Below are 142,047 nucleotides of genomic sequence, written 5' to 3' on the forward strand. Positions count from 1 at the left end.
GCCAGACTGCGGCAGGGGATTGAGCCTTAGTGGAGCTCTACCACTGAGCTACATCCTCAGTCCCTTTTATTTTTTATTTGAGGCAGGGTCTTGCTAAATTGCCCAGGCTGGCCTTGAACTTGTGATCCTCCTGCTCAGCTTCCCAAATTACTGGGTTTACAAGCAGGCACCACTACCCCACTGGATCTCCTGCTTAGGAAGAAAACCTGAAGTGGGAGCACCTTCTGGCACCAGATTTTTTTAAAAGCCTTTATTCCCAAATAGTCCTTATGCCCAAGTGGCACATTCCAAACTTCTTAATATAAAGTCTATTCTGTGTAAAAACACCACTAATTAACACCTTTTGTAGCCGGTTCTCAGCTCAGGGCCCAACACACAACTCTGCATGTCAGGTAGTCTACGCCCAGCCTCTGTGATCTTGAGGCCTTTGTTTCATGACCTTTATGTTTTACAAATACACAGGACAGTTTCATTTATTTATTTATTTAGGTATGGAGGATTGAACTCCGGGGCACTCGACCACTGAGTCACTCCCCAGCCCTATTTTGTATTTTATTTAGAAACAGGGTCTCACTGCTTAATGCCGTCGTCTTTGCTGAGGCTGGTTTTAAACTCGGGGTCCTCCTGCCTCAGCCTCCCGAGCCTCTGGGATTAAAGACCGGCTTTTTGCAGATGCCTCTGGGTCTGAGCAGCGCCCCACCTTTAAGTGGGTTTGTGACGCCCCCACCGGCGCCCGGATTTGAAGTGTGCAGCGCTGGCACAGGGCCTGGGAGAGGCTGAGTTCTCCAGGGCTGCGCGCGGGCAGGGCGCGGGGCTGAGCTGCTCTGCGGGCTCAGGGCTGGGAGGACGCGCTGGCCCGCAGATCCCGATCCGCGTGACACCTCCCCAGGTGGCTGGACTTCGCCTCAAGGGATTAGGCTTTGAGCAACAGGAACCGTGACTCAGCGAAAAACGACCTCGGGACCGTGACTCAGCAGAAAGCCGCCGCGGACGTGACTCACGGGAGGAGCAGCGCCGCTCGCCAAGGATTACTCAGCCCGGCCGCCGGGGGCGCGCTGCAGCCAGAGCGGCGAGACTCCGCCCTCCATCCGGGCCCCGCCCTCCGCCCTCCACCCGGGCCCCGCCCTCCGCCCTCCGCCCTCCACCCCGGCTCCGCCCTCCACCCCGGCTCCGCCCTCCACCCCGGCTCCGCCCTCCACCCCGGCTCCGCCCTCCACCCCAGCCCCGCCCTCCGCCCCGGCTCCGCCCTCCATCCCAGCCCCGGGCTCCGCCCTCCACCCCGGCTCCGCCCTCCCTCCGCCCGGAGCTCTGGCGACGCGTGGCAGGTAGAGGCTGGCTGGGCTGCAGCGCACCGTGGATGTCACCTGGCACCTTAACAAAGGGCCGCAACCAAGTCGCCCATCGCCGCGACTGTGCTGTGAATCGGACCGTCGCCTCCAGCTCAGTTCAGCACACCTGGCTGTCCCTCTGGTGCATCAGTGTCCCCATCATAAATTGAGCAATAAGGACGATTTCCCGTCCACTTAACCTTCCAGGGATCCATCCATTATCCTTGACTTTTAAATAAAATTGAGAAAATAATACTTAAAAAAAAAAAAAAAAAACCCGGGAGGGGACTATGTCTGTAGGTCAGTGGCAGAGCTCTTACCTCGTTTGTGTGAGGCACTGAGTTCCATCCTTACCACCACATTAAAATAAATAACAAAATAAAGACAGGCTGTCCATCTGCAAGTACAAAAAAAAAAAAAAAAAATTTGGTGGGGGGGGGTACCCGGGATTGAACCCAGGGGTGCTTAACCACTGTGCCACATCCTCAGCCTTTTCTATATTTTATTTAGAGAGAAGGTCTCCCTGAGTTGGTTAGGGCCTTGCTAAGTTGCTGAGGCTGGCTTTGAACTCTGACCCTCCAGCCTCAGCCTCCCCTCCCCCCAGGCCCCAGACAACTTAACATTTTAGGGTGTTTCTTTTTTACTTTCTTACTTTTTTTTTTTTGGTACTGGGGATTAAACCCAGGGGTACTTTATCCCTAACCCCACCCCCCTTTTTTTGGTACCAGGAATTGAAGCCAGGGGCGCTTAACCACTGAGCCACATCCTCAGCCCTTTTTTGTATTTTATTAGACACAGGGTTTGCTTAGTTGCTTAAGGACTCACTGAATTGCTGAGGCTGGCTTTGGACTTGAAATCCACATGCCACTCAATCTCAGCCACTGAGATTACAGGTGAGCACCACTGTGCCTGGCCCCTGGGTCTTTTTATTTTTTTATTTTGAGACAGGATTTTGCTCAGTGGCTGAATGTAGCCTCAAAGTTAGAATTCACCTGCCAGAACCTCCTGAGTTACTGGGATTACAGGTATGTACCACCACCACGGCCAATTTTAGAGTGTTTCTTAGAATTAGAAACTTTAACCATCTTTTTCTATGGAGATTATATATCATTACAATTGCAATGTGTATTTTGTATACTTTTTTCTTTTGCTTTGCTTGAGTGTTTTCCCAAATTATTAAAAGCTCCTTGTAGATATCATTTCAAAAATGTTGTACAGAAAACCATTGAGTGAACATCCTCATTCATTCAAGGGGTAGTATCCTGGGGGCTGGAAGTGTGGCTGGGGCTTCCCTGTAAACCCAGGGACTCTGGAGACTGAGGCTGGAGGATCACAAGTTCAAAGCCAGCCTCTGCAATTCAGCAAGACTCTGTCTCAAAAAGTAAAAAGGGCTGTGGGTGTAGCGCAGTGCTCTAGAGTTCCTGGGTTTAATCCCCAGTACTGCAAAAAAAAAAAAAAAAAAAAAAAAAAATGCGGGGTAGGGGGATGTTATTGTCCTGAGTGCCTGCCTCTCCTGTTAAACCTTCCAGTTGTTTTTCCCCCTGTTCAGCTGAGAGCCAGGACAGGATGGGGCGTGAGCAGGGGAGACAGCAAGAAATGGACAAGGAGGGGGCCAAGGCCCTGCCCAGGCCTGCGAACTCTGGGCTGCACAGCTTGGAACACGTGAGTGGCCCCTGGGCTGCCTGGCTGGCCCTCTCCCTCCCAGCCTCTGGTCTGTGCAGAAAAGAGTAACTGGATTTGGCTGAGAAAGGCCTCTCTGCCCCTGTGGAGTGGCAGGTGGCACAGCCTCAGTGTCCCAGGCAGAATCTGTCCCTCAAGCTCACATGTGGAAGCCCTGACAGCTCACACTTCAGGCTGTGGAGACTGTACTGAGGCCCTTATGAGGAAGAGAAACCAGGCCTTCAGCATGACCCAGTGCAACCTGGCTGGTACCCTGATGGGAGGAGAGGAGGACAGACAGGCGCAGAGGGTGGCCGTGAGAAGATGGCCAGGTGCCAGCCAGGAGAAGGGCTTGGAGGGAACCAGCCCTGCTGCCTCCTGGGCCTCTGGCTTCCAGCCTCAGCACCATGAGGAGAGGTGCTGTCCAAGCCGCCTGGTGTGACGGCTTTGTCACAGAGCCCTGGCCAGCTCCTCCAGTGTCCTAGACTCCATGGCTGGAGAGCCGAGCCTCAGACACGGGCTCACCCAGACTCGTCTCTGCTAGCTCTTCCTCCCTTTTTAACGTGATGACTTTCAGATGACCAAAAATCCAGGAAGAACAGCACCATTCACCCACCATGCTCACAGCGTGCTGGCCTTCCGCTCTTATTTACTTTTTCCCCTGGAACCATTTGGGGACATACTGTGGACTTCAGGACTCTTCCCCACTAAGGCAAGGCCACAGTGCACATGGCCACTTTCACCTGGGGGCATCACGGCAGTGCTAAGGGATGGACCCCCGGGCCTGGTGTACACCAGCTGAGTGCTCCCCACGGAGCCACAACCCAGCCACTCTCTGTTCTGTGGCATCTGGAACAGGCCTGACTCCCAGCTGGCTCCCAGGAGGCCTGCCCCCCCCCCCAGTGGGGAGGTCCTTGTTATCTGAGGCTGGGTCCTTCTGCAGTCTTCTCTACATGGAAGAATTGTTTTGCTGGGTGTTGTGGCCCATGATGGTAAAGCTGGAGGATCTCAAGTTCAAGGTCAGCCTGGGCAATTCAGCAAGACCCTATCTTAAAAAAAAAAAAAAAAAAAGAAAGAAAGAAAGAAAAAAACAATAAAGAGGGCCAGGGGCATAGTTCAGGGGTAGAGCACTTGGCGAGCATGCACAAGGTCCTGGGTTCAACACCTAGTACTGAAAAAAAAAATTATTTTGAAGAGAGGGGCTAGTCGTCTGAAAATGTCCTGTGTTCTCAGCCAGGAGGCCTTTCTCAGCACAGTGGCACACGTTTGTAATCCTAGGGGCTTGGGAGGCTGAGGCAGGAGGATCATGAGTTCCAAGCCAGCCTCAGCAATGGTGAGGCGCTAAGCAACTCAGTGAGACCCTGTCTCTAAATAAAATAAACATAGGGCTGGGGAGGTGGCTCAGGGGTCAAATGTCCCTGAGTTAAATCCCTGGTATCCCCCCATCAAAAAAGAAGAAGAAGAAAGGGGAGGAGGAGGAGGAGGAGGAGGAGGAGGAGGAGGAGGAGGAAATGTCCTGTGCTCTGTGTCTGTCCTTTTCCTCCAGGTTAGATTCTGGCTAAACACTCCAGGCGAGAATGCCACATGGTGATGTTAAATCCCCTGGTAAAGGAGCCCAGGAAACCCACGAGCTGGAGGCTGAGTTTCGATACATCCCAACGCGGCCGGATGCCAGCTGCCCACTTGCCTGGGCTCACGGCTGATTATGAGAGACAGACGGTGCCCTCGTGTGAAGTGGGAGATTCTCCCTGGACAAAGGCCAGTGGGCTCTATTCATGTAGATAATGCCGCCGCCCCTTCCTTATGAAGCCTGGTGCTTAAAAACATCTCCAGGCCTGGCTTTGAATCCATGAGTCATGAACCTTTAATGTCATTTAGTGTCTCTGGGCTTCAGTTTTCTTATCCATAAAATTGGGCTAATAATAACATTCCCCTCCTAGGCTTGGGTGACAGATAAACGAAAGAATTCATGTTAAATGATTAGTATCTGCCTAGCTCTTTGTGATGGTTTAGTAAAAAGGAATTGTGGGTTTTGCTTATGATGATTGGCCAACAAAAGTGCCCTGACCTGCCACCTGCCTTCTTTCCCTGTCCGCGGAGCACCTGAGCAGGGGTCAGAGGTGGAAGAGCCCGATGGCCTGTAGCGAGAGCTGGAGCGGAGTCCCACTCCAGAGGAAGGCCTGGCCTCGGGAGGAGTCCAGGCCTCAGGAACACGGGACAGCACAGGTCCAGAGGCTCAGTGCATCCTGGGAACTTGTGAATGGCCCCTGCACGGGGTGGCGAGAGCCTGGCTGCTGTTCAGGTGGCCCAGCAAGGCCGGGTGAGTCCATCCCAGGGGCATCCGGGCCACTGACTCCTTGCTGTACAGGAAACTGGGGCCTCAGAGAGGAAAAGGGACCTGCTAGTGGGGTAGGGAGCGCGGCAGAGGCGGGGCCAGACCCTCCCCTCCTGCCTGTCCTGCCAGTTTCCAGGAAGTGGAGGAAGAGGATACTGAGGAGGGTCACTGTGGCTGGAGGGCTGGGCTGAGCCCCGCATGCTACTCTCTGAATCAGAGCTAGTTGAACTGGCTCTCTGGTGACTGTGTCTGTGGACACTCTGTGGACTCTCAAGTGCTGGGAAGCATTTGGTTCCCGGCCCTGCCCCAGCAGGCAGCTCTTGGAAAGTGTCTCTACCAGGGTCTGAGGGGCCTCCTTAAGAAATTCCAGCTGAGCCCAGCTTTCTACGGAGGGGGCATCAGTCTGGGAAGCTGGTCTGGGGCATAGGGTGGGTTGCATCTGGTCTTTGGCATCAGACAGCTGGGTGAGGGGTTCTGTGTGGCCTCCGTTTCTTCATCAGGAAAATAGGACCAACAGTCTCTCAATCAGCCGGAGTCAAATGAGAACATGGGTGTAATTGCAAGTTCAAAGCCAGCCTCAGTAATTTAGCGAGGCCCTAAGCAACTCAGTGAGACCCTCTCTCTAAATAAAATATAAAAAGGGCTGGGGGTGTGGCTCAGTGGTAAAGTGCCCCTGGGTTCAGTTCTCTGTACACACACAAAAAAACCCAACAACAATAAAAATGACCCAGTGATTTCAACGTACACTGAGAACACGGGTGTAGGAGCTTGGCAGTGTGTGGCACAGGGTAGGTGCTCAGTCGGGGACCCTGCTCCTCTTCCCAAGGAATTATTCATATTGAATAATCAGTAATTGAATGATCAACAATGGCCATAATGATCAAGCACCGTGGAGCACAACTGTAATCCAGTGGCTCTGGAGGCTGAGGCAGGAGGATCGAAAGTTCAAGGCCAGCTTCAACAACTTATCGAGGCCCTGGCTCAGATAAAATAAAAATAGCTGGGAATGTGGCTCAGTGGTAGAGCTCCCTGGATTCAATCCCTGGTATAATAACAACAACAACAACAATAATAGCATCAGATGTTGCCCGAACAGTTTGGTGTTGAGCACTGGGACTTGGGAGGCAGCCGGTGCAGGTCATTCCGGCTCGGCCACTCCCCAGCTGTGTGACTGTGGGAAGGTGAATGGAGAATCTGCCTCGGGCCTTATTTTTGTGGGACAGGGATGGCATCAGAGCCTGCGCCCCAGGCCACCCAGAGAACTGAACTGGGCAAGGCCAAGCGGTGGGAGTCCCTGTGGGTGCGCACCTGCTCAGCTCTCTTCAGGTGCTCTGGGGTCCCCCAGCCGTGGTCCACCTCTCCCCCGCAGGCCACCTGCCGAGAGCAGGCTCACCATGAGGCTCGTCCTGACCCTGCCCTGACCATCTCGGCTCCTTCCCCAAGTCCCTCACCCTGGGGTGGTGCCTCCCCTCTCTCCCTGCCTGCCCCTCCCCAGACGCCTTTCCACCTGCCCAGCTCAGTCAGTGGGCCGTGCCCTGGGACCTTGCCTCTTCCGGCACAAGGAGTAGCCCATTTACCATCAAGAGGCAGCTGGGGTAGAGACGGGTTGGGAGGAACCCTGGGAAGGTGTGGATTGTGTTCTGGACCCTGGTGACCGGGGAGCCCCTCCTCTGGCTGCCTAGCTGCCCAGCCCCTTCTCCACACAGGTGAGCGTGCTGTGCCGCCCGCCAGCAGCGCCCCCCAGAGGTTGTTTGAGGAATTTGAGTGAGTGCTGAGTGGCCCCCTGGAGATTTTAAATCTTTCTGGTTCCAGATGAGTTTCTTAATAGCTGTGCAACCCTGAGAAAGTCACTTGCCCTCTCTGGGTCTCATCAAAGTCATCCATGACACAGGGATGTTGGATTGGATCAGGATCCCGAACTCAGAGGCATCCAGGGGCTGACAGGCAGCCTGAGTGACAGGATGGAGCTGGGGGGTGGGACTGAGGCCCGTTGGAGCCCAAATGCCTCAAAGCGGGAGACAGACCTCAGCTCCCCCAACTCTTCCAATTATTGCCACAAAGAATACCCCTCCTTCATCATCATCATCATCATTATTGTTATTATTATTTTTTAAATTTTTTTAAAAGAGAGAGTGAGAGAGAGAGAGAGAGTAGAGAGAGAAGAGAGAGAATTTTAATATTTATTTTTTTTTAGTTTTTGGCGGACACAACATCTTTGTTTGTATGTGGTGCTGAGGATCGAACCCGGGCCGCATGCATGCCAGGTGAGCGCACTACCGCTTGAGCCACATCCCCAGCCCCATCATCATTATTATTATTATTTTGGTGCCGGTGATTGAGCCCAGGGGTGGTTTACCACTGAGCCACATCCCCAGCCCTATTTTGTATTTTATTTAGAGACAGGGTCTCACTGAGTTCCTTAGCGCTTTGCTTTGGTTGAGGCTGGCTTTGAACTTGCGATCCTCCTGCCTCAGTCTCTGGAGCTGCTGGGATTACAGGCGTGTGCCTCTGTGCCCAGTTTAGTATTATTTTTAGACCTTGACAGTAAACTGGATTAAAAGTAAAACCCTCTGTAAGACCTGACTTGGCCCCAGGGCCACCAGTCAGACCTCTGGCTTGGCTGGGTCTCTCTCCCTCCTGCTGCCTGGCTGGCTCTGATTGCGGCGTGTGCCCGTGACTCCTGTGTGGTGGTTTTTTGGGTATCTCAGGTATGACTGGGTGGGGTTTAACCCTAATTCCTGCCTCCTCTCCGCTGGCACCTGCTGCCCTGTGTCACCTGACATTCCCGAGGTTGCCGGGTGCACCTGACAGTCTGTCTGTGCAGAGCTGAGGAGCCACTGTCATCTGGGCCTTTGTCATCCACCCCAGCCAGGGCTTCAGGGTGGGTCATGGCTCCAAGTCCAGCACCTGGGCTGGGTTTCCTGGAGGCAGGAGACCTGAAGGTTCAGCCAATCAATCAATCAGTCAATCAATCAGGCAGGGCTGCTTTTCTCTGATAGTCCCTGTGTCTGGGAGAACAAGGGCTGTGACTTACTCCCCGCTGTATCCTCAGAGCTGGGCCCACTGGGGTCACGGTGGGGGAGGGGACAGTGACCATAGTCCTACCGGGGACAGAGGTGGGATTTGAAGCTGGAAGCACGGAGCCACATTACTGAGCCAGAGAGGGGGCATTGAAGGAAAGCCCCCAGGGTGGGAGGGCTGGGGTGGGCGTGCCAGAGTCGGCCTGATGGCATTTCATTTATGTATGTATATAAATGACCACTGAGTCACAGCCCCAGTCCTCTTTATTGATTGATTTTTATTTAGAGTCAGGTTCTCACTAAGTTGCTTAGGGCCTGGCTAAGTTGCTGAGGCTGGCCTTGAGCTTGTGACCCTCCTGCCTCAGCCTCCCCAGGATTACAGGCGGGCACCACTGTGCCGGGCCCCAGTCCTTTTTATTTTTTCAGACAGGGTCTTGTTAACCTGTGAAATGTTCTCATGATCTCCAACCGAACCTCTGAACCCATCAAACACTGGGACCACCTGAGTTTATGGCTGAACTTGCGGGTCGGTGCTGGGCTGCCCAGGTCAGGTGGCCCGGGGAGGTGTGAGCGCCCTTCTCTGGGATGTGCAGGGAGGACCTGAAGGCGCCCTCCTGGCCTGGATCTCCCTCAGCTCCCCGCTGCAGACGAGGCCCGGCCTGACGAGCAGCTCGTGAGGGGGCGTTGTGCCTGTGGGTTGTGTTTTGGAGTGTCCAGAGGACGGGACTTGATCTGCAGTTGACCTGCCTTGCAAACAAGCTAGTTCAAAAGCCCCGCTGCACCTCACCGGCCTCCAGCTCACACTGGGCAGGTTCAGCGCCCAGGCGTGGCGAGTTGGCTCTTGCCCGGGCTGGCGCTATAGCTTTCTAGAAACGGCAGCCCCTTCTCTCCTCCTCCGCCAACGTGGGCGCGTTGGAGAGACTGGCCCCTGGTGATGCGGCCAACGTGTTGACTGTCCCTCTTCCCTGGATGGCAGACCCCCAACTGGCTCTGGATCCAGATGGAAATGTAGATCCAGGAAAGGCGGGCCCAGTGCCAGGAATGAGTCACTTTTGGTCTAAGATATAGACATTCTATGATTATTCCATTCCTCTTTGCCTGTGTCATCGGGAGGTGAATCCCGTGGTGGATAAATGACCCATCAGGAGATAAAGAGTGGCTGTCTGAGGAGATGACACTGTAGCAGAGCCCTGAAGGATGAGTGAGTTAACTTGGAGGTGTCCTACAGGACATGTACAAAGGCCCTGTGGTCTGGTGCTGAGACTTTTGAGGTGTGAAAGAGCCCATGTGCCTGGGTGTGAGGGGGCTAGATCCCAGGGGCCTTAGAGGCCAGGCCAGGAGTGGGTCTATTCTATTCTAGCGTTTGCGGAAAGTGGTCCCGGGTGGGCAGTGTCCACACTTCAATCCCCTAACTCCAGGGCGTCCTGAAGATCTGGGGCCCAACGTTTCTACCATGTCCCTGCCCCAGTGCCCATGCTTCTTCCTGGGTGTTTCTGCTCAGTCCTGGGCTGACTCAGATGTGAAACTTCACCCTTCTCCTTTCCACAGAGCCCTGCTCTTGACAAATAAGCGTGACCAGGACACTTGCTAAAGATCTTGGTGTTACAGGGAGGGCTGGGATCAGGTGACATCCGGGAAGCGCCTGTCTCTCCTCTGGTCTTCCCCTGTCCTCTGCCTGGTGCCCGTCTTGCCGCGCCCCCTCCCTGGCCTTACTCGACCGTCCGTCTGTGGCAATCGCAGACCTGGGCTGAAGCGCAGCTGTTTCCTCTGTGGCCTGGGACCTGCCCTGCACCCTCTTGTGCCCCTGGTGAGCCCTAGGAAATTCTGCTGACGTCCTTGTCACCCTCAAGCATGAAGAACTCCAGCTTCTATCTGTTTTGTTCAGGGCTGGGGTGGAAGCCGGTCGCTGTACCACGGAGCCACATCCCCAGCCCCCTATTTTATGTTGACACAGGTTCTCACGAAGTGGCCCAGGCTGGCTTGAACTTGGGATCCTCCTGCCTTGGCCTCTGAGTAGCTGGGATCACAGGCGTTGCTCCCACACGGGGCATTTTGAGACCTGGGTAGTCTCAAATTTAATCTCACATCCAGTGTAATACCTACCTCCTGCCCCGTCCCCAGCACTTCAAGGCTGCCGGGAGACTCGGGGACAGAAAGGCTGCCGGCAGGCACAGGGGTTGGACCCACAAATGGCAGGGTGGTAGACGGGCCATGGGTGGAAGGACGGGAGGAAGGGACACGTAAGCCCAGCGAAGCGGATCCCACCCCAGGAGCCTCCTCTCTGGATTCTTTGAGAAGCTGCAACGTGCCAGCTCCTCGGGCAGGGGGTGGGCTCCTGGTTGGAGAGTGGCTGGGGAGAGGGGAAAGCGGGACTTCTCACTTGGCACTGGGTGTCTAAAGGCCCAAATCACCAAGTTCCAGGGATGGCGGAAGAAGCAGGGCTGAAACAGGAAGCCACCTGAGCGCCCAGGGGCCCCTGGAAACTGGTTTGTCGAGTGGAGAGCAAAGCCAAGTTCACGTGGGGCCAGTGCTGGGCCAAGGGTCACTGACGGGGTGTCCCAGGAGCATGACGGCCGAGGTGGGCAGCAGCGCAGCAGAGCCCCTGGCTGGCACCGGGAGCCGCTCCCCTGAGCGCCTGTGCTTTTCGGTTGGGGTTTCTGCTCCAAGCCAGGGGGCCATAGGCTGTGCCATTGGAAAATGAGGGGACAGTTTTGGGGACAGGGCTGTGGAGTGACTGGAGCACATGGGCTGGAAAAATGTCTGGGCAACACCCACAGTCTGCTCCCGGACTCACGGGAAGGGAGATAGGAACTACTCCACCCCTTGCCAAGTGCCTGGTACAAAAGCATCTGCATCTAGTAAATCCCAGGTCCCGGGGAAACCCTGGTGGTGGAGCTCCTCAGGGACAGGTTGGTGACCCTGTGGGTTAGTTGGTGTCCGAGCTGAGCCTTCTTCAGGAGCAGAAGGGAGGGTGCTGAGGAGATGCCCAGCTGCCCTGTGTCTGCATCTGGCCAGGTTGCTCCAGGCAAGTCCCAGATTCTCATTCTTGTCCTGTGTGGCCTTGGGTAAGTCTCTGCACTTCTCGGGGCCTGAGAAGGGACCTGCTTTGGCACGTCCATCTCTATGGCTGGTACAGCGGCCCCTGCCCCAGCCCCTGCCCGGGCACTGCCTCTGCCCTGCAGCTGCTGCAGACCGAATGGCACCATGAGGCCCAGCGCATGGGGTAGCCTACGCGCACATCTGTGTGCCTGAACACACACACACACACACACACACACGCACACACACACACCACACTGTGCAGGCAGCACACGCGGTGCCTTTTCTAGCCTCACCCTAGAGTAAAACGCTCGTCGCCCTGACCGCCCCTCCACCCGGTAGCAGCTTCCCTCTCTTTGCAGGAAAATGTCTCAGAAGCTCCCCTCAGCAGCGTGACAGCCTGGTGGCCTTTCTGACTTACCTTCCGAGGGCTGCAGGGAGGGTGGGTGCCGAGGGAGCTGGCACCTCCTGCTTCCCCTTTCTGGGGGTGGGTGGGGGGAGGGTCCCCAGCCTGGGTTTCGCTTCCTCTGCGGCCCTCTGGCTCCTGCCTCTCAGGCTTGTCCCATTGAGCCCCTTGACAGGTGTCCCCCTCCCCTGCAGTCCTGGGGAGGGGGACAGACCCAGGGCCCCACATCCCCATCTCCGTAGATGTCGGGTTCTTCTCTGGAGGGGGATGGTGGAATTTGGAGACAGGATGGAGTAGCAAAGGCCGAGGGGACCTTAGGATCCTGGTCACATTCCTCACTTAGCAGCTGGGGAGACTGAGACCCAGAGAGAGGAAAGGGCTTGGCCCAGATCAAGCAGTAGGTGGGTGGCCATGTGGGCTGGGCATTCCTCCACACAGGACCTGCCTGACTGAGGCTCTGGCTGGAGTCTCACCCTCCGTCCCTGCTCTGCCCTCTCTTGGTTGAGGCCAGGCTGGACACGGAGCCTCCTGGGACTGGGTGGGGAGGGCCGAGGGCCCCCTGTCTGGTACATTCCAGTGACCTCTGAACGTCTAAGGGCCCCTTTGGCTTGACTCTAACCCACTGGGGAGTTGGGGTGCAGGCCAGCCTGGGCTCCCCGCCTCTGCTGGCCAAGCCCAGGCTAGTTCAAGCAGGGGTCTCTCAGCCACCACAAGGCCCCATTGGGGGGGACACTGGTGCTACATGTGCTCTCATCTGCAGAGCTGGTACCTGGGAGGACGGGCCCCAGGCCTGGAGGACATCGGTACATCTGACTGCTGTTGCCTGAGTGTGTGCCCACAGGTTCATATGCTGAAGCCCTAGTCCCCAGAGTCCCCAGAACTCAGCCCGGGAGGTGTATGTGGAGACAGAACTTTGAACAGGTGCTTTAGGTAAAATGAGGTCACTGGCTGGGTCCTGATCCAGTATGACTGATGTCCTTTTAAGAAGAGGAAGCGGCAGCTGGGGACATAGTTCAGTTGGCAGAGAGCTTGCCTGAAATGTCCAAGGCCCTGGGTCCAACCCAGCACCCTGCCCCTTCCTCTGTTAACTGGCTGCTCAGTCCCCAGTCTGTTACTGCCCCCGCCCAGCCCCTGCGGATGTCCTCCCGCCATCCTCCAGTGGCCCGTGGCCCTGCTTGGACAGCCACTCCTCACCAGGCCCAGGCCCTGGTCCACTCTGGGCCGCTGCAGCCCCCACCCCACCCCCTCGGAGCAGTCCCTGCCTGGCCGCCCAGGGAGGGGGAGGAAGAGAGAGAAAGGGGAGGCTTCGTGTCAGCAGATGGTCAGGGTAAGCGCCTTGAAGTGACGTCCGAGTCCCACCGTCCCCACAAACCACACGGGTTTGTCTGATTCTAGGATTTGCACCTCCAGAGACCCGCTCACCCAGAAATCCCTGGTCAGTGTGTGCGGGGAGCGCCCACGGGGCTGAGCCTGCAGAAGTGGGTTCTCTCTGATTCTGCAGCCAGGGGCCCAAGAGTCAGGCGTGCAGGGTGCTTCCTGAGGCCTCTCAGCATCTTGCAGGTGGCCTTTGTCTCCCTGTGTCCTCGGTGGCCGCCCCCTGTGTGTCCTGTCCCCAATCTCTTCCTTTTTTTTTTTTTTGGTGTGTGTGTGTGTGGCAGAGGGCGGAGGGCCAGGAGTTTGTGTGGGGCAGTGCTGCAGCTGGCAGCCACCCTGCCCCTCCCAGTGTCATTATAGAGTGGTGGTCCCGGCCCTGAGTCCTGGTAGGATGGATACATGCAGCACTGCTGCCATCTTGTGGTCACCATGGGATACTGACCCCGGACCAGGGCCAGGGCCTGCAGCGCCCAGTTAGAGCATCTGGCCACCTTAAAGAGGCAGGGCTTCCTGGAGCCCCCACTGCACGATGGCATGGCCCCCACCCCCCGTCTGCTCCTGTGGCTGGGATGAAGGCAGCTGGAGCAGCCTAAACGAAGAGGAGGGGAAGGCACATTCTCTGGTTCTCGCCTGCTGGGGAGAAGGCAGAGAGGTGGCCCTGAAGGGAGAGACCACACAGGAGAGCTGGGAAGATGAGCCAGTGTCCCTGAAATTACCCAGGACCAGGGGGCAGTGCTCTGAACCGGGTGTCCGGAGCAGGGGCCATGCTGGAATGGACAACGGGTGCTCGCTTCGGCAGCACATATACTAAAATTGGAATGGACAACGGGATGACTCTATGTGGCCGGCGCTGTGCTACCTGTTTGCTCAGTCAACCCCCAGACCCCCGTGATGGAGCAACTGTTATTGGCCCATTTTATGCATGAGGAAACTGAGGCAGAGAGGTAAGTCATTCACCTGACCACACACAGCTCAGAAGAGGCTGCATTAGGACTTGCTGATGGGTGGCAGCTGGAGAGGTCGGGACGTGGACACTGACATGGCAGGAGGTAGAGGGGTCACTGTCCAGGTCCAGGGTCCAGGGTGGGGCAAGGGTGCAGGTTCTGCAAGAGCTTCTGGGCGGCTCAGGTGAGCACTTCCTTACAAGCCCAGGCTGCCCTCAGGGGCCTGGCTTGGCTCTGCTCCAGCCCCTCCCTGATGCCATCTTGTCCCTGGCCCACGGTGGCCTTCCAGTTGTGACCAGGACCAAGGGGACAGTCACACTCCCCTCTGCCACCCAAGGCCCCACCAGGCAGCTGCTCCTTTCTCATGGGGCCACGATCACGCTGTTGTAGGACGGGGACTCAGCCTGGCCGTCCTGATGGCCTCCTGCCAGGGCCTCCCTCACCACCGCCCAGCCCCGCAGCCTCCTCTCTGGAGGAGGAAAGCTCCCTGCAGCCAGTCTCAGCCAGCGGGAGCCCAAGGACCCTGCGGGGCCCTTTCTGTCTGCACCCCAGCTCTCTGGCTCCACTCCGCCAGCCTCCCAGCTCCCGGCTTGGTGCTGGCATCCAGTGACCCTGTCCTTCATCTCACAGCGGGAACAGCTGTCGGTGTCCTCATCGCCTCTGTCCTGCAGAAGCACCACGTCCTCAGGCCTCCCTCCTCCCCAGGACCACACCTGGGCACAGCGGGGTTCAGGGCCCCTGGAGCCACCCATGGAAGGTTCCTTGGGCTTCCTGGTGGCCACAGAGAAGAGGCAGCTTTGGTTTTGATCCTCATGAAATCACGATTCCCCTAAAGACTCCGTTGTGGGGAGACTGAGGGAGCAGGCCGTAGGGAGCGGCAGGGCAGGTGGGCTGCAGGGTGAGGGGACCAGGGTCCCTCTCTCCCATCAGTCAGTGCCTCCCGGAGCCTCAGCCTCCCCACTGCAAGTGGTGTTCGAAGCACGGTCCCCACTGGGATGTCGTGAGGGGTGGCTAGGACAGGCCAGGTGCGACGGGGCCCTGGCTCATCTGCAAGCCCTGAAGCTTGGCCTGGACCATGAGTTGCCCTGGGGGCAGCACTGCAAGCCTGTCCCCTGCGTGGGGGACAGGGTGGGCCTGGGGTCCGTGGGGCCTGCCTTGAACCGCTTTCTTTGCCTCCGCTGTGCCTGCAGGGCTGGGCCGCATCTGATCTGCCACGTGCCCAGCTCCAGGCCACGCCTCAGAGCACAGGTGCCACCCAGACAGAGAGCACTGGAGCAGGAGCTGCCCGCAGCCTGGCCACACTTGGGAGCCCCGCCCCGCAGACCTAGGTGGGCCGACCCTGCTGCTCTCCTCAGGCAGGTCAATCTCTGGGGTTCTGGTGCCAGCTCTTCTGACCACCACCAACAGGGCTAGACCAGAGGGTGCCTAGAGCCCACAGCAGGCCCTCCTGGGGGCCTGGTGTGGAGTCCAGACCCCAAAAGGTGGTGCCCCAAGACCCAGGCGCTCTGCTGCTCAGAGTGACGCAGCCAGCAGGGTGGTTTTCTCTTTATTGGAGGGTACAAAAGGCACCTCGCCCTGTACGAGGGATCTTCCAACAGGGCATGGGGCTGCCGGGAGACGGAGAGGAGGGGAAGGCAGTGAGGGAGTGGGGTCCTAGGCCCCAAGGCCTCATCTTGCAGCTGTGGGCTGGCGAGGCCTTGCCCCTAGGGTGGGTGACCTACCCAGACAGCAGCTCAGTACAGCCTCCGCCCTCGCCCTGCACAGCAAGCCAAGGCCACCGAGCCCCCTGAGGCACCAGGAATGGGTAAGGCCTCAGCGGGCAGTGTGGGCCCTGAAGCTCCTCTGGGGACAGGAAAGGAGGGCCACACCGGGGCACCAAGCAACCAGGCAGCTGCCTGGAGCCCCCCAGTTCCCAGCAGCTGTGGTGGCTGGTGTGGGGAAGGGGCCGAGCAGCCGGGGTCCAGTGGAGAGCCAACCCCGTCCCCAGTGCATCCCGCCGTCCCCCTCCCCGGAGCAGCACGGCCTAGCTCCATCCTCACGGAAAGAGGGGTACCCAGCCACAGCACTGACGGGGGAGGGAGAGCCCAGGGCGGGGAGCAGCAGGCCCTGGCTCATAAGGCAAACAGCATGTCCTCGTCCTTCTCCTGGGTCTTCTTCCGAGGGGCTGTGCCAGGAGGGGGTCCTGGTGGGCCCTCGGCTGAGGGGCTGAGATTGGGCAGCCGCTCGGCAGCTTTGGCCCGTTCTTCCAGGAACTTGTCAAACTCTAGTGGGAGAGAGAGAGGGGTGGGCTGGGAGGCAGGTCCCTGGGGACAGGGGTGGGCGGGAGGTGGACTACCTTCACTGGTGACGCCCGTGTGCTCCTCGGCGTTACTGCCCTGAAGGAGGAGGAGACAGAGGTCAGAGGGCCACCGGGCTCATCCACCCAGCATGGCCCTGTGGAACTGGACTGGGTGACACACCCGGCTCTGACCCTGGCCAGCCCAGGCCCGGGTCCCCACCCCACTGAGCTGCAGGTCTTGGGTGTCCCCGACTTCCTTGAGCTTTGGTTTCTCCTTCCTTCAAGCAGGGAGGCTGGGACTCACTTGGCGAGCTACACAGACTGTCCGGCCCTGGTGTGCTGCCCAGGGATCCCCCGTGGGGCTAGTTCCTTCCCTCCTAGGGCCCAGCTGGGTGGATAATCTGGCCCCATGGAGGGAAGGCTGACACCCAGATGTGGGGCCACTGTGCTGGAGGTGAGGGCTGGGGAGGGGCTGGGGCATCTGCCCCCAGACAGGAGGCCCCGAGTCCTCGTCCCTGGCTGATTTGGGCACGGGCCTGGTCTCTCCGCTGGCAGAAGCAGCCTCTGGCCCCAAGTTCCAGATTCTTGTCTGGTCCTTGGTGCTCAGAGAGGTGGGTGATGGATACTGGGGTAGAAGCCCTGGACGCTTGCCCCGGTGCCTCCATTAGAGACGAGTGGCGAATTGCCCTGGCTGGGCCCCTGAGCCTGGCAGTCTTCTGTCTATGCCAGGGGGCAAGCTGGTCTCCCTGACAGTGGCTGAAGTCTCCATGGGTGCTGCAGGGACGGTGGCCGGCACCGCTGATCGTGTCTCCCCTAGGGGGGCTGATACCCCCTGGGGCCTCACACCAGGATCAAGAACCTGGAAGGGTGCCGTGCCAGGGGGAGGCAGATGGTGGCCAGGAACGGGGACCAGATTTTCACCCTGGTCCCTCTGGGGGACAACTCTACCCTCATCTTTTTTGTGTGTGGTGCTGGGACTGAACCCAGGGCCTTGTGCATGTGAGGCAAGCGCTCTATTAGCTGAGCTGTGTCCCCAGCCCTCTACCGTCTGGCGGCCGCTCCTTCTTTCCTTTTTAGTGCCGCACTGGGCGTACTTAATGGGGGTCTGTTGTTGCACATTCGTTTGGGGCCGCTCAGTCTTCAGGAGAAAAAATGGGATTCCCTGCCAGGACTTACCACGTCGGCAGACAGCCACTGCTCTATGTCCTCCATGAGGCAGGCCTGGGTGACAGGGATCTGGAAGGAAAGGCGGGGGTGAGGCTGGGAGGGGCAGTGCTCTGGGTGACCAGGCAGAAGCCCCAGGGTCCACCAGCTGGGTGGCAGTGGCCGTCCCCATGCCTGCCTGAGCTGCTGCTTCCTTAGACGGGCACTTCCTGCTGAGGCAGACCCTGGGATTCCCTCCTTTGAGAGTGCAGGACCCACCACCTGCCCTGTGCCCGGCTGGGGAGGGGTGCCCGACCAGGAGACCAAGCAAGGGATGGGGACGGGGTACTGGAAGCTGGATTAGGCCAGGTCAGGGGGAGCCGCTCCCCTGAGTTCTGACACGCCAAGGGCACAGTGGGGCTCCAGGTTGGGGGAGCACCCTGCAAAGGCCCAGGACGGGGACTACCCTGCCCACAGATTCTCAGAAGCGAGGCCCAGGGAGGGACCAGAGGTCTCACTCTAGCCATCAAGGTGGGGGCAGGGACAGGGTCGGTGGCTAGGCACCACCAGGTCCTGTCCCCTGGCACCTGCACAGACTCAGCAGATGACAGAGGGGAGCAGAAGGGCCCAAGAGAAGTGAGATGCTGGGTGGACCAAGCAGTGGCCTCGGAGGGTGGCATTAGAATTAGACGGGGACATTTCAGTTTGGACCTCAAGGATATGCTCTCTGCCACAAGGGCAGTGGTCTCCTCTCCACCCATTCTGCAGCTGCGGGTCCCGGGCACAGACTTGGAGGCTGGCTGGTCCTCAGAGCAGCGTGACTCCTGGTGGCCTGCGGAGCACCCTTGCGCTCGGGTGCCCTCACCTGCAGGAGCACCGCCCTGGGGCTGTGATGGGGGTGGGGGAAGCGGGGGTGGGGGTGAGGCCCACGGAGCGCTCACATGGCGCCTGTGCGGAGTGGGGGTTCAGGGGCCGTGAGTTGCTGCTTGACCGCTTTCAGAGAGAGGGAGAGTGCGTCTCTCCAACCAAGCCAGCGTAGTCTCCAGCCCTGTCCCCCAGCCCAAGAGCCCACTGGGAGGAGCAGAGCCCAGAGAGAAGGCAGGACCGGCTGCCAGCAGCAGTAGGGGCTCCACTGCCCGAGCTGCCCCGCACTGCCCGAGCTGCCCCGCACTGCCCCTCTCTGCCTGGGGAACCCCGACAGCCAGAGTGGAGGGAGCAGGACGGTGCTGAGTGGCGGCCAGCCCAGCCAGGAGTGGCCTAAGCCATGGCCCCTTGGTGTGTAAAAGTGCTGAGGGGTGGCAGATGCCACCGCACAGACCGGAGGCCCTGGAGTCCCTGCTGGGTCCCGCCATGCTCTCTGCATGGCTCTGGGTGACTTGCGAATGGCTCAGAAGCTGAGACACAGGAGGGAGGGCCCAGTCCCCAGAAGTCGCTGGGCTCCTGCCTTTCCTGCTGGCCTGGGGACAGGCTGGATGACTTCCACAGCCTAACAGGTGTCCCCGTTCCCTTCTTAATCCTTTTAAAATCAAAGTCAGATAAATGTCCCTCCTGATCTCAGCACCTTCCAGTGACTTCTACCTCACCTAGGCACAGAGCAGTCCTCCCAGCCACCCCGGGCCCTGCCACCTCACATTTCCTCTCCCACCGCTCGGCCCCACCTGGCCTTGGAAGCGGTCATGACCCCGTGTCGCCCCTGGCCCTGGCTTCTCCAGCTTCCTGCTGTTCCCAGCAGCTCCCGGGAGCCCCGCCCTGGCCAACTGGAAGGGGCTCACACTGCCGGACGCACAGGCAGAGGTACAAGGGTTGTGCCTGGAGCTGTGTCCTCAACTGTCCACTGGGAATAACTGCGTTAGCCACATAGGACCACTGGAGAGCCAGAGGGGGAAAGGCTGTGGACTCTGGGCCCAGAGCCCAGCAAATAGCAGGCCCGCCTTTGGGAAGGTACCCGGTGGGACTGGCCCTCTGCTTACCCCTCCAGTGCTCTGCTGCCGGGCGTCCAGGGCTCCAGCCAGGCCATCTGTTGCTTGTGGGGCTTCATACTTGACCCTGAAACACAGAGGCATTTGTGGCCATCAGGTGCTGCCCCGGCCACACCAGGCCTGGGCAGGAGATGAGCTGGACTTGGAGTCCCTGTGTGGACTTGGGTGGGGCCCGGGCAGGGGCAGCTCAGACCACAGGGCAGGTGTGGGCTGAGGGCTCCTCCTCCCAGGCCTGCCTGGGGATGGAAGAAAAGACCCCATTTTCTGCCTCTGGGGACCGGCTTGGGCACTTGAGCTGTGTGACAGGCGCCAGCAAAGCTGGAGAATGTAGGGGGGTCTTTGGCTAAAGACCCAGAACAAGATCCCCAGTGGCTACAGCCAGGTTTGGCCAAGCTGAGAAACGCTCCAGGATCCACGCTCACGGAGAACGGTCTGGGGGCCTCTTTGGAGCACTTCCTGTCTCATAATTTCATCAATTGGTTCTGAAAGGTGGCACCTGAAGGGCACCCGCGGGTCTGCTGCTGAAAACTGGGGTGCGGGCTGCCGGGGGAGCTGCGCCCTGCCTGGCTCACCAGCGCTGGGACCCTCCCTGATGACCCGCCAGGGCCCTGCCACATGTCGGGGGAGGCCAACCTGCCAGGCAGGGTGGAAGGGGCAGGGCTGGGAGGGACAGGGCTGCCGCTCGGCTGCTGGCCGGTGAGGAGAGGGCGGGAGGTGTGTGCTGTGACGGAGGAGCAGCCCCAGAGGGACCAAGGGCATCACCCAGAGTGGCAGGGGAGCTGGGCCAACAGGGCGGCCAGGCGTCCCTCCCTGCTATGGCGGGGCCGTCCAGGGCAGGCACTGGGACCTGCCCTGGTGTGGAGAGGGTGGCTGTTCCCACTCTGGACAGCGGTGAGGCAGCGAGCCACGGGCCCAGCCCAGGAGAAAGCCTGGCGCAGTTAGGGCGCAGGCTGCCCCGGTGAGGGGCACTGCTGCTCTGCTGAGGTGGGGCCTCGGGAGCTGGAGCCCCAACACGTGGAACGGCTGCAGTGCCAACGCGCCTTCCTAGGAGTGCGGTAGGTCTCACTGAAAGGGGCTGCTGCTTCCTTTTTGTTTTTGGTGCTGGGGATGGAACCTGGGGGTGCTCTATCACACAGCTGCATCCTCAGCTCTTTTCTTTAAATTTTTAAAAAAATTTGAGAAGGGTCTGGCTAAAATGTCCAGGCTGGCCTCAAACCTGTGATTTTCCTGCCTCAGATTCCCAAGTCACTGGGATTATAGATGTGGCTTGAAAGAGGCTTATTTTTTTAAAAAATTAAAACCATTTTTATTTTTTATTTTTGGAACTGGGGATTGAGCTCAGGGGCGCTTAACCACTGAGCCACATCCCCAGGCAGTTTTTTAAAATATTCAATTTAGAGACAGGGTCTTGCTAAGTTGCTGAGGCTGGCTTTGAACTTATGATCCTCTTGCTTCAGCCTCCTGAGTTGCTAGGAGTCCAGGTGTGTGCCCCTGCACCTGGCTGAAGGGGGCTTCTTGGGGAGACCCCCACGTCCCAGAAGCACTGCTACACACCCTCCCCCAGAAGGCGCAGCGGCTGGTGGAGTGCAACTGTGGGCTGGCTCATCCTGTCCCTGGTAAGTGACGATTTGCAGGGCCGTCCAGAGCCAACCTTGAGGCCAGCGTGGCCTAGGGGTGTGCTCATTCCCTTAGCATCCTTGGCTAAATCTGGCAAGAGCTGTCGGGAACACAATGCCAAGGATCACACACCCTGACCCAGAGGCGGCTGCTAGTGGGGGGCGGGCAGCAGCCCGATGCCGCCTCTAAGATATGCCAGGTGCATGTGGGAAGGGCTGGGTGAGGCTCGCTGGCCTGGGAGACTTAGAGAACCCTGCTTCCCTTCACTCCAAAGAACTGCATGTTCTCTCCTGATTCCTTCTCGCCCTGCCCCTCTCTCCCCCACAAGGAGTAGCCTGAAGCCCGAGGCTCGGCTGGGCCAGGGATGGCCCTGCAGCAGCAAAGGGCAGCACAGCCTGTGGAGCGGCCCTCGACCTCCTGGCCAGAGGCTGGCTGCCCCAGGCCAGCGCAGGAGGGAGGAGGGCCTCTCTTCAGATGGTTCCAGTGAGGCTGCTGGGCAGGGGACAGACGGGGCCACTTGGAAATACACTCATCTAAGAGCTCCAGGCCTGGGTTCTTCCTCCCCATGCCTGAGCCCCTCGCCTTGTCTGTCCTTGGGTGCCCTCTGCAGAGCTGCCTGCCCTGCTCTGTGCCCATAACGCCGCCCCTCCTGCAAGTGCTCCCACAGCACAAGCAGCAGCCGCACACAGGCCACTCTCCCGGGGAGACTGCACCCTGCAGAGCAAGCTCCAGGTGCCATCTTCCCTGTCCCCAGGGCCTGTGCCCTGGAGGAACAGCCCAGTGAGAGCACCCTCCAGAAAGGCTGGCACCGGAACACTCAGACACACTCTCCAGTGTGCCAGGGCGGCTGTCCCTGGGGCCTGTGTGCACGCGCCACCCCACAGTGGCAAGTCCCCCATGACCCATTAGCTTCCATCTGCACAGGAGCCTCAGTAGCATCCCTAGCTCCATGGCAACCGCGAGCTGTAGGCCTGGGGCACCTGGGCTTGAGTGTGCACTCTACCAAAGTGAAGCCAGCCTGCGGGGCATGGTGACGACGAGCACCTCCGGTGACAGCTACAGCTACTCGGAGGCTGAGGCAAGAGGATTGAAAGTTCAAGGCCAGCCTTGACAACTTAGCAAGATGTCTCAAAAATTTTCTTAAAAAGGGTCCAGGGATATTACTCTATAGCTCAATGATAGAGAGCTCGCCTTGCATGTGCGAGGCCTGGGTTCACCCAGTACCAAAAACAAAACAACACAAAAGACGTAGCTGCTGGTGGCCCAGGGCTGGCTCTGGTTGGGGGCAGGGCAGAACACCCTGGATCCAGGTTGTGGAATCCTAACTGGGAGGAAGGGCCCCTCCTGCTGGCCGTGGCCATCAGACTGGACCTGGATTTGCTGCTGTGGGCAGGGGATCAACACAGAGTACCCAAAGCCAAGTGGCAGCAGCTCAGAGGATCTTCATCTAGAACTTTCCTTGGCTGTAGGAACCTGGCTGCCCACAGCTCAATCCGGGTGGTCATAAGCAAAGGGATGAAGAGGCCATGTGGGAAGCACGTGGGGAGCCAGTTTGGGAGAAGTCAAGGCCAGGGGTGGGCCCTCAGACACACCTGCCTCAGCTGCTGAAAGCAGGTCCCCAAAATGGACAGCGTGCAGGAAGGGCAGCCCACCTCTGTCCCAAGGCAGGCCGGCCTGAGTGGGCCACAGGACTGCCCTGAGAGCAGGTGGCTGGGCTTGAGAGCCCCGAGGATTCGTTAGGGAACTTCCTTGGCCTCTGGGGGACGGGGCCTGGGGACAGTTTTGGAACCAGACAGCCCTGGGCTCCCAACCGAGTGACACCAGACATCAGTTGCCTGCCTGACCCAGTCTCTCGGTGCCTCGGTTGCCCTCTGACCAGATTACGTCAGACTGAGGCAGAGGCGGTCCCTGTCTGTAAGCTTCCCTTCTGGGCCAGCTCTGCCTGCCGTCTGTCCCTTGACCACAGGGCTCTGAGGCCATGCCTGACTGATGGACGCATGCCTCTCCTCCCCGTGTGCCCACCACCGCGCCAGGTTCAGGGGTCCTGAAAGTCCCTCTCCTGACAGAGGCCCTGCCTGCAGGGGACCAGGGCAGGGCCGGGCCACTCACTCTTTCCGTTGGTCAGCCAGCGAGCTGCCCCGAGTCAGTGCAAACATGTCAAACTCGTCCTCCAGGCGGCCCGGGGCATCCAGAGACTGCAGGCCAGTCCTCACGCTGCTGGTGCCCAGGTCTACAGGGACAGAAAGGCCACAGGAGGCATCCACCTGTTACCCCTGTGCTTCCCTGCCAGGCCCGGGGTGTGGTGCTGGGGGAGCGGCAGGGCAGGGGTGTGGGCGGCAGGTGGAGGGGCGGGTGGGGCGGGAGCAGGCCACGGCCGGCCGCTGTCTGCTCCTTTCCGAGGTGCAGCAGGTGCAGCACTCCCTGGGAGCTGCAGTGAGGGTCAGGAAACAGGGGAGGGGCCGCCCCCTACATCTGCTGAGGAGGTGGGGGCAGGGCAGACTGGCTTTTCCAACAAGTGTTTCTGGGTGCTTCGGGTGGGGTCTGAATGACTTCCTGGACTTGGCATGAAGCAGACAGTCAAGAGCATTCAAACCAACCCCATGGCTGGGCTCAGTGGCAGAGCGCTTGCCTAGCATGTGTGAGGCACTGGGTTTGATTCTCAGTATCGCATATAAGTAAATGAATAAAATTAAACAAACAATCCCTGTGACAGTGATGACGATGCCACCATTTACCAAGAGTGGTGGGGCTGGGGTATAGCTCAGCGGCAGAGCAAGTGCCTAGCACGTGACAGTCCTGGGTTCCATCTGCAGTTCCACACACAAACCCAGAGTGCCCTCCAGGACTGGCACTGGCCTGAGCCTGTGTCAGCTGTGAGCTTGTCCCATCCTCCTGACCCAGGAGGAGGGCCCAGCTCCCTCCTACTCGTCACCAAGAAGCAAGGCGAGGCACAGCGAGTCCAAGTCATTCGCCTAAACGCACCCAGATGACTTAGGCCCTGGGGGGGCATCAGTGCAGAGGGACACTCACGCAGCAGTGGGGTCTCTGACAAGCAGGGCCCAGGGCCTGGGGGACCCCTGGGGCAGCCTCAGTGTTTTTTCCTGAGTGCCAGCCTTGCCATAAGAGCTGGCTTGGGACCTGGTTTGGAGGGACACCGTCTGATGCTGGTGACAACGGAAGTGCCCAGGACAACCAGGCTGCTATGGCACCGTGAGGTGCCCTCGCTGAGCCCCCCGCGGTACTTACTCATTCCTGCCAGCTGGGATGAGAGGTTGCCGGTGGCCACAGGGTCAGGGCCCATGTCGATCAGGTCAGCGGCCGGCTCAGCCTCACTTGGGGCCTGGGGGAGGAGAGGCCCAGTGTCCTCGCGGCCTGCAGCCCCGCTCCCTTCTCCTGAAGCGCTGGCCCGCACTCTCGGCCCCCAGGCTCTGACTGGGAGTCAGGGGGCTTCTCCCCTCCACTCGGGCCCCTGCTCAGGGAAGGCCCTGGGCACCAGCTGGTAGCAGAGCTCCATTTGCCATGAAGGGGCAGGGCCGTAAGTTAGGAGACCTCCCTGGGAGCCCGGAGGCAGCTCCATCCTGCCTGGGGTGCTGGGGGAGGCCTCCTCCTCCCATGAACGCGCTCGCTCGCTCGCTCGCTCACTCAAGTCGCAGCAAACACGACTTTTACCTTGGCATTTTGTCCTGTTCGGAACCGTTCAAACCTACAAGACACAGAAGACCCCAGTCAAGGGGACGGACAGACAGACACAGCTCCAGAGGAGCTCTGCAAACCGTGGGTCTCAGAATCGACTCAGTGGGTCCACGTCAGGGAGCGCCTGCAGTCTGTGCGTGCTGTCAGCCGGGCCCCTCCTCCATTTGCTAAAGTGTCCCAATTTAAATGGCAGCCATAAGGCCACCTCAGTCACGACCAGCAGCCAACAAGCATGGCTAGAACAGAGGAGGGGACGGGGGCACTGCCCTGGGACACCGTCTCCTCCTCTCACATGCCTGTGTGCGCTGGGCTTGCTGCGGTGGTGTGGGAAAGGTGCGGAGTCTGAGCCTGCCTTATGGAGCCACCGAGGGGCTGAGGAGCTGGAGTGGAGGGAGTGGCTTGGGGACACGGGGAGTGGCTTGGGGACACGGGAAGTGGCATCACTTCTGAACACCTGTCCCCTCGCCTGGTGTCTAGGGTTGGGGGTGCGGAGAGGACACTGACTAGAAGCAGCTGAGAACAGAAAGCACTGCACAGGAGAGGCCTGGGGACTGGTGTCGGGGGCCACCGCACAGTCCACCGCCTGAAATGCGGGAGAGGCCCTGCATTCCCGGGGGCCTTGGAGCCAGAGAGGCGGGCAGGTGGGGCCGTGGGGCCATTTCAAGTTAGATGGGGCCGGAGGAGGCTGGGTGGCCAGCATCAGGCACCAGGCGCAGGTGTGTGGAGGTCTCCAGGCACCGGCCCATGGACTCAGTCACCACCAGCTGCCACAGATGTGACAAGTGGAGGGCCACCACCTCTCGGGCCCTGCGGCCCTGTCCTCTTCCACAGCAGCAACTGAACGCTCTTTTGGAGAGCTGTGCTCCCCATCTCATGTGATCCTGATGGCCTGTCACTGAGAGGCTTTTCCCTCCCCATCTGGTGGGACAATGAAGCTAAGCCAGTCTTCGGAAGCTTGATGAGTGTTGGGGGCTGTCACATTTACTGACGGTGGCACCCGGGACATGGTCCAGGAATCTGTGTCCCCACCTTGACCTCAGACCCCAGAGCTGCCCAGGGACTATCCTGCCTGTTTACCGGCAGCTTCACTGTCTTGCTCTTCTTTGGATTCTGAAAACTACTTATTTAATAAAGCCTAGAAAATTCTTTTCCGAGCTTCTCCAGGAAGGCCCTGAGTAGCCTACAGCCTAATTAAGCCGAGTCATTGTCCATGGGCCCAGGGGCTGGAGGTGCGCAGCGGGCAGGGACAGGCCAGAGCACCACAGCTGCAGGGCCCATGCTCTTGCCCCGCCTGCCCAGCCCCGGGAGTGGATCCTTGCAGGCTGCAGGCCGCTCCAGGAAGGGGCTGAGGGTGTGGAAGGGCGGCTTTCAGGCCCTGGGGAGGGGGCACTACCGTTCATGGCGCAGGAACACGTTGTTGAGATTGTCGTTCACGATGAGCAGCTCCTCGGTCAGCTGCTCGTTGGCGATGCGCGGGATGAGCTCCAGGACCCTCTGCTGCATGGCCCGGCACGTCCGATGAAGCTCCTGCAGGGGCGGAAGTGAGACACATGGTCACTCGGCCCAGCAGGGCCATCCCTCGTGGACAGCGCACCAGCCCTGGCCTGGCCTGGCAGGAGGGAGTGGTTTCCAGGGGATGGCACTTGGTTCTACAAACATGAATGCACACTTCACTTCCTGGTTTCTATACCAAAATTAATCAAATTAATTGGTCTTGAGATGGGGCCTTGCTATTTTAGCCCGGCTGCCCTGAACGCCTGGGTCCAAGTGATCCTTCTGCCTCAGCCTCCCCAGGAGCTGGGACTATTGGCACTTGCCACCTTGCCTGGCTTTACCTTAAAATTCAAAGCTCAGGCGATCCCAACACGCTAACTGCTGCCGGTTTAACCTGGTGTGTGCAGGGTCCAGAAGGAAGTTTCTCCCACCATCTTTGCTTAAAACAAAACTCAAGACTGTTGGGGACACAAGAGTGATGGCTGAACACAGAATCACCACTTCTTTGGGTGTAGAAAAAATACAATTTGACTCTAGCCATTATCCACATATGCTGATCATGAATCTTTGCCCCACTATCTTCACTAATTTTTTTTTTTTTAAAAGAGAGAGTGAGAGAGAGAGAGGGGGACAGAGAGAGAGAGAGAATATTAACATTTATTTATTTTTTCTTAGTTCTCGGCGGACACAACATCTTCGTTTGTATGTGGTGCTGAGGATCGAACCCGGGCTGCACGCATGCCAGGCGAGCGCGCTACCGCTGAGCCACATCCCCAGCCCCATTCACTAATTTTTTAACTTGGGATGATTTCAGATTTCCAGCATTGCAGAGAGCGCGAGAGCTCCTGTGCCCAGCACCCAGTTGGACACCCGTAAGAACAAGGTGGTGACACTGGGTGGGGGCTGCCAACTCGGCCGAGTGCTGGGGCCAGTGTTCCAGGGCCCGCCCACACTGCACTCGGTGGCGCGTCACTACTTTCCTTTCGAGTGTCTGGTTTAAACTTACTTGGGGAAAAATAAAGAAATGAAAGCCCCCAGCTTTGTAGGTTTGACTTGCAAGACTGTCTGTTCTCTGCCTAGGTACCTGCCGCCAGGTGAGCAGGGGCCTCGGTCGTGAAGTGGGGGGTGCAGAGAGACGTGGGGTGTGGCTGAAGCGCACTTTCTCTTGGGGCAGCAGGACCAGGGCTGCTTGCGTGTTGGTTTCGGCTCCTGTGCACCCCGACACCCACCCTCCCCAGCCAGGCCTCCAGGGACTCCTCCTCAGCACTAGCACAGGCAAGGGACATCTAAGGTGGCTGTCAACATCCGGGGCCTCTGCTCTTCCCTCCGTGACCAAGCACTCCGTGGCCTGGTTTCCATTGTACGTTCTGAGTGAACACAGGGCTACCTATTTAATACAGCCTAGAAAATTCTAGAAAATTCTTTTCTGGGCTTTTCCAGGAAGGCCCTGTAGCCTACAGCAGGCCTAATTAAGCCGAGTCATTGTCCACAGGCCCAGGGGCTGGGAGGCGGCACCGTGGTGGAGCCGGCCTCCCATGAGTGGAGCCCTGGGTTCTACCCTCAGCACCATACTAAAAATAAAATAAAATAAAATAAAATAAAATAAAATAAAATAAAATAAAGGTATTGTGCCCATCTACAACTAAAAATAAATGTCCTCACAGATCCTGGGACACAGGAGCCAGGCCCCAACGTGTGTGTGGGAGCCGTTACTGTGTCTGCCTGGCCAGCTTCTCCCTCCTAAGTCCCCTAGACCACTCATAGCTACCTTGGCTGGGGACACATGAGCTAGCTGCATGCAGGCCCCTCACCCAGCCCTCAAGTCCAGGCGTCCAGCCAACTCCAATGCTCTCCCACTCCCACAGGGAAGGACTCCTAGGCAAGTCACCTCCTTAGGCACAGGGACAGGAGAGTGACGCAGGTCAGACAAGCACTGAGCGCTCTGTCCCCTCACAGATTCTGCTGACTCCTGGGCCTTGGAGGTCCCCAGCCTTCTTGGTGCTCCTATGAACTGACTTCCACAGGGAGGGGGCCTCTCCCCAGACCCAGCCCTCTGTCCAGTGGCACACTGGCTCATGTCATGCAGCAGTGACCCTCAATGCTCCCACCCGCCTGGGCCCCCGAGACCCATCTCATCTCAAAGTCCACATGACCCCGCTAAGACGCCCATCCTGAGCAGTGGCTGAAACCTTCCAGCTCACCCCAGGGCCACCAGGGGGCTGACTGTGGACACGGGGCTGGCGGTTCCATGCAATTCCTCACTTAAGGCTCACATCCAGCCTGTACCAGAAAGGCTACTGTGGCACCTGACAGCGAGGAAACCGAGACAAGAGGGGTTCTTTGGTCCAACAGAAGGGACAGAACTGAGGTCTGAGCTCCCATCTAAGCAGTCCAGAGCCCCTGCTGTCACATTTCCTCTGTGACCTGGAGGTTCCCAGCAAGCTAGGAAGGTCTGGGAAGGAATGTGGGTGGGCAAAGGGGCAAGGGGCACCTGGGCAGGGCCCTGGCTCACCTGCAGCAGCTCCAGGTCTGCAGGCTCCGCCTGGGTGGGCACCAGCTCCGTCAGCATCTCCGACATCACCCTCACGTTCCCACTCACCATCTCCAGCTCGCTGCGCAGCTTCCCGATCTGAAACCCATGGCGGGGAGTGAGGGAGCAGGGTCTGCAGCCCCTGGCGCCCGGGCGTGACACCGAGGAGCGGCCTGCCTGGCTGGCCCCCTCCCCAGGCAGCCTCGCTCCTGGCTCCCGAGACACAGCCCAGCCTCAGGACCTGTGGTGGGCTTGTCCCCCAGCCCCAGGGCCCCGCACAGGGGCATTACCAACCATTGCCATCTCCAAACCCAGGAGCCAGGTCTGGAAGGCAGAAGCGGAAAGGCGCAGGCTGCAGGGAGAGAGGCGCTGTGTGGCAGCAGTGCGCCAGCCTCTCCTGGGCCCAAGGTGGAGCTAACAAGGCCCTGGGGATGGGGGCTCCTCAGGGAGGGGAAGGCTGTAGGCCCTCTCTCTCCAGGGAGAGCTGGGGCTTTGTCTCTCTCTCTCCTAGGAGGATGGGGACTTTGTCCCCCACTCCCTCCTGGGGGACTGGGATTTCTTTCTTGACCTTGGTCTGCTTTAGTGTCCTATGTGCCACTACCTTGAGCTTAAAACTCAGCTTTAGCAGTTGTCTCAATGACCAAAGGGAGCCAAGGGCTTGGGCTTGGGGGACAGCGTGACAGTAGCCTGAGGTGCACAGCGAGGTGTCTTCCGTGGCGGGACCTGGGCATTCTGTGCCCACAGAGGTTTGTGCGCTGATCACCCCCATGAGACCTGCCTGCAGAAGCCCTTCCTCACACATCGGCTCCTGGCTCCGGCAGCCACAGGACTACACTGTGAGAAATGCTGATGGACTCTGAATAGTGTGACCACGTCACAGTTGTCTTCAGGATATGAATGCCACCGGGGAAATTCACGACTGTGATGGCCCGCCATTCATGGGCTGCTTCACAGGAGCTAGCACACGGGTGGCTGGCTTAACCTTGGCCACAGGTAGATGGCCTCCCACGTCCCAGCTCTCACAGACCAGGGACGGTCGGAGCCCCCGCTCTGTTCACCACACCTGAAACCTTGGAACCAGCGCTGTGGTGCGAGAGCGGGGAACGCCACACATCCAAACCACAGGGTCCTGACCGAAGGAGCCTGGGGGTCGCCCACCACACTCCTGACACCATCACAGGTTCCAGGGGACAAAAGCAGACTGTGAAGCTAACCGAGAACCTCTCAGCGCTGCTTTGCGAGGACCCTCTGGTACTTGGAGGTCACCAGTCTTGACCTATGAGCTGCTAGACTGCAGGCCCGCTGCTCGAGGTCATAGCCAGGCGGATGATTTTTGTTTAGAGGTGGTTTTACATTTTTTATATGCCTTGAATTATTTTGTCCAGTTGGCAAAACTTTTCTGGAGGTGTCTATGACGCTGGGGGGATTTCACACTGGCCAGGAGATAACAAGGCGCAGGTTTCATCAGCTACTCTGGAAAGAGCCCTGCGCAGGCTCCAGCCACCCAGAGCCCACCTGAAACGAGCAGCTCACACCAGCCCTGGCCTCGGCCAGCAGGGCTCCTGCTAATGGCTGAGAGGTCCCCAAAGCTGGCCAAGAACCTGGTAAAACTGCCCTGGACTCTCCTGCTCCACCTCAGAGCTTCTGCAGGAGGCTCGTGGAAGCAGGAGGGCGCCGCCGCGCACGGGCCACGTTGAGTTTCTGTGTTGCCCTTTCGGTCACAGCCTCCGTCAGGATGAGACCTTAACGGAGCACAGCACCACACAGATAAAAGGGGAGCCCGAGGCTGGGGGGCTAGGTACTTCTCTGGTGCTGCCTGGACAGGCAAAATGGTTTGGAAAATGTCAGGTCTCAGACAGACCTGAGCTGCCTCCCATGAGCTGTGTGCCTCTGGGTGAGTGAGTTCACTCTCTGAACCTTGCTCTAAAGCGGGAACAGTAGCACCACAGATACTGACGGGGGCTCCACCCCCACACCTGCCTGGACCCGAGGGCTGCCGGGGGCTTGTCTGCCTACCTGCTCCGGGGTTGGTGTGATGGGCGCATCGCTGGGCAGTAAGGCTGGGGTGGGCACAGGGGTGCTGTGCTGGCTCAGGTCCCCTCGCTGACTGCTGTCAGAGCCCAGGGAATTCTGTCCTGATGATGTCTCTGAATTGAACACGGTCTAGGGGCAAAAGACAGTTGAGCAGGGCCTCCCGGGAAGGCCAGGCCACAGCAGGACCTGGGGGTGAGCCTGCCCTGCCCAGAATTTCAAAGTGGGGATCCTCCTCACCCTCTGGGGCGTGTGGATGGGTGACAGCATGTCCAGGTCGGTCATGGGGAACTCCAGGCCCTTTCTCCGCAGGTCCTCATAGACGGCGACGACACCTGTCAAATCCGGGGAGCTGCGGAACGCGTCAGCCCAGGACTGAGAGGCGACAAGGGGACATGGCCAGTGACCACTGCTCACCTTCTTCCCTGTGAGCCCACCGCCCTGGCGCCCTGGAGGGAACAGAGGCCCTTTCCCTGACTTGCCAGTCCTCTCATTACCACCTGCAGCCATTGAGGGACAGAGTGACCAGGCTCGCCACACCCACATTCCACACCATCTCCTCAAGGCAAGCAGGGCCTGGTACCGCCCCCACCCCCAGCCTGGGGCGAGCGACTCGGGAAGGACCCCCCCCACTGTTCCGGCCCCGCCCCCGGCCCACCCCAGGGCTCACCTGGATGAGGCTCAGCACCTTGTCGTGCACGATGGTGGGCGGGTTGTTCCTGGGCAGGATGGTCCTCACCAGCACACTCTCCACGAAGTCCTGGCTGGCCACCAGCACGTGGAAGCGGTGCCCGCAGTTCTTCACACAGGTTTCCAAGACCTGAGGGCGAGAGGTGCCCAGGTGTGCCCCAGTTAGAGGCAGGGAAGTGCCCAGCCTCCCTCCAGGCTCCTCCTGTGTCCCAGGTGGGAGGTGGGGCAGAAGAGAGGAGACTTCCTAAGGTGCGCCCCGGGATTGTGTGTGTGGGGGGGGGCACGCCAGGACTCGAGCTGTCTGCTCTGGGCGGGGAAGTGCAGGGGCTGGTGTGCTGGCTGCAGCCCTCCTCCGCGGGTCAGTGTCCCCTGGATCCTGATGCTGGTCCTCAGCTGAACTGACTAGAGGGGAGGTGGCTCTCCAAGGGGAAACCGGAACCCGAGCTGCCACACCTGGGGACACTGGTCCTGAGGACCAGTGCTGGGTTCCCTCCCTCCTCGGTGGGGTTGCCCTTACTTGTCCGCTCAGCCAGACCCTCCTGGGGACAGTGCTGCTGTGGGGGGAGGCTGGGACAGAGCGTGCTCCTTCCTACGCTCAGCCTAATCCCCCTGGAGCCAGGTCACCCACTTGTGCCCGCCCCTTCTGGGGCTTGGACGGGCTCAGGACGGTGGGCAAACCTGTTCTCAGCCCCTGGCACTGCCCTGGCTTCATTTTTTGGGGTGGCAAAGAGCCAGGTGACACCTAATTTCCTGCCACACCCGCTCCCTGGGCCTGGGTTTCCTAAGCCTGTAGGTTCTCGGTGCCAGTGGCTCGAGGGTGAGGTGGCCTCTGTCTGCTCCCACATCACCATCACTTTGCCCTCCAAAGAGGAGCCCAAGGGTGGACCGTCTGCTGGGCCTGAGGGGAAGTGGCCTTTAGCAGACTGTGGTCCTGTCGTGTAGTCGATGGAGGGGAGGACGGATGGACAGACAGACGGGGCACTCACCGTGAGAGCCAGCATCACCTCGTGGAAGTTCTTGTTCCCCACGATTCTCTTCTTCACTGCGCGGAAGGCATCTTTGGGGCTGAGCAGAAGGAAGAAAGAAGGACTCAGGCAGAGGACCCCTTCCTCACGGAGGCTGCGCATCTCAATCCAGGGGGCCCTGGGACGGCCTCGGTGCTCCTCCTCCCTGAGCTGTGTCCAGACGGGCTGCTCAGCAGGGCTCCCGTGCAGGGCCCAGGCCTCCTGCTGGACGCTCCCTCTGGGGAGAGGTGGAGTGCTCGTCCAGAGGCAGAACCACAGGCCTCCCCTGCAGCCTGAGCCTGGTCTGCACCGCGCCCTGCCCTGCAGCGTCTTCCTCACTGAGGCTAATGGCCTGCGGGCAGTGTTCTAATGCCCCGGCATGGCCAGCCCTCTATCTGTCCATTTGGCCTTCAAGTCTGACCAAGCAGGGACCTGCCAGCCAGTGCTGATCCATCTAGGGCGACTCAGGGAGCCTGGAACCCTGGCACAGGTCCTGGGCAGGAAGGAAGGTGTGGGCAAGGCCTCCAGGGCAGACCAGGTGTGGGGCGAGCTGGGCCAGGGCCAGTGGACAGGACAGGGCAGGGAGGGAGGGCCTGGCGCAGAACCTGGCCCAGCAGTTCCATGCAGTGCACCCTGGGTAGCTTCCTGCTCTTCCTGGGCCCTTGTGTGGCCACTGCTATACTCTGGGTGTGGAATGTCCCCCAGAGGCCCATGTATTAAGGCTTGGTCCCGGGGGGTGCTATTGGGAAGCTGCAGAAGCTTTGAGAGGTGGGCTTAGTGGGAGATCTTCAGGTCCCTGGGGTGGGTCCCTGGTCTCCTTCTCACTCTTCTTTTGCTTTTAGGCCATGAGGTGAGCGGTTCTGCTTGGCTCTGGACTCTTGCCACCACGGGCTTGCCTTGCCAAGGCCTAGAGTAACCCCAGAACTGTGAGTTGAAATAAATTTTCTCTTAATAAGCTGATTATCTCGGGTCCTTTGTTATAGCGATGGAAGCTGACTGGCACAGGTGTCGCTCTGGGGGCCACTCCAGGCTCCAGAGGGACTTGTCTCTGCTTCTCACAGCATGGCTGGAGGAAAGGGCAGTTAGCGCATGCTGTGCACCTGGGTGTCCAGCACCCTGCTGGGAGCAGGTGGATGACAAGGAGGGCACAACCCAACGGAGAGACTGTGGCAATGACACTGAGACTGTCGACACGCAGGCCCAGGGAACGGCTGCCTTGGCTCACGGCCGGCCCTGAGCCTGCTGCTGTCCTGGGGTCAGCAGGGAGATGGAGCTTGCTGTCTCCAAGGACATGGCAGTGACCTCCAGCATCACATCCACAGGGCGCCAGCCTTTCCGGAGGCTCCAGAGGCCTTCTGCCTGTCTTCTCTCCTGGTCCTGCCCTCTGCCCACCATCCCCCCCACTTCACTTTGACGAGACAAAGTGAGTATCAAGCCACGGACACAGACACTGGAGGGACCCAGCAGCCTCTGCCTCTCCTGACTGGGCCTCCACTCTGGGCCCTCTCCATGCACAGTGCACCTGGCTGAGAAGCTCTGTGAGCTGGCTGAGGGGTCACTAGATCACCCCAGTAAAAACCAGAGAGGGACATGCCGACTCACTGAACACAGGACACACCTGGCTGCCTTCCTGCGGCCACCACACCCCTCCCCGCCTGTCCCTGCAGGGCTTTCCTGAGGACAGTGACCCCTTCCTGCTCCCCTCAGGGACTTGGGCTACCGTTGGAAGGATCTAGAAGAGCTTTGCCACGGAGGACAAAGACCTGGAGAGTGACGGGGCTTGTCCAAGGTTGCGTCACACAGCTGGCTGGCAAACACTAGTCAGAGGAGAGACGCTGAGTCCCTGATGCCTCACATCACGTCCCCTGGCAGGGCTCCACAGCACGGGAACACCACGCCCGCTCCCGACCTGCCCTGCTGTGTCCAGATCTCAGGGAAGTGAACGTGTGGCCCGCGTGTGCTCTTGCTCAGAGGGAGCCCGCTGTCCCTGACGCATAGTCCACCCCTCAGGATGCAGAAGGGCTTCAGGCCACTTCCTCCTCGCCCTGGGAGCCTCCAGCTGGCCTCGTCCAGGGAGCTGCTGCGGCGTGGAGAGGTGGTGTGGGTGGCAGCATGCAGGGACCTGCTGTGACATGGGGCTTTGAACCTTTTTATGCCTCTCAGCCCCCAATAAAGGGACTGGCCTGGATCATGGTCCAAAAATGTTTAAAATGCCACATGGTCACCCAGGTGGGTTCAGAGGACCTGGCAGCCCCTCCCACAACAGGGCCATGAGCTGGGCGGGACTTTGTGGCTGGGATGGTGAGGGGCTGGGCGGGGATGGCAGGGATGCAGGTGTAGGTCCAGCAGGTGTGGACTTCCTGTGGCTGGCCCTCCCGCCTGAGGGTCCTTAGCCCTCCGAGGGTCCTTACCCCTCCTCCGTCTCATTGATGATGTCGCAGATCTCCATGTTGAGGGCCCAGTCCTCGCCCTGCAGGGAGCCGTCTGTAGCCTTCTCTGGGGAGGAAGCAGCCACAGGTCACAGGTGTGCGAGGGCCCGAGTGGGCAAATGGGAAGAATGGGGTGAGGGGAAGGGGGACACGAGGCAGACCCTTCTGGGCCCTTAAGATGGGCCAGCTTGACATACGTTAGCCCAGTTGTCATCTGACTCTTGTGGTGGCCACCTGGGGCTGGGGGCACCCCTGCCCTTCGGCAGAAGAGAGGAAACCGTGGCCCAGAGTCTGCCAAGTGGATGAGCAAGGCCAGGAATCTAGGGGGCCTGGTCTCTGACTGCTTGTCTTTGACATGGTGACAGGGCCAGTATTCCTCTGATTTTGTAGAGTCCCCTCTTGACTGTTTGTCGTTGGAGTTGGGAACCATTCTTGAGGTTCAAAATGTAGAAATTTCCAGATCAGCATATAATGGAGGGTAGATCTCTGTGTCCCTGCCCCAGCCCCCCACTTCCTAGAGGGACTCACTGTGACCAGCTTCCTCTGCAATCTCCCAGGGACCTTCTTTATATAGGAATCGAGGACGGCACTACCAACAGGTGACCCGTCCTGTCCCCTTTCAAGCCACAGTTTCTGCCTACTGATCAGGCCAATGAAGAATTGCACTGGGACACAGCGGTGGCAAGATGCACAGAGACACTGCCCTGTGGGCCCAAGACTGGCCCAAGAACGTTCTCAACCAGTCTGTCGAGGACCAGGAGGGCACCTTGGAGGGCAGGCTCATCTTTCAGGACATGCCCATGCCGGGCTGGGGACACTCCTGCTCTCAAACTGGGCCTTCCCCGACTCTGGTTTTGAAACCGACCTGATCTCAGTGTCACCCTTGGGTCCTGCAGCCAGACACATGGCTAGTGGCCCAGAACATGGTCAAGTGGCAGAGGCGGAAGAGCGTTAGCGCTCCCCTGGACTGTGGCCAGGGGCAGGGATGATGAGGGGCTCCTTTTTTTTTAATATTTATTTTTTAGGTGTGGATGGACACAACACAATGCCTTTATTTTTTTATGTGGTGCTGAGGATCGAACCCGGGTCCCGCCTGTGCTAGGCGAGCGCTCTTCAATCCCAGCCCTGAAGGGCTCCTTTGAGAGGGCTGACAGACGGACTTGTGCCTCCCACAACTGTTTACTGGGGGTGGCTTTTATGTGCCGCACTGGCCACCTTGAGGACTCACACACTGACAGCCACACGGAGGACCCAAAGGTGCTGAGTGAGTGTCCCTTTGAGCAGAGGGTCCCACCTGCTGCAGGAGGGGCAGTGGACATTCACACACGACACTATCACGTCCCAAACCATGATGCTGTGTCCCCAGGAGAGGAGAGTGGCCATTATGTTCAGGGCGTGCTGGGGGGTTGGTTGGTTTGGATGTGAGGTGACCCCCAGAAGCTCACGTGTGAGACAACGCAAGAAGGTTCAGAGGACCAATGATGGCGTGGTGACAGCCTTAACCCAGTCAGTGCCTTCATCCCCTGATAGGAATGGCTGAGTGGCAACTGAGGCTGGTGGGGTGTGGCTGGAGGAGGAGGGCACTGGCAGCTGGCTTTGGGGAAGATACTTTGATTCTGGTGAGTGGAGACCCCTCTCTCTGACCATCACGTGAGCTGCTTCCCTCTGCACTCTCTTCCACCATCACGTTCAGCCTCACCTCAGACCCAGAGGAGTGAGCCTGCTCTCTGTGGACTGAGACCCCTGAAACCATGAGCCACCATTAACTTCTCCTTTAAAGTTGTTCTGGTCTTGGGGCTGGGGTGTGGCTCAGCGGCCGAGTGCTTGATTAGCACGTGCGAGGCCCTGGGTTCAAACCACGCATAAATAAAGATATTGTGTCCATCTACAACTAAAAAATAATGTTTTTTAAAAAATTGCTCTCTTTGTTTGTTTTTGTTGTTGTTGTTTTGTTTTGTTTGACTTTGTTCATATATCTGTTTGGAATATCACTGAATACATAATAGATTCCCAATAAATATGTATTGAGTCAATAAATACATTTTTTTAATTAAAAAACTTAAAAAAAATTGCTCTGGTTGGGTCTTTTAATCACAGCAGTGAAAAAGCTGACTCAAACAGGGGCTTTAACAGGCTCCGACTGGGGGACCACTAGAGGCCGGCAGGGAGCCAGGGTCAAGGGAGGGCTTGTGTCCCACAGGCCACGCCCAGCGGCCCTCTAGTCCCATGGATCAGAAATCGTGGAGTCACCCCTAACTCCAGGCGTACGTAGCCTGGCCAAGGCCAGCTCCCCGTCTCCTTCCGTCACAGCCGTTCCCTTCCTGCTGTCCCCAAGCCGCCCACCTGTGGACAGCTGCCTCCGCCTCTCCCTGCTTCCGGTGGGCTCCAGCCCACCCATTCTCCAGGCTGCCCGAGGGAGCATCCTGGAACTCCCAGGCGCCCACACTTCCCCGGCCCCCACCTTCCACGGCTCCCTGGTCAGTGTGACCTCCAGGCCCTTCCACGGTGATGGTTTGACCTCCACAGTGACCTGCAGCATCACCAGCCGCCCTCGTCTCACCAACCAGGAAACTGGGCGTTCGAGGGTCAGCAGCCTGGAGGCGGGTGGTGGCCTCCAGCGTGGGCTGAGGGCGCCTCACACTGCGACGCTGGCCTGTCTCTCGCCGGGGGCTGGGAGCTCTGCACGGCCAGCGCTCTGCCCTTCCCTAACCTTTGCTTCCAGTGCCCCCAGCTGAAGCCTCCCGAGACCCCCCAGCACACCCTGAAAATGATGACCTCCCTCTTCTTCTGGGGACAGAGCACTGAGGTTTTGGAAGTGTTGGAGTCATTTTGGAAGGACGGCGACTGTGAAGGGGAAGTGGACATTCCCAGATGAGGGGAACCCCACACAGGAGGCAGCGGGGTGCAGGGGTCCCGGAGCACGAGTCTGGCGCTCCTCAGTGGGCAGAGCCACTGAGAAGGTGGAGATTCTGGGACTGGTGTGTGGCTCAGTGGCAGAGCCCTTGCCTAGCACGTGTGAAGCCCTGGGTTCGATTCTCAGCACTGCAGATAGATAGATAGATAGATAGATAGATAGATAGATAGATAGACAGATAGATAAATAAAGTACACTGACAACTGAGAAAAAAGAAGATGGAGATTCTAGCCAGGAGGCTCAGGAGGCCAAGGCAGGAGGACCACGTGAGCCAAGGCAGGAGGACCACGAGTTCAAAGCCAGCCTCAGCGCTTTAGCTGAGCCCTGGGTGCGGACGGCAGGACTGGGCGTGTGGACTGCTTTGGCACCAGCAGGCAGACGTGCCAATCAAGGGCAGAATTCCAACCCACAGGAATCTGAGGCTGTCATGTTTTTGTTTTTAACAGTGACAGTGACCCAGCTATTTTAAGAAGGGGCAATAAAATGAACTGGCTCCTGACCCTGACCTGCTGGCAATGCTTCAAGGACAGATGGGCAGCAGGTGCCCTTGTCTCCCAGCACCTGAGGGAGCCAGACCTGCCAACCCATGCCCCTGGGCGGCTTGCTGCTGCCCCGGCCTGGCACTCCCTGGTTTGGGGTCACAGGGTTTTGGGTCAAGTTAGGGGGGGGCGAGTCCCAGGTTTGAGTGGGTCTGGCAGCCTGTCCTCTCTGTGGTGGGCCTGGTGCAGACACGTCCCGCTCAGGGGGCTCCAGGTGATCTTCCTAACTTGAGGGTGACATCCCCTCCCCTCACAACAGTCAGGCCAAGCAGCGGCCCCGACTCTGCACGGGTGGCACCAGGCGGAGCGGCCTGCCTGGAGGGAAAGGGCATCGAGGGGCAGGCGAGGGAGGGCTGGGACAGGCCCAGAGGAGGGAGGAGGCCACCACAGCCATGTGGCACCTGCCTCACTCTGGGCAGCTGCTGGACACCCGGTGCTGGCCTGCTCCTCCTGAGCTGTGCCAGAATCCCAGGAGACATCCTGTGCTGCCCAGAAGGAGGCCGCCTCCGTGGGAGCTACAGGGAGCCACCGGCCACTCGGCCTTCCCTGCCACCTGGCCACTCCAGCAGTCGCCCGGCCTCTCCCTGCAGGGCTGGCTCTGGATCAGGCCCATCACCTGCCCAGGTGGGACCGCCACCTGCAAGCTCTTTTTCTCGAACATCATCTAACCAGAGCTCCTCTGTTTAAACCCCGTCTACGACCCCCAGCTGCCCAAGGGTCACAGACCTGACCTCTTCAGGGACCACGCTCCCCACCTCCTGGGGCCTGTTCTTCCTCGCCTCTATCCGGACAGCCACCCCTTATGCAGGTGCCAACAGTGCGTTCCCTCCCTCCCTCCCTCCCTCTCTCTCTCTCTTACACACACACACACACACACACACACACACACACACACACACGGGCGCTCAGCACACCCACAGACACAGATGCCAAGCTGAGGGCTCGGGGGCTGGTAACTTGCCCACGGCCACAGTTTGTGAGCTGCACAGAGTCTCCCCAAGGGATCCCCCAGGTTCATGTCACGGGTCTCTAGATCTGTGTCCAGGACCCACGGAGACGTAGGGGAGTAAAACCAAAGTGGCCTCACCCTCAGTGCAGATGCGGTCCCCTGGGAGGTGAAGTCACTGGACAGGGAGGGAGGGCAGGTGCTGAGTCAGTGGGAGGGCCCAGGAGGCCGCAGAGGAAATGAGTGGCCACACCCACCCCAAGGCCTGTGTCAGCTTGTGGGCAGACTGTCACTCCTCATCCTGGCCCTGACAACACTGTGAACAATGACAGAATGACTGGCCCCCGCTGAGCCAGTGTCACCACCCTGCACCCAGCTGCTGGGACAAAGAGGTCTGCTGCTCAGCCGCCCAAGGGCTCCAGGACTCCGCCCGTTCCCCTCCTTGAAGGCCGCCTCCCCCCAACTCTCAGGAGGCGCAGAGGGAGGGTCACCATGTGGGCAGCGCGGGACTGAGCCTCCAGGCTGCCCAGGTGCAGTGTGATGTGAGGGTCACCCCGCCCCACCTCCCTCAGGACCGTCGTCCACTGCATTCTACCCACCAACCTCCAGGCAAGGACAGAGTGGGGATGGGGTGTTTAAGGACATCCCCAAAGCCCCAGGCTTCTTGCTAGAACAGGGCAGAGGCTTTCCTGCTGCTGAAAGTGGCCCTGATCACGACTCCTCCGTGTCCACCGTGGAAGGCCAGCTGTGCTTACTCTGGCATGGACCTGAGTGACAGGGCTTCCCTGAGGTGAGGGGGCGAGGCCCAGGTTTGGGTGGGCCTGGTCCTTCCTCCTGCCTCTTCCCGAGGCTTGGCTTCCCGCCATGCCCGGCCTGCTCAGCCTCCCTCAGGCTCCTGTGCCCTCAACCTGCCCTGTCCTAGGAATGTGCCCCCACTTCCCACGCCCCCCTCAGGCTCCTAGCCCAGCCCGAGGTGGGATCTCCAGCTCTTCGTTCTTGGTGGCCTACAGTATGCTGCTCAGGCATAGCTGGCAGCCACTTGGTGGACTCCTGGAAAGACTCTCTGTCAAGGCCGCGGGTTCCTCCCAAGATGCCCAGTTCTCCTCTGGAGGGCCCTGGCCCAAGGTAACCCTGTAAACCTGGAGCACCTGTGTCCCGAGCGGCTGAGCGGGCTGAGGGATTCGCAGCACGATGCCCCTTTTGAACATTTATTTATTTTTATTGTTATTTATTTAGTTGTCAATGGACCTTTATTTTGGTTGGTTATATATGAGGTGCTGAGAATCGAACCCAGTGCCTCACACACGCTGGGCAAGTGCTCTCCCACTGAGCCTGAGCCCCAGCCCCGCCAGAATATTTATTTAGATGAAGTTCTTGCACCTTTTGACACTCATCAATTCCTTGGTAGCTGGTGGGTGGGAATTCTAGTCTTTCTTTCAAGTGGAATGTTTTTTAAAGTTCCATGTCCCTCTTCCATCTGTCCTCCAAATTAATACCATCAGAACCAGGGCCACTCCACTCTGGAGGTGGCCTTCCGACTGACTCCCTGGACACAGACTAGCTGCACTGGCCACCAGGAAGCACAGTCAGGAAAGGCAGCTTGGGAACCTGCACCCTGCCCTCACCTGCGCGTGCTGGATGCTGGACTCACTCTTATTAGCTCCCCCGCAAGGACCGACCGCAATGGCCTCACTGCGTTTAAAGACATGCTCACTGGCTCATGGTATTTTGCTTTTCTAGTCTCCCTTGCAGCTACTGATAGCCCCCAGATACAGGTGGTACCCCTCAGGGGCTCCTGGGCTCTCCTAGTAATAGACACAGGAAGCTGGTGCCCTTGGTTAAGCTTCTGGTTGCCAGGGTGGATCCAATGTAAGGGGACAGGACCCAGGAGGAGCTGTTACCGATCAGACTCATTCTGGATGGACACGTGTTTACACCAAGGGAAGCCCCAGAGGCCCTTTGTTCCTAAGGGCAACAGTGAGGAGGAAGAGTTAGAAGCACGTGGTATGGACCCAGACAAATCCCACTTCAAACCTGGCTTGAGCACCTACTAGCTGAGTGGCCCTTGGTGAATTTCTCAGCCTCTCTGTGTCTTAGTCTTTCCGCAGAAAACCGAGCACTTGCCTTCAGAGCATTTGAGGTGAGAGGGTGCATTTTAAGCACATTTTGTCCACTGAGCACAAAGCACACGCCAAAATGAATGTGATCTGCTACAAAAATATTGTCCACAAATGATCTTTTGAAAGTTTCAAGTACTCCCATAAAAAAGACTTTATATATTCAGAGCTAGTGGTAGAGTGCTTGCCTAGCATGTACAAGGCCCTGGGTTCAAACCCCACCACTAAAAAGGAAATAAATGAAAAGAAAAATTAATTTAAAATTAAAGAAAGAAGTTACCTATATGCAGGGGCCAACTTCTTTTTTCAGCCTGCATCTTGTCTTGAAGGCTATTTCTACAATGGAGAGTTCTTTCCAGACCTAGCCTGGAAAGTTCCACCAGCTTCCTAAGTTGTTGAGCCGACCTTCCTCAAACTCTGGCGCCTCTCCCTGTCATTTTTTAACCACAGGCCACTAGAGAACCCTAAAATACCTTGCAGAGGGTATTACTTTTGCAATCCACAATTTTCAACTTGGTTTAACTAACTATAGGACCCAACTGAAAAAAATGTCAGTTAGACAAAGGAGTTTTTTAAAACCACTCACATAAGAGGGAGAAGGCTGTGCAGGCCAGGGCGTGATGGCCGCTCCCCTCTCCCAGGGCAAGAGGCTGGAGGGTGGACAAGGGGCTTGCACTGGGGTCCTACACACACACACACACACACACACACTCTCTCTCTCTCTCTCTCTCTCTCTCTCTCTCTCTCGGGGGATGTTGATTGATTGAGGGAATTGGCTCATGTGATTGTGGAGACTTGGCAGATCCAAACTTTGCAAGCAATATAGGCTGGAGGGCTGGAGGCCAGGGCCAGGTGCAGTTCAAATGCAAGGGCAGTCTGCCTGCAGAATCCCCTCTTGTTCTGGGAATCAGTCTTTTTCTATTAAGTCCTTCAAGTGATTGGACAAGGCTCACCCACATTATGGAGGTCAATCTGCTTCAAAGTCTACTGATTTCAATGTTAATCTCATCTAAAATATCTTTCCAGAAGCATGTGGGATGTTTCACTAAATATTTGAGTACCATGGCCCAGGCAAGTTGATGTGTAAAGTTAGCCACCACAGTGGCTGTACTGTACCCAAACAAATTCAAGTTCAACAGTGGATACCACTGTCTTCCCTCAATTCTCAGTCCCTGTGGCCTGGCTGGTCCTCTCCGGTCCCTGCTACCCCTCAGGAGCTCCCCTCTGCACTTTTTGGGTGCTCTACTGGTTGCCAAGTTTCCTGTGTCCTTTCCCTATGAGGTTCTGTCACCTGCCTCAGGTACACAGATGGGAAGGGGAGGGACCGGCACCTGAACCCAGCTCCTCTGAGGTAGAGGCTAAGCTTGGAGCCAAGTACAGCTGCTAAGACCAAGGCACCAAAATGTGTCACTCTGAAACCCAGTAGGCCAGTTCCCGGGCAGACATCAAGACACTTATAGACGGACATTAACTTTAATGTGGGATAGGAAAAAACCAGGAACTAGCTCATCAAAGCCATGACTGCGGGGATATAATTACACTGGACAGATCAAACTAAAATAGGCAAGGAAATTAAAGCAAAGATGGACCCAAATAAAGGTGGCATGCGGGTCCACGGATCACGAGTGGGACTAAAGCTGGGTGAGCACTGGCCAGCGAGGAGGGGGAGCTAACCTGCCCGAATCCCGCTTCTCACAGGGGGATGGCCCGAGCTATGAGAAGACACTGAGGTGTTTGTTTTCGCTTTTTCTAAAACCAGAAGAGTGGAAATCCTTTCCGGGACTTTACTCTTATTTCTCTGAGCTCAGTGAGGGAATAAAACCTATTTACCAGTTCCATCCAGAGTCAGGCAGAGAGGCCTTAATTCCCAAGTGAGACTCCACCCCACAGGCTGAAACCCGACCTGTGGTGAGGGAGGCTGCCTCCAGCCTGGGGCTCAATCCTCAGGGACACAAAGACCCAGAAAGAGACCAACACAGGGCTGCACTGGAGTCAGGGCCCTGGGCTGGCACCTTAGCTCTGACACTAACTCTGTGCCCAGGAATTGACAACAGTGAGCATCACCAGGGTACGACTGTGCGCAGGCCCCAGGCCAAGGGCTCCACAAGGCCGCACATAGCAATGCCCTCTGGCAGGTGCCATTATTAGTCTCGTTTTACAGATGAGAAACTGAAGAACAGTTTAGACAAGTAACACGCCCCATTTAACAGAGCTAGTGAGGGTCCCTGGGTCAAGTTCACCCTGGGCCTTACTACTCTGCTTTCAGCTGGTGCTAAGCCCTGACCTGGCATTCCATCACCAGCCTCAACATAGAGACCTGGGCTCTAATCTGGCTCCTGCATTTATGGGTCGGAAAACAGAAGCTTTAAGATGAGAGGACATCCCAGGGACCCTGTGGATAAGGGTGCAGATTCTGACTCGGAGGGCCGAGGGCCTTGGCACTCCCAGCCTGGGTGCTCTGGGACCCCATTTTGAGGAGCACTGCCTTCCACTGTGCTGCCTCGGCCAGCTGCTCTGATCAGAGAGCTCAGCCACCTTGGAGTCCAAACCCAGTGCCTGTTTGAACGCCCTGAGTTATAGATGGTCTTCATGATTCTAAATGGGTAGGATAAAAAGCCAACGAATATTTCATGACAGGTGAAAATTACACAAACTTAAAATCCCAGTGCCATAAATAAAATGTTATCGGAGCACAGCCAGGCCAGTGATTCACCTGCTGTCTAGGGCTGCTTTTACGCACTCATGGCCACGTGGAGCGGCTGTGACAGAGACCAACCATACAGCTCACGAGGATTTACTATGTAGCCCTTTAGGGAAAAAGTTTGCAGACCTTGGTTGCGTCCACCCTGTGAGCCAGGAGGAGTCCTCTGTGCAGGGCCTTCTTCTCTGGCCCCTGCCTTCACACCTCTGGGATGGGGAGCTCACTACCTTGCTTCACCGTGAGCTGAACTCTGCCTGTGAGGTCTCAATGCCCCCCTGGGCCTGTGCAATCAGGTCTTTTGTCTAAAGAGCCATCAGTTTCCTTCTTCCTCTAGCACTGTCCTTCCTCACCAGGCCTCTGGGAAGGACAGGATAAGTGGTGGTGCCTTCATGTCACAGGTAGGAGATGGCAATGGTCAGGGAATGAGGCATGGGAGGACGAGACCTGGAGCCTGCTCTCCTGTCCTTACAACATGGCTTGAATGCCGCTTGGGCTTCTAGTCCTGCCTCCCCAAAGGGCCCCTGAAGGGGGGTCCCTCATTTCTGATTGCTTTCTGCGGCTCCCCTGGTGAGGACTTCGCAGACCATCGACAGTTCTGACTTTTCACCTCTCCCTCAGCTCCAGGGCTGTCCCAGGCTCTGCATTCTTCTCTCCTCCCGCCCAGCATCCACCACCCAGGCTGCTGGGGTGGTGCCTGGGGACTGCCTGTATTCAGTCTCTGCAGCTGGCTGTCATCAATCTGCTGGGATTTGGACCTAAAGTGCCAGGGGTGAGCTGACAGCCAGAGATGAAAAATGGGATTCTTGGGTTGACTTCTGACATCAGCCTATAAAACATACCAGGAAGACTTACAGTACCTGCGAAGAAGAGGGCTGTGTCTACCTTACTGATTACTAAGGAGCTGGGCTTCTCTTGGCCATAGGCTGCTGCCCTGGGATGTTCTCCTAAGAAGGGCGAGTGCCCTGGAAGAGTGTGCAAACCCATGGACATGTCCTCCTTTGTGGGGGATCCTTGTGTGGACCTGCGGGGCCATGGCGGCGGCAGGCGCAAAAGCAAGGCTGGGGTTGGACTCTGGCCCCAGGAGCTGTGAGACTCTGGCAGGGCTTCCTTGGCTCAGACTTACTTTTGGTGAAATGGGAAGCAGCAGAAGCTCACAGGGTCACCATGAAGATGAATACCAAGGACCCTGGCAGAATGCTCTTTACTCTCAAAATGTCACTTTTCTACTTTCTTCCCTCCTGGTGCCAGCATCATGCTGGGTGCTGGGTGGCTAGATAAGTGGGGGGTGGTTCCTGCTCTCAAGAGGTCCAGCCTAGCTGAGACAGACACAAGAGGACAGCGGTGTCTCCGTGTGATGATGGAGAGCTCATGCTGCGCTGCACAGGCGCTATCTGGGACTAGCCTGCTCCGAAGTGACAGCCACAGCTTCAGGGATTCTGGGAGGCAGGAGCCTAGGAGAGCGGGAAGCAGTGACTGGACTTGAAGGGCCCAGGGAAGGCCTCAGGGAGAAGGATGAGTAGAGCTGCTCAGAGAGGAAACAGGAGCAGACATTCCAGGCTGTGTGTGGATGGTAGTCAAGTGCCTCTCACCTAGTGGTATCATTAGAAGCCCCTGTCCTCAGGGATGCCAGTCCTACAAGCTTTCTTCTCATGAGGGTAGGTCGGTCGGTAGATCTGAGATTATTTCACTCCTGTGGCAATTACATAATCCTGTGGCCATTACCACACGGATGAGTCAGTAAGACATTAAGTATGGAAAGAAGGGCTTATCTAAGATGCCACTTTCCCAGTATGGATTTAAGTTTAAAAGTCATCAAGAAGAAGAAAGAACTTCAGGGCCGTCATGGTTACTTCATGCAAGACAGGACCACACCCAGACTGACTCTTTAGTGTCCCTTTGGCCTTGACCTATGCTGAGGAATGGGCACCTAAGAGACCTACTGCCGGTGATCTCCAGGGATTCTCGATCCCCACTCATCAAGAAGAAGAAAGAACTTCAGGGCCGTCATGGTTACTTCATGCAAGACAGGACCACACCCAGACTGACTCTGTAGTGTCCCTTTGGCCTTGACCTGTGCTGAGGAATGGGCACCTAAGAGACCTACTGCCGGTGATCTCCAGGGATTCTGGATCCCCACTCGGTGGTATCTCAGTAACAAAGATAAAAGTTATTAAGAATTTCTTTCGCATAGCCCTGGCCGCGTGCTGGGCACTGCTTCTGGACCTCACGTTATTAACGAGTTTAATCTGCACAAGTCCAAGGAGGCAGGGATCATTACTCCCTAACGACTATCGAGAAGCCCTGAGCACAGAGGCTCTGCTACATAACTCCGTGTCCTGGTGACAGGGCGCGAAGACACTCAGTCCCGAGCGGGCCCGGAGCCCTGGGCTCCTGCGAACCGCACGTCTGGGCAGGTGCTCTCTGCACAGCCACCTGGGGGCAGGGAGGCCGACCCGTGGTTTCCGAGATCACGCCAGCGAAGGGCTCTAGAAGCGGTGTCGCTCGGTGTAGCAGAAGAGGCCCGAGAGTCCTGAGCCTCGGGTCTGCGAGACCCGCCGGCCGGTCTCCCTCAAGTCGTCTCAGGCGCCAAGCCCTAGCCTCCCAGGTCTAGCGAGAAGGGACGTCTGATTCCGCTCAGATATCCACGTCCCGGCAGCGCGGCGAGCTAGGAAGCAGCCCGCCACAGTCTGGCAGCGGGGCCCGCAGGAGAGCACGCGCGGGAAGCAGTCCACCCACCAACTCCCACCCAACCACGCTGTCCCTTTAACCCCGAAAACTTTCTCCCTCCGCTCGGGACCCCAGCACGCGCACATTGGCTGAGCCGCGCCAGCCTGGACCCGTCCGCTCTCCTTCCCTATTGGCACTCACAAGCATCCATCCCTATCCCGGCTTCCTAGAGGCCCGCGCTGTTGTCAATCAAGGGTGGGCGGGGAAATGGGCGGGACGGCGACACGCCAGCCTTATCACCCTCCTAGCCTCCCAGCGCCGAGACTGGGGACCTAGAGGCTCCCCGGGGACCAAAGCCGAGTGAGGAACACTGGGGAGGGGCTGTGCGGGGCTCCAGGGACTTACCGATGCGCTGTCCCACCGGAGAGCTGAACGGGTTCCCCAGGAGAAAGTCCATTGCCGCGGCTGCCGCTGCCACCAACCCCGGGAATCAGCTGACAGCAACCGCCAGCGCCGCCGACCCGTCACGTGACACGGCGGACAGCCTGGGGGAGGTGCCGATGGGGGCGGGGCCCAGGCGCCGAGCCACAGGCCCCGCCCTGACGGCGAGGCGGGCGCTCTGAGATCCACGACCTCGCCGCAGCCCCTCGGCGTCGGCGGACGTCACGCACTCGGAGGGCTGGGGCGGGGCTGGGACCAGGGCCCCTAAGCCACGCCCCTAGAGCGCTCACCTGGCTTTTAGGGGCGTGGCCTAAAGGTGTCAACACCTCTGGAAGACCTGAAGGTTAAGGAGACTGTCTCTAGGCCTGGGACCTCGCGGAGACTACACACCTAACTGAGAATGGGTCTCGCCTGCTCCCACCTGACGATAGGACTTCTATCTGATGTCAGGTTTCCCTGGCTCCAGGTGCGCGTCCGCTTCACCTGCCTCTACTTAGGACTGACAGGCCAGCGAACAAGATGTAGTCAGGAAAGGGCGCGGTGGCGCTCTCTGCCATTAATTTACCTTGTGATCCAAACAGCGAGCTCATGTTCTCTGGATACTGGAATTAGATCAAGGACTCTTAACCAATTTATTTTATTTTTTTAGGTCACAGGCTCTTTTGAAAAATTGAAGAGGAAAAAAAGACAGTGATCCAATTTTGCTTAAAACATCAGGGAGTTTAAAACCTAAATTAGGACTATGTTAGTCACTTCTGTGATTTGTTTTATGTATCACTTGTTTGAGCTGCCATGGGACATTTTTTTCTGTATAAAACTGTTTTGAAGTGTTTCAATAATGTTCATAAGACTTGTAGACAAGTGCCCTTTCCCCTACCTCGCTAGCTCCATGAGGACTGGGATACTATGTCTGTTGGGATCCCTACAGTCGTCTAACACAATGACTAGCATATGTCAATTTTCAGTAGTGGTATTTGGATTATGAAGGGGGATGTGTACATTTAAGATGAATTTCATAAGTTACTTTCTATGTCTTTCTTTATTTAAGCACATTGCTTGGTTGTTTGGAGTATACCGAACATGAGATTTTGGATTCTTCCATTAACAACCTTAATATCCCCATACTGGATGGACTTGCTTGAAGTTCTTGTAAGGTTTATTCTTCGTGACAGAAAATCAGAAAAAAACCCAAATATGCCTAAATAGGAAGCAGAATTGTATTGATTCCATGCATACTACATAGCTATTAATACAGAAAAGGAAATATGTCAATTTTATCAAAATAGTCGATAGGGATATAAATGACAAAAGTATAGTATAATATTTATTTAGTTGTAGATGAATGAACACACAGTATCTTTATTTATTTTTATGTGGTGCTGGGGATTGAACCCAGTGCCTTACACATGCGAGGCAAGCACCCTACTCACTGAGCTACAGTCTCAGCACCCTGACCAAAACTTTTTAAAAGTGTACTAATAAGAAACAAATTTATCCAGTAAAAAGTCTGTTTTAGCTGGGTGCAGTGGCACATGTCTGTAATCCCTGTGCATAAGGGTCTGAGGCAGGATTGCAAATTCAAGTCCAGTTTCTACTACATAGCAAGGCCCTAAGCAACTTACAGAGACTGTCTCAACAAAAAGGGCTGGAAAAACTAAATATTAAAAAAATTCTCTCTCTCCTCTCTATCAAAAAAAGAGTTGTCAACTCATAAGATCTACAATTTTGGGGCTGGGGATGTGGCTCAAGCGGTAGTGCGCTGGCCTGGCATGCATGTGGCCCGGGTTCGATCCTCAGCATCACATAAAAACAAAGATGTTGTGTCCACCTAAAAACTAAATATTAAAAAAAGGGCTGGAGATGTAGCCCTAGTGGTAAAGTGCCCCTGGATTAAATCTCTAGTATAACTCTGCTGCCCAAAAAACCCCCAAAAGTCTGTTTCAATTTAAATTTTTCCTTTTAGTGTTGTTATATTAATATTATTCTTTATTAAGGTAAAAATCTTTAAGTACCTTAAGACTGACATACTACATAAATGCAATCTATATCCTTTATATACTTTTGGAGAATAATCAAGATACACTGCCTCCAGAATAAGAAGAGTGAAAGCCTGCTGAACTTCTGGACAAGGATAAGATCTCATCTGTTTCTCTATAATCAGGACTGTAGAAAACAGGATTTGAATTTGAAAGTAGGTTGGGGTAGAAGGGGCCTAGGTTTTAGGGTAGCTGTACCAATGTTCTTATTCTTTTTTTATTACATTTATTTGTATGTGGTGCTAAGGATCAAACCTACTGTAGCTCAGTGCCTCACACATGCTAGGCAAGCGCTCTACCACTGAGCTACAGACCCAGCCCCAGTGTTCTTATTCTTACTTTGCCACTTACTAGCTATGTAAACTTGTGAAAAGTACTTTTCTGCATTTTTCTCCTCACAGACAGTAAAGGGGAATAACATTCAAAGGCTTTTGAGAGGATAAGGGGAGATGAAATATGCACGTCAGTCTCACAGTCCTTCCCTGTTTGACAGTCTGTTTCTTGCTGCTTCTTAATAAGATGTGGCCTTTTAAAAATTTCCTTGTGTGTGCGGCACTGGGGACTGAACCCAGGGCCTTGCATGTGATAGCCAAGTGCTGAGCTCTACCCTAAGACCTATTTGTGACTTTTAACATCTTATGTTCAAACAGATTTTTTACCTTGAAAAGTCAAATTTCCATATAATCAATGTTTGTAGTATTACTAAACTTTGATGTCAGGCTGGCTGGCTGAGGCTTGGAGATAGGGAGGTGAAATTACTCTATTTTACAGATGAGACTTTGGAAGCCTATATAAAGGTTAAGTGACTTAGCCAACATCACTAAGCTCAGACAGTATTGAAACAGCATGAAATGTGTCATATTTAGCAAATTATACAGCTATGACCCTTACCCAAGATTGATGGATTTTTCTTGAATTAGGCCAAAACCAATGTATAAAGTTTTGTTGCCAATAAATACAGTCACAGCTATCAGAGTTACTGGTTTTGAAGTTTATAAAAGAGAACCGGAAGCTCTACAATATAAAAATTAATACAAAACACAGTAAGATATATTTTAGGAAAATGGTTGAGATTAGAAACTTGACCTCTATTCCATTTTTTTTAAAGAAAATTATAGTAGTGTAGAATGTGAGAGAGGTTTTAATTTTGTAGCAACTATGATTAGCACAAATAGGGAAAAGACAGCTGAGACTGAACTACAAATATTAAAAATGTGATTTTTAATAATATAAGTACAAAATTTTATTTCTTTATACAACTGTAATGGGATTTGGATCAAACCACTAGAATTTATTTAAAAAACAAAATAAAACAATGATATAAAAACTGCAAGAAGGCCCGAATCCAAAGTTTTTCCTCTAATAGTACCAAATACCACAAGGTACAGATTATTATACAAATGTGTACAAATCTTAAATACAAATACAATAGGACTGGGTTTCGAAGGAAAACAAACAAAAAAGTGGGTCCTCATTGGGATTTCATTCATGTATACAAATGACAGTGGCAGGAGTGAGTTCTTTCTGTCCCACCATGTCTCCCTGCCCCTCCCTGATATCCTGTGTCGGAACAGGAAACTTGCGCGGGACAGATGAGGCATGGCACAAGGTTCTGACACATGAAAACAAGCTAAGATTTCTGCTTCTCTTGATTCAATTCCTAAACGTTCCGGTTTCTATTTCCTGGATTAAATCTTAAAACTGCTCTGAGCTGAGAAAGGGACTAGGCAGCCAGATGCCTCTGGGAAGCACAGCCCTGGTAACACTGGTGGAAGAAAGGAAGGAATGAATGGGACGCCTGGTGGCTGCACTGTCCCCAGAGGTCACTGTGATGCTGTCCTGCTCTGTCTAGGCCGGGGAGGAAAGCACAGTTGCCTCAGAGCTTGGTTTTGGCAGGGAATCTCACACCAAACAGAAACTACCCTGAAGTGTCCGACTGTCTTCTTTGCAACTGGGAAGCAGGTCGAGGTCTTTGGAAATAAGGGGAGCTGGGAATGGCAATGTTTCTTTTTATTTCACTTTCTCAACATTATTGAAGGCCATGAAGTTCTTTATAGAGAATTAGAATCCCGACATAATGATTCCTTTTTGAGGTACAATACCTTGAAATATAGGTGATTTAGAGTTTTTGGAACAGCCCAGAGGAAGGGAGGATGAAATAATAAATCTGTATCTTCCACATGCTGTTGCTGGTGGAGGCTTTTGTTATTAAATTATATATACATAAATTTACAGGATAAATTAAAATCTAAGAAATTTTAAAGAGTTAAATACACATAATTAAAATACACATACACACACACACACACACACACACACACACACATAAATAAACCTACATGAGAATTGAGTACTTTTTTTGCAATTCACTTACATGTGGAACGCAGAACATTGTGTATCTGCCCACCAAGGGAACTGTTAAGATAAACCCAAGAACCATGCTGGGCCAAGTCTACCTTCCATAACCACCAAGCAAATGAGCAGCAGGATTTCTGAGGACTTGGTGGCCAACCTAATGCTGCCAATGAAAGATACCAGCTCTTGGTTTTACAAACCAAATACTCTGGTCAGCTAAGAGAACACATGCAGGTCCAACGGTGGCACCAGCAGCATCACCCTCTCCAAGGTATTTTTGCTGCCAGGAATCGCACAACTCCTTGGCCTCTGCTGAGGCTGCCAATGGTACCAATGATTACAATAAAGTTTGAGACATGGACACTGTATAGTAGGACTTGGAATGAACCCCCTACTTAGTCCATCTAAGCCACTTTAATAGCCACAGTGGGAATGAGCTCATCACCTCCCACCTCCGTCACTTCAGATTGAAAGCCTTTGTACTTCGGGTCAGCTGGCACCCTCCCATAATCTCTCTTATTATTATATGTCTGACTATTAGACAGGTAAGGCAAGTGGTCAGTGATGGGTCTGGAGGTACAAATGAGTTTGGAAAAAAAAAAATCACATTTTAGCTATCCATAAGGAGATGCACGTGGCACCCAGAACAAGCCCCCAGCCCCAAGATACACTGATTTTTAAGGCAGATTTACCCACCACAAGAGAAGAAAGATCCCAAGCCCATACTCATGCCAAAGATTCCTCTTGGCTAAACCTTTGCCATTTCATAAAATTATTAAAAGCAAAGTAGTTACAATCCTATGTATATTTTGTACATTACATATATACAGATATATATATGTATATATATATGTATAGATATAAAAATGTAAAACCTACACCCAGAGGCCAGCGAAGGGGTTTGAACAGTCATATATACACAAACCTATACACAAAGGGTAGGTGAGGCTTCTACCCCAGGAGTCTCCGCTGTCACAGTCCAGGCATGATGTAAGCAATGTTGTCTAGCGTGTTTGACTACAAAACAAGGAAAAAAGGTTCAGTTGAAGGGTACTTTACTGTGATTTCTTGAGATATGTTTTTTTGTTCAGGGAGAGAGATGAGACAGGAAAAAGTGAAGTCAGAGAACACAGGATAAGAATGATGATGGCATCCTGCTGTTTGCAGGAGCTTTTCTGCTGATTTCTCCCATTAATCCCAGTGAAAAAGAGAGAAAATTCCTGCACAGTATATAGAAGAGTAAATGGGAAATGCAGGAATTATAGCACCTCAAGGGTTAGACTTCCTCTCTCTAACGTACCAGTTTGGGAAATGGCATATTTTCTAGTTTCACTAAGCATAACATGCATTTGGTAAAACAGAACTCATTCCACGGGCCATGTGCAATGAACCAGAGAGCCCTAGGAGTCTACCTGACAGCACCGGTTAAGGCAGGGCGTCTCTGATCTCCTAGAGGTCTGGCCCTAAAAGTCTAAGGAAAACTCACCAAGACTTGTTTGGGACAGCCATTCAATTCAGGTAGTTGTGTAGTCAGACATGCCAAGGGGCCAAGGGCACAGATAATGGAATCAAGAAGCACTGACAAACTGCCAGACACTGCCACCATGCCCTGAAAGGAGAAGACATTAACTCAAATCACACACTTGATGCTCTCTCCATTTTCTGGTTAACTTCCTTCTGGTTTTTAAAATCCTGGACACTTCTAATCACATGACATAAAACCTACAGCACAAATGGAAAGTTTCTCTTTTAATTACTCTAAGTAGTTTAAAAAACTTCTTACTATACATTTTCAGGTTTTCTTTCTATATTCCTAATCCATCTTATCTTCTATGTGTCCTGGGAAAGTCACTTGATTCCCTTCTCCTGAATAGTGAAAAATGCCTTCCGTACTCCAGAGAGATACTGGGAAGATCTGTGAGATCTGTCATAAACTCCATGAATACAGCTCAAATATGATACTATGAAAACCCTACAGTCCCACACAATATAATTTACAGAAGCATATATGTACTTTTCTACAAATGTAGTCTTTTCTTTCTTTTTGTTGGGGGGGGGGGCTTGTTTTGTTTTTGGTCTTTACTTTTTTTGGCACTGGGGATCGAACCCATGGCTTTGCACATGTGAGGCAAGCATTTTAGCACTGAGCTACATCCCAGCCCTATGTGGCTTTTGACAGCAGGTAATATCATTCTAGGTTAAATTGTTCACTCTCAAAAAAAAAAAAAAAGTACACTTGGGGGTGCTTGGCACACACTTGTAATCCCAGCAGCTCCAGAGGCTAAGGCAGGAGGATTGTGAGTTCAAAGCCAGCCTCAGCAAAAGTGAGGCATTAAGCAACTCAGTGAGACCCTGTCTCTAAATAAAATATTAAGGGATGTGGCTTAGTGCTTAAGTGCCCCCAGGTTCAATCGCTGGTACAAAAAAAAAAAAAAGAGTGTGTTTGATTAATTTCAAAATATGACATCTCATTTAATTCATATTATCTACATAATTATGACTCAGAAAGATAAGAGGTAAGATTGCCGGCTGCAAATTCCACTTCCCAGCTCTTGCATGATCTGCTTTCATCAGAAGCACTGTGAGGATATGAAATCATCTCAAGAGGCAGCATAGGAGAGAATGGCTCTGAATCTGGACTGCCTGGGTCAAGATCCTGGCCCCACCTCTCATTGTTTTTGGTACCTGGGCAGTTGCTACACCTGCAGAATGGACTGCTATCGGCAGATGGGGTGGAGATAATGGATGTGAAGTACCTGGGATGGTATCTGGTAGCTGATTAGTACTCAAAAAGCACCAGAAGTTACACTATTACTGCCAACACATTCATCTCCAGAGCGGCATTTCTGGTTGCCTGCTGGGTCCTTCCCGTTGGCCATTCCTCAATTTCAACACACCATCAAGAGCCGAACCCACCCTCCTCTCAGCTTCCATTTATCTGCCAAAGTCATCACCTTTCTCACAGCTGCCCAGTCCCAAGGCCTCATCCCCGGCTGACTCTTCCTTTCCCTCAACCCCTGTCTGACATCTCCTCTCTCTATTTTCTGGGGTGCAGTCCACCAAGAGGTTAAGAGCCTGCACCTTAAAGTCACTCTTTAAATTCAAGGCTCTGATTCAATACTTAGGGGCTGAACTCCAGAAAAGGGACTCGACCTAAGTTTCTGTTTCTTCTTTTGTAAAACTGGGGGACAACAACGCTACCTCCCAAGCTACAGTGTGAATTAAACGAACTAATCGACATGAAGCTCTGAACCAAGCCGGCTGAGCAGCACTCAGAGTCTGACAGCGTCAGCAGGCAGCCGCATTGCTCCTGACCTGTGCCCTGTAGTTAATTATAGCTAATATTTTATGGCTCAGCCTGAGTGGATTCTAAGTCCCTTGAGGGCAGGAACCATAACCTACACATTTTAAAGTTCTCCTATAACTACTGCTGTCCCACAGACAGGGAGTTGGGAGAGGCTGGAGGTGATCTCACAGCAACTCACATCCACTCACATGCAACAGAGTAAGCTCAACAAGCATCTGTTGAATTAAATTAAAAATTTTGTCATGTCTAAACTATTATAACTTCTCCCCAGTTCTGGAGTATTTTCATTTATAACTTAAAAAAGAAGATATTCTCAGAGAAAGCCAAATGGGACCTCTGATTCCTGAGTAGCAGAGTGGAGACCTTCATGTCCATGAAGACCTGCTGCAATTTGTGTTCTGGCCTTTATTTTCTACCATAAATACTGCATGATCCAATTTTACTGCTAAAATGATAAAATGTACTGTTTCAACTCTTTTTTTCAAATAAAACTTTCTAGGAACCCCAATATATAAAACAGCTAAAAGATTTGGCTAAAGTGGGGATGGAGGTTCACAGCCTCAATGGGGCTCGTATCCTTCTCTAAAAAGACCCTGCGGTTGAGCAATGGAGGGATGCAGTGTTCTTGGATTGGAATGTCTCTCCAGGATCTCTGTAGGACACAACCTGCCTATCAATCAAGGTTTACTCTAAATGCCACCCCCTTTCACAAGGCTGCTCCTGCCTCCTCTGACTCCCCAGTCTCCTACCTGCTTGAACTAGCACAGGAGGGCAGACACCAAGGGAGACACAAGCAAGGCCAGCAGGGCTGTCCCTCTGGCTCCACTGCCAACAGTTGAATCAACTTGTGATGGTCAGTGACTTTCATGAGGTTTTAGGCATTCAGACTCTAAATTAGCAAACTATATAAATCAATGTTCCTTAAAGTTGTGATATATAATTTTAGGTGGCATATAGATGAAGATTAATTATTATTACTTTTGAGATACTGGGGATTGAACCCAGGGGTGTCCTACTACTGAGCTACATCCCCAGTCCTTTTTATTTTGAGACAGGGTCTCACTAAGTTACTGAGGCTCGCCTTGAACTTGTGATCCTCCTGCCTCACTGGGTAAGGTGTGCACCACAATGCTCAGTGAACATTATTTTGATAGTAACATATCCATTATGATGTGCATTAGAAAAGAATTATAGCATCATTCTTGTGATTTCAAGGATACCATTATAAAAGCATAGACAGATTAAGCTAAAAAGTAAATGATAGTATAAGTGGCACATAGAAATTGCAAAATTGTGAGAATATATTCAAGTAATAAAACTCTGGGGATAAACCAACTGGAGAGGGAATGGGGAATGATTCCCAATGGGTATGGGGTTTTTAGGCAGGCAGTGAAAATGTTTTGGAGTTGGATAACAGTGATGGCTTGCAATTCTGAAAATGTACTAAACCCACTAAATTCCATATTTTAAAAGCATGAAATTTATGATATAGGAATTATATCTCAATATAACTATTATAAAAAAAAAAAGCAGACTAGAGAATCTGCAAAGTTCTTTTCCTTTTCTGGTTACAGTAGTTACCCCATATATGGGGTTTCCCTTTCTACAGTTTGTTATCCTCAGAGGTAAAGATGTGGCTCAGTGGTAAACCTAGCATGCATAAGGCCCTGGATTCGCCAGTACTTGGGGGGGGGGGAAGCAAAAGCAAAGCCAAAACAAATGAACGCCAAGACAATTAAAAATTTCAATTCCATGTCGTTCTGAATAGCACGATGACATCTCTGTTCCACTCAGTCCTGTCCCAGATGTGAACTGACCATTTGTTCAGAGTATCCACACTGTAATATGCCACCCACTTGTTAGGCACCTCAGTTATCAAGCTGACTACTGTGTTATCAGTGTGCTGGTATATAGGGTTTGATACTCTCTGCAGTTTCCGGCATCTACAGAGGTCTTAGAACATATCCTCCACAGGCAAGGGACTACTGTACTATGTATATAACTTTCATTGTAACTCTTCATAGAAGCTGGTTTGTTTCAATTTATTACCTTATTTTTTCCCCTTGCTTTTTTTGTTTTTCAGGGCCAACTGAACTCAGGGTCTTGTGCATGTTAGGCAAACATTCTGCCACTGAGCTAAATCCCCAACTCCTGTTTCAATTTGTTGATTATAGAAATGTTCTGTCTTTCCAATTGTATTGTAAGTTTCCTAATAATTGGCATACTGTGCCATTCAGATTTTCTACACCAAGTTCTTGGAAAAAAGCCTAGGTATTCAAGAAATATCTGCCAAACTACATGGAATTATCTGGGAAAACCTGGAATATGAAAGGTGCTTTAAAACACTTTTACTTCTAACTTTTTAGGAAACATATGAATCATTCAATATGAAAAACATAAATAAGGACCAGAGAATATATTCTGGAAATACCTTCAACCATTCACATAGATAAGTCTCCACAAGAGTGTTTAAGTTCTTTTGATGTCTGCTGAATTTTTAGAAATTAGCCAAAGAATCAGATAGCTTCACCTCTTGTGGCCTTTGGCATTTATTTTATTATTGAATGATAATTCCACTCCCACAAAGAAGCAAGTGATTAGCTTTATACTTCTGCACTGATTTCTTAGCTTAAAAATGGCTTTAGTAGCTTAGATTGCATTGCTGAAATGCCTTACGAGAACTGAAAGATGAACTACTATGCTACTGAGTTGGCTAACAGGCACAGTGGTTAGAAATGGAATACGGTCATAGAAATGGAGCACGGCAGCCTCATAGGTTAAGCGATTTTGAAATTGAAGCTTAAAAGGACGAACTTCTCCCCTGAGCACATAGCACTGTAACTCAAGGGCACTGTAACAAAGAGCTTGAGAAACTTGACTTCCCCATTTGCTACCTATTCTCAAGGAAGAGGGACTTTTAATCCCCCATACAATGTCGTCTGTCTACTCAGAACTTTGCTGAAAATGCACCAAAAAGTTCCAACTCCTCTAGAAGTACTAACAATCTGAACTGCAATGGATTTGCACTCATCTTTTACATAACATTTTTAAAGAACAAAAATTAGCTCAGAGGGTATTCTAACTTCTTTTTGTGCCACTGGGTGGTATTAGTATAGCGACAACAGGTAGATTCCAAGTTTCTGTTACCATTGTGTCTTCTTTTCACTGTTTCCTGAGTGCCCGGCACAATCTAACCTCAGGGAATAACCTCAGGGAGTGTGTGTTGAGTGAGTGGGTCTGCACTGCACATCCAGCGTGGGTCCTGCTGCCGGAGCTACACTCACCTCTGTCTCCTGTAGGCGGTGTCCGATGAGGCTGAGAGACTCTCCCAACAGCTGAAGGTGAGCTGCAACATCGATGGGCTCTGTCTCAGGGGCTTTGGCTGGTGATGCTGGTAACAGCATGGTGGCTGGTGGGGACTTCTTTTGGGGTGACAGTACTCCCACAGAAGCAGCTGAGAACAGAGGAATTTAAAGAGAGGTAAAATTTGTGAAATAAGATAAAATTTGTAAAGTAAGCCTTGAACACCAAAAAAACATTACTTTTGGTTTTTCCTTCAACTATTATCAAAACTATGGCCTGTGGACTAAATCTAGCCCAAGATCACATTTTGTGTGACTTGGGGGTTAAAAATAGTTTTATATTTATAAAGCGTTGTAGAAAAAAACAAAGAATAATAGGGTGGTGGTGTGGCTCAGGGTAGAGCGCTTGCTTGGCACATGCCAGGCCCTGCGTTTGATCCTCAGTACCATATAAAAATAAATAAATAAAGGTATTATGTTCAACTACAATTAAAAAATAAATATTTAAAAACAAAACAAAACAAAAAAACAAAGAATAAGTGACAAGAGAGTGCTCATTGCACATAAGGCCTATACTTACTTTCTGGGCATATATACACATACACACACACACACAACACACACATATAAAACTGAATCTTTTCCCCCCCTCTGCCTATACTATTCCGTAATAATACCTGGGTATAAAGTTTTGCTTCTAATATCAGCTGCTTTCCCAATTTCCTAGTAAGGAAGCAAAATTTACATCACTTTAGAAAGAAGAATTTTCAGCAGGAAGGGGAAGTGGTCACTACCTTTGACTTTCATGGAACCTTCTGAGCTTGATGCTTTTCTTTTCACAGTTGTAGCTTCTGCTTTGTTCTGTTTATGCTGCAGATACTGAGCTTTTTGTTTCCAAATCTGCAACCAGATCAGTGTCCAATAGATTAAAACAAATTACAAGGACAAAAAAGTGAAATAGAAAGCAGTCATGGAGGAACAAAATGAAGAAAGGAACAGTGGAGGGCAGGTAGGGATTAATGCTAACTCTTAAGCTACAGGGCCACTGAATTGCCTTTGGACTGTTGTTTGTATTGATGTTTACTTGGAAATCATAAACGTTCCTCAGTGCTGATGGTCAAATTTCAGTAGTGACTTGTAAACCTGTGGCTCTGTATAGTGTCCAGGTGGTTTAAATACTTCCTGTAACCTCATGATTGACAAAACCAATAGGAAAACAAAAATGTCATGGAAAACAGCAATGAATGCTAATCTATCTGGGTGAAAACCAGTTGTTTCATCTAAAGAGTTGTACTTTTTAAAAAAATTTTTTTATTTTTATTTTTTTTAAATGAGTTGTACTTTAACCGGCAGTTGTTCCCATACAATTTATGGATCACCCAACTGGAAAGTGACTCTGCATGATTAAGATATGAATTCACCATTGTCTTCTGAGCTGCTTGATGAGGATGGGGACCTGGAACCTGGCTAAGTGTGTTCCATGATTTTATTGTCTGAGGATGATGATCCTCCGTTCTTAGACAGGACTATTAGGTGTTCATAGTGAAGGGCTTTTTGGTAATGGGGACTGATCTCAGGGGTACTTAACCACTGAGTCACATCCCTATCCCTTTTTTGTATTTTATTTAGAGACAGAGTTTCACTGAGTTGCTTAGAACCTTGCCAAGTTGCTGAGGCTGGGTTTGAATTTGTAATCCTCCCATCCAGCTTCCCAAGCCACTGGGATTACAAGGTGCAGCCAGCCAACTATAAAGTTTTTTTGGAAAAAAAAAAAATCAAATAAAGTCACCTTCCTTTACCTAACTCCTTGCCTGGAGTAACTTGGCAGCAGCACTGCCAGTCCCCTTGCCTGCTAAATTGTTTTCAGTTAATTTGTGATTTAAAAAAAAAACAACTTTATTTTATTTGTTTATTTTTTATGTGGTGCTGAGGATCCAACCTAGGGCCTCTCATGAGCTAGGTAAGCACTCTACCGCTGAGCCCCAGCCCCAGCCCCAAATTTGTGATTTTTTCCCCCACTATGTGTGGACGGATGGTCTGGAAGAACTATACCATTTGGGAAGGCAAAAAGCAAAGAAAATTATATTTATAAGAAAGTGTACCTACCAGTTTGTCCTTTTCTGGCAACTGTTTCCACACCTCAGCCAGTTTTTTACTAAGTTCTCCAAAATCTGGCAGAAGAGTTGAAAGAAAGACAATAATACTGATTAGGGCCAACTCAACAGAACAAAAGGCTGGTGAGAGCCAAAACCGAAAAGAGCATCCCACTGAAGTGACGCTGGCTCCCTCAGGAGCACCCCCCCCCCAGCCCTCGCGCCTTTCTTCTGCCTTTTCCTGTAGGAGCGGGGTGCTCTGGCCAGGAGACAGGCTCCAACCCTCCACATCTACTCTCTAGGGATTTGTTCCTCAGGCATCTTTTTGGCGTCCTTTCATTGAACTTCACAATAGAAGACCAACCAAGTTAGGTTAAAGCAATATGCTACAGAGAATTTGATCAAAGATGCTACGTTTCTACCAAAATTTCTGAGATCAGAAGCCAAGAAGAAGTTTCCTAGAGCAGTCCAGAAGTGTAATATCATCCTTTCTTTTGTATGGCAAGTTTAGTCTGTGAGACCTATCCAGGTCACCTCAAAGCAACCTAGGAGTGGGCAGAGCAGCTACTTTACACAGTAGACCAGGGAGGTTTGTAGGTGTCAGTGACCTGTCTGAGGTCTCTGCCTGCTGTTCTCTGCTCACTGGCTTCTAATACGAACACAAACAGGAGCAGCATAGCTCAGTCACCTCATTGTAACTCTACACGCAAGGACAGTTTAAGGAAAAGGTCAAGATAGAATCTTGGAAGTAACTGTGTATTTATGCATATACATATGTATTATACTTTATAACATTGATTTTACAAAGTTTCCCATTTTATCAGTTTAAGAGATATGTATAGAAAGCTTCTATCTTTTATGCATAGGGCAAAATCTAAGGTGATCTGCAGATCTGAGGGAAAAAATGTGATTTGTGCTCTAACATTATGGGAAGAAGTTACCTGCTGACTGGATCAATTAACTGCACTGATTCAGAGATAAAGTGAAAAAACTAAAGATCAGAAATGTTCTTACCTATCCCTGGATGGTCAGCCACAATGGTTACACGATATTCTTTACAGAACACTTGATAGGCCGACATGTTCTTCTTTTTTGGCTAGTGCCACATAGAAAACAGAAGGAGGCAAGACTTGATTAGAATTCAAGTTTAAACTCAGTCTAGGGCAACAAAGTAGAAAGGGCACCTAAACTTTCTCATTCACAGAAAAATTCCATATTACTAAGCAGAACTCCTAAACAAGATATATATGAGGCTGCTGGGATTACAGGCATGCACCACCACGCCCGGGGCCAGCCCCATTTTTATGCTTTATTTTGAGCTAGGGTCTTGCTAAATTGCTGAAGTTGTCTTGAACTTGTGATCTTCCTGCCTCAGCCTTTGGAGTGGCTGGGATTACAGGCAACTGCTACAATGCCCAACAAGATAATTAGTTTTTAACCTTTGTTGCTTTTCACTTAGGAGTTAAGTCTCAGTTTTACTTTAGAAGGTAAAAACACAGGCTCCTTTACTTTTAGATTTTCTATGTTGTTGTAGCTCCATTCTGTTTGTAAAGCCTTTCACTCTTCTGTCTACACACACTGCAGAATTCTTTTAGAACTCAATGCTAAGACAATCCTCACCTTTCCTGGGGTGTCTATTTTTCTTATCTTTGAAAATCAGAACCACTTAATTTCCTTTTAAACTCTGGGGCTAGAAACCCAAGAGCCAAATCCATGTTCTTTCTGTTTCTCTAATGTTGATTTCCAATCTTGAATTTTCCTGATCCTGTTTTCCTATCATTTGAAGTTTATCATTATTTTATTGTCCATATTCCTGTGGTTCAAGGTCAGAAGTAAATAAATACTGAAGACAATGTATTGGCAGTTATTGTCCGACAAACCTCTTTTGCTTCAACCCACTACTCTGTACACTTGAAGCATGTTTGTTTCTCACTGTATCATGACAATGCCAAAAGCAATGTGTAGTTTTTGAGATAAAATCAAATAACCTTCAAAGCCAGTTCAACAAGGCATATAGAAAACAAATGATTATATTACTACATAGTTCACTGTACAGCTTTCCATCGACTGGGGGAAAAATTTTAAGTTTTCCTACACAGAAAGGGGCACTAGGTTAGATGTCATTCTCTCATTTTGAGGATGAGAAAAATAAAACTCAGAAAAATAGTTTTAATAACTAGCATCCAAGACTACTAGAGCCCACAGTAGTCCTGACTTAGGGTCATGCATTGTGAGGAAAGAAAACGTGATTTTTGTTTGTTTGTTTTTGAGTACTGGAGACTAAACCCAGGGGTGCTTTACTTCCGAGCACATCCTCAGCCTTTTAAATTCTAAGAGTTTTGCTAAGTTGCTGAGGCTGGCCTTAAACTTGTGATCCTCCTGCCTTGGCATTCTAAGTTGCTGGGATTATAGGTGTGCACTACTATGCTCAGTGGGTAAGATGCTTCCTTACAGAAAATGTTACTATTTAAGCTTTTTTTTTTTTTTTTTTTTTTTTTTAAGGTACTGGGGATTGAACCAGGGCCTTGTGCATGCAAGGCAAGCACTCTACCAACTGAGCTATATCCCCAGCCTGAAAAATGTTACTATTTGAAACAAAGAGTTATCATTTTATAATTTTTTAAAATATGTTTTTAGTTGTAGATGGACACAATACCTTTATTTTATTTTTATGTTGTATTGAGGATCAAACCTAGTGCCTTCCACATGTGAGGCGAGCGCTCTACACGGAGCTACAACCCCAACCCTCACTTTATAATCTTAATCTAATAAACTGAGATGTTTTCAATATGGCTTTCCTCAAAAAAAATCAGACTTTACTCAACTGTAAGCATCAAAATAAAATGACTAATCTTCCTTCTCTCCTATGAGTGCCCTTTTTAGTCTTGTAATTACTAACAAAAGTAACAAAAGTTACTTTGGGGTGGGGCTGGGGCTGTGTAGCTCAGTGATGGAGTGCTTGCCTAGCATGTGTAAGGCTTTGGATTTAATCACCAGTAATGCCAAGAAAAGAAGTTGTTAGAGCTGGGCGTGGTGGTGCACACCTGTAATCCCAGTGACTCCTGAGTCTAAGGCAGGAGGATTACAAGTTGAAGGCCAGCCTCAGCAACTTAGTGAGGCCCTAAGCAATTCAGTGAAACCCTGTCTCTAAAAATAAAAAGGCTGGGGGTGTAGCTCAGTAGTTAAGTGCCTCTGGGCTCAATCCTGGGTTAAAAAAATAAAGAAAGAGAGAAAGTAAATAAGGTAGTTAGTTAATGGGAATTTCTGTTTGCCTTCAGAGTCAGATTTATGACCCCAAACCAACAAATACCAGTCCTGTCTCATAACTTCAGAGTTTCATCTTGTTTTGAACAAAGCTTGATCACATACTGTTTACCTGATATAGTTCTTAATGTAATTTCCATAAAATAACTATCCTCAAATATTGTTTCCACAAAATAACGTTCTCAATGAAAAGCATGTGTAGTGGCTCTGACTTTAATTCCAAAAGGAATTCTGAAATCATTTTGTAGAATGGAAACATTCCTAGATACCTTCGAAAGCAATGGCATTGAATGTGATTATGTTTACTTGGAAAATTGTGGGATGTTTACTGAAAATTTAGTTTCAAAATCTTATGCTAATTAAAAAAATGGCTTATCTGTATGCTTAACATTTACTGAAGTACAATAATCTGTACATCTCCAAGTCTTTCCCAACTGTAGAATCAAAGTCACTACCAAACATTGAGAACATTAGAGAGCACATACGCACGAGACTCTACAACTCATTTGGCCACAGCAGAAAACTTGCAGGAAAGGCATTTTAACAACATTTTCCCAAACATGATACAAGACTCTAAAATGTTAATGTTCCTATTCACAAGGCTATCTATAGCTATAAAGTTAAAACTACTTTAATAAAATTAATCACAATTTTTGGCCAGTATACTAGATCCCAATTTACCTACTGAAGGGGATTTCCTCATACCTCTTATAATTACTTTATTCTATTATATAGAAAATAAACTAGCATTTACTGAATAACTTACTCAGGGTGGTGGTACAATAAACAGTTAAGAGCATGAATTTTAAGGCCCAGATTACAACCTCAGGAAGCTAAGAGCATAAACTGGAAATGCAGGAAATCTAAAGTCTAAGGCCCACTATCTTGTCTCAGCTACAGCATATACTGATTATTTAATATTGAATAAAACACATGAAAGTGGGTAGCTTTTCTGATATGTGATATTAAAAGTATTCCAATGGCAAAGAAAGAAAAGCAGAGACTAAAAAGAAATATTTCAAAGGTAAAAGAAAAATGTTACCTATTAAAGTACTCTGGCATTCATTTATTAATACATATTTACCGAGAGTCCACTATGTACTGGACATTGGGAACACAGCCAAAAATGAGATATAGAACATGACAACACAGACAAACATGGCATTTTAACAAAAGGCAATGTTATCATAGGGAAGACCCTGGTGCCATGGGCACATGGATGGGCACATCAAGTCAATATGCCAAAGGAGAATTTGGAGAAGTGGAATTTAATTTAGACCTGGAAGCTGGGTAGAAATAGGCAGAAGAAGAGTAGCTAAGAATGTTCTGGGCAAACTGGGCATGGTGGCACACGTCTGCATTCCCCAGTTACTCAGGAGATGGTGGCAGAAAGACCATAGAGTCTGAGGTCAGCCTAAGTAACTCAGCAAGACCCTGTCCCCAGATAAAGCCTAAAAGGGACTGGGGATGTTACTCTGTGCCCAGGGTGCCCCTGGGTTCAATCCCCAGCACTAGAAAGAAAATGGAGACAACACAAAACACAACAAAAAACCACAGCAGGCAGAGGGAACCATGGGACACTCCAAAACGGCTGCAAGAGATGAATTAGAGAAGCAGGCAGCGATCACGAACTGAGGCTCCGGGTCACGTGGACTCAGACGGAAAGGACAGGTCAGGTGTTTGCAGCAGGCAGCTCCCCAGGCAGGGCCGTACTTTAAGACTGCGGAGAATGGACCAGAGAAGAGCAAGAGCAGAGGCAGGAGGGCAGAGGCAGGGACTGCTGTCAGAGACCTGGGAAGGAGGATGGCAGCCTACAGACAAGACAGCGGCCTAGAGAAAAGCAAGTACATACATCAGAAGGACAGGAGAGTGACAGGATTATAGAAAGTGCCTGGGCTTTGAATACCAACAGAGCTAAGTTAGAATCTCGACACTAGTAATTACTAGTTACACAAATGGCTTCATTTCCCTGAGCTTTAGCTTCCCTGATGGCACCATTTAACTGGAAGGTGGAAATTAATCAAATGGTGTTTGGCGCTGCAGTAGGTACTCAGTGACAGTATTTTTGTGGCAGGCACAATTCCAACATGGCTCCCAAGATTCGGCCTCCTGGTGTGTATGGGCAAGTCTGGTGAATATGAAGGTTACCAATCCCAAGATCATGTTTCACTATTAGGCGAAGGGAATTTTGCAGATGTAATTAAGGTACTGATGAGCTAAAGAGACTTAATCAAAAAGGAGATCATTCTGGCCAGGTACAGTGGTGCACAGCTATAATCCCAGCAACTTGGGAGGCTGAGGCAGAAGAAATGCAAGTTCAAAGCCAGTCTCAGCAACTTAGGTTTCCTGGGTTCAATCCCTGGTATATATATTAAAAAAAAAAAAAAAGAAGAAATGATTCTGACTGGACCTGACCTTGTCAAGTGAATGCTTCAAAACTGTAAGATAGTTTAGCAGGTTACTTTGTAGACATCAGCAAACTAAAGTTTCTGTAGAGAGGCAAATGACCCAGAATGGCTAACACAGTGTCGAATTAGAACAAAGTTGAAGGCCTGGCATCACTCCACTTTCAATATTTACCATAAAACCACCGTAATCAAGCTACAGGGTGGTATTGGTGAAAGAATAGATAAATAGATCAATGGAACACAACAAAGAGCCTAGAGACGATGCACATAAATACAGCCAACTGGTTTCACAAAGGAGCAAAGAGACAATGGAGAAGAGACACAGGAGATATATTTTCAACAAACAGCACTGGAACAACTGGATATACACAGGACAGAAAAATCAAAAGGGCCTGGTATGTGGCTCAGTGGTAGAGAGCTTGCCCTGCATGTGCAAGATCCTGGCTTCAATCCCCAGCACTGCAAAAAACAAACAAATGTAAAACTACAACTCCTAGAAAGTAACACAGGAGAAAATCTAGGTGACCTGTGCTTGGCAAGGACTTTTCAGATGTAACACTAAGGGCATAATCCATAACACCACAAAGAACTGATGAGCAAAACTTCATTAAATTAAAAACTTCCACTCTGAAAGACACTATCGAGACAACGAAAGTCAATACACAGGCTGAGAGAAAATACTAGCAAAAAACACATTGGATAAAAGACCATTATACACAAAGAAAAAAATTTTTTTTTTGGTAGTGCTGGGGATTGAACCCAGGGCCTCACATGGGCTAGGTAAGCACTCTACCAGCCCTCACAAGGAATTCTTAAAATTCAATAATAAGAAACGAACAACACAATAGAAACTGGATCAAAGACTGTAAGAACTACCTTATCAAAAAGATATACAGATGAGCCAGGTGTGGTGGCACACGCCTGTAATCCCAGTGGCTTGGGAGGCTGAAACAGGAGGATCACATGTTCAAAGCCAGCCTCAGCAATTTAGAGAGGCCCTAAGCAACTTAGTGAGAACCTGTCTCAAAATAAAATATAAAAGGGCTGTGCCCTTGGCTTCAATCCCTGGTACCAAGTAAATAAATAAATAAATACAGAAGGTAAAGTCAGATTGTGATACCATTTAAATGTCCTTTAGAATGGCCAAAATCCAGAATACCAATGCTACCAAATGCTGGTGAGGCTGTGAAGCAGCAGGAACCCTCACTCACTCCTGGTGGGAATGCAAAAGAGCTGAGGCACTTTGAAAGACAGTTCAGTGGTTTCTTATAAAATGAAACATTTTTATCATACAATTCATACTCCTTGGTATTTGCCCAAATGAGCTGAAAACTTATCTCCAAACAAAAACCTGCACATGGATATTTAAGAAGCATTATTAATTGCTAACACTTGAAAGCAACCAAGATGTTCTGCTGCCAGTGAGTGAATCAACTGTGGTACTTCACACAATGCAACGCTACTCAGCACTGAAGGAAGCAGCTCTGAAGCCCTAACAAGCCACGGAGGACGCTGATGAGCATACTGGAGAGGGAGGAAGGCCGCCAGGCTACAGAGGACATGAGTCCAACGTGCGGAGAAGTGTGCAGCAGACAGCAAAAAGTCTTGTGGCTCTGGGAGGCAGATTGGGGGGGGGGGGATAGACCTCCAGGGCAGGGAAGATACTCTGTATGAAACTCCAATAGCACATGCACAGCACGGTACACTGGTCAAACTCAGGAAGGACAACACCACAGAGAACCCCATGTGCACTCTGGACTTCTATGGAGGTAACCTGTTGATGTAGGTTTGGGTTCATCAGCTGCAACCCAGATTGATAATGAAGCAGGCCATGCACATGTGGGGCAGGGGATACACGGGAGAGCTCTACTTTCTTCTCAATTTTGCTGCGAATTTAAAACTCAAAAAAATTTTTGCTTTACAAAAATAAAATCTTAGAAGTTTCCTGAAACAATTCCACGTATAATAGAAACCATGTTAAATGAGAATTAAGGAAAAAAAATCAAAGTAGAGCCCAGTGCAGAGGCACATGCCTATAATCCCAGTAACTCAAGAGGCTGAAGAAGGAGGATTCTAAGTTTGAGGTCAGCCTTAGCAACTTAGTGGGGCCCTAAGCAACTTGGTGAGACCCTGTCTCTAAATAAAATATAAAAAAGGACTGAGGATGTAGCTCAGTGGTTAAGCACCCTGGGTTAAATTCCCAGTACCCCCCCCAAAATAAATAAATACATAAAAAGATGTAGCTCAGTGGAAGGTCCCTGGCTTCAATCCCCAGGAACAAAACAAAACAACTACAACACCCACTCCCCACCACTCTAAGCCAAACCGAAAAAGAGACAAGCAACTGTTGAACTTGAAGAAAACAAAGTTTCCATGAATTCTACAACTGCAAGGAACTGAATCCATCTGACAACCTGAATGAACTTGGAAGAGGCCTTGAGCCTCAGATGTGGACCTGCCCAAGCTGACATCTTGATTCGGCCTTCAGAGTCCCTAAGTGAAAGAAGTGGCTGAACCTCATCTGGACTTAAATCTACAAAACTGGGAAGAAACAACATGTTATTTTAAAACGCTAAGCTTATCATAATTTGTTATGACACACAACAGAAAATTATTATGAATTATTTTTAATTTTAATGAGGAGAGAGAGAGAGAGAGAGAGAGAGAGAGAGAGAGAGAGAGAGAGAGAGAATTTTAATATTTATTTATTTTTTTTAGTTCTCGGCGGACACAACATCTTTGTTTGTATGTGGTGCTGAGGATCCAACGTGGTGCTGAGGATCCAACGCGGGCCGCAAGGCTTGAGCCACATCCCCAGCCCTTTTTTATTCCTTCTATAGTTGTCAAAATAGAAGTCACGGCATCCAAAAAGCCAATGTAAGCTCTTTTACAAGTAGGAACTGTGGTAGAGGAGGACAGGGTGGAACAATCTCAACTATATGAGACAAGGAGAAGAGCGGCAAGCCCTTTATTTAAAATCTTTTTCATTTAGATAATAAACATCTTATTTCTTAGTATTCTTCTACTAAAGTTGTTTGGAGATGTTACAGAAGTGAGTTTTGGGTGTTATATCTCCTTTATTAACTTAATAGCAGCTTTATATCCCAAAATGTTTAGGTGTACTAATTAAGGATCCTTCCTTTTAAACCCTCTTTACTGGGCCCACAATAATACAACAGAGTGGCATCACACACACACACAGCTCGTGTAAGTTTTATATCTGGCCATTCATCTGGGTGATTCTACTTGTCATTCATTTTACTACAAGGACAGGGGATATAAATTTATAGATTTGCTTTTCCTAGATAGTTTCTGTAGATCTCAGTGTGTAGAACTCACTACCTAAGTGGTTTATTGACTACTTACTAAATGTGACTCTTGATGCAACATAATTTTCTTAAAAAGTAGAACTATGGATCTTGAACATATGCCAATGGCATCATGTGGTACTGAGAATTCAGAAAAGTCTAGCTGCACTGGACTAACATTCTAGTGGACTGAGAACTTTCCTGCCTTTAAAGTGGAGCCCTCTCAAGGGATTTCCAAAGGAAACTCTGACTACATAAAATATGACCTCAGAACCTAACCACTGCGTAAGATAAAACTCTGTGGATCTCAAGTTCAGACTTCAAAGTGAAGGGTTAAAAGTTTTCCAGGGCACAGACAAAAATACACAAATAATGGATGACATATAGCTATACATACAACACATTTCTACAAGATTCCAAACGCAAGGCCATTGGAGTGGTCTAGGCTTTCTCATGCAAGAAAAGACAAAGATGACATGTCAATCACAGCTGGAATACACAACTGTGCTGTAATGAAATGTTACTATTTTGAAAACTTGGATACTTTATGGTTAGTAGCAAACTGTCAGCAACAAGCCCATTGACTACTTACTAAACGTGACTCTTGTTGTAACTGTACAGCCAAAATCTCCTTATAAATGTTTGATGAGATATATTAACAGTAACAAGATGTTTCAAAAAGCAACTTCTTAATGCTCTTTCTAAAGCAGTTTTGCTTAACTTTCTGGGATCATAGATAGAACTCTGAGAATCTGGGGAAAATCCTTCCATGAATTCTAAGACCCAGTTTTGAAAGATAAAACATTTAGGTGTGAAGAAACAACACTGCTTATGAATCTTAATAAAATTTAGTTTTCTTTAATGAAGATTTAACATTTACACACCATACCATCTGATGTTCTTCTAACCCAGATGATGATCTGACTTGATGATCTGGCTGAGGGAGATGCTACTAAATGAGTAAGGTTTTTATACTAAAGCTTTTATTTTAGCCAATGTGAATGGAAAACTTTCTAAAACGCATACCATACTTCTGCTATCTCTCATAATACATCACTGAATATAACTTACAATACTCTTTCTGCAAGTGAAAAAAGCACGGATTGGCAATTAGAAAAATGAGTCCAAACTCCTGTTCTGCATTTAACAGTGTGCATCCTGGGACTGGTGATTTCACTTCTCTGCTCTTATTTCTGTGAAATGGGATGAAAACACCTACTACATACCTAAGAGCCCCAATACGACCATCGTGGCTAAGATTTCCCAACTCCTGCTCAGCTCTTCCCTACTTCCTGGGCACGCCTTGCAGCAGCTCTTCCTACCTGCTGTGCCAACTCCTATGATCACTCATGTCTCCGCATCTACACAGATGTTTTCCATCTGCTGACTGAAGTGCCTGTTTCTTTTCCCACCTGATAATTTCTACTCAGCCTTAAGATTTGGTTCCAATGATACCTGTCCCAGGGAACCTGTCATGTAGGCTCCTTGTCCTCCTCAGCCCTCTGCTCATGCCTCTGCTGCAGTTCAACATACCGAATATTTTCTGATCTCTCTTAACAGACATGAAGATCTTTGACAGCAGATACTGTGTCTTATTTCTTTTTGTACTCTTAGCATCTGGAAAGTGCTCAACACTATCTAAGTGCAGAAAAAATCTGTACTGGATGAATAAAAAGCCTCAGAACTGCATGGGGAGAGGTCAGAGTGTATGGGTATTGCCATCACCTCAACCTGATTTTTTTCCACACCCTTGTAAGTAAAACACTGGTTACTAATTCCCCAATTCAAAAAGGAATAGAGTCAGAGGGGTCACAGTCTCCCCCAGAGACCATGAAGCTCTCCAATGAGCTCTGATGCATTGTGGGACTATCATTTTATAATATCTGCTTTTGCTTTTTAGAGTCCTTGTTTTCCTTGTGCTCTTACTTGTTTTCCTAAATAAGTGATATCTTGCAGAGTTTGGGGTATTACCCTGAAGGGGCTATTGGATGCATAAAAACAGTCTCCTAGCTTAGTCAACCAATATGTGGAATGAGTGGCTAAAAAAGAAATTTTAAAGACAATTTTGCACATACTTTAAGTTTTCACAGAACTTGAGAAGCAAGCAACAGCAGTTGTAACAGCAGCTAATATTTACTGAGTCATGCCCTATGCTAAGTGTTACATGTACCACTATTTAACATAAAAAAACCCATTTTACTAATGAGCAGAGAATTGAGGGAGCAATCTCAAGGGAACACAGCTGCCAAGTAGCAGACAGATAAGAATTCAAGTCTGCTGAATCCTAGTCCAAGCTTTGTACCACTTTATTACACTCTGCTTCTCAAATGAAAAAAAAAAAAAAAAAATCCTTCACACTTCTCTTCAAGAGGGCAAATCTCCAACACCAAGATACTCAATGAGTTCTCCATGAACTGGAATTTGCTTTCAGCTGGGCGCTGTGGCACATCCCTGTATTCCCAAATACTCAATAAGCCAAGGCAGGAGGATCCCAAGTTCAAGGCCAGCTTCGGCAACTTAGTGAGACCCTGTCTCAAAATAAAATAAAAAGGGCTGGGGTATAGCTCGGTGGTAAAGTATTCCCGGGTACAATCCTAATACCGCAAGCGCACAGCCAGGGTCTGGACCACACGGTCTGGCTCCACAGTCTGCCCTCAAACACTCAGCTCTGTAGCTGTCCTGAGTCTATGTTATCTCCTGCCACACCAGCTCTGCTCCTCAGCTTTTCCCTTCTCGTCAGTCCTCGTTATCAGCACTTCTAGGGTGGCTCTTCAGTCTCTGCTCACTGCAGGCTGGGGGAATGCTATCCCTGAGCGCTTGCTTCTTCTCTCTCTGGTTGGACTCTGTTCCCAACTTTTAAGATTTTTTTTTTTTTTTATATGAAACAAACCTAGGAAAAGGATACTCTTTAAAAGCATCACAGGAAAATTTTATGCTCAACTTAGGCTCAAAAAAACATGATATATGCACCATAAATATTTTTTGACTAAATAAATATTAGATTCAGAGTTAGACTATTTCTGACATTTTAGACAGTCACTATCAAATATTAATTTATGTTAAGGTTCTTGCTTAGAACTAAAATTCTTAGCACTTGCTACCACCCAGGGCATTACAGCAGGGCAAGTCTCTAACCCTGAGAAGCTTACTGTTTTCCAAAGCACCAGGTTCAAAGCGTTAAGGGCTGCCCCCCATACTCATTTGTTTCCAGCTTCCCTGATGCAAGCCCGATCTCTTCCACTCTCCTCAGTCTTTTCTGAATCTCTCTCTTCAACTTTCCCCGAGGGTTTCCCTGCAGACCTTCTGGACTATCGCAACGCCTGAGTGCTGTCACAGTCTAACCCACCTTGTACAGTTCTACCATTTCATTTTTAAATTATCATTTGGATCACATCTAGAGCTTGCTCATAAACCACAACTCGCCAAGTTCCTCATTTTGGTATGAAAGCTTCTCCACAGTTTGCTCCCACCCTGACCTTTTCAACACCATGTTTCCGTCCATATATTCTTGCACCTGACATAAACTTACCAAATGCTTATGAAGGACCCGGAGGAGTTAAAGTGACATTGACTAAAACAGTGCTTATCATTAAGGAGCTTATGGTGTCTAACAGGGCAGAGGAAATACTTACAAAGATAGCGCTAATATAAGGAAGAAAATAAGTGCAACAAGAAAGGAAGTTGTTCCAGGAAGTTCACAAGTGAATTCTGACATGGGTTTGGGGTGTCTTAGAAGAGGTGGCATGTGCTAAGGTCTTGAAGGGAAGGCAGAGCTTGGATGTGTGAGAAGGGGAAGGTCACTGCAAAAATGAGGAAAAGAAGAGAAATGAGAATGTATGAGAAAAAGTTTGATTTCCACACACAATATATAAAATAAACCAATAAGAGGGAAAGCCGCTGAATAAGTAGGTTTAGGGCTAAATCCATACAATGATGAATGCTTGCCAAGGTCTGGACCTTGATGTTTATTTATCCAACAAGTGCTTACTGACTATCTACAAAGGGCCAGAGGCTGGACAGGCACAGGTAGAGCAGAGAGCAGGAGAGCCACGGGGCTGGAGCTCTCGCAGCTCACAGCCTCCCACGCAGTAGTAAGGGTCCCACAGAGGACTCGTCATCGCAGGGGTACCTAAGAGCACTCTGGAACCAATGTGTAAGATGAACTGCATAAGGAAAGCAGCGGAAAGGAAGCCATCTGTCACACAAGTACAGGGAGGGATGAGGCCCAAGATAGTGGCAATGAATAAAGGCTTAAAAGTCATCGAGGAAGACTAGAAAACAAAGCCAACCATAAAGTTAGAAGACAAATGAGTGGCAGCTGGCTCTGGGGGCGGGACTGGCCAGGAGGGAGTGGGAGGGAGCTCTCTGGCTCAATGGTAAGGTCTATATCCTGACAGAAGTCTGGTCACACAGGTTGTGCATTTATCAAAACTCAACAAACGTCCACCTAACCTCTCTCATTTTATGTGAATTTCATAGAACAAAGAAAGTCCTGAAAACACTGACGTCAAGCTGAAGTGCTTAGGGGTAAAGTGTATACTACCCACAATTTACTTTGAACTACATTAAAAAAGGTAAGATGGACTGGTGGATGGAGCTATGATAAAGCAGAAAGCAAAATATGAACTGGAGACCCTCAAAGGAGGTATATGGTGTCATCATACAATTTTTCAATTCTTACTGTTTGAAAAAAATTTCATAATAAAATATTGAGAAAAATCTAAGTACACAGAATGAAGTTTGGGTTGTTTGGCAGGACACAGGACATATAGAAGGAAATGGAGGAGACGGGGGTTTGGGGCCTGGTTGACAAACTCAATTAGCAATACAGGGGTTTGAGGTACCCAAGGCATCCACACGGAGATATCTACCAGGCGGATGGAAACACAGGCCTGGGGGTCAGGTATTTTTCTAGGCTGGTTCCTAAATACTTCTCTGCCTCTGTGTGTTCCCTCCCACCCACACCCTTTCTTTTCTTCTAGCTTTCTCTGACGACCCTGCACCTCCACATTCAGCACTGTGAGATTAGCTTATGGCACTGTCATATATCACTAAAATGGAAAGTCTTAGGGACAACAGAATCATATAGAATATACACTTTGTACTTCATGAAGCAACTTTCAGACAGTCAGATGGATAAAACCTGCCTTAGCATTTAAATATACAGATTTTTAGGCTCACACTGAATCTTGGATCAGAGGTTAGTTTTGTTCTCCCCACTCTGAAGTGTGTACACATTCTCTCTCTCTCCTTTATCTTAAAAGGCACCTTGTAAGTGGGGAAAATAACTTGTACCTCATAGATAGAAATGAAATTTCCATTCTCAAATTCTTAATATATTTATTTTCAGAATAAGACTTCTTTGCTTTGTTTTATCAGTTTGTAAATTTCTATATATCACTCCATAACAGGGACAAAAAGCTCATTTTTAAAAGAAAACCTTTAGCAACATAGCCATCAGACCCTAAAATCCAATTGTTAAGTAACTTAACTGGTCACTGTTTTACTAATTTTGAAAGGACATTTAAAAAAAAAAAAGTTGGGGCTGGGGATGTGGCTCAAGTGGTAATGCGCTCGCCTGGCATGCGTGGGGCGCTGGGTTCGATCCTCAGCACCACATAAAATAAAATAAAGATGTTGTGTCCGCTGAAAACTGAAAAATAAATATTAAAAAATTATCTCTCGGGCTGGGGATGTGGCTCAAGCGGTAGCGCGCTCGCCTGGTATGCGTGCGGCCCGGGTTCGATCCTCAGCACCACATGCCAACAAAGATGTTGTGTCCGAGAACTAAAAAATAAATATTAAAAAAAAAAAATTCTCTCTCTCTCTCCTCTCTCACTCTTTCTTTAAAAAAAAAAAATTATCTCTCTCTCTCTCTTAAAAAAAAAAAAAAAGTTTTAAAATGAACTCAGAGGACACCTTTCTGTGTCCCAACTGCCAGACAGTTGCTGCTAAGGGAAAGGAAAGAGGCTGGCTCAGCTCTTCCCATGAACTCAGAGGAGTCCAGGAGAAGCCACAGCGTTCTAAGCCCAGACTGGCACGACGGGAGGACAACTCTGCTAAGGAGAACCTTTAGTAATTCAAATTGCGATCGGTTCTTCTTTGCATACCAGATAGACTTGGCCACTGGTATCATTCCACGATGCCCTGACCCTCTGCGCTTGCCTAGGTGCACCTCGGCTGCGGAACTCCAAGTCCACTTCCTATGTGAAGAACTTGTCTCATCCCCTACCCACTGTCCCCCCTTCAAAAAACATGTTACCTTTTCCCCCCTTTCTCTTTCTCTGTCCTTCTCTTCTTTCTTCTTTTTTTTCTCACTGTGCCCATCTGTGTGGAAGCTGGGGGGTGGTGGGGCAGGGGCGGCGGCTCCAGCGTGTGGGACGCTGGGGGGAGGGCCGGGTGTCATTGTGACCTCTCCCACTGCTGCAGTAGACAGTCCCGAACTTCTCTTGGACTTTGAGTGCCTCCTCTCTTTGTGCTTCTCCTTGTCCTTCTTCTTTTTGCTCTTCTTTGACTTCTTTTTCTTCTTGATTTCCCGGTAAGAATCATCTATCACTAACTCGCCAGCTTCTAGCTCCCCGCCAGAGGACGAGTCTGATTCCACCAGAATAGGTTCAAGCCCTGAAAGATCAAGGTTAGCACTGTGGGGTTCGGGGGCCTGGGAGGCATCAGGCCCGCAGCCTTCAGGGCCAGGAGACGAATGTGGGTCTGAGGATGACTTGTGCTTCTTCCGGGCTGTTTTCAGAAAGCTCTGTAACTCGTGTCCTAGGAATAAAGCACCTTGCTCATCCCGAGCTGACTTCTTGGAGGATTTTTTCAGAGTCGCTTGTTGAGAGGGGTACTGAAAAGACTCCTCATCAACTGAGCTGCTTCCCTTCTCCTTTGGTGAGAGAATAAGTTTCATCTTCAAGCCATCAGGCTCACGGAGGGTCAGTGTCTCTGTGTTTACATAGAGGGGCTTCATTTTTTTGGATTTGTGGGAGCTGCCGTCCTCCAGGGAGAGCTCCCCGCCACTTCCGCTGCCTTTCTTCCGGTGGTGTTCTTTCTTGCTTTCTGAATGGCTTGAGGAGCTGGAGGACTTCTCCCCAGCCTTTTTGGAGGGCTTGGAGCCTGTGGCCAGTGGGGAGGTGATGGCTTTCAACAGGTCCATAGCTGTATCGGCAGGTTGTGGGCTGGACTTCTTCTTTTTCTTTTGTGACGATTCCAGAGACGAAATGTCTGGAAATAATGAAGAGAAGTACTGTCAACAGGACAGGCAGCAACGTCCATCAAGTTTCCTCTCTCACCAAAACACCCGACTAGTATGAGGAAGAGGCTAACAGGAGTGATTTGAAGGGACACCCTTTGATTCCTAATGTTCAGCGATGACGCCCATGTGCCTCCTGGTTTGGTAGTCTGTCTTCAACCCTTGAGACCATCCTTGTCACTAAAGTTGTTTCCCTTCACTGAGTCTTCCACAAGAAACCAGAGAGCAAACCCAGAAGAACCGACTATAGCTGTGGATTAGGGGTAGTTACGAATTACATTAGATCGCAAGTAAAGTATCATTTGATTCTGTGCTCAGGAGGAACTCATTAAGGTAAAACATTAGTCCCATCAGCTATGTGCATAGCATAGCCAAGAAAGCTAACTGGTTTTGTGAATGGATATACACTGGTTGAGAAAAGACCCACAGTTGCAGGCCAGAGGGCCCAAGGACCACATGTGGCAAAAGGGAGGCTAGATAACATGGTGCAAGATAAGTGGATGATGGGGGAGAAGGAACCTGGTACCTGGTATATCACAAATGAAGACTGTTCTTCTATGCTGAATCCTCCAAAATACCAGCCCTCCACCTCTCTCCTCCTTCACACTGGTTTATCGGCACTCAGAACAAGAACCACTGTCCTGTTAAATAGGCCACTGAGTCAGCAACATCTGGACCTTTTCCCCTACCCCGACTCCAAGAACCAGTGATGTGCTTGTCCCGCCTGTCGCCCTGCCCATCCGTACCTGCATAGTAGTAGTCATCAGAGGAGTGCTTCCGCTTCTTCTTGTGTGTGTCCGTCCCCAAGAAGTAAAGCTCACTATCCTGCAATTAGAAGGAAGAATTGGCCAATGATGAGATGAGGAAGGCAGTTTGGAACAACACTTGTTCTTTGATGGTTTTTGACTTTGGAAAACAAAGTAAAGCATCGAAAATAATTACATGTCAACAATGTTTATTTTTCTTTCCTAAAGTTTTAAGAACACACTTTCATTTTCAAATATTAGGAAAATAAGTATAAAAACTTTTCTATCTTAAATGTTTAGAACTTACCTTAAACTTCTTCTTGGAAGAATTCCTGACCTGAGCAGCAATTTCTTCCTCTTCCCTTAAGAAATCTTTGTAAGAACGTTTCTTTTCTCGTTGGCTTCGGCCAGCTGCAAGTCCTATGTCCTCAAAGCTGTGGTCACCATCAAAGCAATCTGAGCAAAGGTTAATTTGGAAAAGGAAGTGAGAATGACAAGTAAGTAGCAACCAAATGTAACAGTGCCTCCATTTCTAAATTACAATTATGTTTCAATAAGTTCACTAGAATATAGGGCTAAACCCAGAGGGAAAAGAATATTTCTTGATGACCTGGCTGCAAACACAAGAATCAAACCTGAAGAAACAATGTTTCCATGCTATGCAAGACTCAAAGTGCATCCTCAGACATAGTTTCTTAGTTGTGATTTGACAGGAAGACAGACTTGCAGAGGTAAGGCTGAAAGTAATGATTCCTGTGCTGCGCTGCTCTGTGGGCGTCCAATGTGTGATTCCTATCCCCAGACTCCTGCACTGGAGCTGGCAGGACCAAGAGTGCTGCAGGGGATCACCCCAACAAACCAAGGCTCATATTTCAGACTCTCATGTTGGAACCCCTGTCCTGGTTTTCATTTCCATGGGCCCAGTCTGGGGAGGGCGTGGAGGCTGAGGTCATAACAGTGCTCTGGACCATCACTTGGGAGTCTAGGCTGTGATGTCCAGTGCTGGTTTCTACATCCTTGGGCCGTGAGCACTGAAGAGGATACCCCCTTTGGAACGCTTCTCAGGTAAAGGGGTCATACCTTCTTTCTTCATGGAGTCATCATAAGCCATGGCGGTCCTGCAGGGCCTTTGAGAATGTGTCACTGTGTCCAGGCTCCTTCCCGTCTACAGGACCAGGTCTGAGAAATAAAGAAGGAAAACCCTCCTGTAACGCGAAATCTGTGGAGAGGCAACCTTCCAGGTGGAATGCGTAGCGATCCAAGGGCCGACTGGAAGGGCAGCAAGAAATAGAGGAGTGTCTCGTCACCTCCTCATTCTGGTTGTAATTATACTGGGGTTGAAATTGTAGGAGGCGTGTTAAGCTTAATTAGATTTGAGTCATAGTTGTCATTTGGAGAAGTATATAAAATACTTCCTGGATAAAAATTAATTCCAAAATTAATGAGAATTTCTGAAATGCCAACAGGACCAACAACATAGAGACAGGGCAGAAACTGACATGAAGTCAGAGGGGTAGGTTCAATCATGGTTACAAGATGCACAGGTAAAGCAAGATGCAGAGGAAGACAGATTACACCAAATGCTTGAAGACCACAAAATCCTACCAAGTGGATTGGAGAACCAGTAAAACTTATTGCAACTTAAACAGAAATAGTAACGGTATACAGATATTAAAGACTTTTTAATTTTTTGGTTTGTAGAAATATAAAAGTAGCTACACTTCTCATAGTAGTGAGTCATGTGAGTTTTCACCACTAACAAGCCTTTTTTAAAGGCTAGGTGAAAAACATGGAGAACTTTCATTTGTCTACAGGTGATGAAATCTGTATGATTTTAAGATTTTTATTGATTAGAAGAATTAATAATTTAAATGTTCTATATATCATATTGAATTTTTAGAACTTCTTTTGGCATTCAAGTTTAGATGTGCATTTGACTTTGAAGATAACATGGCGGTACACGGCACTGGATGGTCAAGTCTTTCAAGGACTTTAAGACAAGCAGTGTCAAGTCTTTCAGGAAAAGTCTTTGCAGGATAAATAGAATAAAGTGTTAAATAGTTTGAAAACATTCTCATACAGTTAGTCAAATGCTTAAAAAGTTGACCTGATCGGTCATTTATTTCCATTTTATTTTACTTTCATCATTATAAATGGGATTTAGAAATAGTGAAGTATCCTTCAATGACATAGCAGTAATTCCTTCAGGTAAGTACAAATAATAAGTATGAAAAGATGAATTGGATTAACAAGGGAAACTTTCATAAATTAACATAAAAAAGACTTATTTGTACACTTAGATAAAATGCAACACAAAGGTAAGCCTAAATTGAAAACAGAAGAAAAAAGATATTGCCAAGAATGATTTACAAGATCAAGAAAAGAAGTACAAAAAGTACTTCTCCACTCCCTGGGAAGTGAACTGAAGATAGAACTTGCGAGTAAGAGACACTGGAGTGAAGCAAAGAAACCAATTGGTCAAAGGCAAAATGGGAAACTGCTTGCTCAAAAGGCTTTTTCAGGGGATTGAAGGGGATATAAGGTTAGGCCTCATGGATAGATAACAGCCAGTTTTCATGTTCCTGCATTTAAATACTAATTTTTCTTGAATGGAATCACTATCCTCTCCTTCCTACCCAAATGGTGCTGACTCCAAAATGGGTGAAGGTGGGTCACAGGGGATTATATCTATTGGAATGGAACATCATCTCACTGGCATTACAACAGAGTTTATCAGAAAAATATACAGGCCACTTTGGTTTTCAGAGGCTGACGATACCAAAGAATCAAAACAGCTTGAGCCCTCCAGTTAAATGCTTTTCATGTCTAATGGGTTTGGCAAAGAACGTTTTGAGAAATAATGGCAAAACCAAAAAACACTTCTTCAATCTCATAAACACAGACATCAATCTGTGGTCAAAACAAGATGCACTTTTAAACATAAGCAAAGGCAGGTTCTGAGACTTACAAGCTGGCCTGCCCTTGGCAATCAAAACTCAGAACAGAGTTGAGCAATGTGGTCGGAACAGGAGCAAATGTCTCTGCAGACAGTATAAGAAAGACTTCATAGGTATGAAAAAGCCCTCCTGTCTCACACCTGACTGCTCTGAAAAACTAGTGCACTATAGGAAAAAAAACAAAACAAAACAGGTGAAAAAAGGAACAGAAATTAGCAACTGTCCCTCAGAGGCAGGCCAACACAGAAAACATGCTGGTGTGGACATTGTGTGTGAGAATTAGGCCTGATATAGTTTAATTTTTCCTTCTTTTTTTTTTTTGGTACTGGGAATTGAACCCAGGGTCTTAATACCTGAGAGGCAAGTGTTCTGCTACTGAGCTACACCTCCAGACCTAAATCTTCTTAAAGATACTAAAGAGCACTTCATAATTATAGGATTAAATATCTGTAGAAAAAAATGAATGGGACCTGAACACAAATCTAATTCACTAATGGGCTGGGGCAGCCAAGAGCTTGAGAAACAGCATGGACTACAGTACTCCCAGATTAGGAAGACTGATTGGCCCAGAATTTCTAGGCTCTTTAAATCAGGGTATTATTGCAGCTCAGGGGTTAGTTGTGGTTGCTGAGTCATAAAAGAAAGATGATACCAGATAAAGAAGTCTCAAGCAACAGGATGAAAGAGGCAGAATTCAGGCAACATTCATACAAGGTTGGATGAACCCCTGATGTTTCTTCCAGGTCTTAAATATTATCCAAGATAAATTCAGAGTTCAGGGGTAGGGAGAAGATTGTGAAGATTAATGAAAAAAATTAGGTTTGCTTTTCACGTTAGAAAACATAATTACATTAAACGTTGGCAAATGGAAAAGAGGTGCTAAAACACATTCTCCTGAATTCCATGATTTTGGAGTTTAAAATTTAACATTTTCAATTTCAAGAGGCAGGAACAGTTCTACAATTATGTTTGTCTCAGTGTACTAAGAAATGACAACATAAGTAAAAGTTTATTATTTAATATTGTTTATGGAAGTAAGAAGCATGCCATTGTTAAAAAAGAGCACGAAGGAAACGTGCAAATTGTTAACTGGCTCTTCTGGGACTTTTCTTCAGTGTGGAAAAGGGAAGGTGGAGCGGCTTTTCCACTTGGAGATAAAAATTCAGCTTGCATTCAGGCATAGGCTTTCTGGATGACCCAAGCATTTTTGAAAAAAATTAAAGTCATCAGATGCTGTATTTGTTATTTTTAAAATTCAAGCTGTAAATACTGAAAAAGTTTCAGAAGGTGATTTTTTTGAAATAATCTGAGCCCCAAGCTTCATCCCGGGTTATAAATAAGAACTGAAAAAAGGAAACCAATTAAGCCTTGTGAACTGGGCAGTAAGTGAAACCCTAAGATCCAGGTCTAGTCCAGGATGAGCACTTTGTCCAAGATTGTTCTCCTTTTCCTCTTCTTCCAACACTCCTTTCAGGAACTCACTGCAGGTAAAGGAAGACAGATGCACATCCAGCTGTTGCCAGTTTAGAAACTTTTGTTGTTGCCATTGGTTCTAGGATAGAAGCAGCAGATGTCTTCTCATTTTCACGGTTTTCTCCAATCTCTGGAACGCAGTGGCTCGAATTCTTGCCACTCCCTTGTCCAAGAACCTACCTATGCAGCACTCACAGCCCCTGCCAGCTCTGGAAGCCGCAGATCCCACAGCCCGGGGTGGGGATAGACTCCTCTCATTGCAGCACAATTCAGCGGAACCACGACCACCACACAGATCGGCTGACAAGACACATTTCCGTGAGACCAGCAATACAAATTTTGACAAGCCTTGTGCGATCAACAGGCTTTACTTTGGGTTGAGTGTTTTTATTTACTCTGCTAGGAGGCCAAAGAACCTGCCACCGACTTAGCCGGCAGAGAAGGGAGATAGACGTTTCTTCTCTTTTGCATGATTTAAAATAAAGGGAAGCTACAAGTAATAATTGCAGAGGGATAAAGGGCCTGTATGGAGAAGATTCCCGCTACGAAGGCACAAACTGGGTCGCACGCAAAGAATGCACACAGTACCAGGTTGTTTATGCAAACGGGCCCCCAGGACCACCATTTTTGGGGTCCCCACCGCAATCCAATGGGATTCTTCCGGCAGCCGTGCAGCCAACAGCTAGTTCAACAAAGCTCTGGGAAGAGGAGAAGAGGAGCTCCGCGCAGCCTCTCCCGCCGGCCCAGGACCCGGCCCTCCCGCCGCCCCGGTCCCGGCCCCTCTCCCCCGAGCGCCGGGACCCCGCGCCCTGCAGCCCGTCCGCCCGGCCCGGTTCCCGCGCGCCGGGCGCCCCCGAGGGCGGAGCCGCAGGCAGGGGGAGGGGCGGCCGCGGCCCGCAGGCCCCCGGGGCGGCCGCACGCCCCCTCCCGGCCCCGCAGCTTTCCCGCCTTCCTCGTTTGAACAGCTCGCGGCCGCCTTCCTCCTTCGGCCCGCTCCAGCCCCTTCCCGGGGGCGGCTGCGGCCGCTACTCCAGTCCCCGGCTCGGCGCCAGGGCTAGGCCGCGGCGGGCCTGGGGCGCCCCCGCGGCGGTGTCGCGGGCCCAGGGCGGCGGGTGGCGCCGGGCCGGGACCGATGCCACCTCAAGGTGGGGGCCCAGCCCGGCCTCGTGGGGGCTCCGCTCGCCGCTACCTTCACTCGGCTCGCCCGGATCCCGCCTCAGCGCCGCCGACCGCCGCCATCTTGGAGAAGGAGAGAAGAGCGCGAGCAGCCAGGGAGCCTCAGTCGAGCTCAGAGCGCAGACTCCGACTCGAGGGGGGGGGGGGGGGAAGAGCGCCGAGCGCATGGAATGAATCTGCGCTTGCAGAGTTCAAGTGTTTATTGAGAACTTGCTCTGTGCCAGATTTGGACTAGAAGCTTTCTGAACAGTATATTGTTAAAAACTCACTGCATCCCCGTGAGGTCGGTTTTGTTGCATTTTGCAGAAGAGACGTAGATTGAGAGAGGTTAAGTGACTTGCCCCATGATGCAATTTGGAATGGGAGTCAGGATACAAGTTCAAGTCTTCTGACTCTTAATGCAATGCTTTTCGCAAGACTATAGTATTTCTTTCAAGATATTTTTATTCAATAATCCCCCTACTTGTAAAACCCAGAGCCATGCAGATTAACAGCAGTGCCACTTACTTGTAATTTAGCATCTATATTTGGATATTAGGCTGGGGAGGTGAGGTGGAAGAACATATCTTTGAAATGACACACTGTAAAACAATTTGCATGCCTATTCATCTACATTTCTCTGCCATAAATTATTTTCACTTAAAAGTTTAGAAATGGTCTTCAGAGAGATGAGATGTCATGAGAGAACTTGAATTTTTTTAAAAAAACGCAAATAAAAAGTTTAATTTCAGAAACTGAATCCATCATTTATAAATACACTAAAGCACAGTCCACTCGAATTGAGAGCGAGCGAAGGTACTGTATTCAACAGGACAGCTTCCTAGGGGGCCATGGCAGAGGAGCATACCGCCTCACCCACAGCACCCAATGGTCTGAAGTGAGGAAGAACAGGAACCTTTTTCAGATGTTAAAGCAAACACTTTGAAGACATATTGTTAAAAGAATATGACAACTTATAATTTCACTCTGATGTCCTGGGATTCTAAAATATCCCAGTGATGGCTGAATCTTCCCTATTATAAAAAAAAAAATCTAAACGCTTAAGGCTAGCCTCATTGCTGTAGCCTGCCAGACGCCCCTGTTGGTCACCACCACCTCAAGGGCCCGGCTGTGGTCCCAGCACCTGGGTCAGCGCACAGAGAGCTCCCTGCTCAGGGACGCTCGGTCAACGGGCCCCCTGTTGCACTGCCACACTCTGCACCGGCTGAATCCCCAGCATGGACACACATGGGACTCCGATCTCAAGGAGTCAGGACAGTCGGGGACCTCTGAGGGAATGAACGGACCGTGCAACCCTGAATGCAAAGACCTGAATCAGAATGTGTCCGTGACCACGTCACTGCAACCGCACACTCCGTGAATCACCCAAGCACAGCTTTGTTTTCAAACTCTTTGTCTCTGTGGTAAACAGTTAGCTTCCAGAATATTCTCTCCACTCCTCGACACATTTTAGAACCTGCAGTTAAAACTGCTCAGTCAGGATGGCTTAAGCCCTACCTCCTATTTACAGGTTTCATTTCACAGCCACAAAAGCTGTGTTGTTGCAATTCAAGCAATATTTAACTAAAATACAGTACCTGATTCATGGTTTTTACACAACTGAATAAAAAGCCTACAGGATAAAACTGTTTACATCTTGTCTCCATTCTAGGAAAACACATTTCTGACCCCTAACTTTTAAAAAACATTGCAGTCATGAATTAAAACCTGATCACCCCACTTCACAACCGACGAGACAGGCTGCTTCCAGTGGACTCCCAACATACTGCGCCCTGGCCCAACAGGAGTAAGGCACGGGTGACCCAGTGGGCAGTGAGGGTCAGGTACTCACGGCTCTGGGTGCCAGTCCAGATTCCCGATGTGAAGTGGACCACACCACTCTCGGCCTCTCTCAGCTGGGACAGGACCATCTGCTTCACGCTGTCGTACATGCCCGGGATGGCAGTGCTGCAGCAGTAGGAGGGCGGGGGCACGGAGTACTGGGGCCTCAGGGACCCCAGCAGCCTGTTGAAGCCAGTGCTGTCCACGAGGGAGTAGGGCTGGAGGTCCAGTGTGATCATCTCTGCTATCAGCCTGGAGATTTTTTTGGCAACTGGGCGAGAGTCATAGAACTTCTCCCTGGGGTCATCGAAGGAGGACGTGCTCGACAACTCTGTGCTCAGTGGTCCCCGGACTCCTGGAGAGCGGGACAGGGTGGTCTCCGGGTGGACATTGGCCTTGAGCACGTGGCCGTGGAACCTCTGCAGGTGCCTCAGGAGGCAGCTGGTGCCCAGGTTGGTGGGCTTCTTGCCCCTGCTGGTGGTCCGGCCACACCACCTTGGTGGAGTCCGCAGAGCAGACGCAGAAGTGGTTCCACAGCTTGGAGGTCTTCTTGCTGCTGACGGCCTGGTGGTTCCTCCTGACCAGGCTGGCAGGGCAGGTGTCTTGGAGGAGTAGCTTTCTGCCTAAGCCAAAGTGGCACAGGGAGAGTTCGCCAGACTGGCACCCAGAAAGCCCTTCTGGGTCCCGACCACCTCGGGGTGGCGTCTGTACAGATGCCGCATGAAGCAGCTGGTGCCCACATCCCCCTTCTTCCCCCGGCCAGTGAGAAGTGGTGCCAGACCTCCGACTTCAGCCTCTTCATGACCTTCTTGTTTTGCTGGAAGATAGCACGAGGCTCGCACCCCCTGGGGCTCCACGAGCTGGCCTGCTGCTTCTCAGGAGAGGTGCCCATAGAAGCCTCGCCCACGTCCTGGAAGGACTACAGCCGGACATGTCCCAGCAGAGTGGGTCCCCAGGCAGGTCCTCAGCCAGCCTGTCTGGGGATGAGGAGGCCCAGGGGCACTCTTGGACCAGCTTTCCTGGAGAGGACGACATGGTGTCCGGCTCCCCGCCTGGAGGCAGCAGGGTGGCCGGCGTGGGGTACACGGGCCGGTGCCCAAGGTGCCCCCGTTTTCCTGCAGCACGATGGAGCGGTGTGCTCTCTGCATGTGCCGGATCAGGCAGCTGGTGCCCAGGTCCTTCCTGTTCTTGCCCCTGCTGAACTCGTTCATGCAGTGCATGCAGACGGCCCTGGAGCTGTCCAGCGGGGACAGGCAGAAGTGCTTCCAGACAGCCGACCTCCTCCTGGACTCGACGTGCCTCCTGGGAAGGCCAAGGCATCTCTCCGCCATGCCCTCTGCAGTCTGCGTCGTGGTGGAGTGGGGCAAGGTGGGGAGATGGCCCCTCCAGGGCCTCCTCTCTGCTGTACTTCTCAGTGAGTGACCGGGCACATCAGAGACCTCAGAAGAGTCCATGGCCCCGTGGCTCCTCCTGCATGCGGTCAGGGGACGGGATTGTAGCTGCCATCTTGTGGGCAGGTCTGATGGAGCCCAGGTCCCCGACGTCCGCGGGCTGCGGAGGAAGCAGGAGCGAGGGCCAGGGCAGGGAGGAGCTGGCGCACACACTCCGGTTCCCCTGTGTTCCCCTGCGCGGGCTTGGTGGGGTGTGCCCGCCGCAGGTGCCTCCAGAGGCAGCTGGTGCTCGGGTTCTTCTCGATCTTGCCCCTGCTGAACTCCTTCATGCAGTACCGACATATTGCCTGGGTGCTGTCCGGGGTGGGGGGGGGGGGAGATGAAGAAATGCTTCCACGCTGGCGGGAGAGCAGGCTCTGGGCCACGGCCTCCAGGGCCACGCTGCACTGCGGGCTGCTGGACTCGGAGAGCAGGGAAGCAGCTGCCCCCTGCCCGGCCCTCCGCCTGCTCCTCCCCACTGTCCGTGCGCCTCCTGCCCTCCTGCTCACCCTGAAAGTCCACTCCTTCCAAACAGCGGCTGGGAACTGGATCACCTTCCTCCTCCTCTATTTTAAAACTTATTTTATCAGAAACACAATCACTGTCCCCTCTGGGTTGAGAGTCCTGGTTGTCCTTCAGGGCCGACCCTAACTACCCCAGCTCCTTCCTCATGCTAGTGTCAGCGGAGAGCTGGTCTGAGTGCCCCTGTGCGCTGCTGGCCCAGCATCACCTGTCACCCTGTCACAGCCGTTGGGACTCTGGGCTGCTCCTGTGAGTGCTCCGTGCTGGGCTCTGCTGCTGCGTGCCTGGCCGTGGGGCGCTTGTCTGCACAGGGGAGACTGGCTGCTGGTCTTTTAGACAGGGTGCCCACCACCTCGACAGCACACATAGCCCTCCTGCATGTCTGTATTCATGCTTCCAGAGGTCCACTTCCCATTTCTCACTCCGCAAACTCTAGGCCTGCCAAGGGGCGTGGCAGGCACGCCCATTCATTAGGGACTTTTGAATTTTCTTATTTACATGGACCATTGGTTAAGTATTATAGTGTACAGAGCTTGTTTTAATATGAAGACTTTATTTTCCCAGCACTAGTGTAATAAACTACCTTGTGAGCTCTCCATCACAGGAAGAGTCCAAGCAAAAGCTTGGTGTCCTGGTTACTGTAGAGCAGGGTTAGAGATTCAGATTTGCTTTTAGAGATGAGAGAACCCCATGAAACTATGCAAAATCACTTGTATGTTTTTCTGGGATTTAGGCCCCATCAGATATTAAGAAATCCTGTCCTAAAAGGCTTTCCATTCCAGAACTAGATGAGTATTTGGAGAGGATGTAGTCACGAGACCAAGAGGAGCAAGGTGGCTGGTCTCAGGCCTCACTGGTAGTGAGTGATCAGTTGAGGATTAGAAGCCAGATTATTGGACTCTGGACTCCATCCTGTTTTTGCTTTATCCTGCTCTACCGGCCTCTGCACTGAGTGGAAGATTGAATTTGTTTAATTGCTGCTCTTTCCACTGTCAGATGTTGATATGTTAAAACTCCTGTGACAGGGTTGCTGAGTTTATTCCCCAAAAGGTAAATGCAAATAATAATCAGAACTGATATCATGACCCGAGTCTCCTCAATCCTCATCCTGTTCAACCAAAACACAGGCCATGGCCAGGCAATGTCCTGCTCCCATAATCCCAGTGGCTTGGGAGGCTGAGGCAGGAGGATCACAAATCGAAAGCCAGCCTCAGCAACTTAGTGAGGCTATAAGCAACTTAGCAAAAACCTGTCTCAAAATAAAACATAAAAAGTGCTGGGGAATGTGGCTCGGTTGTTAAGTGCCCCTTGGTACAATCCCTGGTACCAAAAAAAAAAAAAAAAGGCAATGTGTTTCACCAAAGGGTGAAAATGGCACTTCTGGGACAGCTTGTCTGATGTAGGCTTCCCTTGGAGGGTTTAAGAGCCTTAGGACTGCATTTCCTCTTTGTTCTTTATTACTCTGTATGTCTTTATTGGTCAGGTTGTTTGCAGTTGTAAGTGACAGAAACCCAACTGAAAATAGTTCACTAGAAAAGGGGAATTTATTGGCTTATGGTATTGAAATACCCAGTGCCTCCAGGCATGGCTAGATCCAGGGAGGGACTCCAGTTAGTACCCCGATCTCTCTCTGGGGTGCTTTCCTCTGAGTTGGCTTTATGCTTAGACTCAGGTGGTGACCCCTACAGCACCAGGCTTTACCTTTACTGCTAACAGTGTCCCTGGGGTGGAAGTTTCTCTCCCCCCTTTGCTTTGGCAAAAGTCAAGGGACATTGACTTTTATTGCCTGAGCTGGGTCATGTGTCCAGACAGGAAATAATCACCAGGAGCAAGAATGTGGGGTACACTGAGTGACTGATCATCTCACATGTCACCCACAATAGCAGACCCAGGGAAATCAGGGCATATTGTCAGAGGGTAAACAGGCACAAACTGCAAAAGAGCAGCTGTCCACCTGTGTACCACTGTAAGGGCCCGGTGAAAAGTCGGAGGAAGAGACCACCAAGAGACTGACTCATGCAATTGCAGAAGGGGATTTATTGAGGATCCAATTCAGTGCGCTGAGGCTCCAGGCTCACTCAAGAAGGCAGAGCAGCTCAGAGCCCCGGGGAGGGGTCGAGCAGTGCTTAAGTACACTTTTGGGGGAGGGCGGAGGCTTTGCATACATCAGGACAAATCATCACGAGGCCCGGGGAAAATCAAACAACAATTCTTAAACTTAATTAGTACATTCATTGGCGGGAACAGATCGGGTGGGGGTGATTGGTCACTCCTAAGCGGGGTACACATTCAAACTGATTGGTTCGGGCCCTGTATGCTTACGTGACAAGCTGCACAGGGCCCTTGGCTAAATGGCCAGTAGGGCAGTTGTCTTAACTGCCTCAGGAATTTCAGGTTCTGGGTGTGGCAGAGAAACTTAACAATATCTGGTCCTTCACTTTTTAACTCAGGCTTTGCACCTTAGAAACTTTACCCTTTCACCACCAGCTTGGACCTGATGGCGGCTAAATGCGTCTGTGCCTTACTTCTTTCATCTCACCGGGGATGGGGCATATCAGGTTCTTGTTCATCTTAAACGCCACAGCTCTGCAGCCTACTCCCTGGGTCACAGAATACTGTTGCCTTGCTCCTAGCCTTGGATCACTGCACACCCTTCATTCATTCATTCACTGAACAAATCCTGATTGAAAACACAGCATACATCAGGCACATGTGTTGGAGATAGAACAGTGAGCAGAATCTAGTCTTTGACTCCCTGGAACTAATAATATTCTAGTTGGGTTGGGAGGCAGAATATAATAATCGTTTAAAAAAAAAAAAAAAGACACGACTTTAGGTGAGGATCAAAAATGGAGAAAAAGTAATTGTTGAGAGCCACAGCCGAGTTGGGATGGCGCCTAGCATTTTGCCAGAAGGAGTGGTTGAGAGCCATTAAGATGATGATAATTAAGTTAAGCTGTGTATAATTGCTGTGACTGGATGATGCTGGATTGAAACAGGCTGTGTATTCAGTTGTATATTAGATCCCTGCTGTCGGGCAATAGGGCGGCTCCTGCTGCCTTGGGCGCCAGCTACTTTTGAGTTCTCCCGCTACTTTTGAGTTCCAGTTGAGCTCTCGCCGGGGATTCCTGGAGAGTTCTCGTTGGTTGGTGAAATTCCGGTGGAGGGAGTTCCTGGAAGGGCCACGATGGTGGCCTTCGCGTGAGTTCAGAAATAAAGTTTGTTCCTGCTTGAGTGGCTCATGATTTGTGCCCAGCCAGACTGTGGCAAGTAATGCTGGGTAGGATGAGGAAGTATCACCAGGAGGAGTCGGCTGGAGGACTGTTCTTTAAAATATTGATGGGGGAGGCTTCTCTTATAAGGTGCCTGCTAGAGGCTAGCTCAAAAGAGAGGGTGGTGGTGGGAGCCAGGAGGTGAACCATGTTCAAGTTCTCCTTCTGAGTCTCAGTGGAAGAGTGTTCTCTGTCCATTATCCTATCATGATTCTTTGTGTTTCTGAAATTTGAATGAAAGAGAAACGAGGACACACCCCCCCTTAGTAGCCTGAGATGGAGGAGGGCAATGAGAATCAGAATGCTTTCAGAAGTTAGCCTAATCGAAAACAGAACAGCAATGGGAGAAAAATCAATTCAACAAAAGTCTAGCTCTTTTTTTTTTTTTTTTTTTTAAATCAGGGATTGAACCCAACTATGCATGCTTAACCACTGAGCCACATCCCCAACCATTTTAAAAAGATTTTATTTAGTGACAGGGTCTTTCTGGGTTGCTTAGGGGCTTGCTAAATTGCTGAGGCTGGTTTTGAACTCATGATCCTCCTGCCTCAGCCTCCTGAGCCACTAGGATTACAGGCCTGCACCATGGCACCTGGATACAAGTCTAGCTCTTTGATAATATTAATGAGAGAGAGAGAGAGAGAGAGAGAGAGAGAGAGAGAGAGAGAACAGAATACTATGTATTGCTGTTCATGGTATTCTCTAAGAATACTATGCATTCGACAATTTAAATGAAACAGAACAATTATTCAGAAAACACAAACTACCAACAAATCATTTACTAGCTTTATAACTGTTAAGTAAATTGGATTTACAGGTTTAAAATTCTAAAAAAAAAAAAAAAAAAAGCAAAAAAGAAATATTCAGGCCCAGATGGTTTTACTGGAGAAGGCTCTAAATATTTAAAGATAACTAAAGAAAACTCTACAAAATCTCTTCCAGAAAACAGAAGAGGAGGGAACACTTTCAAATTCATTTTATGAAGCTGGTATTATTGTCACAGCAAAACCAAACATAGTACCAAAAAATTATAGGTCAATATCCCTGATGAGTATAGACATAAATAACCTTAACAAAATATTAGTAAAGGGAATTCAGCAACATATAAAAAAATTGCACAATTATTTCAGGGATGTATGGCTATTTCAGTATTTGAAAAATCAGCCAACATAATCCATTATAATAACACATTACAGAAGAAAATTCACATGATCATATCAGTCAATGCAGGAAAAGCTTTTGATGAAATTTAATATCCATTTCTGATTTAAAAAGTAAGGAAGAGAGGGGAACTTTCCAAATTTGATAAAGAGCATTCACAGAAAACCTGCAGTTAACATGCTTGATGAAAGACTTAAAACTCTCCCTCTAAAACTGGGAGCAAGGTAATAATGGGTATTCTCATTCAAAAAAAAAATCAGTGCTGGAAAGTGTAGCCACTGCACTTAGGGAAGAAAAGAAAATAAAAGGAAGGATGATGTGATTATTCATGAAGAAAATCTTAAGATATTTACATAAAAATATGAAAGTAAAAATTTCTTAAGCAACAGTCTATCAGCACCACAGGACACAACAGACATGAACAATTGTATTTCTATATACTAGCATGGAACACGCAGATACTGAAATTAAAAATACGATAGAATTTATAATCATTCAACATTATTTATAAAATACCATTTACATTTGTTTGCAAAAAGAGAAACCCTTAGGTGGAAATCTAATGAAACGTAAAAAAATGCTGGTGAAAGAATTAGAAAGACTTGTACCCAGTTTGGAAGACTCAACTTAGTAAAAATGTCAATTTTCCCCCAGTGATATGTAAATTTAATGAAATTCCTATCAAGATCTTATCAAGATGATTTTTATATAGAAAGATTATTCTAGAGTTTATGTAGAAAGGCAAACAAATTAGAATGATAAAACAATTTTGAAAAAGAAGAACATGTCAGAGGAATCTATCTAATTTTAAACATTATACAGAGACATCAATCAAGACTCTGTGATATTGGCAGAAGGAGAGACACATAGGTCATTAGAACAGATTCTAGAACCCAGAAATTAACTGGCACACATATACCACATTGATTTTTGACAAAGGTGGAAGAGTGACCTTACAAAGGGAAAAGAGCCTGTTCAACAAATCCTGCTGGAGTCACTGAACCTTCATCTGCAAAAGAAGCAGCAACACAACAATAGCCCCAGTAACAACCAAACCCTGAGCTAAGTCTCACTCCAGGAACCAAAATCAACTCCATGGATCACCGACTCCAATGTAAAATGCATGTGTCTATAAAACTCTACAAAAACCTAAGGAGAAAGCCTTCAGGACCTAGGTGTAGGCAAAGAGTTCTTAGACTTGAAACCAAAACATGATCTCTAAAAGCAAAGAACTGACTAAAGGGACTTCTTCAAACTTTATCACCTTTGCCTGTTAAGGACCCTATTAAGAGAATGGAAAGGGAATCCACAGTGGGAGAAAGATCAAAGCATATGGGAGTAGTACCTACAATACATAAAGACCTTCCACACCTCCACAGGGTATGGTCTGTAAATACTTTCTCCCAATCTGTAGCTGAGTTAGCCTTTTGGTGGGTTGTGGGGGGGGGCACTTCTTGACTCTGTTGCCCGAGCATTAGTTAGTAGCTGGGTTCCTTTTGACAAAGTCAGATCGCCTGAAATTTGATTTACTCCATTTCAGTCCCTGTTCCCGCCAGGCTCTCCCTCTGCCCGCCCCCCCAACTCCACTGACTTTCCTGACACTCATTTATTTATTTTTGATGGGGCGCCATACATATTCACAAAGGTGGGATTCACGGTGGTGTCTTCACACCTGCACACAGCATGGTTTTTATTAAATTCTTCCTACATCTTCTCCTGTTTTCCATTCCTTTTCCCTCCCTTTCTCCTTTTCTGGGCTTAGTTCTTTGATGCATTCTAGGTTGATTTGGTGCCTGGTGTAAGATAAGCGCCCACTGTCATTCTTTATTCCAGTATTCCCAACACTGTTTAGTGAAGATACTGTCCTGTCCCCCATTGTGTCATCTTAAAGGCTTTGTCAAAGATTAGTTGGCCGTATATACTTGGGGTTATTTCCGGGCTCTGTGTTCTCTTCCATCTACTGAAGTGTTTGTATTAGTGCTAGTACCATACTGTTTTGATTACTATGACTTGGAAATGTAACTCAGAATTAGGAAATACGATGCCTACATTTCTTTTTCTGTCTCAAGATTGCATAAGGGGGGCTGGGGATGTGGCTCAAGCGGTAGCGCGCTCCCCTGGCATGCGTGCGGCCTGGGTTCGATCCTCAGCACCACATACCAACAAAGATGTTGTGTCCGCCGAGAACTAAAAAATAAATATTAAAAAAAAAAATTAAAAAAAAAAAGATTGCATAAGGGGTTATTATCCAAGGTATTTAAGAAACTTATACAGCCCAGTAGCAGTAAACAAGTAAATAGCAAAAACCTCTGAAATAATAAAAAATAGCAGAGGACCTGAATGGATATTTTCCCAAACGAAGATATAAAAATGACCAACAGAAATGTAAAAAGCAGCAAAATATCTCCAATCAGGAGAAATGCAAATCCAACCCATGAGGACCTGTCACCTCCTACCTGTTCACTGGTTATTATAACAAGAAAAGGGACCAAGCATTGTTGAGGGTGTGGAGGAAAGGGACCCTGTGCACCGCTGTGGGAATGTAGCCTGGAGAAGCCATTTAGAAAACAATATGGAGGCTGAAGACAGTGGCGCAGACCTGTAATCCTAGCAGTTTAGTAGGCTGAGGCAGGAGGATCGAGTTCAAAGCCAGCCTCAGCAACTAAGTGAGGCCCCATCTCTAAATAAAATACAAAACAGTGTTATGCTCGAATTCGGGACCCCCAAAAGACCACCAGAGACCAAGATCGATGTAAGCAGCAAAGAGGTGTTTATCGCTAGCTAGCTCGGTCCTCCGCGTGCACACACACAGCAACTGGTGGCGCTGAGAGGCCCCGAGCCCAGGGTTTGCAGCAGTTTTATACATTCTTTGGAGAAGGCAGGGACCCCACATACATCATAGCATCTCTTAGCCAATCATCACACACCGCGGGAAAATCAAATAACAACTCTAAAACATGATTAGCACATTCACTGGCGGGAATAGGTTGGGTAGGGGTGATTGGTCACTACAAGAGGGGGATTCATTTGAACTGACTGGTTTAAGCCAAGAGGGGTGTAAGTGCTGAACTACATGGTTTCCCAACATGTTATCAACCACCATAAACTACTGGGAGGGTCATCTAGCATCCCAGGTATTTCCCTGTCTCATGCTGATTGGTGGCTGCTAGGGGGCTGCTATGGATCCCCACCTAGCCTAACTGAGTCAGGGACACCTGGGCAGCAGATCTCTCCTGTTATTTGCAGATAAACAACTCAGCAGGGTGGGAATGTGCCTAGGAGTGCTCTGTGGGTTTTTCCAAGGACAAAGGTGATGTCCCTTCCTTGGACAGGCTTTGCTCTGAGGTAGAGGCTGGTTTTTCAACAGGGCTGGGGATATGGCTCAATGGTTGACTGTCCCTGAATTCAATCCCGGTACCAAAAAAAAAAAAAAAAAAGAAAAGAAAAGAAATTAATACAGAACTACCACGTGGGCAGCAACACCTTTGGATACACACCCACAGGAAAGGGAGTCAGCCCCTCCGAGGTATCCAAGCCCCTGTTCCCTGCAGTACTGTTCCTAGCAACTAAGATGTGCTCACATTCCCACGGGGTCCATCAACAAATAAGTGGATCAAATAATTGTGGAGTATGTGGCTATTGTCTAACCTTAAAAACAGGGAGGGGGGATGAAGGTCCAGGTGAAGCCAGAATTAGATGGGCAGTCAGTATAGATAAGAGTCAGGTGGGATCCAGGAGGCCAATTTTGAGCAAGTGCGGCTGGTTGGAGACTGTCCCTGAGGCATTGAAATGTTAATTCTTTAAGAGCGCTTCCTCCATCCTTATCCAAACCGCCCCCTGCTCCCACCTGTGGCTAAGGTCACCTGTCCCAGGAATTGTCCCTCCCTATAGGAAGCTATAGGGTGTTGATTAATGTGTCCTGGGCTGCTCCCTCCTGCCCTTCCCCTTCAGCCCCCCTGTGGGCCAGCCCACCCAGAGTTTCCTGGGCCTCGTCCAGTAGGCAGGAAGGGGAGAGACAGGGGAAGAGGGCAGGAGAACAAGGGAGCCTAGGGCACTCAAAAAGGGCAGAGCACCTTGCATCTGGGGATACCAGGGAACAGCTTTGGCCTCTTCTCCCTCCCGGGAGAAGTCGATGTGACCCCCCTTTAAATAGACCCTGCTTTACAGGCTCGCCCCCCCGCTGCTTCTCCAATGCTCAACCTTCAACAGGAGGGAAGCAGGACTCACCCTGGGACTTAGGCTGAGTGAAATAAACCTGAAATAAAACGAGGTGAGAGTGAATTGGCTCGATGCACTGGCATCTCACTACGTATATCAATACCATGCTCAGCACTCGAAAAAGCTCCATAGTGGAAAACCAAGTAAGCCAACCACCAACCATCCAAAGAGCGAGTGGACGAAAAAAATGAAGAACCCTGTCACCAAAGAGGAGGTACAGACAGCAGACCAGCACATAAAAGGATGTTCTGCATCATGAGCCTCTGGAGAAACACCAGTCAAAGCCGCCAGGAGACCTCACCACACACCTCTCAGAACGGCTAAAATCAAAAAACAGCGGCAGCACCCAGTGCGGGCGAAGATGTGGAGAAACTTGGTCACTGGTGGGGACGGAAGCGGCACCGCCCCTCAGGGAAAGTCTGGCAGCTTCTTAAAGAAGAAATAAACAGGCAACTATCCAGCGGCATGGCATCTGTACCCCCTGGGTATTTATCTCATGAAAATGAAGATTTATATTCACACAACACTGGTACACACACAGTTATGGCGGGTCTGCGTGCCGCAGTTCAGACGGGACACTGTTCAGAGAGAAACAGAAATGAGTTCGGATCAACAACCTGGGCAGGTCCCCAGAGGGAGGGGCCAACCCCCAGAGATGAGGGAATGTGGCACTCCACTGAAATCACACTCTGGAGATGGCAAAATTATGGAAAAGGAGAACAAGGGAGGGGTTGCCAGCCATGAAGTTGGAGTTGGGTGGGGGGAGTGGGGGGGCTATAAAGGGCAACAGGGGGGGTCCCGGGGAGATGGAGACAGTCTCTGTGTTGGCAATACCGATGTCATTCCAGCTTAACTTCCAGCTCCCCGCCCCAGGGTGAGCGTCCCAGGGAGAGCGCCCTCATCAGTCTGTCTTTTCTTCCTTTTTTCTTTTGTGCTGCTGGGGAATCGAACCCAGAGCCTTGTGCCTGTGAGGCAAGCCCTCTCCCAACTGAGCCATATCCCCAGCCCGGGTGTCCACCTGTTCCGGCGGTCAGGTTGAGTGGAGATTATTCCAGTCCACAAGATGTATATTAATTTCTTTACACTTCACAAGGAAGGGATCTGAGTTCCCTTCCGGAAGAGCTTCTCATATGTAAAATGCAGCTACAAATAGATAAGTAAAAAGGAAGCGGTAAAATGACTGGAGCCAACACCCTGTTCATCTCCTGCAGGTCTCCACCTTCTAGGTGTTTGCTTAGGACCAAGTTCCTGAGACATTAAGAAATTATAGAGAGCTTGTCTTGCACGTGTGAGGCACTGGGTTCCATCCTCAGCACCACATAGAGATAAAGAAACAAAATAAAGATATTGTGCCCATGTATAACTAAGAAAAATGAAAAAAAAGTCACGTAGTTCCCTGCCTCTTCACACCTACTCCTCTCCCAGTCTTTCTTGCTGCTCAAGTCTAGGACAAATTGAGCATAAAAACAAATAATGGTAGAAGACATCGCTCCTATGGTGTTTTACCCACAGTGCTCAATCTCAATCTAATGTTTGAGGAAACATCAGGCAAACCTGAAATGAAAGACATCCTACTACGTAACTAGCATTCACCCTGAAAGGTGAGGCATGCACCACGTGCGCCCACACACCCAAGGAACTGTTGGAGATCAACAAAGGCAGAGAGTCGTCTTTGATTGCAACACATGGTCTTGGATATTCTTTATATATGTATGGAATTTAACCCAGGGGTGCTTAACCATGGAGCCACATCCCCCGCCCTTTTTATTTTATTTTTGGCCCTTGGGATTGAACTGAGTGGGGGGGCAGGCATCTGACCACTAAGCCACCTCTCCAGCCCTATTCTGTATTTTATTTAGTATCTCACGGAGTTGCTTAGCACCTCAATTTTGCTGAGGCTGGCTTTGAACTCGCAATCCTCCAGCCTCAGCCTCATGAGCTGCTGGGATTATAGGCGTGCGCCACAGCGCCTGGCTCTTTTAATTTTTTATTTTGCAACAAGGTCTTGCTAAATTGCTTAGGGCCTTGCTGAATTGCTGAAGCTGGCTTTGAACTCATGATCTTCCTGCCCTAGCCTCCTGAGCCGCTGGGATTACAGGTGTGAGCCACAGTGCCCAGCTGGTCTTGGATATTCTTTTATACAGGTGACATGACTGGGACAATGGTGAAATCTAATTAAGATTCGTAAGGTCAATAAGAATATTATTATCATTATTTATTTATTTATTGTGGTGCTGGGGATCAAACCCAGGGCCTTGTGCATGCAAGGCAAACACTCTACCAACTGAACTATATCCCCAGCCCCCAAATATTATTATTATTATTATTTTAAAATATTCATTTTTTAGTTGTAATTGGACACAGTACCTTTATTTTACTTATTTATTTTCATGTGGTGCTGAGGATTGAACCCAGGGCCTCGCGAGTGCTAGGTGAGTGCTCTGCCACTGAGCCACAACCCCAGCCCCAAGAATATTATTCTACTTTTGTTGATTTTCTGTTTTAGTCAGCTTTTTCACTGCTGCGACCAAAAGACCTGACAAGAACAATTTTAGAGAGGGAAACATTTATTTGGCACTCACGGTTTCAGAGGTGTCAGTCCCCAGGCAGCGGGCTCCATGGCTCAGGGCTCCAGGTGAGTCAGGACATCCGGGGAGAGCAGCGGGGGACTGAGCATCTGGGAGCAGAGAGTGAAAGAGAGAGACCTCCAGGGGCGTGCCTCCAACGACTGCCTCCTCCAGCTATGCCCCCCTGCACAGTCACCACCCAGTTCATCCCCATCAGGGGCTTAGTGCACCCATTAGGTCTTGGCTCTCATAACCCCACCTCTCACCTCTAAACTCTCTTTCAGAGTCTCACTCTGGGGGACATCTCACATCTAAACCATAACGCTGATTCGGATCCTTGAAATGTGAGGATATAAGAGAATGTCTTTAAGAAAATTGGTACCAGAGATTTGGGGACAAGGGAAGGGTCACTTCTGAACTGGCCATGGTTCAGAGGTCGATGCGGACACACTCAGGAATGCTCATTTAGTTCCGTTGATCTCACGTCATTCATTCACGAAGTGACTTTTTCTAAAACCCTGGATGTTCCCTGAGTTAGAGAGGTGCAGGGAGCAGCAAAGTTGATAAACTCCTCCTTCAGCCTCCAAGGGTCAGAGAAAGGCACCAGACGGACGCCCCGCCCCCCTCTCCCCTGCATAACATAAGGCCTTGGGTGGTCCTGGGACCGCCTTCAGATGAGTTGATTCAGAAGCAGAAAAAGATGTCCCCGCCCATAAGTGATCCTTAAAAACCAGCATATTAAAATGCCCTTTGCAGAAGGCACTTGCTGTGAGTCGCGGTATCTGATCCTTGGAACCATCCTCAGGGCTGGGCATTTATTTCATCCTGTGAAGATACAACTTATTTACAGGTGGGGAAGCTGGAGCTCACAGTTACTCACTCCAAAACAAACTACAAGTAACGACATCTGCACGCTGACCTCTGAATTTCTAATAATTAAGCCACGATTCGGATTGGGAGGGCTTCGGCTGCAGAATAGGGGCTTCCCGGAGGCCCAGAGCTGGCCTCTGGAAGACCGGTGGGTGCCGCCTTCCTCCCTGAAGCCGCTAGAGGGCGCTGCTGGCCCAGTTAGGGAGCACATTTAGGTCTTGGAAAGGAGATGTTGAGCTGAAGAACTTGGCCCCTCGCCTGCACAGACTCCTTCGACTTTGGTACCCAATTTTGCATTGGTAATTTTGTGTTCTTTTTCCACAGAAAGACTTCCCGAATAAGCTTTGGGGTCCCCGAATCTGCATTCACCCCTGCTTCTGCAATATTTCATTAAGTGTTAGGAGCTGGGACCTTGATGGTCCCTAGCAATGTGGCACTTAGGTGGATTTCCAGCAGGCCTGGCTGTCCCCTCCTCTGAGTTGTAGGGTCCTGGAAAGCCTGGACTCGGCCCTCTTAGGCCTTGATTGTGCTATGTAAGTCCCAGTCAGCTGTCTGCAAATGTTTGTTGAATGAATGAAACTACAGGAGATAGGACTGTCCCCTCCCCTCCTGCCACTGTCACGATTTTTATCTCCCCTCTGGGTTTCAGGTTCCCAGCCTTAAAGGTGGGGGCAGGTTGGGCTAGAGAGTCTCTAAGGGCCTTGGGAAAGGATGGGGTCCTCCATGGTGCATGCTTCCTGGGTTCAGGAACCAGGGAATGTCAAGGACTCACACAGTGGCCCTCTGGCCTCTCCTGGGGCCTGGCTTCTGACTGTCCTTTCCCTGCTTTGATGGGTCTCTTGCAGTTTCCTTCCTGAGCTTGTCCCATGCATTTTGGGGCTCTGCGGGCTACACCCGCTCCCCTCTGCCTCCTTGCTCTGTGCACTCCTCCTGGATCCCCCTGACTCACAGGCTGTCTGGGAGAACTCCAGGTCTCTCTGCAACCTAGGGGCTTCCTCTGAGCTCCCGCCCCCTTTCCACAATCACATGTCCCTGGCACCTGCAGATCAAGGCCTCTAACATTTTTTAGCTTAACGAGTTTGGACATTTAAAGTGGGCAGTTCTGAGTTTTGACCCCACCGCTGCCGTGATGATACAGAACATTCCATCACTCCCGGGGTCTCTTCCTGCCCGGTGCCTCCCCGGTCACTGGCAAATACTGATCTGCTTTCTGATGCTGTTTTGCCTTTTCTAGAATTTCACACAAACAGAATCCTATAGAAAGAATGTGGTCTTTCATGTCTTCCTCCTTTCACTTGGCCGTTGTTCATGAGTAGTCCTTTGTCCCTTTTATCACTGAGTGGTACTCTGTTGTTTGGATGCATCATTTTTGTTTATCTATCTACCAGAGGAAGAATGAGATGCTCCAAACAAAACTTGCCTCTGTTTGAATTTAGGGTCTGCTTGGCATTGCCCATATGGTCCCGAGCAAACCTGTAGCTTCTCCAAGCCTCAGACACTTAGGGACAGTGACCATTTGCCCCTAAGGTGGTCCAGAGAGGTCAGTGAGCTCTGTGTCTGGTGCTCAATAGTTAGTCGGTACAGAACCTTCTGGAGTAGGTGGGGCACATATGCTCTACCTTATCTCTACCACTGCAGGCTGGTTCTGCAGCTTGCTGGTCCTTTGCTGCCAAGAACTTCGATTCTGAACCCGGAATTTGAGAAGAAACTAGACTCTCCACTTTACTTATTTCTTTCTGGGTTCCTGTCTGGCAAATTTGGAGACTAAAATCCACAGACAATAACTGAAAGCAAGAGTGAACAAAGTAGGATTTATTTGAGACAAAAAAGAGAGAGAGGGTAGCTGATAGCAAGTTTGTTTTTTTTTTTTCTCCATCTAACGAACTGAAAGACCCCAGCCCAACAACCTCAGGCCTAGTTGCAAAACCACCGAGGCATGTCACAAACCTACGCAGGCACCAGAGGTGTTTTTCAGATAATTAGTTAGGTGTAACCGGTTGGGAAAGGACAAAGGACCAGGTCCCTAGGCATGCCTGAATGAGCAGGAACAGGAGGACCAGAGTGCAAATATGTAGCTTTTATGTGGTTCATTTTTAGTAACATACAGTGAAAAACAACTTTGCCCTTTAGGTAATCTATATGCTGGGTTTAAAATTAACCAATAAGAAACCTATTGTTTATCGTGCATGAAAACTGCCCCTTTACCCTATAAAAATCTCTGTATCCCCAAGCCCGGTGTGCCAGCTCACCAAAGCTCCGGCTGAGGTTCTGCTGGGCACCCGCAGGCGCCTGTGTCCCCCAATAAATCCCTCATGCTTTTTGCAGCCAGTGTTTCGTGTGATTCTCCTTGGACAGGGAAACGGGGGTCTTTTCATTTGGAGGTTCCACCGAGATAAATATCAGCCCCTCCCCCATCCCGTCCGGATCCCTGCCCAAGGACTACCTGGTATCACTGGGAGGTAAGCTGGCCAGCTCATGTCGTGTCTGTCGTGTTGTCTGTTGTCACTTTTATGTCTGTAATGTTTGGAACTCTTGGCTGATACTTTGTTTCTATGCGCTGCATTTGTACGATTACGCGTAGTCGCTCTGTATTCTGGGCAGCTTGAGAAGGAGTTGACGAACTCGGACTTCTCCCCTGCCACCCTGGGAGACGTCCCAGGGATTTTTGTAGGCAACGGTGGAGCTCCCGCTCCATCTAAGCCATCTGTAGGCAACGGTGGAGCTCCCGCTCCATCTAAGCCATCTGTAGGCAACGGTGGAGCTCCTGCTCCATCTAAGCCATCTGTATCTGTAGGCAATGGTGGAACTTTCGCTCTACCAAAGCCATCTGTTTGGAAGTTGCGCAGCGCTCTTTCTCTTTGGTCTGATTGCAGTGTTATTGTGGTTATTATTTCTGTCTCTGTATTCAATCCCTTCATCTGAAACTAATCTCCCAATCTGGTATTGTCAGACCCAATCTGAGGGGGATGCTCCCCCAATTCGCTTGTCTGAAGGGAAGGCCCCAGTCGGCTTGGGGCCAGCACCCACTTTCATTGTTTCAGTTTGAATCTGGAAAGGGAATCTATGTCTTTGTGGGTGTCTCCGTGTGTCTCTGTTAAGTGTGATGGCATTGTTTTAGTTTGACCGATGCAGAGTCCCAAATTCCAATCTGCCTTAGAGGTGTGGAGATAACTTTAGCTAGATTTTAACCTAAATTGTGAGCAAGATTAGGGAAGCAGTGTTTTCTTTTCTTCCTGTAGTTGGCCTGAGTGCACCTGCTGCAATTAAGAAATGCCTGCTGGGGATCAAAGAACTTTGATATCTCGCTTTAACTTTTCTCAAAACCCTGTCCTCATTATTAAATTAGCATTAATTGGCTTCGGGGATGGGAGCCAAACTTTCAGACATAAATTCTGTCCCAGACTGAGATTCTACACCGAGGTAAGTGCATGCACCCCATGTCTGTTTGAGGTGCATCTTTCTCTCTCTTTCTTTCTGGAGGATAAGGTGGGCACCCGACGGCTACTTAAACGCAATTAGTGCAGCCGCCACTCTTCAAGACTCGGGTGAGAGGTTTCTCGGCCTAAGCAGCTCTCAATCACCTGTTCAGTACAGAGCAGGCATGTTGGGTTCTGCCAAAGCCGTTTCCAACTTTTCTGTCTGGGCCTGGAGAGCAATTGGCGTGAGTACACAGTGTCCGGAATCCCGATCTGCCTCGGATGCGTGGAGGTGGAGGAAAGAGTTTGGAACAACTGAGGAATTCCGGTCTGGGCTACTCTCAGACGAATTCTTAAGGTTCCTTTCTCTTGAGCCCCCTTCCGACAGCCCCCAGGGGTATCTAGGGTGATCGGTAGATGAATGGCACTGAGGGAAAGCCCCAATCACATTTGCCTCCGTATGGGCTACGCAACACTCCCAACCCCGCATCCATTCCTCCTGGATGCTTCCCTTCCTTCGCAGGTCAGAAATGTTAGCAATTCAGGTTGTAGGACTAAGAAAGACATGAGATAATTAGTAAAATCTGCCCAGGTTCTCTAAGGTACATAGGTAACTTTCAATAGTCTGTTTTAGCCACTAATAAAAGTCATGATTAAATGGAAGTTCAAAACCTAGGAGAGATTTTTTTTTCCTTATCTGGTCTGTTTTAAGGTTATTATAGATTGTTTCTTGGGGATAATCTAAGTTAAATGTGTGTCTAACAAAAATTAATTTTTTTATTGTAACAATCTGGTATCTGAATGGGTTTCTAAAGTATTTCACTATCTTGCAGTTAAAAGTTAGGGTTAGGTAATTGTTTAGTTTGTGATTTCAGATAATTCATGCCAGAGAACTTAAATACTTAAAATAGAAAATTAAAAGAACTCTACTTCCAAGTTGGCAAGTGACTCCCAATCATTCAGTTTTATTTTTTATCAGTTTTTAAATTGGGTAGCCTAAGGAGATTTCACTAGGTATACAGTGCATTGATTTAGGTAAAGATAGTAAATTATGATTTGGTATCTGTTTCTCTCTGTGTAAAATTTTAAAAAAAGTGTTAAATTAAAACGTTGGTCTGGCTTATTGGAATGACATTAATTAGCAACAGTCTTGGAAATTTTCAAAGCTTAATTTTGATATACATGGTGGTGTATGGTTCTCTTTTAAAATTTTTCAGGCGATTTAATGTAACTTAATATTACTTTAAAAACTTCAGAACAAAGAAAGTAGCTTAATGATCCTGAAGAAACTCCTTCTGATGGTGTCTTTTATATTATCAAGAAAGATCCTATTTTCAGTTTTGTGTGAGCAAATTTTTCTAGTGTAAAAAGATAAATTGTGACTTATGGTTAAAATACCTTAGGCATAAAGTTTCTGCTCAGAATTCCGGTTTTCCCAGTTCCTTCCAGACCTCAGCCAGGGTTTAAGCTGATATGCAAACAGAAGCAGCTTGGAGCTCAGGCCCAAGGGAAAAAAAAAGGGGTAAAAGTGTCTTTTTATGGGAACTCAAACCAGATTAAACCAAAGAGTAAATTGTATGGCATTTACTAATTACTGGCCGGTCAATTTTTCTAGGACTTTTTTGCCTTTTCTTAGATTCTATATTTTTTTTGAGCTCATGATTTTGTTCCTACAGACAAGTTAATGTTTTTCTGATAAGTTCTATTTTTGATCAACTGGAGTTTTTTGAAACATTGCAATGGAGATCTCATCTGCGAAAAGCTACAAGGCCTTCACTATTATGTGTGCACACTCTTGTTATGTGTTGTATGTCAGTATGTCTGTATGTGTGTATGTCCATATATCCTGCAGTGATATGACAAATTGACAAATGAGGAGCGCTCATGAAAAAAATTTAAAAATGGATCCAAATATCTTTGATTCACGTGATTCAAATGGTTCAATTTAAATTGGGTAAACAGATGAAAGTAAAGATGTCTTTAAAATTAAGCTTATAAGTTTTCCTAGGTGTTCAAAAAGGCCCTAATAAAATGTTGATGTCTATGAAATAATCTGCTTAGATTAAAAGGTTTACAGGTATTGTTTCAAAATGTGAACAAAAGGAGGTTAACAGATAAAAAAAAAAAAAAAACTAAAAGGTTCTAGATTTCTGGATAAGAGTCTATATGGTTAAATAATTAAAAAGTTTAAGTAAATGATATAAAAAAGGTCTGTGTAAGTTTTTGAGCAAGTAATCTTAAAGAAATTAAACAACTGGTTAAACAAGTGCTGTTGTTTTAGAGAATTGTGCTATGTTATTTCTTAAAAAGCTAAACTTGGTTAATATAAAAACATCAATGTAATTGGTGCCATTAATGTGTTCATATCTTCCAGGTATACAAGTCTGTAAGGCAGAAGCTTTAGAAAGAGCATTATATCAAACTGGTGTTCTAAAATTGTATGGTAATTTTAGGCTTAAAAGAAAAACATGTTGAAAATTTATTTATACCATTTGTGTTCTATAACTGTACTTATTATCAATGAGTTATGTAAAGTTCCATACATTTAAATGTATTTTTAAGTTAATGAGAGCCTGATCTATGTAAAGGTTTTATTGCAAAACACGAAAGTACTTTGCTACTTTTCTACAAAAAGTTAAAAGCTTTCAGCCTTTCTTTAATTCATGTTTTAGATGTGATATTATGTTGTGTTAGCTAATATTCATGTAAATTTGAGCAACAATTTATGTAGGCTTTGTAAAATGATGTCTACAAAGCAAAGATCAGCTTCAGAACTATAATATTTAAGACTTATGATAAGCCCCGCCTTACTTGAGATAAGGCTCTATGTCCCATCTCATGTGAAAGTGACTATGAAAGAAGTAGGCCAGATTTCAGTGCATTTAAGGTTGTGTCCAAAAGTCGGTTTTTGTCATGATTGCCAGGACCTCAAACAGGGGATTATAATGTATAACTCTGCCAGAATTCAAGGTAGCTATTACATAAACTAAATATGTTTTTATCCTAGTTAGTTTTGTTTTGTAGTTTGCTTTTAGATGGTCTAAGGATTGCCTGTTAATGTTTTAAAGAGGTACTGCTTTAAGAACTCACAACTTGGGTTAATTTAAGATAATGAGTTAGCACCTACAGGAAAGAGATAGACATTAAGGCCCAGTACTCTTAATACAAGGCTGTTAAAGTTTATTTGCTGGATGTTTAAGATTAAGTTTTAAAATTAAAGTTAAATTAAAAAGGGCCAAGAAAACCAATATTTGGCTCTTGCCCTCTGAGTCAGTCTGAATCAGGGGATAGGGGACTTCTCCAAAGAGCTCTGCAACTCTAGGCCACATAACCTCCTGATCAGGGAGATTAATGAGACCAGTGGAGGACAGAAGCCAATCAGTGCATTTGCTGTGAAGAGGAGGGTCATCAGAAAAGGGAGACATCCCTGATGCTTCCGAGGGAAGCCACGTGGTCAAGCAAGGCCTGGACCCATCCTTGCGCAAATGGCACTAGCAGAACTGAGAAGCTGCTGTGAAGTTCCCGAGGACTCCCAGGAGAGATTCAGCTGACTGTTAAATAGGTAGTAACAGAAGTCAGTTTGACTTACTTCATCTTAAACACTTAGCAAAGACAGTTGAAGAGCCAAAACACAGCTATTCCTGGACATTTTAAATGATAATAATAGTTAAATGTAACTTCCAAAAATAAGTAAACTATAACTATCAAAAGGAACTGCCAGAATAGTTTTTAGTTTAAGGCCCACAGATATTTCTGACCTACACAGGTAGGCTTGGTGTTTGCTAGTATGGTTATCCAGCCCTAAGTAACAGAATTAGATTTCTCTATTAGACACAGGTCATACTAGTAAAAGGATTTTGCAAGATCAGATAATATTAAATTATTAAACTGTGTCTTAAGGGGAAGGACATCTGTAACCCTAAAAGTTAAATGATATGTTTACAATCCTGGTAACTGGAGGGAACTTATGTACAGTGACACGTTCCAGGTGCTGCAACACTTATTCAGTACTCATGGTTTTTGTTTCTCTCATAGAGGTACCCATCCCCAGATGACAACCTGTTTTTCCCCAACCAGACCTCAAATGGAACTGAAAAGGGAACTCATGTCCCCCCATGTCGTCGTTCCCCCTGTCATCGAGCCCCCTCATGTTCGACACCCCTTTTCAGCCTGAAGCAGCCAGAACAAGCCATCGCCCCTTTTCACTCCTTCTCCTTACGGCAATAAAGTTTCTAAAATAAGGGTAAACAAAGCCAGAATAGATAAGTAAATCAGGTCAGGTTGGATCTAGGAGGCCAATTTTAAGTAAGTTTGGAAAGTTAAAGACTGTCCCCTGAGGATTACTGTTTACCAAGATGTAGAGTCTGCCCAAATAGGCCCACAACTGAGGGAACCATGATTGGTTCCCAAGTTTCCAGACAAAGGGGGGAATGAAAGACCCCAGCCCAACAACCTCAGGCCTAGTTGCAAAACCACCGAGGCATGTCACAAACCTACGCAGGCACCAGAGGTGTTTTTCAGATAATTAGTTAGGTGTAACCGGTTGGGAAAGGACAAAGGACCAGGTCCCTAGGCATGCCTGAATGAGCAGGAACAGGAGGACCAGAGTGCAAATATGTAGCTTTTATGTGGTTCATTTTTAGTAACATACAGTGAAAAACAACTTTGCCCTTTAGGTAATCTATATGCTGGGTTTAAAATTAACCAATAAGAAACCTATTGTTTATCGTGCATGAAAACTGCCCCTTTACCCTATAAAAATCTCTGTATCCCCAAGCCCGGTGTGCCAGCTCACCAAAGCTCCGGCTGAGGTTCTGCTGGGCACCCGCAGGCGCCTGTGTCCCCCAATAAATCCCTCATGCTTTTTGCAGCCAGTGTTTCGTGTGATTCTCCTTGGACAGGGAAACGGGGGTCTTTTCAGAACTAGTGAAGCCAGATTTAAAGTTAGGTAGTCAGTGTAGTTAGGTCTAATACCGAGTGAAATCTAAAATGGAGGCCATGCTGGGAATGACTCGGGGAAAACAGGAGAACTCATGGAATGTTAATGAAGTTCCGAAAAGGCCCTAGGCCAAAGTCCACCTGGAAGAAGTATTAACCAACAGCCCCAACAGATCTGGAGATAGCCCATCTCAGAGAAGTGATAATCCCATCCCAAAAGATGATAATTATGTCCACCTGTGTCCCACCCCTCGGGCCTTCCCACCTACATTCCATCACTGGAAGAACTATAAAAAGGGGAGACAACTGCACTTCCACAGATTCCACCTTCTGGGTCCCCTTCTTCCTCCCGGAGAAGTCTTTTCTTCTGTCCTTTAATAAATTTCTAATCTCTACTCTGGCCTTGCCTCGGCGTGCTTCTTTGGTGTTATTCTTCAACATCGGGGAGCAAGAACTCGTCACCGGTCAACAGCGGTAACACTAGTCCAAGGACTTATAGAATTTCCAGGTGGGGGCATTGATCAAAATTCATGCTAATCGGTATTGGAGAAGTGTTCAGGTGACTGGCTTGGTCTGCTACCCTCTGTCCTTCAGCATTTGAGTCTGAAATTTCTGGGAATTTCCATTTGCATCTGCCCTCACTTTCCATTTTTCCTGTTGCTCCAGGACAAAGGCGTTGGCTGGAATGTTTGGAATGTTTCTACAGGTTAACCTCAGGGAGTGGTCTTAACATTTGAAAAAAAAATATATTGGGCCCCCAGGTTGCAGCTCAGCGGTAGAGCACTCGCCTAGCACCTGTGAAGCACTGGGTTTGGTCCTCAGCACCACATACAAATATATAAAGCAAAGGTACTGAGTCCATCTGCAACTAAAAAACAATTAAAAAAAATCTTAATTGAAGCCCCTGACCATTGACTGTCCTTCATCACCAGGAACCTGCACTGGAAGGGTGGGGAAGGCTGGGAGAAACTGGCAAAAGTCGTCCCCCCCCCCACGCCCGCCACGTGGGTCCTCACAGGTCCCATGGAAACCTGCCTGTCCTGCTCTTGGATGTGACAGTGCTTAACATGCATTCGGTTCCTGTCCTACCCAGAGGCCCTGCCTAGTGCCTTTGTGGGCACCTCTAGGTGGACAAACTTTCCATCCCAGGCTCTGGCCCTGCGAGGTTGGCTCACTTTTCTTCTGTCTTAAATGAATCCTACTGGCTTCACTCTCGCCTTCCGTTATTGTCTGTGGATTTTACTCTCCAAATTTGCAAGACAGGAACCCAGAAAGGAATTGGTGAGGAGGCAGAGAATCTAGCTGCATCTCAAACTCGGGTTTCACGTCTCTCCCAAATCCCCTGTCTTTTCACACTCACCCCTTCAGCAGCTGGCCAGTGTCCCCTCCCAGGGCGGCCCTGGGGAAAAGGCTCACAGACAAGCGGTTTCTTAGGGCGGAGCTCCCTGGAGGAGGCTGTGGGAGCTGGGAAGGAAGGAGGGGGAGGGAGGGGAGGGGTCAGGGCAGCTGCCAGCTGGGGCGAGACCCTGGTGCAGGGGGATTCCTTTTGGACTTCAGGGTTCCTCCCAATTCGGGAGCCCGTGTGTGGGCTTGCGAATTCCCACGGCACTTGCCACTGGCCAAGGACTGGCCCTGGGAGACTGTGAAGCTGCCAAAGCCCCACTAGTCACTCACCCCAGGACAGACTGCCAGAGAGACTGCAGGGCAGCCTTTGAAGCAAGGCACCTGGAATCTTGGGGTGGCCCCATGGGGCACTGCCAGGGTCCCTTGCACCCTCTTACCTGGGCTCTGGGGGCTGTTTTATTGCCCAAGTTTTATTCCCCAGCAATCAGCACCTCCTGTTTACCCCGATCCTTGGGTTAAACCCCTAAAACTCCCGAAGCCCATAAAGGTTTCCGGAGAGTGCCTTGGCCCAGGCCACCCCGCCCCCGTTCCCCCCACACACCCATCTCAGCCCATCAGCATTCACATCAACCTCGACACACACTTGGTGGATTTCCATAACGTTGTCAGCTGCCCGTGTAGAGCCAAGAATATATTTCCCCACTTTAGAGCGCTGGTAACTCAATTTTTAGCAATTTATTCCACAAAAGCAGACAGTAACTCAACTGGAGAAGCCGGGGGTGGGGTGGGGGGGGGAGAAAAGATCCTACCAGCCCACCACTGTCTCTCTGTGCTGGCAATCAAAATGGAAATGCGTGGAATAGATTTCTGCAAGTAATAGGCTCGCCGGCAGACGTGTGAGCTGAGCTAAATGCCTTTTAAGTAAATCTCAGCGTGAGTTACTTGTTCACTCAGACTGGCACACGAAGACAGACAGTGCCCGCCGTAACTGTCATTATCCCACACTGGGGTTCTTTGTTAGTATCCACAGGCAAAGCGACTGCATGTTTTCTGATCACTGTGACAGGTGGCTACCAGTGTGAGGTGGACGTGTCCACCCATCCTTCCATCCTTTCTTCCTTCCATCCATCCATTCATCCATCCATTCATTCCCCAAACCTTTGCAGGCTCAAGATGCACCAGGCTTTGCTCTAGGTATTGCAGGCACAGAGACATTCAAACGAATCACACCTAGAAGTGTGGTGAGGGAGAAACAGGGAGACAAACAGGTCAGGCAACGGAGCGGGACATGTCATGAGATGGGCGAGGTCATAGGCTCTGGAGTCTGACTGCTAATGTTGGAATCCAGCCTGCCACTTACCTGGACAAGATGCTCAACCTCAGTTTCCTTATCTGTAAAATGGGGAGAGAAAATGGAATCTACCTGAGAGTGGATGTGAGGATTACATGACAGTATAAAATGAGTAGCAGAATGCTTCCATTATAGATTGTATATTGGCATTCAGAGCAGACTACAGTAAGTGCTCAGTAAATATTATTTATTGTCATCATTATTACTGACATCTGTACAGGGCTCAATGTAAGAGAAGGTCAAAGATACTCGCACAAAAAAGATGATGTTGTTCAGATATTTGGATGAAACTGGTACATTTAAGTCAGGCAAGGGATTTATGTGCAAAGGAGGTAAAATAGGCAAAGGTTCAGACAGAGAGTGTATTGGGGAGGGTGTTGGAGTTTGCATTAGTCAGCTTCAGCTGCATAACAAAATACAACAGACAGGTATTTTCTATAGTTCTAGAGGCTAGAAGTCCTAGATGAAGTTTCCAAGTGATTCAGTTTCTGGTGGGGCTTTTTTTTCTGGCTTGTAGATGACTTTGCCATGTCCTGCCACAGCCCTTCCCCTGTGCACATGCAGAGAGAGGTTGAGATCTCTGGTATCTCTTCCTTTTCTTACAGGGACATAAGTCCACCCTCATTTATCCTTCATTACTTACCTAAAGGTCCCATGTCTAAATTCAGTCACCTTGGGGGTTGGAGCTCCAAAATATGAATTTGGGTCTGGTGAGGGGGTGCAGACATCCAGTCTATCAGAATTGTTGGGCAACTGGATCTAACGCCAGTCCGTCCTTCCTTCCTAGCAATGTGACCTCAGGATCTATAAAGCCAGTCAATAATGGTTACCTCTTGGGACTTTTGCATAGATGAATTCAGGCATACATTGTTTTGGAGTGACAGAAAATGTTGAAGACTGTGGTTAGTTGGCAAAACAATGGAGCAGGTTTTGGCTCCCACTGAAGAAGGCACACGTGAGGGCAGGGACATTTCAGTTCCCTGTGAGCAGAGCAGGTGCCTATCCCAGAGGCTCGGGAGAGGTCAGTGCCCAGGTGTGTGCAGAAATTCTAACCTCTGTAAGTGAATCAGTCTGCGACTCCCACTTCTGTACCTGGGACAACCCATGCTGCAAGATCTGTTGGAACCTTTCGAATCACGAGATGCGAATCACCAGATGCGGCATGCGCCACCAGCCCATCAGAACTGGACCCTGGCCTTCTGGTGAGTCCTTCCTCGGGTCTGTACAGCCTGCCTCCTTCCTCAGCAATATGTGAATAAAACCCGAAAAGGAAACCCAGACAAGCCCATGAGCCAGACAGCGAGCTGATCACTGCTGTCAGTGCCAGGGATGACCGCTGGGGGTGCAGAACGGCAGTGGTCTGTCATGGTCATTGGGAGGGAGTCAGGCTGGCTCTGGACAATGTCAACGCTAATTGACAACTGCTAATTGACATGATGTTAAAAAAAATCACTGCCAGTCTAAATGGTAGGCCAGTTCACACCCAGGCTCAACACGAGTCCCAAGCCAAGCCAAGCCAAGAAATATCCGTCCACGATTCAAAACTAATTGAAAAGGCGATTAAATTTTTTTATTGTAGTCCTTTTAAGAATGATGCAGGGAATTTATGTGGAAGGTGTAGAAAAAATTAAAATTCCTTTATCTTGATTCACATGCTCTTAGCATCTTCCCCAGACTCGGGCTTCCCTGTTCCATCCTCCCGGCTGGCAGGTCGCTCTGGCCCTGACCCCCACCATGTAGTTAAATTACTTTCTTTTCCAAATTTGTACTATGTTTCTCCTCTATGCCAAGATCTGTGAATAAATGGCAGACCAGAGACACATGATTCTGTTTTTTTTTTTTCCCATAATTTTCCCTCCCATCATTGAAATTTATTTATTTATTTTTGGTACTGGGAATTGAATCCAGGGGCGCTTAACCGCTGAGCCACATCCCCAGCCCTTTTTAATATTTTATTTGGAGACAGGGTCTTGCTGAGTTGCTTAGGGCCTTGCTAAGTTGCTGCGGCTGTCTTTGAACTCACGATCCTCCTGCCTCAGCCTCCTGAGCCCCGGGGATTATAGGCGTGCCCCACTGTGTGCGCAGCCTTCTGGGAATTCAGCGGACGCACGGCAAGCTGCGCATACCTCATGTGCATACCTGATTGAGTTTTGACCATTACGTACAACTGAGAAAGCATCACTAGACTCAGACACATGGTCCTTGCTTCCTCAAGTTCATGTCCCTTGGTTGTGGGTATGTAGTATCTTCTCCACCCTCCCCTGAAGACCTCAGGGATCCAAGTCCTACGTGGACTTGTCACCTTGGAAACGATCATCAGGACAAGAAAAACAGAGCCGACTTTGGAAGGAACTTTAGAGGAGATCTGGCTGGTGTCTGGGGTTCTCGACTGTGAGGACCCCCTCTACAGTGTTCTAGGAAAAAGCAGGCTTTGTTCTGGCTGACCCCACTTGTCACCTGCAGGGGGCTGTGGCCTTTCCTGTGCAGGCATGCCTCAGGGACATTGTGGGCTCAGTTCCAGAGCCCTGCCATAAAGCAAGTCGTGTAAAAATCTAGGTTTTCCAGGGCACACACGGGTTACGTTTATGCTGGGCTTCAGCGTACAATTGTGCTGTATCTTAAAAAAAAAAGCACATAACTTAATTAAAATACTTTATGACTTAAAAATGTTAATGATCATCTGAGCTGTTGAAAAAATGGTGCTGGTAGACTGCCCAGGGTTGGGCTTCCACCAACCTTTAAGACACAGTGTTGGCAAAGAGCAATAAGATCAGGTCTATCCATTGACTAGGTGTCCAGTAGGTGCCCAATAAATAATCTGTGGATGGCGAATTCCTACTTCTAGGAGGCTTCCTGTTTCAATATTTTATAACTCTAACTTTTTGTTTTTGGTACCGGGGATTGAACTCAGAGGCCACATCCCCAGCCCTTTTGTGTATTTTATTTAGAGACAGGATCTCACTGAGTTGCTTAGCACCTTGCTGCCATAGCTTAGGCTGGCTTTGAACTCGCGATTTTCCTGCCTCAACCTCCTGAGCTGCTGAGAGTGTAGGCCTGTGCCTGGCTACAACTCTAACTTTTAAAGATAATTCATTTTGCAGTATAGGCAGTAGAACCCAGGACCTCACACATGCTAGATAAGTGCTCTACCACTGAGCTCCACCCCAGCCCACTTTAGATCTTCAGACAGTTCTTGATATTGAGCCCAAATCTGCCTCCCTAGAAGGTGACCTCATTGCTCTGAGTGCTACCTGCCCACGTTGGCACTGCTGACACAGCTGTTCTCTCTCAGATGGATCCTTAGACAATTTTGGAAACACCTTTTTAGGATTTGTTTTTGGTGTTTATTTCTGAGCCCGACCAGATCACTGAACTTGATGTGTTGTGTTAATATCAGTGTCCGGGAGTCTTTTCTGTGTTGGATTTGCAGTGATCCCATGTTTGGACTGATGGAGACTCAGGTGACCAGGGAGGCAGTGGCGGGATTACAGAAATTCTGTCGTCAGCTGAATGTTCCCCAGGGCTTCTCATTATGTGATGCTTAGATTAAAATTGGGTGCATAAATATTGTTGCCATGGTTTATTTTTTTAAAATTCATTTATTCATTCATCAAACATTTATTTAGCACATGTGCCAGGCCTTATATTAACATTGTGCCACCGTAATGAATGGGAAACCTCTTTTCTCAAGAACCTCAGCCCAGTGGAGAAAACGTCATAAAGATAGATAATTGCAGCCTAGCAAGAGTCACCCCATCTTCCTAAGACACAGAGGGTGTCCCAGGGAGGGAGGGCCAGCCTGCTTAGCATATGGAGTCGGGGAAGTCTTTACTGAGAACTGACACTTGAACTGGGTTTTGGAGGTAGAGCAGGTGGACGGTATTGAGAAAGGACTTGGAAGAAAAGACACAGAAAACGCAAAAGCTTGGGGTGAGCTTGGAAACCAGGTCTGTGGGGGAACAAGAGTGCGCATGTACAACAGGGTCAGAGTGTGTTTCCGTCCATTTTCATCACGGTCGCCAAAACACCTGACAAGAACAAAGTAGAGGAGAAAACGTTTATTTGCTGGTCATGGTTTCAGAGGTCTCCGTTGGTAGATGGTGGACTCCATTAGCTCCGGACCTGGGGTGAGGCGGAGCATCATGGCGGAAGGGCACAGAGGAGGGCCGCAGTCTGGCTGGGCACAAATAACCGAGCCGCCAGGAGGCACTTGTAGGTTCACACAGGAACTACTTTATTGCCCGAACTCTCACCGGCACTCCACACGCTCTCCCCGGAACTCTCCCCGCCCTCCACCGGGCTCCGCGAGAACTCAACGGGAACTCCCCAGTAGCCGCCCTACTGCAGGACAGCAGGGGTCCATGTACAACTGAACACACAGCCTGGGTCGATCCAGCATCATCCAGTCACAGCAATTATACACAGCGTGACTCAATTACCATCATCTTAATGGCTCCCTGGCGTCACCTCTCAACCACTCCTTCTGGTAAAATGCCAGGCGCCATTCCGACTCGGCTGTGGCTCTCAACAGAGGAGGAGAGCAGCATAGCGCATGGCAATCAGGAAGCAGAGAGAGAGAGAGGAGAGAGTTCTGCTCACCAGGCACAAAATACAAACCCCAAAGGCTCGTCCCCCATGACCCACCTCCTCCAGCCACACCCACCTGCCTTCAGTACCACCCTGCTAATCCACTCAAGTGGATTAAGCCACTGATTGGGTTAACCCCGTCAATTCACCTCTAAACTTTCTTGCATTGTTTCATGCCTGAGCCTCTGGGGGACGATGTCTCATCCAAGCCATAACAGAGCATGTGTGCAGGAGAAGTGACAGAAGGCAGCAGGGACAGATGGTAGAGGACAGGTCTGCACCAGCTCAGAGCTACTTTTTGTGTTCTCAACAAATTTCTCTTCATTCCATATGCTTAATGGGGGAATTATTGGCTTTAAGGAGATCAGAAAGGGATAACCAGACTTTTAAAAAAATCATCATAAAAAATGGAATAGAGAACAAAGTTGAGAGATGGGGGAGAGAGTCCAACAGACGGACATCGTCGCTCGGACTCAGCTTACCAGGGTTGGTGTGGTTCCTCCCTCCTCTTTTTCCTGAAGTGTTTTAAAGCCAGCCTCAGACCTACTGGCCTTTGACCTCAACATACTTTGTGTCTCTCAAATAAAAAAGGTCATTTTCTTACCTAATCATGCTATTAACACACCTAACAAAATTGCTATTTTCTCCTTTCATCTCATATATAGTTTATAATAAAACAAAAATTCCCAGGTGTCTCAAAAGTAATTTTTAGGAGTTGGGTGGTTCAATCCCTACAGGGTGGTGGGAACACTGACTCTGGAGAATTAGCCTGAGGGAGTTGTCAGTGAGGGTGTCATGGCCGGCAGGTCCAGGATGGCTCCTAGTGATCCTTTCTCCTGGGGGCCATGTCCTTGACTAATGCCCCTCTGCTTGAGGGAGCAAGGATCTGGTACTTGCTTTTTTTTTGTGGGGGCGGGGGGCCTGGGATTAAGCCCAGGACCTTGTGCATGTGAGGAAAACACCCTACCAACTGAGCTATATCCCCAGGCACTTGCTTTCAACCACAAGAACCCAGCAAATGTGAAGGGGCATCATGCCTCTGCCCCCAGCTTGCCTAAGCACCTGCCCCCACCTTGCTAGTGGATTCTCTCCTTCGCTGCCTTTGATGAAGTCGGCTGACACATTTTTGAGTTTCCCAAGGAAGCAGCCATGTGGCAAGGAGTTGGGGGTGTCCTCCAGCCCACGGCCAGCCAGGAACTGGGGCCCTCCATTCAAGAGCCTCCAAAAGAGCCGGATCCTGCCACAACCCGAGTGCTTTAGAGGAGAGCTCCGGCCTGGGGGGCACCTGGACCCCACCTTTTGGAAAACCCTGGAACACAGGATCTGGCTCCTGGACCTATAGGAAGCGAGAGATTAAAAAATATACCTCTGTGTCCTGGTTTAAACTGCTGTGTGCATGGTCACTCATACACAGCAGTAACCAGTGAAGATGTGCGTCCTGCAGGTAACAGAAAACCCAACTAGCAGTGGCTTAGAGGATAAGGGGTTTATTGTGTGTGTACCAGGAACTTAGTCACGGGGCTATTTGATGACTGGTTTAGTGATGGCATCCTGGGCCTTGATCTTGATCTTCTGCTCTGTCCTTGCCAGTGTGTTAGGGGACGGCTTCTCTTAGGATGGGAACATGGAGGCCTCTGCTTCAGGCACCAAGTCCTGAGCACAGTGACCAGGCTCTGAGGAGGAGGGCACCCATCCTACTCCCTGAGCATCTCATCTTCTGGAACTGGGCCAAATGCACTTATCTGGACCTAGGACCTGACAAAGGGAAGTCAAACTAGCTCGGACTCATTAGGGTTTGTATCCTGAGGCTGCCCGCTCGGGCACTTCAATAATATTCAAGCTTTATGAACAAGGAAGGAGGAGGAATGGGACTAGGCAGGCCGCCCTGCCCTGGACCTGCCGGACTCACTGCCTGTCCATGGGGCACAGATGACCTTCCCACACATGGGGCTGTCTTGGGCCCCTTCCCTCGGCCTGACAGGAGCCTGGAGGAATGTCCTCTCCCTCTGGCTGAGGGCTCTGGTCACTGCCAGTCTCCACTGTTCCCTATTGTAATGTGTCTGATAATAATTGATGTCCATTCTCATCCTGGGGTCTGGCAGAACATGTTGGTCCCCCCCTAACTCAGCTGAGAAAAATGCCCGAGGGGCCTAAGAGGCTGGTGCACACGACGTAATGAGCCAGGTGTCAATGTGGGTCTGTCATTACCTGCAGGGTTAGCTTGGAAAATGACCTCTGTGAGCTTCTACCACCTTAACTGTAAAATGGGGATCTAATACCTGCTTCTCAGGGTTATTGTGGAGATTAAATTAGAAGCCACGTACTGAACATCTAGCACGGCACAGAATGTGTAGCGAGTCCAGATGTTCCTCCATTTATAATGGGGTCACATCCCGGTAAACCCAATGTTAAGTTGAGGATGTTGTAATGGAAAGTGTGTCGAATACACATGACCTACTAAAACTGTAGCTCAGCAACACAAAGAGTATTGGGTGTTTTCCCTCGTGGTCCTGCGGCTGACTGGGAGCTGCGGCTCTGCTTGCTGTTCTGCCCAGCATCACCAGGGGATATGGTCCTGCATTTGCTAGCCTGGGAAAAGAGGGAAATTTAAAATTTGAAGTACAGGTTCTATGGAATGTGTATCACTTTGGCATAATCTAAAGGTGAAAAGCCTACTGAGTTGAATCATGGTTAAGTTGGGAACCACCTATGCTGCCTGTATCAGTCGGTTGTTTCTTGAAACAATGCTCAGTAACAAACAATCAGTAGCAAACAAATACTTGTGGAGAGACTCTGAGTTTTGGGGTTTACTGCTGCAGAAACATGTCTTCCCTCTTTCCTATAATACCAAAGCCGAGTACCTTGGACTCTTCCTTTTCTTTCCCAAGTCCTGCCCAAGAGAGCTGCAGCTCGGGTGTGGCAGAGGGAGCCCTGGTCCATAGCAGACCTTTTCAGACAAGATTTGCCTTTTGCAACCAAAAGGTGGACAGATGCTGGAAGATGTTCCCACAGAGGTCATTTTCTGTGCAGGGCTGTGGTGGTCTCCATGCCAGAGTGTGGTTCTAGCAGAGTCTTTAGTCTAGAGGCAATCATGCGTGAGGACCCTCCCTCCATGGCCCACCAGCCTAATGTACTTCTTTGGCTAATGTTGACTTGGGTGACTCTATTTTGATTTTGATAGCTTTCATACTCATTAAAATTCTTTTGAACAAACAGAGGATGCTTTGGTTCAAATGATCCTGAGGCATGGGAAGGCACAGCTGGGATTCAGGGACAATGGGAAGGGGTCTTGATGTTGGCAAGGTCCCTCTCCCCACCTCATCTTTGTGTCGTGGTGCCCAGGGCTTCATGCTCTGGGCTGACTCCACCCTTGTTGTGGGGACCCTTGTGCAGAGACTGTTCTTACAGAGCTCAGGTTCATACCGGAAGGGGACACAGATCCGGTTTCTCTGGCTCAACAGCCCAGAGAAAGGTTCCTTGTGAGTCAGAATCAAAGCCAGGGCTTGGCTGAGGTGGGTGTGTCCTACTGAGGAGAAAGATATGCCGTCTCCAAAGAGAAGTGCCCATGAACCTTTGAAAGGCAGAACAGGCAACCCCGAGCATCCTAGGCCCTGCCCGGGGCCCATGTCCACGGCATCCTTGCCTGCAAAAAGTGACGTGACCTGAGGGTGACGGCAAGGGCAGGGAGAACTGGCCCAACATTGTGTCACTCTGCCCTGACTCCTCCTCTAGTCCAGCCTCCCGTGACTGTCCCTCTACAAATATCCACACCACAGACCCAGCCGGGGACCGCATCTTGCTCTGCAGGTGGCCCGCGTTCCCCCTTGAACCTGTCTCTACCTTCCTAAATAAACCTGCCTGTGACTCCGACTGGCACGTGCTGAGATTCTCTTCCATCATGTACACCAGGGACTGTGCTTGTCCTGAGTCCCTTCTCCGGGAACTCCTCCTGGGGCACTCCCAGGCTGAGTCAGGGCTTCTGGAAACGTCACCCATGGCCGGGCAGAGAGGCTGAGGAGGGGGCTGCTCCCATGGTTGAGTGGAAATGCTCCAGGAAGCAGCTTGGTCTAAGAGGGGAAGGGGCTCCTGAGGCACCCCCCCCCCCGCCACATACTCTCCAAAGTTCCCACGATTAGTTCTTTGACTTCCTGTGGAAAACATTTAATTTAAAACAACAACAAAAAAATCTTCTAAAGCCGAGCCCTGAGGTTTTCCAAAGAGCCATGCAAGTGTTTCAACCAGGGGACCGCTGGGGACTTTCACTGGAATTGCCACTAAGAACCTGAACACTGCACGTTGGAAACTGAGGACTAAACCCCACTGCCTACGGCTGGTGGTTCTCTTTTCTTCCCACTTCTTTTCAGAAAAGACGATTCGCCTCTGCTCCTGGAGGACCTGTGGGGTGGAGCCTCACGCCCTGGGTCAGTCCAGGCGAGGGTGACTCTCTAGGTGGAGTTGGGGTGGGGAGGGTGTTCATAGCAAGTCCCTTCCAGGTGGGCCTCAGCTGAGAGGGGCGTGGAAGGGGGCCCCTTCCCTTCACCATGCCGCACCTTACAAGCCCACGTGGGCTGCTCCCCTCCTTCACAACCTCCCAGCTTCATTTACTATTACTTCCTGTTGGGTTTGGTACGAGCGACTCCATCTTGGATCTGGGAATCTTACACAGGTGACCTCTGGCTCCATTCCTGGGCAAAACCCTCGACTGTTCTGTTTATTGCCGCCTCCATGAAATGGGGATATGCCTAACAGTCACCTCATGGGCTTCTTATGAGGAGCAGATGAGAGGATGTAGGGGGAACCACTCTTTAGACTAAAAAGGCCCCGTGAACACAAGGAACAGTGTGCATTTCCCCCTTCGCCCAGCCTCCCAGCCTGCAGCTCCTCACCATGTGTCCCTAGAGGCAGCCCTGGGGCTGTGACTGTGGGAGGAACAAGCATCTCCATGTCAAAACGAGCCCCTGCTCCTCCCCAGGTGCTGAGGGATTCTGCCTTGGTGAGGTGGGTTCCTGGGTCCCTGAGCAGGCTGAGGTCATGACTTGGGGACAGAAAAGATCATCTACCTAGCTGGCTGTTACAGGTACTTTGAGTAAGAATTTAAATTGCTTTTCAAAAGAAAAAAGCCCATAGAGCATAGACTGTGACTTTTTGAAAACCACACTGAGTTGAGGGCAATACTGTGTCTAGGCAGGGCCCCAAGGCAGGCTGTGTTTTCTCCTACCCTCAAGAAGGGGCAGAGGGTGGAGGCTCGCGCCTCCCTGTCTTTGGAGATTGTCATAGGAAGAGGTAGTGTTCCACCAGGCGGCCAGCGCACTGGTTTCATTAAAGAGGTTCTTGGCATAAAAGTTAGCTAGAGATCGAAATAAACACACAGACTCAGTTACCCTTTTCTATGACCAGGTCCGAGTCGGCTCCCCCTCTGGCTCCCACCTCGAACCACCCAGTAGGGCAGCAAGGATTACTCAGGGCTAGTAGGAGAGAGAGAACACCCCAGGAAGTGGCCTTTTATTGGGGAACAAGAGATTCAGGGGAGAATTCCATCCAATGAAGGTCGAGGGGGGCCGCACTCCAAGGTCAGGGTCAGTGATTGGCCCCCGGGTCAGTGGTCAGGCACACCCCCACACGGACAGGCTCTGGCACCAGGAGAGGGTCGGGAAAGCTCCCACACAGTTTGGCCAGAGCGCCTCAGACCCAATCCGGGACTTGCCCAGTCACGTGTGAGAATGGCTCCCCACAGTGGCGCTTTGAGAGGGGGCAGCCATCTTGCAAGCATGGCGGGAAAGCCAGAGCCCCACAGAGAAGCCAGATCCTCACATCCCGGGCCTGTGGCTCCTCCAGCCCAGGGGCAGTTCACCTCTGCTCTCCTTGTGAGGCAGAATTACAGGTGTCCTGCATGTCTGTAGGTGCTTTTAGTTCCGTGTCCATCACTCATTCAGCAGGTCATTGATTGGCAGATGTTTATGAGGTCCCCCTGTGTGCCCAGTCCAAGCTGGTGAGGATGGGGCATGGACGTTCCTGCCCTCAGGGACCCTTCTTTCACCGTGAGGGAAGCAGAAAATGAACAAATTGATAAGTAAGACTTGGAGGGCTTCAGATAGAGATGGGGGCTGTGGGTGGGGTCGGGCGGGGGTCTTGGAGGAGGGGGTCTCTGTGTCGGGAAGGCTGCGTGGCATGGGTGCAGAGCACGGGGGCGAGGTGTCAGTCAGCTCTTTGTTGTCATGACCAAAATACCCGAGAAGAACCCCTTAGAAGGGAAAGTTTAATCTGGGGCTTGGTTTCAGAGGTTCCGTCCGTGGCTGGCTGACTGCAGTCCTCTGGGCTCAGGGGGAAGCCGAGCGTCATGGCAGAAGGATGCGGTGGAGGAAGCTGCCCAGCTCAGGGCAGCCAGGAAGCAGAGAGAGAAAGCAGGAGCCAGGGACAAGATGTCGTCCCCAAGGACGGTCCGGCCTGGCCCCACCTTCCTATAATTACCACCCAGGAATCTATTCTAATTATTAATCCATTAAATGGATTAATCCCGATGAAATTGCAGCTTTCACAATCGAATCATCTTACATTGACTGTTTCTGCACTGTCTAACATAAACTTTGGGGGCACATCTCATATCCAAACTGTAACAGGTGTCGTGAGGGTTCTGGGCTTGTCAGGAGGTGGACATTCAGAGGGACCAAGGGCATGATGGGAACAGTCCTGGGGGTCTTCCAACAGTTGGTAGTTGGGAGGGGGTGATTATTGGGCCAGTGGGGGAGAGGCAGGGGGCTTGCTGGGGTCCCGTACGGTTCTGGGTCTCCCTCCGGCCCATGGGTGGGCGTAGCCTGCAGCACGTGGATGGGATTCCTGAGTACTGGCCCCCAGCATCCTGTTGATCCCGAAGGCCTCCTGGGGACACTGCACCCGAACACCAAGTTCCCACAGCTTGAGTGTGCACGGATCAGGGCCTGCTCTGAGACTGAGGGGAGGCTCACAGGGGAGTCTGTGTCCTGCACTGTCAGTGGGGACCCCCGGGGGAGAGCCCTGTGGACGTCCTCACATCAGTGGGCTGGGGTGTTATCTTCTGGAGGCCGTGGCGAGAGGCCATCTGACTTCTGCCACCACAGGAATTCAGGGTCACAGAGGGCACCTGTGGGGCTCAAAGTCCCCTTCCTGTGACCCATCACTGCCCGCCCTGAGCTCCGGGGCAGCTGGCTGAGGTAGGGGCCCACCTGGGTTTTGGTGTGGCTCTTCCCACCACCCCCTCCCCGAGTCCCCACGGGAGCAAAGCCTGCTCCGTGCGCTTCTCCCCAGGCACATCTCAGAGTTAGCAGGAAAGGCCAGCCGGGGTCAGCATTGGGGGCTTTCTGGAACCTTCCATGCTGGCAGGGCTTCTGCAAGGCGGTTCCAAAGGCCCTTGCCATGGTCGGCCTCACACGGCGTGGGATCATGGCGGGAGCACGCCCCAAGGGAACACTCCATTCAAACCTGGCCTCCAGCATTGACCAGCAGGTCACTTAGTCACTCTCATGATGTGTCAGAGACTCACTTTTCTGTAAAAGGTGGGGACAGTGCATCCTTCTGCCATGTGCTGAGTGTCTGCACCTCCTTCTAAAGTTCATGTTTGGAACACAGTCCTACTGCTGTTGAGGTGGGGCTGCTGGGAGGTGACCAGCGCTCATGGATGGGATGGCACCCTTGTGAGAGAGGTCTGAGGGGTTTATTGGCCCCCTTTTTCTTTCTGTGTGAGGATACAGAATGCACCATGCACGAGACAGAGGTCCTTAGATATGGAGTCTGCTGGTACCTCAGCCTTACACCTCCAGCCTCCAGATCCGTGAGCAGGAAGTTGTCTACATTTGGGGGGGGGGAGTAGGGGGTGGCCTGACAATGCCCAAGAATGTGGAAGCAGCTTTGGAACTGGGAACAATAGAGGCTGGAGAGCGGAGGACCTGGGAACAGTAGAGGCTGGAGAGCGGAGGATAGGGCTAGGAAAAGCTATGCGCGGGTCACTAGGAAGTGCCTTGGCCTCCGAGGCCGTGGCCAGGAAGTTGGTGGGAGTGTGGATGTCCCGGGTCACCCTGCTGTGCTCTCAGAGGCCAGAGCCTGTTACTGGCAACTGGAGAGGAGGCCATCCACGGTTGGAAAGAGGCAAAGAACCCGCCGCACTGTGCTGTGTCCCGGGCTCTGACAAAGACTTGGGAGTGACGAAACCGGAGACTTGGCGGAAGAAGTCTCTGAGCGAAGTGTGGCAGTTGGCGGCTTCTCTCCACGCTAGGGGTAAGAGGTGGGGAGAGAAAGGCGTTAGTTTATTAGAAGGGCAGGATTTGTCATCAGAAGGGGGCGGAGCCTGAGATTGGGAGGGCCCTCAGCTCTGTCAGGTTGTCCAGATGGAAAGGCCTGGTTGACAGGGAACACCCAGGTGTGGCCGAGCTACCGTGTGAGTGGGTCTGGGGGATGGAAGGATGACCTTGAAGGCACTTGGGGGACCGTGGGGGCTGCCCTGCACAGCACAGGCCCAGGATGACAGGGTCTTGGGGTGGAATGATTTCAAGGACCGCTCCCTGCCTCCTGGTGCAGCTGGCAACCCTAGTGGGTCCGGGCCACCCCTCCAGATGGCACAGATGGCAAACCTTGGAAGGGTCCGCATGGGGCATCTCCACTGGAAAGCAGAGTGCACAGGCTGTGGGGGCTGGGCTCCTGGACGCCCCCACCCAGATTGCAAAGGACGCCCTGGAGAGCCTGAGGCCCCCGGAGGGAACCGGCCCAGGGCAGGGCGACCCCAGAGAGCCCCCACCACGGGTATGCCCAGAGGAGCTATGTGGCCAGGGCTGCTTCCAAGTCCCCAGACCTGTGGAGCCACCAGTGTGCCCCTGCAGCCTGAGAGGGCCACCGGCATGTGACTCCCACCTGGAAGGGCCACCGGCATGTGACTCCCACCTGGAAGGGCCACTGGCATGTGACTCCCACCTGGAAGGGTTGCTGTGTGGGCCGTGCCCGGCACAGCTGTTGGGCAGGAAGGCTCAGATCTGGGCCCAGTGGGTGGGTCCTGTGTGTTCCCAAGGCAGGACGTGCAGGCTCCAGCCTTAAGGTTGAGTGTGGGTTGGGACCTGTCACCTCTCCATTCCTTCCCGTGTTTCCCTTGTAGAATGGAAATGTCTGTCCCAGGCCCAGGCCCACTCGCTAGGATATTTCAAATACAAGTTCCACCGCAGCTTGTTGGCTGTCACAGGTTCCTGTGACAGGAGGAGTGGCGTCTGCCTCGGGTGGATGGGGCCTTGAGTGTCAGCTGTGTCTGACTCAGGAGGCTTAGGCACGTGGCTCTGGGACTTGAAGCTGGATGTTGGAGTGAGGGAAGCCTCAGGGGCTGGGTGTGGGGTGTGGAAGGAATGGTCTTGCTCCGGAAGGAGAAGGACAGAATTTTGCCAGGACAGGGCAGGGGTACCATGGTTGGAATGTTTGTGTCCTTTCAAAATTCACCTCAAAACCCAAATCCCAGGGTGGTGCTGCTAAGGGCTGGGGCTTCTGGGTGGGGGTGGGGTGGCCAGGCCACGAGGGGGAGCCCTTGGGAATGGGATCAGCGTCCTTACCCAAGAGGCTCTGGGGAGCTCGTTTACCCCTTTTGGTCTCCTGACACTTGAGGACTCAGAAGGTGACATCTGTGAGTAATGGGTTCCTGCCAGACTCTGATCAGCAGGTGCCTTGAACTTGAACTTCAGTCCCAGAGTTGTGAGCAGGAGATTTCTGTTGTCTGTAAACTCCCTGTTGTTATGTAACTGGTTTCAGCCACTGATCCGACAAGCCTAGGGTTCCCTGAGGTAAGTAGTGGTGGAGCATCTGGGGTGGTGAGTTTTGTTAAGATCCTGGGCTCTTTGAGGCTTCAGGGATTTGACCCCAGCTCCGAGCTGCACAAAGTCAGGCGGGGAAGCTTCAGTTCACTCCCGGGTCTCCCGGGTGCACTGACACCTACAGGAACTCCACCCAGCTGGGCAATCCAAAGGAGGACTTAGATCAGGTAAGTGGTAATTTGGGAGTGGGGTCAGCTTCAGGCATGGCTGCATCCTGGTGATCGCAGAGTGGTTTTAGGATCATGGCTCTGCTCCATCTCATCTCCGTTTGCCTCTGTGTGGGCTCTTTTCTAAGCAGGCTCTCAAAGCAGGGGTGTCCTCAGCTACCACACGGATTGCCCCGGTCAAGAGGACGGTGAGAATGTTCTGATTGGCCAGGATGAGTCAAGTGCCCACCCCCAGAGAATGAAAAGGCAGATGTTACAGAAGAAGGGCTGCCCAGCAGACAGAAGGAAAGGTGTCCACTGCAGGGACCAGATCTGGTCTGGGAGCAGAGGAGGGGCCCCTGGTGGATGGGACCATCCTGCAGATGACAGCTGAAGAGGGGAGGGGTGGGGTGTCTTAAAACTGGGAGTCCATATAACTTATCCCCAGTGTGGACCCTAGCACCAGCAGAGGGCCGCCCTGACCAAGGCTGTGCTTCCTGCACCTCCGTGGACTCTCAGCTCCTCTGCAGACCTCCTCGCTCCCTGAGCCGTGGCTTGCAAACCTCCTTGCCAGGCCTCTCATTGCTTTCCATGCAGCTCATTTTGTTTGGGCTCATGTCTGCTTATCTATGTCTCCATCTATCGCATCTGCTTCTGCAAAGCTGCTGCCTGCTGCTGCAGGCCTCAGACTCCACACTTTGGGGGCCACACATTTAGTTCCTCCCCCAGGAGCAGCCAACTAATCACATGAAGATGCAGACACGCGTTGTGTTCCCGGACGCGCGCGTTTTGCACTCTGAACCTGCACGCTTCACCCTGAGCAGTTTCTTCACCAGTGACCAGGGCATGGCGATGCTTACTGTCCTGGCTGAGTTGGGGGCTGTCAGGGCACTTGAACTGCTGGTCATGGTCATGGCCCCTCTATTTGCCTGTCCCCTCTCCGAATCCCACCCAATCTGTCACTGACTGAGCTACAGCTGGCTTTCCCCAGGAAGGGGTCTCTGAGTTGATTCCTGAAAGCAGAGACCTCGTGCCATATTGCTTCATCTTTGTCCCCTGCTCCAGCCACACTGACCTTGTTCCCCACCTTGGACACCCTAACCCTAACCCTAACCCTAACCCTAACCCTAACCCTAACACTAACCCCTAACCCTAACCCTAACCCTAACCCTAACCCGTAACCCTAACACTAACCCCTAACCCTAACCATAACCCTAACCCTAACCCTAACCCCTAACCCTAACCCTAACCCTAACCCTAACCCCTAACCCTAACCCTAACCCTAACCCTAACCCTAACCCTAACCCTAACCCCTAACCCTAACCCTAACCCTAACCCTAACCCGTAACCCTAACCCCTAACCCTAACCCCTAACCCTAACCCTAACCCTAACCCTAACCCCTAACCCTAACCCTAACCCTAACCCTAACCCCTAACCCTAACCCTAACCCTAACCCTAACCCTAACCCCTAACCCTAACCCTAACCCTAACCCTAACCCCTAACCCTAACCCTAACCCTAACCCCTAACCCCTAACCCTAACCCTAACCCCTAACCCTAACCCTAACCCTAACCCTAACCCCTAACCCTAACCCTAACCCTAACCCTAACCCTAACCCGTAACCCTAACCCCTAACCCTAACCCCTAACCCTAACCCTAACCCTAACCCTAACCCCTAACCCTAACCCTAACCCTAACCCTAACCCCTAACCCTAACCCTAACCCTAACCCTAACCCTAACCCTAACCCCTAACCCTAACCCCTAACCCTAACCCTAACCCTAACCCTAACCCTAACCCTAACCCTAACCCTAACCCTAACACATTCACTGCGACCTCAAGGCCTTTGCCCTCGCCAGTTCCTCCACCTGAAGCACTCCTCCTCTGTTTGACACTGGACGGTGGCATGGACGTCACGTTTGGATTCAGACCACGTGGGACCCAGTCCTGTCTGTCACACTACCTGTAGGGATGTTGGGGTGTAATGGAGCTGGGCCTCCTGAAATGCGGAAGCTACGTGAAGACTTTTTTTTTTTTTTTTTTTTTTAGAGAGAAAGAGAGAGAGAGAGAGAGAGAGAGAGAGAGAGAATTTTTAACATTTTATTTCTTAGTGTTCGGTGGACACAACATCTTTGTTGGTATGTGGTGCTGAGGATGGAACCCGGGCCGCCCACATGCCAGGCGAGCGCACTACCGCTTGAGCCACCTCCCCAGCCCCACCTCTTGACTTTTGATTGACAGCAAGGTGACATCAGACTTTCAAGTCCCCACTGTCATGGCCACTCTAGGTCACCTTGGCCCATGCTGGGGGTTCTAGTTGGACTCTGAGCCCTACATTCTTGCAGATTGATGGTGAGGAGGAACTGTCCTTGTCTCCCAGAGCGTCAGGATGTGGTCACAGTCTCCCCCTTGGGGGCGACTTGGGTTCCTCTTATCCACGTTCTGTCGGCCTGCATTTCTCCTGCCGTGGTCAGGTAGTTTGCTGAGGAAGGCGACAGCCCGTCCACTGAGGCCAGGCAGGGCTGGCTGCAGGTCAATCGCTTCTTGGAAAGAGAGCGCGTGGCCGTTTTACGGAATCACCCTGGGGTTCCCACCACCCTCCTCTGCCTGTCCCTAGCAGGGGGTCCTGGACGCTCTTCGGTTTCCTCATCTGTCAAGTGAGAACAACGAAAGTGCCTACAGCAGAAAGGGGGGCGGGTCATGGAGACCGACTGTGGCTGTGAAGCCATCTGTAGACCAGGAGCGCCCAGCTGGTCAGCAGGTGGACAGAGGTCAAGGCAGAAGGAGCCCCGGTGGGGAGGTGGGGGTCTCCTGAAAGCTCCAAGTGACTGTCTCTGGGCAGCACAAAGCCTTCCCAGAGAGCAGGCCAAACTGATGGCGTCCCCCCCCAGCACCCTCCTCTCCCCCCACATTCCTCCTGGCACATCTGTCCCCGCCTGGCTGGGTTTCATCTTCATTTGTCTTCTCTGTCCTGGTGGCAGGTGACAGGACCAGGAGCCTGCCCCAGAGCGCAATCACGGAGCTTACCTTGCCAAAGAGAGGGTTCGTGACTGGAGGACTGGTTTTGTCCCCCTGAGATTCCTAACCTCAAAATCAGTCGGTTGGGACTAGGAAAATCAAAGCCCCCCCAACTTTGCCACAGCCTGGCAGGAGAGAAAGGAACTTGCTGTTATTGAGGGTCAGTGCTGCCCCTGGCAATGTCTGAAGCTCATTGTTTATTCATGTTGGAGCACCTAGTATGTGTCAAGTAAATTGTTGAGGCTGGCCTTGAATTTGTGATCCTCCTGCCTCAGCCTCCTGAGTTGCTGAGATTACAGGTGTGCACCATAGCAGACTGGTTCTTTCCTTTCAAAGATGAGGAGGCAGAGCTAAGAGCAGCTGGGGACTCTAGATGAGTGTAATGGCAACCAAACAAGCTAGGCTCACCTCTTGGCATTCATGGGGTTTGGCTCCTGGACCCCGGCCCGACAGATACCACACTCTGTTGATGCTCAATCTGTGTATAAAATGACTCAGTGTTTGCATATAATCTCTGCAATCCTCCCATAGACACTTTGATTAATGACTTAACTAATTAATTTTTGGAGTGGTGAGGATGGGACTCAGGGTCTCTTGCATGGTAGGCAAATGCCTAGCATCTTCCAGTGTATTTTAAATCATCTCTAGGTCACTGATAGAACCTAACATATTGCAAACACACTGTCATAGTTGTGATACTGTGTTTTTTTAGGGAATAAAGAAAAAAATCTACACATGATTTCTTTTTCCCTGAATACTTTTGATTCGGAAAACAGGTTGAATCCATGGGTGTAGGCTGAAGCAGGAGGATCACTAGTTCAAAGCCAGCCTCAGCAACAATGAGATGCTAAGCAACCCAGTGAGACCCTGTCTCTAAGTAAAATACAAAGTAGGGCTGGGGATGTGGCTCAGTGGTCGAGTGCCCCTGAGTTCAATCCCCAGTACCAAAAAAACCCCCCCAAAACAAAAAAAGAGACCAACAACAAAAGCGAGGAACAAAAAGATACATACTATAATATAATGTGATACAATGTAACTACAATATAATATACTGTAACACATGATAATGTAATTTTTAATTCACCACATAGTACATTATTATTATTATTATTATTATCATTTGGTCCTGGGGATTGAATTCAAGGACACTCAACCACTGAGCCATGTCCCCTGCCCTTTTTATTTTTATCTTAAGTTGCTGAGACTGGCCTTGAACTTGTGATCCTCCTGCCTCAGCCTCACAAGTCACCAGGATTACAGGTGTGTACCACTGCACCTGGCTGTTTTTCTCCTCTCAAAGATGGGCAGGCAGAGCCAAGAGCAGCTGGCGACTTGCCAGGGACAGCCGCTGTGGGTGCAGAGCTGGCCATCTGAGCGGTGGGGCGCACAGCCTGCGTCTTGGCCTCTTGGCCTCCCTGCTCCCCCAGCCTCAGTCCTCACACCTGGAAGTGGATGAACAGAGGCCTCTGGGGGTCGACTGAGCGAGGGTGGGAGGAGAGGGCTGCAAAGACCTGCCAAGGTAGGAGGGGGACAGAAAGGCAGGAAGAAAGAACACGGAAGGGAAGGAGAGAGACGTGCTGTCCATCTCACAACCCGTGCTCAGAGTTCCCCCGCAGCCTGCTTCCTTCTCCAGGCCGTTCACTCCCACGTTTCTGAGAAATCTACATATCTCAGAGTGGCCGTGAATCCACTTATTAGTGAAAACTGCACAGTGAGCCCACAGCGCGTTTTCAGATGAAAGCAAAGGAAGATGAACTTTCAGAGCCTTCGACACAAGCAAGTCACGAATATTATGGAGCACCCTCAACCTGAAGATTCTGGAAGAAGACCAGACGTCCATAAGTGTTCTGTGAAAGGGATCAGAGAACTGAGTTCCCCAAAGCGATGTCATTCTCCCACGCCTTCTCATGTCTCCACTCACCACTGTTCTCTTGAAAAAAGATTCTGAACTCGGGAGGCTGAGGCAGGAGGACGGCAAGTTCAAGGCCAGCCTCAGCAACTTAGTTAAATCCTGTCATAATAAAAAGAGCTGGGAATACAGCTTAGTGGTGGAACCCCTTTGGGTTGGATCTCTAGTACACAACAACAACAACAACAAAACGAGAAAGAGTCTGAGATCTGACTCTCCAGCACCGGCACCCACTCTTTATTCAAAAGCATATACGACTGTACTGTTCCCTTTTATTTTTTCTGCACCCCATCCCCCATATTGGGGGCGGATCCAGGGTGCTTGCTCTACCACTGAGCTATACTCCCAGCCCATTTATTTTTTATTCGAGACAGGTTCTGGCTAAGTTGCTGAGGCTGGCCTCGAACTTGCTATCCTCCGGTCTCAGTCTCCACATTAGCTGGGATTATAGGCTTGTGCCACCCACTCCTGGCTCTGCTGCTTTCTTTCCCTGAATAAACCTCTGTGCTGTGAAAGTCAAGGACCCCTGCGTCCCCCTCCCCCGCCCAGGCTGAGTGGAGGTTCATTCTTCTCTTGGGGGGGGGGGATTTCTCAGATCTGCCTTCTGGTGACATCTGTGACAACTTCCACGTCTTTTGTGGCATGTCTCAAAATAGTTGGGACAGGTGAGAAATTCGCCAGTGCTAAGTCTCCACGTCCTTGATGGATCCATGTGCGTAATCCACGGCTTTGTCCCTGTGGTTCTAAAGAGAGAAGCCAGCTCCGGGGGCATCCGGTCCCCAGGAAGGCGGGAGCCCGTCCAGGTGGGTAAGAAGGAAGCCATTTCCCAGGGCTCTCTCTTCACGCAGGCAAACTAGCCATGTCTCTCCATAAACAAAGGTGGCTCTGCCAGCAATGGGGTTGGAGGAAAATATCAATAACATGACTAATTATGGAAATTGCATAATGCATCATTAGTTAGTAATTATGAATTTGTCAAGCGCCTGTTAATTTTTATGTAAGAACCACTCAGTGTGTGACATGGAAATATTAGCCTGTCATCCGCCTTCCTTTCTGGTGGGGAGAATGATCTTGAAGGTTAGGTTAATGGTGTGTCGGGGGAGGAGGAGGAGAGGAGGAGGAGGAGGAGGAGGAGGGTCAAGCGGAAGAGACGAGGGGAGGGGAGGGATTCGTTCAGGACAGGGGTGTCACATGCAGGGAGATGAAGCTGGGCGCTGGGCTGCTGGCCTCAGAAGGTGACTTATGTCAAACTTGCCGGGAGGGACAGCTTCCCGCGTCTATCCCAGACCTGAAGAGCTTGCGTGGGGTGTCGACACGTTTCCCTAATGAGAAGGATTGTCATTTCACAGCCTCCCTGGAGACTCTTGGCATGCCTCATTTTGCATGAATAAATTATTAATTTGGTCTAATGAGGCTTATCCAGCCGCCCGGAGGCAGGTGGAGCCAAATTCGGGATTCCCGTGTGGGTCCACGTGTGTATTTGGCTCCGATGGGGGTTGGGGTGAAAAGCCACCCCCCACTGATGGGGTCGAGGCAGGAGGGCAAGGAGTGTGTGGGGGAGGTTTTACCAGCCCCTGGGCATTCGAGGCCCATCCATCCTCCCCCACCCCTCTGGGGTGCTAGGGATTGAACCAGGGGCACTTGGCACCCCTTTTTATTTTATTTTGAGACACGGCCTCCCGAGGTGCAGAGGCTGACCTCCACCTCGTGGTCCTCCTGTTTCAGCTTCCCGAGAGTCACTGGGATGACAGGCAGGCGCCACCCTGCCCGGCTGTGGCTGGTTCTCCAGAGGTGCCTCCCAATCGAATCGCGAGTCTAGGAGTCTACGACTGTCTTTGGACAACTGGACCCTTCATGTTGGCTGCATAGTAGCCTGCGTCAGGACGGGACACTGTTCAAAAGAGCCGAAGTGTTCCTTAGCCCCGCGTTCCAGGGGCTGGGCCGTTAAGCCCGGTCGACCACGCTTGTTTCCCCGAGTTCCAGGTCTCCCAAGATGACTTCGGATTTTGGAGCGAGACAACTCTGGGTTGAGAAAGTGGCTTCTCCATGGGGCTCTTTGAACCTCAGAAAGTCATGTCAGTCCCTGTGACCTCGGCCACAGTGGCATGACAGCGCCCTGCCCTCCCTGTCACTGTGGGGGGATGGAGGTGATCGGCAGAGGTCAGCCCCCTGGCCCGTGTCTGGCTCACTCACAGCTCTTCCACCAGTGGCAGCCTGGAGGACAAGACCCTCCCAGGACAGGCCGCAGTCCCTGTCTCTTGTTCCTCCTGCTCTACCAGCCACCTCCCAAGCTTGGCACTGGCCTTTCTCTGGTTCTTTCTTTTTCTTTTTTCTTTCTTTTTTTTTTTTTTTTTTTTGGTGCTGGGGATGGAACTCAGGGGTGCTCAACCACTGACCCACACCCCCAGCCCTATTTTGTGTTTTATTTAGAGACAGGGTCTCCCTGACTTGCTTAGCACCTCGCCGTTGCTGAGGCTGGCTTTGAACTGGCGATCCTCCTGCCTCAGCCTCCCAAGCTGTGGGATTACGGGCCTGTGCCACTGTGCCAAGCTCTAACTTGCTTTTGAGAGAAGAAAATCACCCTGACTTTCCCGTGTTCCTGGGATCAGTGAGCAACCTGCTTTTAAGCAGCACCGGAACCGTCAGGCCCATCTCGGAGCCCCAGGGCCCTCACTTGCTGGGGCTGTTCACCCCTGCAGGCCCCCACCGGTCCCATATATTTGTCTCTGAGGCTAAGCTTCCAGCATCTTCTTAGCCAGAGGCGGTGTCTTCATCCCAGGGTCCCTGGCTCAGCATAGGACACCTGATAGCCTTCTTTAAACTTCTAGATGAATGAAGAAGAGACCCTTGACAACAGAGGCACAGGGCTCCTTCCCCAGCTCCTCAGAGCCAGCGATTTAAACCCATCCACACAGGGAACAGCTTCCCCGTGGCCACACTGCCTCTTTCCAGAGTGTGCTGGCCTTCGTCACCAAAGAATCTGAGCCTGCCAGTCTCCCTGGTGTCACCAGCCAGGAGACTGAGGCCTGGAGGAAGAGAGGGATTGGTCCCACGGGTGCTTAGCCACCGAGCCACGTCCCCAGCCCTTTTTGACATTTTATTCAGAGACAGGGTCTCACTGATTTTCTTAGGGCCTTGCTAAGTTGCTGAGGCTGGCTTTGAACTCGTGATCCTCCTGCCTCAGTTTATTCTTGGAATTACACTGGAATTACAGGCGTGTGCCACCGCGCCCGGCTGGTCTGATATATTTTTTAATGTCTTTATTTTTTACTTTTAGGTGGACACGATATCTTTATTTTATATTTATGTGGTGCTGAGGATGGAACCCAGTGCGTCACGCATGCAGGCGAGCGCTCTACCGCCGAGCCCCACCCCAGCCCCTGGTCTGATATTCCTGACCCTGCTCCACTTGATGCTGAATGTGCTGCAGACCCCCGCCCCCCCCCCCCACACTGGTCTTCCTGCTTCCAGTCTCTCCCATCTCGGTTGCTTAGCTCCACGCAGAGACAGGTTGTCTGTCCTGGAGTAGGGTTCCTCATCGTATCCCACTTGTGAAAGACCCTGCGGTGACTCTTGAATGCTGACTCCTTGTTTTAGGGAAGAGTCCACACAGCTGGGTGGGCTCCATGGAGGGTGCTCCCTGGCGAGGGACTGCAGGCTCAGACTCCTGGGAAGGACGGGGGCTTGGGGTGCGGTGGCTGTTGCGCCGTTTATCACGATCCTTGTCATTTTCCTGGCTGCTATTCAGCTGAAATGGATCCCAAGGAATCACACCAAGGCGGCAGGACTGCCTGGGACTGGGACTCAGCAAACCCTCCTCCTCGTTCAGGAAATGTCGCCTCTGCTCTCGCTGGGTTCTCACAGGGGTCCCCCCGGCTACGGGACCAGGAACCGTCCTTCCAGTGTGTTTTATGTCGTCCAGGGGTTAAGCCAGACATCCCAGGACTGTGAGGTCTTGAGCCCTTGTAACGGTGGCTTTTGTACCAGCCTCCACTGAAGGCTGGGTCTTTGTTGCAGAGATCTGTTGGAAGTGTCCTCAGCACCTGCACACTTCCCCCTTTATTGGGGAGTACCTTTATTCCTCCTGGCTGGTTTGCATTTGCTGTTTTGGGCTGGGGATCTTGTGATGATAATGCTCATGTTGCCTGCTTTGCTTTTGCTACCAGGAGGTTCAGTCAACTCCCCACCTTCCCTCCAGCGAGGCTTTATGAGTGAGCTTGGTGTGCCTATCTGAGCTCGTCTGATCTCTCCACTCTATCTTCCTTTTATTTCTTCACTAAAATAATTCAGTAACCCTGTAACCCACCTTGGTTCTTTTGCTGAGTCTGCAGCAGGACATCAGTGAGCAAATATTCTTCTCCTGGTCCCACCCCATCGGCACCCCTGAGATGGCATCAGGGTGGAAAACGCCCACAGGCTGCCAGGTGGGGCCCTTTCCCCAGTCCAGGAATTAATGAATTTATTCTTTAATTCTTTCCACCTCGGTTCCCCAAGTCGCTGAGATGGGGCGGGCATGGGTCTAGGTGGAGCCTGGTTTCCCTGGGGTGGAGTCCAAGGCTGTTCCTGGGCTAACTCCTCATCAGGGAGCAGCGCCCAGGGCCTCTGCTGCTCTCAAGCACAGGTGACAGCTCAGTCTCGCGGGGCTCTCACTGAGGGACTTGTGTGAGTGACGTGGCCCAGAACAGGCCACCCAGGGTCAGGAAGGAGGAAGCGTTTCTGGCTCCCAATTGTCGGGGTCAAAGGTTCCCAGCCGCTAACTCTCCTGCATTTCTGGGCTGTGTGGGCACAGGGTCCTCCCCACATGGAGGAGGGGAGCGCTGCGGGGCTGGGCAGTGGGAGGCCAGTCAGAGGCCACAGAGCCGCTGCAGAGCCCACAGCCAGCTGTCCACATGGCCTCTGACCCTCGGGGACGCAGCAGTGGCAAAACAAAGCACGTCTCTGACCTTGTGGAACAGTCCTTGTTTGGAGAATGTGTTGGCATCCCCGAGAACACTCCCAGGTTCAAGGACGCATTAGAGGGACCAAGAACTGAGCATTATCGTCATGCTCGGCACTGTTTTCTTCCCAAGGTGAAGGCACACAGCAAAATCCACCCAGGAAAAAGTCACATGGGCCAGGTCCGGAGGACAAGCATGCAAGCTCCCAGGTGTCCTCTCCCTGTGGAGCCACATGGGACATGCTGGGTTCCTCCAGCAGCGAGTTGTGACGACACGTGAAATACTGTCTGGGAGGCTCCTTAGAGACTCGGCTTGCGGGGTGTGTTGGCAGGCTCGCCACACAGACCCCTCTGCCCAGCACCAGCCTCAAGACTGGCCGTGGGAAATACCCCACGTTGGACGGGGAGGTGGGCGGGCGAGCCCTGGAGCAGGGAGTGACGGGACCCGCTGGGAATCCCTGCCGCCAGCCCAGGGCCCACTTTTTCTAAGGAGAACAGCAGGACTGCAAAGTTGATGTTTTTTTCTTTGTACAAAAAGACCAACAAAAACAAGCCACTCTACAAACGGTGCAGCCTGCGGCCGGGGTATCTCGGGACTCAGGTCCCAGCTGGGTGAGCTTCGTCCCCCTCTGGCCCCAGGCCCTCCCTGCACACCTCTGGACAGAGCCCTGTCCACAGTTTGGGGTCCTGTGAGGGGACATGAAGCAGGAAAGCCGGATGGAGAGCCAGATGCAGACCGAATGGCTCAGTCGCCATTTCTTCAGGGACATCTGGGAAGGCCATGCTGAAGATGTGACATCAGACAGAGACCAAAGGAACAGAAGGCGTGAGCCATGGGGACATGCAGGACCACATTCCAGGGAGAGGACCTTACAGAGGACCCCAAGAGAGCCCCAGGGACTGGCGGGCGGGGGGGTGAGAAGACGGAGAAGGGATCAGAGAAGCTGTAAGCGTCCAGGCCTCGCAAGGTGAGGCCCACTGAGAGCATGTCACAAAGGAGTTCAGAATGTGACTTCAGACACCCCTTGTGTCACTGCCGCTCAGGGAAGTGACTCGTGAGCTTCTGAGCTCTTTTAGTGGTTTTCTGAGCTAACGGTGACTCAGTGCATGCTTGGTTGACCCCTGAGAATCCATTTAGGCCAAGAGGTGTCACCACCGGAGATCACCCACGCTGGCCTTTACCAGGGCAGCTTTCCAACATTCTCTGGCTGCTGACCCATGTCTACTGATAGTCTGGTTCTGGGTCCTTGTCTTGGTTCTGAGCCCCTGTGAACCCCACCTCTACCTGGGCATGGCAATCATTCTGCCTAGGACCCTGCCCCATCTCTTCCCTGTTGTGGATAGTCTCCCGTACAGGGAGGAGACATCTCAGCAGAACCTTGTTCTATGGTGGGATCCTGCTACTGAGAGCAAACCTCCTGATGTCAGCTGGGAGTTCTATTCAGCATCGTTTCCTGCTCTTATATTTCTGTGTCCCATCCATTTAAGGTTCTGACTTATAATGGTACTATCTATAATGGTATTAATGGTACTTATAATGGTACTATATATAATGGTATTAATCTACTATCTTTGGGTTTTCACGGCTGCTAGAAACTCAGTTGTAAATTGAATTGTTCTTTTTTATAGGTAATATATCCCTTTTCTCTGATCTCTTTCAAGATTTCCTATTTGTTTCCTTCATTGTATAAGTATTTACTGATAGTTATCAGGTATTAGATGCTACATTCTAGGGCCTTGGCTATTTTTATATTTTCTTCAGATGAAGTTGTTTATTTCTTTTAAATTCACTCTGCTTGGGATTTTTTTTTTTGGGTTCCTTGAGTCTTTGGTTTGATGTCTTTTATCAGTTCTGGTAAGATCTAAGTTATTTTCTTTTTATCTGTTCAATAGAGTTACTTTTTTTTTTGAGCTCTATTTGTATAAATTTATTTTTAATATGTGTTCCAAAATTGTATGGGATTCCTGGAAATCTGATGTCTTAGCACACATTAATAGTCACAATTCTGGTTATATTAAATTTCTACATGGCAAGGAAATAACCAAATTTTCATTACTGAACTTTTTAAATTTAATTTTTAAAATATTTATCTTTTAGTTATAGATGGACACAATATCTTTATTTTATTTTATGTGGTGCAGAGGATCGAACCCAGTGCCTCACGCATGCCAGGCAAACACTCTACCTCTGAGCCACACCCCAGACCCTCATTACAACCTCTTATCAGATCTTTAACCACACCCATTTTAAGTTAGTTTTGTTGTCACCAGTTAAATGCTTTAGTCTGATGCGTCTTCTGAAAAGTCTTCTCAAGCACCTATAATCCAAAAGTGTGGTGTCTTCAGGGAAATTCATGAAAAATGGTAAAAAAAAAATCTCTGACTTGAATTTTAAGACCATATCCTTGAACCAAGAATTTCAGAACTTTTAAAAACTGGCTTCATAAAACCATAAACCCAACAGAAAGTAGAACAAGAATTAATTACATGGAACCAAAATGATAAGAATTATACTGTTTTTAAATCCAAAATTCTTTTTATTTATATCTTATTTTGTTTGCCATTATCAGGTGTTCTTTTTTGTTTTTTATATATGATTTTTAACTTTTTTATCTGTTCTATTTAGTTGTACATGACAACAGAATGCATTTCAATTCATCGTACACAAATGGAGTGCAACATTTCAATTCTCTGGTTGTGCACGGCATTATAGTTTCTTCATAGTTCTTTCTATTCCCTCATTTTGAATTCTAATTAGATGGTATGTTCAACCTTCACACTCTATTCTCTATTACCCTTCTTTCTTTTTTGTTTTCGATTGCCACTTCTATCTCATTGACATTTTGAATAATTTCCTCAAATTTTTATTTCTGTTTCATTGACTCTTTCTTCAGTTAGTTCTAATTTAATCAACCCACTAACTTTTGATATTAATTATTACATTCTATTTCTGTAATCATACTTAAAAACCATGCTTGGTAATTTTTATTGTCCCTTATCTCTGTTCTACTTTAAGTCCCCTTTAGGCTTTACATCAATGCCACGCTCTCTTGATTACTGTAGCTTCATATAAACCTTGGAATCATATGATGAGAGTTCTTCATTTTTATTCTTCATCCTAAAGGCTTTCTGGCCATATTAGATCTTTATCATTTCCATTGTTTTAGGATCAGTTCACCAATTTCTTCAAAAAATTTTTCCTGAGATTTTAATTAAGATTTCACTAAAAATCACCTTGAAGAGAATGGATATTATATTTTTCCATTTATTTTAATAGAGAGGTCTTACTTTTTTTTATAGAGTCATTATTTTGGTAATTAACTTTTGATGCCATTTTAAATGATGTTTTCCTAAAAAATGAAGTGTTCCCATTAATCCTTTATAGTACATAGAAATACAATTAATTTTTATGTACTATTCATATATCTTTCGAACTGACTAAATTTGCCTATTAGTTTTATGCATTATTTTTAGATTCCATAAAGTTTTCTATGTGAATAATCATGTCCTTGTTGAATAGAATATCTTTGTATCTTCCTTTCTAATTTTTATGACTTTATTTTTCTTTATTATCGCACTGGATAGGACTTTCAGGACAATAAAGGTGAAGAGATGGCAAGGGAACTATCCTTGACTTCATTTGTATTAGTCTCTTCATCTGAGACCCCAGTCTCTCTTGTAAAAAATGGAAACTTATTTTCTGAAGAGTTCCCGAGGCTAGGAATCCAGGGTCACGGTGCCAGGAGGTGTGGTGTCCGGTGAGAGTCTGGTCTCTGCTTCCAAGATGGCGCCTATTACTGCATGGTCTGGGGGTCAGGGGGACAAATGCTGTGTCTTCGTGCAGCAGGAGAGATGAAAGGCTTGATCTAGCTCATTCCGCTCCAAGCCATTTTATAAGGGCAATAATCTGTTCATGAGGTGAAGTTCCCTTGACTTCACTACTGCCCCCAAGTTCCCGCTCTTGGTGGCACTGGGGATGAAATTTTAACATGGATTTGGGAAGGGGCACAAACGTCCACACCTTAGTGGCATTTCTGTCTGAAAGTGCTGTTCTGTTCTTTTTCTTTGTGAAGGATACATTCACTGGATACAGAACTCTCCATTGGCAGGTTTTGTTTTTGATTCTGCCAGCATTACAAAGGTACGGTTCCACTGTTTCTTAGCCCCTGTGTCCCTGAACACAGCCATCACGGTGTTATGTGTCCTCTACAGGTGGTGGGCCATTTTTCTCTTGACGCTTTTAAGATATTCTCCTTATCCTTTCAGCAGCTTGACTATAATGTGCTCAGTGTAGATTTATTTGTGTTTATTCTGCTCGAGCTTCATGTTTTCTTGGATCTGTGGGTCTAAAATAAATGTTGAACTTGATAGAGGGAAGAAGTCTAAATGTTCTAAAATCTGAGCTTGGTCTAACTACTTACCACATGCGTAAAAGACTCTTTTCAATATATTGGCAAAAATGTATTGATTCAAAAATGTTCCCACCATGGCAGACACGTGAGTCTTCTGGATGAGAAAGATGGAATAGTCAATGGAGATTGGGGCCTTGGGACTGGGGATGTAGCTCAGCGATAAGGCACTGTCCTAGCTTGGGCGAAACCCTGGGTTTGATCCCCAGCACCGGAGGGGGTTGAAAGACATTGGGACCTAGATGCCACTTCTTCAGAAAGAGCTCTGCCTGTACTTTCCTTCCAGGGAAAAAATAAAGGGGGCAGGTGAGAGAATTCCTCAATTAATTTTGGTCCCTGATAGCAGAGGGGCCATGCATCTCTGTCGTACAAAGGTGGGGAGAAACGGCAAGACCCTGTGACTCTCCTGTGCCCTGTGACGGCCTGAGGCATTAAGGCTACCTGCAGGATGCACCTATGGGGAACAAAGGAGGAATCTGGAAGCAGAGCACGGGAGCCCCAATGACAAGCAGGTATGTTGGACAGGATTCTGCAGGCTTGGGGGGTGGGGGTGGGTGGCATTAGAGTTTTAAGCCTAGGACAAGATTCGCCTTCTTGTTTTTGACATTGAGATAACTTGGAAACGAAAGACAAACAAATAACAACGAGAAGAACAAAGTCTAGATTTTTGTCTTTGTAGGAAAAAAGACCAGTTATCCTTTGTAAGGTGATATGGATCAGGGGGGCACGAGGCGGACGGTGGTAAAGATCCACCTCTCAGAGCATGACGTGAGGCACATCCAGGCTCCACAGCCTCCCGTGTCCTCAGATCCATCGGCTTTCCACGGTGGTGCTCGACCCTGTGCAATGTTAGCGTCCCAAACCAGGGTCCCCTTTAGATCCCTGCTGCCGTGCCTCCTGCCCTAGGAGGGCTTCCGGGTCCCTTCCAGCCTCCCGGCTCCTGTCATAATACTTATCTGTTCAATTTTAAGGCTCACATCACCTTGGCTGAGAGTTAATGGCCCGGGCTTATCTCTCCTCCCAGACTGTAGCTTTTTGAGGGCTGGAAATGCTTTATCTCAGACTCTCGGCGGACACACAGCATATGTTGCTCAAGTGACCTCATAGACGTGAACTGCTGGGACTTAGAATCTTCGGAGGAACAAAGACCAGTCAGGGCCTGTTCACGACGATTGCAGCAGAAGTGGACTTGATTCAGGTGTCTTTTGAGGAAAGGGAGTTCTGGTAGGTGAGGGGAGGGGACTTTTTGATTCTAGCGATGGTCTGGGATCCACAGGGAGAAAAGAAATCATCCAGGGTCATCTATAAAAGAAACAGGACATCTGACAAGGAATTAGAGGACAAAGTGTGGAATGTTCGTCTCTTTTGCAGGCACAGGGGTCACACTTTCTGATGGCAGGGAGGGACAGGGCTCTGGGGCCAGACATTGCGTAGCTTCTCTCCTGGCCCTGTAGACTGTTGGCTGTAACTTTGGACGTGTCCCTCAGCCTCTGAGGATCAACAGCACAGTTTTAAATCCAGACAATTTGGATTCCAGTTTTGACTCACAAAGCACAACCTGGTGGGACTTTGGGTAAGTTACTTGTGCCTTGGTTTTTCTCAAATGTGAAGTAGGGGGTGATGACAGTGTCTGGTTTGAGGGCTATTGTGAGCATGAAATGCTTTAGTATATGTGAAGATGCTTGGAAAGTGGATATCTTTCAATATATACATACAAAGTGCATGTATGTGCGTGCATGTAGGATGGCCTAATGATTTCAGTCCAAGGCTTGGTGCTGACAGTTGTGGAGTGAAGGGGTAGGAAGTATTAATGAATGCACTCTCCTGTCCTGATGGTTTCAGAAGCAGAATGCACTGGTGCGGAAGGAAGAGAAATAGTCAAAGGAGGAGAGATTGACGAGGCAGAGAGAGGTAGGTTGATGAGGAAGGGGCAGAGAGGACGTTGAGGAAGAGAGGAGGGGGACCGAGAGGGACAGGGAGGGAGACAGGGAGAGAGCAATTCAGGTTTTATGGGAACCAATTCAGAAGCCATTCTTTCTAACTCCCTGAGGATGGGGACTTTTGTGCTTCTTTCTGCTATTTTGAGACACTTACAAACTGATTCCAGCTGCCCTGTGGCTCGCTGCTGGACCTGGGCCCAGCAGAGCTCCTACCTGCCTGGGAGGAGGGCATGGGCGTGGCTTCCCGGGGCCTGACCCAGGCCCTCCATGTGCCACTCACGGAGACTCCCACTGAGAAGACCAGCGTAACCCCGCCATTTGGGGCCAGCTGCGGCTTCCCTGTGGTGCCCAACCGCCCTGCCAGCCACCCTGCCCCTAGGTCCCGTGCCTGTCACCTGGCACCTCCCCACCCCAGAGACTCCACAGAGGCCAGGCCTCACCTTCTGGGTGCTCCTTCCTGCTCAGTGTCCCGCTTCCCCCTCCCCCATAGGCTGCGACCCCCGCTCGGGCGGACATGGCGGCTCAGTCCTGCCCCTCCATCTGGGACACACTGCGGCAGCTTCAGAGGGAACAGGAGGTGAATCTTCATTAACTTTTGGCAAGAGAGCCCCTCTCTGGGGCTGTGCAGCTGACCAGCTCCTGGGCCGCAGCCTCTCCGAGCTCCACCAGGGCTGCCACCACCAGGGCCATGTTGTCCTGCCCATCGGTGCCTGTCCAGGGCCCTGCCACTGCCACCTTGTTGGCATCTGGGGACAGGAGTGCTGAGAATGGAGGCCGCTGTTGGGAGGCCAGGAGAGCCTTCCTGTACAACGAATGAGCCGTCCAAGGCCACCGGCCACCTGTGCCCTAGATGTCCTGCCTTCTTAAGGACGTCACCATAGCCACTCTCCCCCCTCTCTCCGGTGGCACCAGTTTCCCGTTAAGCCCCTGCTCCTCCCTCAGTGTGAAACCTGCTGCAGTCTTCCCGCCCAGCAGAACCCTTTCTTGGTGTCCTTGGTCCCGGGCTCCCTCCAGCCCCCTCCTGCCCTTTCTTCTACCACCTTTTTACGGCTGGAGGGATTCACTGTATTCTCTGCCCCTAATTCTCTCCTGCCCTTGCTCTGGAGTCCAGCCTGGTCTCGGCTCCTGCCTCCCCTCGAGCATTACCCTGATGGCCACTCCAGGGGGTAACGTCCTCTCAGCCGCCCCGCTGGCTGGCCACTCCTGCAGGCGGGGACCCCCCCCCTCTGTTGGCCTTGGGAAGCTCACTCTCTGGGTTGCCTTCCCCCAGGCCCCTCTCACCAGCAGCAGGCCCCGGGACCTCTTCTGCACACCGGTTTGTCTTCTGCCCAGATGCATTTGAACTTCAGATGTGCATGTACGATGGCCCACGGCTGCCTATTTCTCCG

The 142,047-nt window shown here is 50.3% G+C and overlaps 2 protein-coding genes across 6 annotated transcripts; both read right to left on the reverse strand.

Moving 5' to 3' along the window:
- Positions 1-15,635: 15,635 nt before the first annotated feature.
- Tom1 (target of myb1 membrane trafficking protein) lies at positions 15,636-48,323 on the reverse strand. 2 transcript variants are annotated; one of them, XM_026409991.2, is made up of 15 exons: positions 47,283-48,322; positions 34,976-35,060; positions 32,547-32,625; positions 31,541-31,690; positions 31,111-31,245; positions 30,856-31,002; positions 28,822-28,938; positions 26,209-26,342; positions 24,792-24,825; positions 24,369-24,462; positions 23,232-23,352; positions 19,497-19,572; positions 17,560-17,619; positions 16,441-16,480; positions 15,636-16,368 (listed from the first exon to the last, which is right to left on the reverse strand). In XM_026409991.2, exons 1-15 carry the CDS (start codon positions 47,332-47,334, stop codon positions 16,217-16,219), a joined length of 1,476 nt encoding a protein of 491 aa, XP_026265776.2. In that variant the 5' UTR covers positions 47,335-48,322; the 3' UTR covers positions 15,636-16,216. The 2 variants fall into 2 exon arrangements, with proteins under 2 accessions (XP_026265776.2, XP_026265777.2); XM_026409992.2 differs by lacking the exon at positions 34,976-35,060 and having other exon boundaries at positions 47,283-48,323.
- Positions 48,324-51,997: 3,674 nt separating this feature from the next.
- Positions 51,998-83,092, reverse strand: Hmgxb4 (HMG-box containing 4). 4 transcript variants are annotated; one of them, XM_077799286.1, is made up of 11 exons: positions 83,003-83,092; positions 78,464-78,562; positions 77,691-77,839; positions 77,384-77,462; positions 75,654-76,609; positions 61,426-61,498; positions 60,425-60,489; positions 59,113-59,218; positions 58,301-58,470; positions 53,196-53,318; positions 51,998-52,726 (listed from the first exon to the last, which is right to left on the reverse strand). In XM_077799286.1, exons 2-11 carry the CDS (start codon positions 78,492-78,494, stop codon positions 52,682-52,684), a joined length of 1,797 nt encoding a protein of 598 aa, XP_077655412.1. In that variant the 5' UTR covers positions 78,495-78,562; positions 83,003-83,092; the 3' UTR covers positions 51,998-52,681. The 4 variants fall into 4 exon arrangements, with proteins under 4 accessions (XP_077655412.1, XP_026265771.2, XP_026265775.2 ...); XM_026409986.2 differs by having other exon boundaries at positions 61,426-61,507; XM_026409990.2 differs by lacking the exon at positions 78,464-78,562 and having other exon boundaries at positions 61,426-61,507.
- Positions 83,093-142,047: the final 58,955 nt, after the last annotated feature.

This window comes from Urocitellus parryii, chromosome 5 (genome assembly GCF_045843805.1).
Source record: "Urocitellus parryii isolate mUroPar1 chromosome 5, mUroPar1.hap1, whole genome shotgun sequence".
NCBI classification, from domain to species: Eukaryota; Metazoa; Chordata; class Mammalia; order Rodentia; family Sciuridae; genus Urocitellus; species Urocitellus parryii.

Coding starts and splice junctions, on each gene's coding strand:
- Hmgxb4 (XM_026409986.2), bottom strand. CDS start 78,494: ATGGCTTATGATGACTCCATGAAGAAAGAAG. Junction 61,508..75,653: donor AAAGAGAAAGGGGGGAAAAG/GTAACATGTTTT, acceptor ATGTGGCACTAG/CCAAAAAAGAAGAACATGTC. Junction 58,471..59,112: donor AGGTTCCATGAAAGTCAAAG/GTAGTGACCACT, acceptor CTCTGTTCTCAG/CTGCTTCTGTGGGAGTACTG.
- Tom1 (XM_026409991.2), bottom strand. CDS start 47,334: ATGGACTTTCTCCTGGGGAACCCGTTCAGCTCTCCGGTGGGACAGCGC. Junction 31,691..32,546: donor AGGTGATGCTGGCTCTCACG/GTGAGTGCCCCG, acceptor TCTCGCCCTCAG/GTCTTGGAAACCTGTGTGAA. Junction 26,343..28,821: donor CAGACCTGGAGCTGCTGCAG/GTGAGCCAGGGC, acceptor CCGCCCCTGCAG/GAGCTTCATCGGACGTGCCG.